Source organism: Neoarius graeffei, chromosome 17, assembly GCF_027579695.1.
Source record: "Neoarius graeffei isolate fNeoGra1 chromosome 17, fNeoGra1.pri, whole genome shotgun sequence".
In the NCBI taxonomy this organism is placed as follows: Eukaryota; Metazoa; Chordata; class Actinopteri; order Siluriformes; family Ariidae; genus Neoarius; species Neoarius graeffei.
In genome coordinates this window covers 40203108-40347286 of record NC_083585.1, presented here as the reverse complement: position 1 = coordinate 40347286, position 144179 = coordinate 40203108, and the positions used below count along the sequence as shown (strand labels likewise).

The following is a 144179-nucleotide window of genomic DNA, read 5'->3' as shown; positions in this document are numbered from 1 at the left end:
TGAAAAGAATAAATAAGATAAACTATAAATACAAAATTCAACTATAAATTAACTAAAATTACTTGTTTTCAAAGCACATTCTCAGAGATGCAGTCCTTTTGTGTGACACATTTGTCCTTTGGTGTGACGGTCCAATCTGTCACACCATATGATATTTTCTGTCACACCAAAGGACATTTAGCATTTAGCTTCAGTTGAAACCCCTGTCATTGCTAGCTTAGTTCTCCATTAGCATTTAGTGAAATACATTTGCATATTTCTCCACAACAAGGTTAATAAAAACACAATTTTTTATAGAAAAATGTAATTTAAGGGTGTCACACCAAAGGACAACAAAACTTAACACTTTCACTGATGTGAAAACATTATTGAATATTTGATCAAGTCTGACAGAAAAACTTACCATGTGAACATGTCATGGGCTTCTTTGGGGTCTTCAGAAACATACATTTCAAGGCGGAGCTTCAACAAGATATAGTTGTCTATGAAATTGCCCGTGTAAAAATAGGAATTCGGTGTTACACCATAGGACGTCGTTTTTAGTGACAACATTTCACAAATCCCTACATTTTTTGAAAAGTATGTATAGAAAAATGCATTAACACTTACTAAAATAGACACTTTCACAATTATGCCAGGGTTTTTATAGAAAGGCCTGACCTTCTTATTATTTAAGTTACTACCTGTTAAATTGAGCTTGGGACAGTCACACCATAGGACAATTTAAACGTTTCGCTCAATTTTTTAGTTTTTTATTTTAAGTATGGATTTCTTAAAGTTACTTTGTTTTATTAAATAGATAGAAGTTTAACCATTTGCAACATTTTAAACTTTGAAAGAATGAATTAAAATACATTTTAGATCGTTGGACAGCATAATTGCTATGTCACGTCAACAACCCATTTAGTTATAAAATGAACTATTCATATTTTCCGAATTTTCGTCATATGCTCGCGATCAAGCAGTGACAGGCAGCGCATGCGCAGAGAACTGTCAGTGTTCAGGACAGCAAAATGGCTAGCGGTAAGCGAAAAGCTGACAGAGAGTGCAGAGTTTTTAAACAACAGTGGAACACCGATTATTTTTTCGTTCAGTGTAAGGACCGTGCAGTTTATCTTGTATGTAAAGAAAGTGTGCCGGTTTTCAAAGAATATAATCTGCGTCGTCACTATGAAACCCGCCACAAAGAGTTTGCTAGTTTGCGAGGGCAAACAAGAGAAGACAGGATTCGGAGGATGAAATGCGGACTGGCTGCACAACAGAATGTATTCCTTCACCAAACCCAGATCAACCAGGCTGCTGTCCGAGCTCGCTATAAGGTAGCTCACCTACTAGCTACCCATGGAAAGCCGTTTACTGATGGGGACTTTGTTAAAGTATGCATGCTTGCTGTGGCCGAGGAGGTGTGTCCCGACAAGAAGGATGCGCTCAACGCGACGAGTCTCTCCGCACCTACTATGACCAGGCGAACTGAAGATTTGGGGGACAACGTGTATGACCAGCTGAATAAGAAAGCGTCAGAATTCGAGTTTTTTGCTTTGGCCATGGATGAGAGCAATGACATGCAGGACACAGCACAACTGCTGTGATCTATTGATCTATTGCTCATATTATTATAATTTCACTGTTTTTTAAAATGTATTTATTTTATAGGCCTATTAATTTGACCTTTATTAAGTGCTGCATACAATTATTATTTATATTATTAATAATATCAACCGGCCTACCTACAATTTATAATTTTCCACTCACCTTTGCCAGTGTCAATCACCTCAAATAGGCAGATGTTTCTTACCTTGACAGCTTTGATATTATTTTTATTAGAAAATAAATAAATGGAATATCAGTGGTATTTCAAATTAAAACAAAGTGTGAAGACTTGATTACTACTTTTGCAAACCACTAGTAAAGATAAACAAATATGTGCCAGGAATCAAGTGTTGATATAGTAGTATGGATATAGTAGTGGGGATGGCCGTGCCAGGCTAGTAATCTCTACTACACAATGAGGCCTGCTGGTGGTCATATTTGTCTGGGTCATACAATTCTATGTGACATAGCTGACCCGACCCCGGCCCCCCATCACAGTCAGGAACGACAATGTGGCCCCCAGAGAAAAAAGTTTGGTGACCCCTGCTTTAGACGCATATGATTGTTATGTGCGGGCATGTACAACTTGATTAACAATGGGACATTCATATTCATTTTGTTTTAATCAAATTATGCCAGTGATGTGATGGCAATGTGGCTTTAGCTACAACAGCAAATACCAACACTAAACAGCAATTTGCAGGAGGTAATGGTGTGAAAGGAATGATAGTGTAAAGAGTGCAGCTAAGAGAAATCAGAGCTGCGTAAAAAGCGAGAGGCAGAGAGCAGAAATGAAACTGAATGGGGCGGGAGCTAGGTTAGAGCAGTCAACGTAAGTTGGCATTTAGAGTGAGGGCACACAATTTTACCTTTCCATCCTTGCTTTAAAATTGTGATTTTCGGCATACACAAATAATGATGGCACAAAATCTGGACTGCTTGAGTCAAGCGAGACCTCTCCTACAAACAAAACTGCATGCAAAGCTAAGTTAACATGCTAACAATATTCATTACATTGTGTAACTATGACCCAGCTAATCAGACAAACGTTACCAAAGTATTTTGCTACATCAATAAACGAAGACTAGAAAGAATAAAAAAGAAAGATTTAATAAATAGCCTGATCTTACCTGTGATGAAGTGGGCGCTGCAAACCCGCGCATTTTTGATGGTGCTTTCATCCCAATCTACACGTTTGATGGCTTGTAGTCATAGACGTCGGCGATTTTTTTGGAATGGGTGAGACCCTGCTGGAATTCTGAACATTTTAACCCCATCACTGCTACGATTCTGACACCCGACAACACAACAACTAGGCATCGCTGAGTCTTTTTTGGGTCCAGACTGCGCGCGCAATTTCCGCTTACATATGAATGACATTTACTGCGAAGGAGTCTATAGAAATTGTCACAGATAGGTTGGTTGGTTGGTTGGTTGGTTGGTTAGGTTATATCTAACTTTACAAGAAATATTATCACTCACTCACTCACTCACTCACTCACTCACTCACTCACTCACTCACTCACATTCAAAGCTTATGACATCTTTATTACTGATTTTTGCACTGCTCTTTTTAAAGCTAGACTCCTCTTCTTCTTCTTCTTCTTCCTTTGGCTGTTCCTGATTAGGAGTCACCACAGCAGATCTTTCGTCTCCATTGCTCCCTGTTTTCCGCATCCTTCTCTGCCACTTTCTTGTCCTCTCTCACCACATCCATGTACAACCCCGATTCCAAAAAAGTTGGGACAAAGTACAAATTGTAAAATGAAAATGGAATGCAATAATTTACAAATCTCAAAAACTGATATTGTATTCAGGGCGGCACGGTGGTGTAGTGGTTAGTGCTGTCGCCTCACAGCAAGAAGGTTCTGGGTTCGAGCCCCGTGGCTGGCGAGGGCCTTTCTGTGCGGAATTTGCATGTTGTCCGCGTGGGTTTCCTCCGGGTGCTCCGGTTTCCCCCACAGTCCAAAGACATGCAGGTTAGGTTAACTGGTGACTCTAAATTGACCATAGGTGTGAATGGTTGTCTGCCCTTTTCCACTACCCTACTTCAGCTCACTTCAGCCCGACACGGCTCGCGTTTCGACTATCTAAGAACAGCATGACTCAGCTCGCTTCAGCCCTGCTCAGCCCCCAAAACTCGCACGGTTTTGGAGTGGGGCTGAAGCGAGCCAAACCGAGCTGAGTGGGGCTAAGGGCGTGAGGAGACACTCCCCTGTACACTGATTGGTGAGGAGGAGTGTCCACACACGCCCCGCGAGCACGCTGGGATCCGTAAACACCGTAAACCCGGAAGAAGGAGAATTACGAATTACGAGAATTATGAAGCCTTATGTGCCTCGCCTCATCTATACGCTCTTGCCAGTATCTGTTGGCGTTGTCGGTGACAACAAGCCACAGCACCAAGACCAGCAATGCTAACGACTCCATGTCCTCCATGTTTATTGTTTACTATCCGGGTTGTGAGACTACCGCTTAAAAGCTCACTGATGTCACTGTTTGCGCCGCCTAACAACATCACCTGACGTCCACCCACTTTCGCTAACTCCACCCAATGTGTCCACCCACTTCCAGCCAGCACGGTTCAGCGCGGTTGTAGTCGAAATACAACTCCAACAGCCCCACTCAGCTCGACTCAGCCTGACTCAGCACGGCACGGCTCAGCCCGACTCAGCCGCGTTGATAGTGGAAAAGTCAGCCCTGTGATGACCTGGCGACTTGTCCAGGGTGTACCCCGCCTTTCGCCCGTAGTCAGCTGGGATAGGCTCCAGCTTGCCTGTGACCCTGTAGAACAGGATAAAGCGGCTACAGATAATGAGATGAGATGATATTGTATTCACAATAGAACATAGACAACATATCAAATGTCGAAAGTGAGACATTTTGAAATTTCATGCCAAATATTGGCTCATTTGAAATTTCATGACAGCAACACATTTCAAAAAAGTTGGGACAGGGGCAATAAGAGGCTGGAAAAGTTCATCTCATCTCATTATCTGTAGCCGCTTTATCCTGTTCTACAGGGTCGCAGGCAAGCTGGAGCCTATCCCAGCTGACTACGGGCGAAAGGCGGGGTACACCCTGGACAAGTCGCCAGGTCATCACAGGGCTGACACATAGACACAGACAACCATTCACACTCACATTCACACCTACGCTCAATTTAGAGTCACCGGTTAACCTAACCTGCATATCTTTGGACTGTGGGGGAAACCGGAGCACCCGGAGGAAACCCACGCAGACACGGGGAGAACATGCAAACTCCACACAAAAAGGCCCTCGCTGGCCACGGGGCTCGAACCCAGGACCTTCTCGCTGTGAGGCGACAGCGCTAACCACTACACCACCGTGCCGCCCCCGCTGGAAAAGTTAAAGGTAGAAAAAAGGAACAGCTGGAGGACCAAATTGCAACTCATTAGGTCAACTGGCAATAGGTCATTAACATGACTGGGTATAAAAAGAGCATCTTGGAGTGGCAGCGGCTCTCAGAAGTAAAGATGGGAAGAGGATCACCAATCCCCCTAATTCTGGGCCGACAAATAGTGGAGCAATATCAGAAAGGAGTTCGACAGTGTAAAATTGCAAAGAGTTTGAACATATCATCATCTACAGTGCATAATATCATCAAAAGATTCAGAGAATCTGGAAGAATCTCTGTGCGTAAGGGTCAAGGCCGGAAAACCATACTGGGTGCCCGTGATCTTCGGGCACTTAGATGGCACTGCATCACATACAGACATGCTTCTGTATTGGAAATCACAAAATGGGCTCAGGAATAGTTCCAGAGAACATTACCTGTGAACACAATTCACCGTGCCATCCGCCGTTGCCAGCTAAAACTCTATAGTTCAAAGAAGAAGCCGTATCTAAACATGATCCAGAAGCGCAGACGTCTTCTCTGGGCCAAGGCTCATTTAAAATGGACTGTGGCAAAGTGGAAAACTGTTCTGTGGTCAGACGAATCAAAATTTGAAGTTCTTGATGGAAATCAGGGACGCCGTGTCATTCGGACTAAAGAGGAGAAGGACGACCCAAGTTGTTATCAGCACTCAGTTCAGAAGCCTGCATCTCTGATGGTATGGGCTTGCATTAGTGCATGTGGCATGGGCAGCTTACACATCTGGAAAGACCCCATCAATGCTGAAAGGTATATCCAGGTTCTAGAGCAACATATGCTCCCATCCAGACGACGTCTCTTTCAGGGAAGGCCTTGCATTTTCCAACATGACAATGCCAAACCACATACTGCATCAATTACGGCATCATGGCTGCGTAGAAGAAGGGTCCGGGTACTGAACTGGCCAGCCTGCAGTCCAGATCTTTCACCCATAGAAAACATTTGGCGCATCATAAAACGGAAGATACGACAAAAAAGACCTAAGACAGTTGAGCAACTAGAATCCTACATTAGACAAGAATGGGTTAACATTCCTATCCCTAAACTTGAGCAACTTGTCTCCTCAGTCCCCAGACGTTTACAGACTGTTGTAAAGAGAAAAGGGGATGTCTCACAGTGGTAAACATGGCCTTGTCCCAACTTTTTTGAGATGTGTTGTTGTCATGAAATTTAAAATCACCTAATTTTTCTCTTGCAATGATACATTTTCTCAGTTTAAACATTTGATATGTCATCTATGTTCTATTCTGAATAAAATATGGAATTTTGAAACTTCCACATCATTGCATTCCGTTTTTATTTACAATTTGTTCTTTGTCCCAACTTTTTTGGAATCGGGGTTGTATCTCCTCTTTGACCTTCTTCGTTTTCGTGTGCCTGGCAGCTCCATCCTCAACATTCTCCTTCCAACATGCTCTGCGGCACAGTGGTGTAGTGGTTAGCATGGTCGCCTCACAGCAAGAAGGTTCTGGGTTTGAACTCAGTGGCCAGCGAGGGCCTTTCTGTGTGGAATTTGCATGTTCTCCCTGTGTCTGCGTGGGTTTCCCCCCACAGTTTAACCCTTTGGTGACTGACCCCTTGAAAATGGTTCCTCCAGGAACCATGACATTTCAGTTGTCAAGACAATGGAAAAACTAAAATACAAATACAAGAGCATTTTGTTTTGTGCACAAGAGCATTGTGACGTATCTTTCTGTTTTTGTATTTTAGTTTTTCCGTTGTCTTGACAACTGAAACGTCATCGTTCCTGGAGGAACCATTTTCAAGGGTTCAGTCACCAAAGGGTTAAAGACATGCGGTTAGGTTAATATGGGACGTCCTTGGGCTGAGGTGCCCTTGAGCAAGGCACTTAACTCCCAACTGCTCCCCGGGCGCTGTTAGCATGGCTGCCCACTGCTCTGGGTATGTGTGTGTGCTCATTGCTCATGTGTGTGTTCATTGCTTCAGATGGGTTAAATGCAGAGAGGAAATTTCACAAGTGTGTGATGAATAAAGTTGTGCTTTCTTTTCTTTTTCTTTCTTTCTTTCTTTCTTTCTTTGCATCTCTTCTCAGGATGTGTCCAGTCTCATCTCTCTTAGCTTAATTCCCAAGCTCTCCACATGTGCTGTCCCTCTGATGTGCTCGTTCCTTATCCTGTCCAACCTTGTCACTCCTATCGCAAACCTTAACATCCTCAACTCCGCCACCTCCAACTTTGCCTCCTGTCTCTTCGTTAAAGGTACGGTCTCCAATCCATACATCACAGCTGGTCTCACTACTGTCTTATACATCTTACTTTTTACTTTTCCTGGGACTTTCTTATCACAAATGACTCCCGAAATCCTTCTCCAACTGCTCCACCCTGCCTGCACTCTCTTTCTTACCTCACTATCGCAGCCCCCATTTTCCTGCACAGTTGACCCCAGGTCAAGTTGAATTCACCAACTTTCTTTACATCTACTCCTTGCATCTTCACTACACTCTCATTTTTAAAGCTAGACTGCCTTTCAGATTTTTCAAGCAGGTCATAAAAATAATTTTCCCCAACACCCAATTATTTTTGTTTAGTGGACCGAAAGCTACTAAACTCGAATCACAGACTTCCAATTTTATTTATTAATTTTTTTAAATAGAACAATCAATAGGCAGCACGGTGGTGTAGTGGTTAGCGCTGTCGCCTCACAGCAAGAAGGTCCTGGGTTCGAGCCCCGGGGCCAGCAAGGGCCTTTCTGTGCGGAGTTTGCATGTTCTCCCCGTGTCCGCGTGGGTTTCCTCCGGGTGCTCCGGTTTCCCCCACAGTCCAAAGACATGCAGGTTAGGTTAACTGGTGACTCTAAATTGACCGTAGGTGTGAGTGTGAATGGTTGTCTGTGTCTATGTGTCAGCCCTGTGATGACCTGGCGACTTGTCCAGGGTGTACCCTGCCTTTCGCCCGTAGTCAGCTGGGATAGGCTCCAGCTTGCCTGCGACCCTGTAGAAGGATAAAGCGGCTAGAGATAATGAGATGAGATGAGAACAATCAATGAATTTAGGGCCACATGGCCCTAAATTCTCCGCTATTTTTTCCTGCTTCACCATGACCCAGTTCAAGATATTACGTCATGCATCACGCGGTGGGTTTTCCCCGGTCATGCAAGGCATTGTGGGATACAAATTTGAAATAGGAGAGAACAATGGCAGACGTGAGTGTGCGAATGAAATGTAAAAGACCGACTACAGTAACGGAAAGCGAGAAGAAAAGACGTTATGTTGCGAAGGAAAGGAAAAGCAGGACCAAACTAATAAATATCAGCGGTCAGCGAGCACCTCGGTATAATCAACTGTTCATTTAGCAACAGAATGATGTAACTGTCAGTGCACGGTCAAGGTAAACCTGTGCATGCATACACACATGGACTTCCTCTGTCTGCCTGACTGCGCAAAGTGAGCAATTTCATGCACATTATTTGCACGGGAATCCCCTCAAATTAAATAACTTCCCAGCCACAGAATGGCCTGATATTTTGTGAGATATTACAGAAATAAACATGCATCACATTGACCAAATTTCAGAGGGAACTAAATTTCACAGATTTTATGAAATCGAAAGGCCGTCTAGCTTTAAATTGATGTAGTTCACTTCAGTTTCTGTCTCCTTATTATTAAGTTGTTATCAACACCCATAATGTGTCAGGAAACTGAGGTGTGTGTCAATTGACTATTAAATATCACTTGTAAAATTTACCATCAATTTAATAAAAATATCATTTCTCACTGACATATCTCTCCTTTAGGACCACAAAGAAAAATTCTAAGCTACATTATTATATTACAACTTTCAAAATCCCAGATGACATTCCATCTCAAGACTATGATCATATAAATATGTCTTCCAAGTTTCTCTCTCTCTCTCTCTCTCTCTCTCTCTCACACACACACACACACACACACACACACACACACACACACACACACACACACACACACACATAAATAGCATTTTATCCAATGCATTCGGGCTCAGCTAACTGCAGCAGCTCATTTGTAGTATCTGGACAACACCAATTTATGTTGACATTAACATTGTGTAGCAAAACAAATAAACTATTTTATCCCTATATGTGGGGGCAGCACGGTGATGTAGTGGTTAGCGCTGTCACCTCACAGCAAGAAGGTCCGGGTTCGAGCCCCGTGGCCGGCGAGGCCCTTTCTGTGCGGAGTTTGCATGTTCTCCCCGTGTCCGCGTGGGTTTCCTCCGGGTGCTCCGGTTTCCCCCACAGTCCAAAGACATGCAGGTTAGGTTAACTGGTGACTCTAAATTGACCGTAGGTGTGAATGTGAGTGTGAATGGTTGTCTGTGTCTATGTGTCAGCCCTGTGATGACCTGGCGACTTGTCCAGGGTGTACCCCGCCTTTCGCCCGTAGTCAGCTGGGATAGGCTCCAGCTTGCCTGCGACCCTGTAGAATGGGATAAAGTGGCTAGAGATAATGGGATGAGATGAGATCCCTATATTGACTAATATGCCAAAGGCTGGCTATGGGATGGTCGGCTGGCTGGTTCTGCATAGGCTGCATGTAGCATTAAAACATATGATTAAATTATGTCAGGTCAACTATTGTATCTACATGAACACAAATTGCTGTTGACCTGTTAAATAAACTTAGTCGGGGCAAATAAAACACCACTGTAAATATTCATTGAACTACTCGAACTTTAGAGCCAGCTTGCCACACTAATCATACAGACATGGAGCAGTTTTCGTGCATCAACGTAATTCGATAGGTTACATTGTTGATAGTGTCAGCCCTGTGATGACCTGGCGACTTGTCCAGGGTGTACCCCGCCTTTCGCCCGTAGTCAGCTGGGATAGGCTCCAGCTTGCCTGCGACCCTGTAGAATGGGATAAAGTGGCTAGAGATAATGGGATGAGATGAGATCCCTATATTGACTAATATGCCAAAGGCTGGCTATGGGATGGTCGGCTGGCTGGTTCTGCATAGGCTGCATGTAGCATTAAAACATATGATTAAATTATGTCAGGTCAACTATTGTATCTACATGAACACAAATTGCTGTTGACCTGTTAAATAAACTTAGTCGGGGCAAATAAAACACCACTGTAAATATTCATTGAACTACTCGAACTTTAGAGCCAGCTTGCCACACTAATCATACAGACATGGAGCAGTTTTCGTGCATCAACGTAATTCGATAGGTTACATTGTTGATAGTGTCAGCCCTGTGATGACCTGGCGGCTTGTCCAGGGTGTACCCCACCTTTCGCCCGTAATCAGCCGGGATAGGCTCCAGCTTGCCTGCAACCCTGTAGAACAGGATAAAGCAGCTAGAGATAATGAGATGAGATGAGACATTGTTGATACATTTGATATATACACCCACGGTTGATGACTTACCATCTGTTTTCATCTTGAAAAATCCATCAATGGTGGATTGTTTTGTGAAGGCGTCTTCCAACCAGTTCCGAATAGTCTTCTTCTGTTGGCGGTTACCAAAATTTTGAATAGGCACTGTGCAGCACTCAATGATGCCTCCCCCCAAAAAATCTTCAGACACTGCAAGTCAAGTTCCGATCTGTTAGAGTCAGTTGTTTTCTATTAATGTCTTACTTTTTTGAGGGCGAAAATACCCAAGGCTACAGCCCCGAGTGATAGGGCCTAACAACGCCACTGGTTCAGTCTATGGAGTACTTTGGCACTATGGTGAAAATGCACAGGATAATTTATTCTATAATGGGGGGTTTTCGAGCGGCACGGTGGTGTAGTGGTTAGCACTGTCACCTCACAGCAAGAAGGTCCTGGGTTCGAGCCCAGCAGCCGGCGAGGGCCTTTCTGTGTGGAGTTTGTATGTTCTCCCCGTGTCCGCATGGGTTTCCTCCGGGTGCTCCGGTTTCCCCCACAGTCCAAAGACATGCAGGTTAGGCTAATTGGTGGCTCTAAATTGACCGTAGGTGTGAATGTGAGTGTGAATGGTTGTCTGTGTCTATGTGTCAGCCCTGTGATGACCTGGCGACTTGTCCAGGGTGTACCCCGCCTTTCGCCCATAGTCAGCTGGGATAGGCTCCAGCTTGCCTGCGACCCTGTAGAACAGGATAAGCGGCTACAGATAATGGATGGATGTTTTTTTTCCCCTCATTACCTGGATTTGGTAATCCATTAAACTAAAATAATAATCTGCTGAGCCTTATGCTGATTATATGAAAAAAAAAACCTTGGATGATTTGCATATCATTCTTTATAATTAAGATGCAATCTTCCAAGATTTCTTTTGTAATGAAATTGTGAGGTTGGTAGCATAGTGGTGCAGTGGTCAGCACTGTCATCTCACAGCAAGCAGGTTCTGGGTTTGAACTTGCTGATTGACCAGGGACTTTCTCTGTGGAGTTTGCATGTTCTCCCCGTGCCTGTGTGGATTTTCCTCTGACCGTCCAAAGACACGTGGATTAGGTCAACTAGCTACACTAAATTGCCCACAGTTGTGAATGTGAGTGTGAATGTCTGTCTGTCTCTCTGTGTTCACCCTGTGATAGATTGGCATCCTGTCCAGGGTGTGCCCAGCCTTGTGCGTAATGTCAGTGGGGCTTGGTTTCAGCTCACCCACAAGCTGCAGTGTCTAAGTGGCATAGAAATTCTGAATCTACCTTTTCAGTTTAACCTTCTTCATCAACATATTGTTCTATTTTTACTTACTTACAGTGCTTTAGTCTTTTAGTCTGTCTATCTCTCTCATTTCCCTGTCTGTATACTGTTCAAACAGATCCACTTCCAAAGTTTCAATTTTCATGCTAATACTGCCATCAAGCTCTAATGCCTAACAACATCATGTATGTCATCTAGCCAAGCTGAGTTAGCCAAACTAGCCAAGCTGAGGCCACATCCACACGACAACGGCAACGTGATGTTATTTAAAAAAAAATATCGCCTCCAAATGGGCAACGATCAGTAGAAATCAGGTCCATATGGCAACGCAACGCTTGCTGAAAACGATGCAATACACATGCCACACCTCTAGGGGCGCTGTAAGACGGTCCCTTCGGACACACCAGAACAACCCATACGAAAAAGAACAGTAAAGAACTTATAAGAGTTTACCACTGTCTTAGTAGTAAATCCTTATAAATATAAATAAATATATATGCCATGTATGATTTACTCCTGAAAGTGGCCCATTTTGCATTTTCCTCATACAGATTTATGAAAATCTAGTATGTATGAAGTGAACATTGTGCATGGTTTTTACAGATAATGTGTATGATGAATTACACTGTCTTTGTATGCTTCATGTAATGTTTGTAGTTTTAAATTATATTTTACAGTTTAAAATGTACATGCCTTTTATATGTAAATCCAACACAAACATATGTGGATTTACATATAAAAGGCATATACATTTTAAACTGTAAAATATAATTTAAAACTACAAACATTACATGAAGCATACAAAGACGGTGTAATTCATCATACACATTATCTGTAAAAACCATGCACAATGTTCACTTCATACATACTAGATTTTCATAAAAAATTTGTATGAGGAAAATGCAAAATGGGCCACTTTCAGGAGTAAATCATACATGGCATATATATTTATTTATAAATCCTTATAAGGATTTATCCTTATATTTATAAGGATTTACTACTAAGACAGTGGTAAACTCTTATAAGTTCTTTACTGTTCTTTTTCGTATGGGAATAGAAGTAAGGACGCATGCGCATAAACTATTATGCGCGAGACTTCATATTAGCCACAAAGTCAGGAAAATCTGTTCGTAAAATTACATTATAATGACCAAATACAATGAAAAGTATTTTTCCAGTCTCACCTGTAAGGTAATCCCATGTGATCTCGTTTGGACAGTAAACCTGTTGGTACAGTTAAACGCAGCTAATCTTTATTCTCCGCTTTGACCTTTCCAATATGGCGGCGAGGATGACGTACGCGGAAGGCGGCGTCTTTAATGGTCCGGAATAAATTGAATACTACACGTTGATGGATTAATTTGCTGTTTCTCACCTGTGAAAGGTAATCCCATGTGATCTCCTTTGGACGGTAAACCTGTTGGTACAGTTAAACGCAGCTAATCTTTATTCTCCGCTTTGACCTTTCCAAAATGGCGACGAGGATGACGTACGCGGAAGGCGGCGTCTTTAATTGTCCGGAATAAATTGAATGATACACGTTGATGGATTAATTTGCTTTTCTACGCCCTTTTTTGAGGAATGTACTGTAGGACTTAAACCATCATCTGAAGAGGTGAGATCGCTCCTTTTTTCCCCTTATTTTTGCTGGCGGGATTGACTCTGCCCTAAGGGCTATTCTCTCTCTCTCTCACTTTGCACCAGGCATTACACAATAAATATTCACAGTGAAAATATTTTGTAAGCGCGTTTCATGAACCAAGTTATAGGATTTCTTGACAACTCGCATCGCATCGCAATGAGATCATTGGCACTACTGGTGTTAAGAATCAGACCATTTTATAAATGAATATTTTGCTGTAGAGCTGCAGTGTTTGTACAATTGCATGTTTTTGCTTCACTATTACTGTCACTATTCTGCTTCTTGCATTACTACTGTGAACTAACACTGAACATAATAATAATAATAATAATATCCAAGCTCGTGTTTCACTCTCACTAGTGCTCTGTAAGGCTTTTTCCTGGTGATATTCGTTACACTTCTACCCGGCGTGAAGCATTCAGTCATGTGGTTGTGACGTCATCGTAAACAAATCCGTTTTACTCATCCAGACGACTTCACAACGGCAACGTTGCCAGATCTTTCCACTCTGGAACCCGTTCTCAAAAAGATTGCGTTTTGGGCACCCAAAACGCCGGCGCCGTGTGGACGCCAGGCCTAAACGATAAGCAATTGTATCGGAGTCACCTGAATCCGTTGCCGTGTGGACAGGGCCTGAGTCTCTGCTGTAACTCAGTGCAACTGTGTGTCATGTAGTGTCGTGGAAACTCTTAAACTCTCCAAACAAAAAATGATCCAAAGTCCAAGAGGTTGCAGAAAGGTTTAGACTTTTACCAAATCAAATAATAAAAGCCGAGTTTGGTCTGCAGAGTGAACCAACTCAAAATCACAAAGTTCTCATTTTATACAGCTTCAAAAAAAACAACAACAACCACAGTGTATAAAAATAATTTCATTGGTTAACATGTCACGTCATACCACTTCAACATTTTCTATTGGGCAGTACATCTCACGCTTCTCATATTTTGTATCAACCGAGTCAAATTTTCCAGTTCAGGAAGAATCAAAACATATGATAAGAAGTGATACATCATGAACAACATAGCATTCAGAGCATACAATACATGGTTCAAAATGACTGGAGTCAAATCAGGTTAAAGGTTGATACAAGCTGCAGGTGCAAACGAGCACAACACTCATGGCCTTGGCCAGACCCGTTGCAACAAGGTAGGCAGACTTGGCAATTGCCTAGGCCCCCAGCCCTCGAAGGGCCCCCGCTGCCGAACGACTGGTTATGTATTCAATAGCAATGACAACTTTTTGAGCGCGGCAGCGCAGCGCCTAATGACACTTGTTGAAATACCCTAGTTCCAAAGGGGGGCCCCCTAATGCACAACAGCGCCTCCCTACATGCTTTGGCCGAAAAGTGCAATGACAGTCTGTTGTCAACCCCTCAATGCCCATCTCCGTCCAGTCAAGTGGTTGCAGAGCTCTGTGGCAAAAAAAACCCCAAAATCAAATATGAAGCAAAATTACCCCTCAGGGAGCCAGAAGAGAAAGAAGAAAAGGGAAGAGGAAGACAGAAAAAAACAAGACACTGGTAAGTGAGAATGTACACACTCATTAATACCAAGCGGGTCGACAAGCAAATTTGGTAGCTAGCTTACGTTAATGGTAGTTATATATGTGTGTGTGTGTGTGTGTGTGTGTGTGTGTGTGTGTATATTTTGTCTATTCTTGTGTTTAATTGGGTTTGATAATTATTTATAATAATGTAAAGAGTTCATTTATTAAGTAAAAATCGTAAGAATGATTACAATATGTGTGATGTTTATTTATTAAGTCTTCAGTGGGTAGGCGGCCATAAGGCCTTTCGTCGAGGGGGGGATAATTATGGGCCCCAGATCCCCCTTTGCCTAGGGCCCCCAAATAGCTTGAAACGGGCCTGGCCTTGGCCAGTCTATCACACCATAGGATTAAAAAAAGAAAATGCACATTGCAGCTTGTAACAATACCCAATTCAGAATAACTTGATAAAATGTATTGCGTTAACATGTAAAACACTCCAGAATGAACAACTGCTTAATTCAGCATAGTCTTGGCTCACTCATTACAGCATATGATAACACTGCAGGTGCTAGAGTTAGAATAAGACACTTTTTGAATAGGCCTGTGATTTACTAGAAAACAACCTTTCGGTATAAACAATTTCAATGTCTTTGCTGTATTTTACTGTAATTATGATCATTCATAAGTCAATTTATTATGACTTTTAATCGAATCAACTTCATTTACTCTTTACTGAAAATGAACAGACTTGGCTTTGAATTAAAATATACAACCCCGATTCCAAAAAAGTTGGGACAAAGTACAAATTGTAAATAAAAACGGAATGCAATAATTTACAAATCTCAGAAACTGATATTGTATTCACAATAGAACATAGACAACATATCAAATGTTGAAAGTGAGACATTTTGAAATTTCATGCCAAATATTGGCTCATTTGAAATTTCATGACAGCAACACATCTCAAAAAAGTTGGGACAGGGGCAATAAGAGGCTGGAAAAGTTAAAAAAGGAACAGCTGGAGGACCAAATTGCAACTCATTAGGTCAATTGGCAATAGGTCATTAACATGACTGGGTATAAAAAGAGCATCTTGGAGTGGCAGCGGCTCTCAGAAGTAAAGATGGGAAGAGGATCACCAATCCCCCTAATTCTGGGCCGACAAATAGTGGAGCAATATCAGAAAGGAGTTCGACAGTGTAAAATTGCAAAAGGTTTGAACATATCATCATCTACAGTGCATAATATCATCAAAAGATTCAGAGAATCTGGAATAATCTCTGTGCGTAAGGGTCAAGGCCGGAAAAACCATACTGGGTGCCCGTGATCTTCAGGCCCTTAGACAGCACTGCATCACATACAGGCATGCTTCTGTATTGGAAATCACAAAATGGGCTCAGGAATATTTCCAGAGAACATTATCTGTGAACACAATTCACCATGCCATCCGCCGTTGCCAGCTAAAACTCTATAGTTCAAAGAAGAAGCCGTATCTAAACATGATCCAGAAGCACAGACGTCTTCTCTGGGCCAAGGCTCATTTAAAATGGACTGTGGCAAAGTGGAAAACTGTTCTGTGGTCAGACGAATCAAAATTTGAAGTTCTTTATGGAAATCAGGGACGCCGTGTCATTCGGACTAAAGAGGAGAAGGACGACCCAAGTTGTTATCAGCGCTCAGTTCAGAAGCCTGCATCTCTGATGGTATGGGCTTGCATTAGTGCGTGTGGCATGGGCAGCTTACACATCTGGAAAGACCCCATTAATGCTGAAAGGTATATCCAGATTCTAGAGCAACATATGCTCCCATCCAGACGACGTCTCTTTCAGGGAAGACCTTGCATTTTCCAACATGACAATGCCAAACCACATACTGCATCAATTACAGCATCATGGCTGCGTAGAAGAAGGGTCCGGGTACTGAACTGGCCAGCCTGCAGTCCAGATCTTTCACCCATAGAAAACATTTGGCGCATCATAAAACGGAAGATATGACAAAAAAGACCTAAGACAGTTGAGCAACTAGAATCCTACATTAGACAAGAATGGGTTAACATTCCTATCCCTAAACTTGAGCAACTTGTCTCCTCAGTCCCCAGACGTTTACAGACTGTTGTAAAGAGAAAAGGGGATGTCTCACAGTGGTAAACATGGCCTTGTCCCAACTTTTTTGAGATGTGTTGTTGTCATGAAATTTAAAATCACCTAATTTTTCTCTTTAAATGATACATTTTCTCAGTTTAAATATTTGATATGTCATCTATGTTCTATTCTGAATAAAATATGGAATTTTGAAACTTCCACATCATTGCATTCCGTTTTTATTTACAATTTGTTCTTTGTCCCAACTTTTTTGGAATCGGGGTTGTAATCATTAACCACATTACTGCTTATGTGATTACAATTAAGGTGTGTGTGGTTACATATGAATCAAAATGCAATCATCATAAACCAAATTATTGTTTATATGATGACATCAAGGCAGCATGGTGGCGTAGTGGTTAGCACTGTCGCCTCACAGCAAGAAGGTCCTAGGTTTGAGTCCAGTGGCCGGCGAGGGCCTTTCTGTGTGGACTTTGCATGTTCTCCCTGTGTCCGCGTGGGTGTGCTCCGGTTTCCCCCACAGTCCAAAGACATGCAGGTTAGGTTAACTGGTGGCTCTAAATTGACTGTAGGTGTGAATGGTTGTTTGTCTCTATGTGTCAGCCCTGCGATGACCTGGTGACTTGTCCAGGGTGTAACCAGCCTCTCACCCATAGTCAGCTGGGATAGGCTCCAGCTCCAGCTTGCCTGTGACCCTGTAGAATAGGATAAGTGGCTACAGATGATGGATGGATGATGACATCAAGGCATGTGTGCATGATTACATTTAGGATATAAAATCACCACAGTAGCTGCATTGCATTGTGGAACTACACTACTCTTATATTGCATTTCTCATTAATATGGTATTAAATGAGTGGAACTTGAGTGCAGTATGTAGCAATCTGACAGATCCAGGTTCCTCAGTTTATTCATGAGCTCAGGTGACTACTTATGGAGAGTTCCACATGTTCTCCCTGTGTCATTATTGATTTCCTCCAATTTCTCCTGTTTCCTTACAAAAACCCTAACTTACCCCTACTTGTGAAGGTATATGTGCATGATGCTCTAAGATGGACTGGCGTCCCATCAAGGGTATATTCCTGCGTCACACCCAGAGCTCCCAGGGAAGGTTTAAGATCCAAGGGAACCCTGACTGGAATAAACAGGTTAAAGAAGATCTTGCTATTTTGCTTTTAGAATCTAACAGCAGAAATGGAATAACAAAAATACAGCACCAACCAAAAAAAATAATATCAGAATCACTGAACATATCACTAATGTTTCAATATAAACATGTGTGATATACAGTGGTGCTTGAAAGTTTGTGAACCCTTTAGAATTTTCTATATTTCTGCATAAATATGACCTAAAACATCATCAGATTTTCACACAAGTCCTAAAAATAGAAGAGAATCGAGTTAAACAAATGAGACAATGGTAACTGTTGATCAGTCCTGCACACCGGCTTGGAGGAATTTTAGCCCATTCCTCCGTACAGAACAGCTTCAACTCTGGGATGTCGGTGAGTTTCTTCACATGAACTGCTCGCTTCAGGTCCTTCCACAACATTTTGATTGGATTAAGGTCAGGACTTTGACTTGGCCATTCCAAAACATTAACTTTATTCTTCTTTAACCATTCTTTGGCAGAACGACTTGTGTGTTTAGGGTCACTGTCTTGCTGCATGACCCACCTTCTCTTGAGATTCAGTTCATGGACAGATGTCCTGACATTTTCCTTTAGAATTCGCTGGTATAATTCAGAATTCATTGTTCCATCAATGATGGCAAGCCGTCCTGGCCCAGATGCAGCAAAACAGGCCCAAGTCATGATACTACCACCACCATGTTTCACAGATGGGATAAGGTTCTTATGCTGGAATGCAGTGTTTTCCTTTCTCCAAACATAACGCTTCTCATTTAAACGAAAAAGTTCTATTTTGGTCTCATCCATCCATTTTTCCAATAGTCTTCTGGCTTGTCCACGTGATCTTTAGCAAACTGCAGATGAGCAATGTTCTTTTTGGAGAGCAGTGGCTTTCTCCTTGCAACCCTGCCATGCACACCGTTGTTGTTCAGTGTTCTCCTGATGGTGGACTCATGAACATGAACATTAGTCAATGTGAGAGAGGCCTTCAGTTGCTTAGAAGTTACCCTGGGGTCCTTTGTGACCTCGCCGACTATTACACACCTTGCTCTTGGAGTGATCTTTGTTGGTCGACCACTCCTGAGGAGGGTAACAATGGTGTTGAATTTCCTCCATTTGTACATAATCTGCCTGACTGTGGATTGGTGGAGTCCAAACTCTTTAGAGATGGTTTTGTAACCTTTTCCAGCCTGATGAGAATCAACAATGCTTTTCTTGAGGTCCTCAGAAATCTCCTCTGTTCATGCCATGATACACTTCCACAAGCATGTTTTGCGAAGATCAGACTTTGATAGATCCCTGTTCTTTAAATAAAACAGGGTGCCCACTCACACCTCATTGTCATCCTATTAATTGAAAACACCTGACTCTAATTTCACCTTCAAATTAACTGCTAATCCTTGAGGTTCACATACTTTTGCCACTCACAGCTATGTAATATTGGATCATTTTCCTCAATAAATAAATGACCAAATATAATATTTTTGTCTCATTTGTTTAACTGGGTTCTCTTTATCTACTTTTAGGACTTGTGTGAAAATCTGATGATATTTTAGGTCATATTTATGCAGAAATACAGAAAATTCTAAAGGGTTCACAAACTTTCAAGCACCACTGTATATAGGTAGAGCTTTCCCTCAGTTGCCTCACATTAAAAACTTATTTCAATAATAATTTGTGTCCTTTTTTTATTTCAACATTTTCATTAGAGTCATGCACAGGACTATTTTTTAAAACCCTGCTCCTGCCTCCGGTACAAAAACACCACATGTGATTATACAGTGGTAGAGAAAATGATCAAATATACTGCTCACTGTACTGTGTACTGGAATATTGAGTTGTATGAAATGTAAACTGGGCAGCATGGTGGTGTAGTGGTTAGCACTGTCACCTCACAGCAAGAAGGTCCTGGGTTCGAACCCAGCAGCTGGCGAGGGCCTTTCTGTGTGGAGTTTGCATGTTCTCCCCATGCCTGCGTAGGTTTCCTCCAGGTGCTCCGGTTTCCCCCACAGTCCAAAGACATGCGGGTTAGGCTAATTGGTGGCTCTAAATTGACCGTAGGTCTGAGTGTGAATGATTGTGTCTATGCATCAGCCCTGCGATGACCTGGTGGCTTGTCCACCCTGCCTCTCACCCATAGTCAGCTGGAATAGGTTCCAGCTTACCTGCAACCCTGTACAGGATTAGCGGCTACCGATAATGGATGGATGGAAAAATAAGCTGGTGCAGTATGGAGTATACAGAGAGGTTTTGCCATTTCAATCCCAGCTATAATATTCTTTTAAATCTATGCAAAAATTGATTGAAAACTCATATATTTACTCTAAAGTGTCACAGTTCCACAAACAAGTACTACATAGTACACAGTATGGGTGTTATGATACACTCTGAAGAAAAATTAGGATTGAAAAGACTGCTTTTTTATTTCTGCATCATAAACAGTGCAAAACAATGTGCATTTTTGTGTGTGCAAAATTGAAAAAAATTAGAAATCGCTATGAATAGAGGTATAATATTGTAAACAGTGTGTACTACAGATTCCTCGTCTTTAAAAATAAATAAATAAATAAATTTAAAAATACTTTCCAAAAGTTTTTGAAACAAAAAAAAAATTGACTTGAGAAAAATGATCACCTGAAACATAATGAGCTTTGTAACAAAACCTGAGGTGTCATTTTAGCCTTAAATAGAGCTCCAAAGTCGGCTAAACTGCCTGTTTTCCGTGGCCTCTTTCTCAGGCACTGTAGATTGCAGCGTTGTGTCATTTGAAAGCCACTGAGGAGCTCTTTTTCAATGTGTAATATGGTTGTGTAACTTCAGCATTAATGTATGTTCAAACAGTGAAATTGCATTCTATGCATAATTAACAGATTATTGATATCATATATTTCCATAATGCACATCTTCACATTTTTTTTTTTTTTTTGCATCACAATGCATTGTGTCATCCCTAGTTACACCCCTAGTAAACAGCAAAAGACCAACTATTCAGGTATTTAACAGGATGCATCACAATTGTTTGTTCTGGGGTGTTAAATCAGACTACTGTCAGTACATTGTGATATATTACAGAGCAATCAGATAAACTGATCTGTCGAGGCAGCTCTGTTTCCTGTGAATGGATCAAGCTTAAAGATTAGTATTTAAAGAATCTAAAGGGTTTTTAAAGGTCATCAGCTCTAAATACACAAGATTACTGGCTTAATTAAGAAAGAAGAAGAAAGCACAACTTTATTCATCACACACTTGTGAAATTTCCTTTCTGCATTTAACCCATCTGAAGCAGTGAACACACACATACCCAGAGCAGTGGGCAGCCATGCTAACAGCACCCAGGGAGCAGTTGGGAGTTAGGTGCCTCGCTCAAGGGCACCTCAGCCCAAGGCCGTCCCATATTAACCTAACCACATGTCTTTGGACTGTGGGGGAAACCAGAGGAAACCCACACAGACAACATGCAAACTACACACAGAAAGGCCCTCGCCAGCCGCTGGGTTCGAACCCAGAACCTTCTTGCTGTGAGATGACCGTGCTAACCACTACACCACTGTGCCACCCACGTGAGATATCAGAGTATAATACTCATAATTATGGCATTAGAACTGAATATAGACAAGTCTATACTTGTCTGTATAATTAATCTATATCAATTATTGTATTTTAATTAAGATAACTTTTGTTATACATTTAATAATAAAAGCTAGCGATATCATAAACTGACGTTTCGACGTCACTGGCATTATCATCAGCGTAAAATAAAGTGTTTAAGGTGATTAAGAGTCAGTTCAAGTTTTTATAAAGTTCCAAGAGAGTGCATCAAGTAAAAACCTTGGCATGTACAGAATCAGACTGGATGTTTTTTTGGACTTTTTGCTTGGATGAGCAACATCTCATAAATCAGACAATCCAGCTTCTCAGTGCATTTTCGTAGAATAATAAATTGACTGCTCATTGAGTACACGAGTGGTAAAATTCAGGAGGAAGTCAAGTTACACAAAGCCAAACCACTGCTGGTTAGCCAACAGAACGTTATTTATTCATTTATGTGTGGTCTGTGTAATGCAGACTATACTGGCTACACCTGCAGGCATCTGTACCAATGAGCTAAAGAACATCGACACTCAACTATTGGTAAACACCTTAAGACTGAACATGGCCTCCTAGACGTTCCTGATTTGAGCAATCAATTTATTATTCTACTAAAATGCACTGGGAAGCTGGATTGTTTGATATCTGAGATGTTGCTCACCCAAGCAAAAAAGCCAGAATTAAACATCCAATCTGATTCCAAACATGCCAAGGTTGTTACTTGATGCACTCTCTTGGGACTTTATAAAAACTTGAACTGGCTTGTAATCACCTTAAACACTTTATTTTACTCTGATGATGATGTCACTGATGTTGAAACGTCCGTTTATGATATCGCTAGCTTTCGTCTCATCTCATTATCTCTAGCCGCTTTATCCTGTTCTACAGGGTCGCAGGCAAGCTGGAGCCTATCCCAGCTGACTACAGGCGAAAGGCGGGGTACACCCTGGACAAGTCGCCAGGTCATCACAGGGCTGACACATAGACACAGACAACCATTCACACTCTCATTCACACCTACGGTCAATTTAGAGTCACCAGTTAACCTAACCTGCATGTCTTTGGACTGTGGGGGAAACCGGAGCACCCGGAGGAAACCCTCGCCGGCCACGGGGCTCGAACCCGGACCTTCTTGCTGTGAGGCGACAGCGCTAACCACTACACCACCGTGCCGCCCATCGCTAGCTTTTATTATTAAATTATTCTATTATTTGCAATTATTATATTAGCAAAGACTGCTTTTGCTTTTGGAAGCAATCCAGTTTAAGTAAATACTACATGGTGTTAAAAAATTTTAACCAGAATTATTTCGGTGAGGTATAGAGGCATTTTTCCAAAATGCATTTCAGAAATTTGTTTTGTTAAGTTCACAAAGCAAATCTATGGCAAAAAAGTAGCTATAATATATTTATTTACAGAAGATGGAACATACGGTATATCTCTATTCTGTTCCAATGTTCAGGTACCCGATGAAATGCTGACAGTTTATAATGTTAGTGCAGGAACATGACTTAATCCAAGCGCATTACAGTAGATGGGATTATCAAGAGTCCAAACAGTGTCTAGGCACACAGGGTGATCACGTTGAGGGATGAGTGAACAGAAATAGCCTGGCCAGCTCTTGGAGCAGAGCAGAGAGCCAGGTAAGCTGCCTTGGTTCAACACTGTAAAACTAACTTTGAGAATATCTACCTTATGCTTTATTCAGGGATCAAAAGACATAATATAAGAGTTAAAGATTGTGTATTATAAATGTTAGCTCACAAATCTGAGGTTTAAGAGAGATTTAAAAAAAAAAATCATTCTTCTTTGCAAACTCCAAGCTTCAGGCTGAAGCACTGGACCTGTTACAAAGGCCTAGAGTGAGGAAACTAAAAAGTAGAAGGAACAGCAGGAGGTTTAAGAGAACGATCCAGGTGGCCATGAGGACAGCAAGGCGAGCCAGCACTGTGGAGGTTCCCTCCTTCCTGCGACAGCTGGTGAGGGAGACTGAAAAGATGGTCACTTTCTTTTTCAAGGGAGGGCAGGAGGAACACCAAGCAGATAATGATTCGGACTCTGAAGAGGATAATGATGATGTGGAGGAGATACCCAGTCCTTACCTGGAGAGGCCAATACTACAGAAGCACACTACTGAGGGTGAGTCTAAGTGGGGCGTTAGCTATGCCCTGGCCAGCATGCAGGGATGGCGTGCGCAAATGGAGGATGCCCACACATGCATGCCTGAAATGACTGAGGGTCTGCTGGATTGGAGCTACTTTGCTGTGTTTGATGGGCATGCTGGAAACACTGTGGCTCAGTATTGTTCCACACATCTGCTTGATCACATCCTTGCAACAGGTACATGTTCTATTTTATGAACCATTATGTTCTCATGATCGGAAATAAAACATGTTAAAGCAACAGTAATTTTAGAGCCTTCTACAGCCTGTGACATGAATAGCGATGAACTGTAATGAAAACTGAGTATTCTTTCCACAACCAACCCCATTTTCTCTCTCTCTCTCTCTCTCTCTCTCTCTCTCTCTCTCTCAAAACTGATTGTCTTTTAAAGAACAGGGGCAGGGCTAAACAGCTCTACTTCAGATGGAGGCGGGCCTAATTTCCAGACCAGAAATGTAGAACAGAATTCTGAAAATAATTAAACTAATGATCCATTGCGAAAGATTGAGAATCAGTTTTTCTAAAGTATCTTTGAAATTATATGATTATTTCAGATCTAGTTTCTTTCAGTTACAGACTCAGATTACTCATAATAAAATAATGTTTCAAACCCAATGTACTGACCGGTGCTTCTATAGAATTAGAGTGCCTTTGGATTGCCTTTGGATCCTCAGAGTAGAAGCTCAACAAATATGATCAGAAGAAACAGGATGCCTGCTATAGCCTCGTAAATCTATCCTGAATGTTTTCTAAATTGAAACAAAACCCTTTCAGTATCCTTTCAAAGAATTATCAAAACTAATGCCAATGGGTTCTCCAAAATCTAGTCCCAAAGATGGAACATATGCAGTATACATTAACTCTATACACCCCTGTTAAAATTGCAGGCTTTTGTGATGTAAAATGAAACCAAGATCAAGCATGCCAGATCTTTTTGCACTGGTTTTAATGTGATATACAGTAGCAACCAACAAAATTCACAGGGGAATATGAAGAAAAATTCACAATAACCTGTTTGCACAAATGTGTATCCCATTTATAATGGGGCATGTGATTGTGTTCAGGATTAAGCAATCACATTCAAATTCATGCTCAAAATTAATTATCGTACACCTGAATTAATGAATGAGAGAATGAATAAATGAATGACTGACTCAGGAGATTTTGTTTAACTCTAAATAAAAATGAGCTGTTTCTGTATGTTCTTTTTTTTTTTTAATCCAACTGCTGAAGCCATGGACTGCAAAGGGTTTACAAAACATGTATTTGATCTCATTATTGAAAGGTATCAATCAGGAGAGGGGTACAAAAGAATTTCCAAAACAGTAGCTGTACCGTGGAACTTTGTTAAGGAGATTATCAACAACTGGAGAAAATAACATTTGGTGAAAACAAAAAAGACAGTTTATGACCCAAAGAACACTATACTTACAATGAAGCATGGTGGTGGCAGCACCCTGCTATGCAGCTGCTTGTTTTCAGCTGGGTCCAAGCTTCTAGTCAAGACAGGGGGAATCATGGATAGTCCAAATACCAGTCTTTTTGGTATTAGATGAAAAATTTTATGACCCGAAGCATAAATCCTAGTCAGCAAAGGAATGGCTTCAGAAGAAGGCGGCCAACATTTTGGAAAGACCCAGTCAGAACCCAGACCTAAATCCTATTGAACACCTGTGGAGTGACGTAAAGAGGTCTGTGCATTGAATATTCCCTTACAATTTGATAGCTCTGGCAATAGAATTTGATAGACCTAGTATTTTTGGAAGGGAGAGTGGGATAAAATGGCCAAATCAAGATCTTGAGTGCTGTATTACAAGTAAAATGTGCTTTAACGAAGGTAAGGATGTGAGATATGCAGCCAGTGTGACTAGTATAATATAGAACATTAAAAATATACTTGAAATATTTATATTTTTGTGTTTTAATAAATCAGGCATTGAATCAAAATAGGATTAGATACGAAAGGGCTATAAAATTAACTCTCCTATAACTGTTTGACTCAAGAGCCATCAAAAAGTGTATTTCAGTCAATAGATTTTAATGTCTATTTAGTAATCACTGCTAAAATGCATCATTTTGTACAAGCTTTAACAAGCCTCAGGTACCTTGACTAGGACTCTTGTGAAGTGCTGCGTGTGTCTCCTTCCTCCACCAGGTGGCATAACTTCAGAGGAAAATGTAGAGCAAGTGAAAGACAGCATCCGAGATGGGTTCTTAGGCATTGACCGCCACATGCATGAACTGGCTCGCACCGATGGCTGGGACCGCAGTGGCTCCACAGCAGCTGCTGTCATGATCTCTCCACGAAACATCTACTTTATCAATTGTGGTGACTCCCGCACCTTCCTGTGCCGCAATGGTCAGGTGGTCTTCTACACGGAGGACCACAAGCCCTGCAACCCACGTGAGAAGGAGCGTATACAGAATGCAGGAGGCTCAGTCACACTGCAGCGCGTCAATGGCTCCCTGGCTGTATCTCGTGCCCTTGGAGATTTCACATTTAAGGAGGTGGAGTGGAGGACACAGACGGAGCAGCTGGTGTCCCCTGAACCTGAAGTCTATGATCTGGAGCGCTCACCCAATGATGAATTCCTAGTGGTGGCTTGTGATGGAGTTTGGGACGCCATCAGTAATGAAGACCTGTGTGCCTTTGTGCACAACCGGCTTTCTGTGTGTGATGATTTGAGGGAAATCTGTACACAGGTCATCGACCTCTGCCTCTATAAGGTTAGAGTCCCACAAATAGTCTTAAATGTCCCACAAAGTTGGTGAGCAAGCAAGGGATGCTTGCTATGAACTGTTAGTGTGAGTGTATGAGACCTTTTAAATTAAGATGGTTTCTATTTACTGTACCAGTTCATCATTAAATGCTATTATTATTATTAATCCATCCATCCATCCATAGCCACTTATCATGTCCAACAGGGTCACAGGCAAGCTGGAGCCTATCCCAGCTGACTATGGACGAGAGGCGGGGTACGCCCTGGACAAGTCGCCAGGTCATCGCAGGGCTGACACATAGACACAGACAACCATTCACACTAACATTCACACCTACGGTCAATTTAGAGTCACCAGTTAACCTAACCTGCATGTCTTTGGACTGTGGGGGAAACCGGAGCACCCGGAGGAAACCCACGCGGACACAGGGAGAACATGCAAACTCCACACAGAAAGGCCCTCATCGACCACTGGGCTCGAACCCAGAACCTTCTTGCTGTGAGGCGACAGTGCTAACCACTACACCACCATGCCACCCTATTCATCTCATCTCATCTCATTATCTCTAGCCGCTTTATCCTTCTACAGGGTCGCAGGCAAGCTGGAGCCTATCCCAGCTGACTACGGGCGAAAGGCGGGGTACACCCTGGACAAGTCGCCAGGTCATATGCCACCCTATTATTATTATTAATTTCTGTGCTTTTGTTGACATCATCTATGACCTAACATTACAAGAAAATTTATTATATAGTCAAGATAAACTCAGCACACTGACCCAAAGAAGATTACAGTTTGTAGGCCGTCTATGACTTCAGGTCTTTAGACCCATTTATGAGATCACTCTATATTTCAGCTCAACTTTTCTGTCATTAAAAAAAAAATGTCAGAATAGACAAGAAGATAGAATAAACATCACACAAAACATTTCTAAAAGGCATAATTTTGAATCTATAATTTGAAGCATTGGGCGTAGTGTAGTGGTTAGCGCTGTCGCCTCACAGCAAGCAGGTTCTGGGTTCGAGCCCAGTGGCCAACGAGGGTCTTTCTGTGTGGAGTTTGCATGTTCTCCCTGTGTCTGTGTGGGTTTCCTCCGGGTGCTCCGGTTTCCCCCCACAGTCCAAAGACATGCAGGTTAGGTTAAATTGACCGTAGGTGTGAATGTGAGTGTGAATGGCTGTTTGTCTCTGTGTCAGCCCTGTGATGACCTGGCGACTTGTCCAGGGTGTACCCCGCCTTTCGCCCGTAGTCAGCTGGGATAGGCTCCAGCTTGCCTGCGACCCTGTAGAACAGGATAAAGCAGCTAGAGATAATGGATGAATGAATTTGAAACATGCAATGTGACGATTAATCTGACAACAATCTTCAGCAGTGTCACACTGAATTTCCACTTTCAGTAATAGTTTAGGGTAAATTTATTTTCTTCTCATCCCTATATAATTCTATGACAAGCCTCTAATTGAAATCCAAATATCAACACAAACCATATGCAAAAAACATACACTGTTAACCCATGAATTATTCATAAATGTGTATTATTAAAGCAACCGATATTATTATTATGATTATTATTATTGTTGTTGTCGTCATCATCGCTTGCTTGTTTGTTTGTTTGTCTGTTTGTTTGTTGTTAGTTGCCCTGTGCCAGGGGGTTTGTGTCAGAATTAGTAGCAAATTTATATCCATCATGCACCAACTCAGATATGTCAGATGTCATCATACCACGTGCCTTCAGACATGAACGAGGTTCACAATAGAGAAAGCTACATGGTGACTTACAGGAGACAGCAGACAACCAGGAGATAGAGATTGAGCATGTAAACAAATGGTAATAAGTGAAAGAGTTCTGCATTGTATTATAAAATGAAAAAAAATCGATTTTAGATGATAGATTTTTTTTTCTTGGTGAACATGTAAGGCATTTATTTGCTTGTGAATTTAGTAAGAGACTAGTGATTTAGCCAGTTTATCCTTATTTGCATCGTTAATCAGCTTGTTTAGCGATTGAACTCGTGATAACATCTCTGTATTTTTCTATTTTAAGCTTGGCTATATCAGAGGAAAGTGAGACACCCAGGGCATCTGTTGTCCCTGGTGTATATATAGATAATGTCTGTATATATCTACTTGCTCTGTGTTTTGGCTAGTGTGCTATCCAGCTCCAGCCTAACGTGATTGACAGGCTGGAGAACAAAATACACAAAGTACACAAACTAAGTAATACACATATGTACATACATAGGAAACAACCAGACATAATAGTTTTGTTCCCTAAACTTTATTTAATCTAGCTAGGGTTAGAGGGATAGTTTGGAGACGTGCAGCGCTATCTCAGATTTGTAGAGACGCGAGCCATCATACAGTGCATGGTGAGATTACAGCAGAGCATCTGAGAAGTTTTGTTCCTTCACCTACAATTCGTGTTTGTGTTAATTGTATTGATATGCATGATCATTCTTCTGGGCAGCACAGTGGTGCAGTAGTTAGAACTGTCATCTCATAGCAAGAAGATTCTGGGTCCAAACCTTGTAGCTGACTGGGGTGTTTCTGTGTAGAGTTTGCATTTCTCCCTGTGTCTGTGTGGGTTTCCTCTGGGTGCTCCAGTTTCCTCCCACTGTACAAAGACATGCAGATGTGGTCAACTGGCTCCTCTAAGGCCCTGTCCACATGGCAACGGATTCAGGTGACTCCGATACAATTGTTTATCGTTTAGGCCTGGCGTCCACACGGCACCGGCGTTTTGGGTGCCCAAAACGCAATCTTTTTGAGAATGGGTTCCAGAGTGGAAAGATCTGGCAACGTTGCCATTGTGAAGTCGTCTGGATGAGTAGAACGGATTTGTTTATGATGACGTCACAACCACATGACTGTGAGTGCTTCACGCCGGGTAGAAGTGTAACGAACTCGATGCGAGTTGTCAACAAATCCTATAACTTGGTTCATGAAACGCGCTTACAAAATATTTTCACTGTGAATATTTATTGTGTAATGGTGCAAAGTGAGAGAGAGAGAGAGAGAGAGAGACTCTGCCCTTAGGGCAGAGTCAATCCCGCCAGCAAAAATAGGGAAAAAAAGGAGCGATCTCACCTCTTCAGATGATGGTTTACAGTAAGTCCTACAATACATTCCTCAAAAAGGGCGTAGAAGAGCAAATTAATCCATCAACGTGTAGCATTCAATTTATTCCGGACCATTAAAGACGCCGCCTTCCGCGTAGAATCATACATCATCCTTGCCGCCATATTGGATAGGTCAAAGCGGAGAATAAAGATTCATGTGCTGCGTTTAACTGTACCAACAGGTTTACCGTCCAAACGAGATCACATGGGATTACCTTTCACAGGTGAGAAACAACAAATTAATCCATCAACGTGTAGCATTCAATTTATTCCGGACCATTAAAGACGCCGCCTTCCGCGTAGAATCATACGTCATCCTCGCCGCCATATTGGATAGGTCAAAGCGGAGAATAAAGATTAGCTGCGTTTAACTGTACCGTCCAAACGAGATCACATGGGATTACCTTTCACAGGTGAGACTGGAAAAATACTTTTCATTGTATTTGGTCATTATAATGTAATTTTATGAACAGATTTTCCTGACTTTGTGGCTAATATGAAGTCTCGCGCATACTAATAGTTTATGCGCATGCGTCCTTACTTCTTCTATTCTTCTGGTGTCTCCGAAGGGACCGTCTTACAGCGCCCCTAGAGGTGTGGCATGTGTATTGCATCGTTTTCAGCAAGCGTTGCGTTGCCATATGGACCTGATATTTTACTGATCGTTGCCCATTTGGACGCGATATATTTTTAAATAACATCTCGTTGCCGTTGTCGTGTGGATGTAGCCTTAAAATTGCCAATAGGTGTGAATGTGAGTGTGAATGGTTGTTCGTTTCTGTGTTAGTCCTGTGATAGATTGGTGACCTGCCCAGGGTGAACCCCACCTCTCACCCGAAGCCAGCTGGGATTGGCTCCAGTTTTCCTGCGACCCTGATGGAGAAACAGTATAGATAATGGTTGGACAGATAGATGGATGGATGATTCTTCTGTAATACGACAGAAACATCAGCATTTAAATCTATCTTCAAAGTCATGAACACTTTGACCCCATCCCAAACCAATACTACTATACCAACTATTTGTACACTATTTGTATTATTATTATTTAGGGATACTATTTGTGCACATTGTTGTTTGGGACACAGCTCTCAGTCGTTTGAGTCAGCGCTATGAATTTTCTCAAAATGTCGGCACTTGTGTGGGATTAGACATACAGTGGTGCTTGAAAGTTTGTGAGCCCTTTAGAATTTTCTATAGTTCTGTATATGACCTAAAACATCAGCAGATTTTCACACAAGTTCTAAAAGTAGATTAAAAAAACCCAGTTAAACAAATGAGACAAAATATTATATTTTGTCATTTATTTATTGAGTAAAATGATGCAATATTACATATCTGTGAGTGGCAAAAGTATGTGAACCTTTGCTTTCAGTATCTGGTGTGACCCCCTTGTGCAGCAATAACTGCAACTAAACGTTTGCGGTAACTGTTGATCAGTCCTGCACACCGGCTTGGAGGAATTTTAGCCCATTCCTCCATACAGAACAGCTTCAACTCTGGGATGTTGGTGGGTTTCCTCACATGAACTGCTCGCTTCAGGTCCTTCCACAACATTTCGATTGGATTAAGGTCAGGACTTTGATTTGGCCATTCCAAAACATTAACTTTATTCTTCTTTAACCATTCTTTGGTAGAATGACTTGTGTGCTTAGGGTTGTTGTCTTGCTGCATGACCCACCTTCTCTTGAGATTCAGTTCATGGACAGAGGTCCTGATATTTTCCTTTAGAATTCGCTGGTATAATTCAGAATTCTTTGTTCCATCAATGATGGCAAGCCGTCCTGGCCCAGATGCAGCAAAACAGGCCCAAACCATGATACTACCACCACCATGTTTCACAGATGGGATAAGGTTCTTATGCTTCGAATGCAGTGTTTTCCTTTCTCCAAACATAACGCTTCTCATTCAAACCAAAAAGTTCTATTTTGGTCTCATCCATCCACAAAATGTTTTTCCAGTAGCCTTCTGGCTTGTCCATGTGATCTTTAGCAAACTGCAGATGAGCAGCAATGTTCTTTTTGGAGAGCAGTGGCTTTCTCCTTGCAACCCTGCCATGCACACCATTGTTGTTCAGTGTTCTCCTGATGGTGGACTCATGAACATTAACATTAGCCAATGTGAGAGAGGCCTTCAGTTGCTTTAGATGTTACCTTGGGGTCCTTTGTGACCTCGCTGACTATTACACGCCTTGCTCTTGGAGTGATCTTTGTTGGTCGACCACTCCTGGGGAGGGTAACAATGGTCTTGAATTTCCTCCATTTGTACACAATCTGTTTGACAGTGGATTGGTGGAGTCCAAACTCAGCATCAACAACGCTTTTTCTGAGGTCCTCAGAAATCTCCTTTGTTCGTGCCATGATACACTTCCACAAACATATGTTGTGAAGATCAGACTTTGATAGATCCCTGTTCTTTAAATAAAACAGGGTGCTCACTCACACCTGGTTGTCATCTCATTGATTGAAAACACCCAACTCTAATTTCACCTTCAAATTAACTGCTAATCCTAGAGGTTCACATACTTTTACCACTCACAGATATGTAATATTGGATCATTTTCCTCGATAAATAAATGACCAAGTATAATATTTTTGTCTCATTTGTTTAACTGGGTTCTCTTTATCTACTTTTAGGACTTGTGTGAAAATCTGATGATGTTTTAGGTTATATTTATACAGAAATATAGAAAATTCTAAAGGGTTCACAAACTTTCAAGCACCACTGTAGCAGTGAAAAATGATGTTAAGATTTAACCCATGTTAAGATTTTTTTTCACAAATATCTTGCAAAACAAAAGTTATGTACAAGTTATGTAATTAGTGGTTTTCTATCTTCCTCAAAGCAAATTCTCAAAGCAGTAATAAAACTATGTTATACGGTGATATCTGACAGATATAATTAACAGTTATTCCACAAAATCGACTCGTACATGAGCTGATAGCCAATGAGGTTCGTAGCGCCGAGTTGTTTATAAACTATGCATGACAAGATTGAGTGGAATGACTGTTTTATTCTATCCACATTCACTGGACTTTGAAAAACAGAACATTTTTATTTTTTGCAAATTCGATAAATAAAAACATTATACAAAACATCCGACAAAATAATTTCCACTTAGAATGTAAACAAACCGGTGAAATGACAGTAGCAATTTGTGAAAAATGCTAAAATAATAATTCTTGAAAAATAAAAAAAGATATAGTCTTACCATCAAATACTTTCATTCCATATTTTGTTGCTTTTTTTGTATGTTTTGGGGTTATGTTTTTGAGTAGAGTTTTTATTTTGTCCTTGGTTGGTTCAGCAACACACTCCGCCATTTTGTTTTTCTGTACTCACGGTATATGAGCTGATAGGCTAGTAGTAGAGTTAGCCAATCAAAGCATGTGATTGCTCATATCCAATGAATGTGGATATAATGAGTAATATTTGCCTGTTTTGTACAGTAGAGTTAACAGAATATAAACTCTTAGGAGCTCTTGTTGGGTCCATACATACTGTACATTCCTCACTCTTGGCCTGGATACCTTTATCATTTACCTATTCATTTTAGATATTGAATAATGTGTTTTTTATATAAATAACTGAATAATAAACTGGTACTTATAGAGTAGAAAATCCATTAGAACCTGCAGCACATCAGGGACATTGATTGTCTTTTCTCATAAATTACAGGGAAGTCTGGACAATATGAGCATCATCATCATCTGCTTCAGTGGCTCTCCACAGGTGACTCCTGAAGCTTTGCAACGGGAGGCAGAGCTGGAACAACTCATAGAGCTTAAAGTAAAAGGTTATTTTCTCATTCTTTACTCTTACACACACACACACACACACACACGTCATTACAAAACAATCAGTTAAACACTCAGTGTCTCAACCCATATGTATCTCAAATCTCAAACATCTTATCCTGTACACAGAGATCATTCAAGTGATTAGGTCTAAAAATGAAGATCTTGATCTGTTCCATGTGATGAAGTTTCTGTCATCTGAAAACATCCCTGGACTTCCACCAGGGGGTGGTATCACAAGCAAGTGAGTGCAACAGGGGTTTCTGTATGATGCAATATGCATAGACACCTAATGGATTATTCTAAATTATTCGAGAAAAAAATGTATTTATTTATTGTCTCTTTTTCTGCTTCACAGGAGAGACTGCATAATCGCTGCATACCAGAAATATTCAGCAGCTTTTAGAACTGTTGAGCCTGTGGTATGCCCTGAACAGAACGACACTTTCATGCATACTTCCACTTAGACTACTTTGAATTGAGCCAAACATTGAAACTGCTGTGTGCGAAAAAAAAAAATTCAATCCTTATCGTCATTTTATTTGATAAAATACTGTTGAAAATGGCTTATTAGTTGTATGATACTATTGGTATGGTATAGAGGATTTTGACATGACGTCACAGGTCACGTGACGCCCCGGTGTTCGCCATTTTGAAGGTCAAGCTAGCTAATGTCAACAACAGTAGCTAGTATGTTACTGTAGCAATGTTTACGTTCAGTCATTTGGATGACTGTTAAAACCTTTCAGTCTCAAGTTTTTCCTTTACTGTATTTACTAGTTTACTGAGCTAGCGCGCTCGGGCAGGCTGGGAGCGAGCGCGCTAGCTCGGGCAGGCTGGGAGCTAGCGCGCTCGCTCCCAGCCTGCCCGAGCGCGCTAGCTCAGTAAACTAGTAAATACAGTAAAAGAAAAACTTGAGACTGAAAGGTTTTAACAGTCATCCAAATGACTGAACGTAAACATTGCTACAGTAACATACTAGCTACTGTTGTTGACATTAGCTAGTGCTAACAGCTAGCTGCTAGTGCACTGCTACAACTACACCAACCCTAATAATACAGTTCTTGGTCATTGTCTGGTAACAGCAAATTTATAACGGGCCGTGTCTCAACAGACTAAGAAGTTATTTCAATGACATTTAATAACATTTTGTTTATCCTGAGGACCGAAAGTAAATGAAAATGTGAACAAACCTTAGCTGTAATAAGATGGCGACCACCGGCTCCAGGGCCGACCCGCTGATGTAGGCATGTTACCCAGCCTGGTTTTTAACGACATAGGTATACAGATCATGTGGGCCGAAGTCAGGTAAAGACGAGGGGTTCGTGTACTTCCGTACGTCAGTGAACAATCCTGGTGGAAGCAGGTAAACGTCGTTCTCTAAGCCTGCTAACCTCAATTTTTGCAAATACCTCTCCCTCTGCTCACCCTGTAAATGCCCTACGTTGCTGGATAGTGAAGGTGTTTTCTGCATCTCGCTCCTTTTTCTTTTATGTTTTTTCCCTGGTATTTCCCACACGCCTGACTGCAGGTCAGAAAGATCACCCGCGCTGCAGCGCTGCAAAGCCAGAAAAAGATAGCCTGGTAACGTGTACGGATCACGTACACCAGCATCATTGATTTTCTGGTGATATCGCTTCTTACTCGCGTCATCTAGGCCGGATAAAATACTCGACAATGAGACTTCGTCATGATCAACAGTGTATCGCTACCGGTAGTCGCCATATTTGTGACCGTCAAAATGGCGCCATCTACTTGTTGACATGGCAACGGTCACGTGGGTCGAAAACCTCTATAGAATCAACCAGGGACACCAAGGACAATCAACCAGGGAGACCAAGACCATAGTACATTAAAACAAAGAGTCAAGTGCATTGAAAAAAAAGGTACAATTTGTGCACTTGTGTTTACAGTCGTTAATGATTGAGGAACAATACAGTGGTGCTTGAAAGTTTGTGAACCCTTTAGAATTTTCTATATTTCTGCATAAATATGACCTAAAACAACATCACATTTTCACACAAGTCCTAAAAGTAGATAAAGAGAACCCAGTTAAACAAATGAGAGAAAAATATTATACTTGATAATTTATTTATTGAGGAAAATGATCCAATATTACATATCTGTGAGTGGCAAAAGTATGTGACCCTCTAGGATTAGCGGTCATATTTATGCAGAAATATAGAAAATTCTAAAGGGTTCACAAACTTTCAAGCACCACTGTACATGCAGCAAAGCACATATTCCCTCGTTCCACTGCAGATAACCATTTTTTAAACAAATATATCTGAGTTTAACTGTTATATGTCATATCTTTTTTCACTCTAGGATATTGGCGGCTCAGAGGATTCTAACTAGTAGTGGTTGCCTTGGAAACTGAATCAGAAGCCGAATCACATTTACACAGTAGCAGTCGCTATCATGGGAAACATGACAGATGAACTTTAAAGAAATAAAAAGTTGAAAATATTAGCAGCCAATCTAGAATACAATGAGAGCCATGAAAAACAAATACTGTATCTTCATCAGCTGGGAAATAGACATTTCACTCTTTAACTGAAGTGACTCTAAGTCCCTGAATATGTGGATTCCTCTTGCATGTACAGCTGACACGGGAAGCAGAATCTGCAAAATGTAGATATTATTATACATTTTTAAAACAAAGTATAAACATTCCCATGTGTACTGTCTATGGAGGTTAAGACATTATAGGGAATTTATTGTCCATCCTGTGTTGATATGGCACAAACAAAGAGACAGATGGATTATAAAACTTTACAATGTCATATAATAAATAGAGATCTTGGAATTATCATGGAAAATTAGTTAATGTTTGAATGTAAGGGTGAAAAAGTTACGACATTACATCTTAAGATTACATAATTGTCATACAGAACCTTATAATTTAAAGGTTTTAAAATAACATAGATATGTATGTGTTATCTATCATAGAATGGCGTATGCCCTTGTCATGTTTTTGTTTGTTCTTTTTTAATCATTATTATTAAAAACTAGCATATATTCATTGTGGATTTAACATAAAAAAGTAGATACACAAATAATTTACGTACTTATAGCCAGTTATATTGAAATAAGATCACAGACCCTATGTGACCACCAACAAATACATCGAATTTTAAATTATTTGTTCCAAATAAACATATTTAATATATTTGACTCTTTTTGAATGTGTTGCCTTATTTTGCAAAGGGGTACTTTAAAAGTCCAATGCTGTTTTTTCCATCACTTTAGCAAACATTGCATCTAAAACACTAATTTGCACACTGCAGTGAAGCCTGTGTCTAGAAACACTAGTCTAAAGCTGTCAATAGAGATAATATTAGGCAGCAAGAGAACCATCAGTTCTTGAAGTTGATGTGTTGGAAGCAGGAAAAATGGGCAAGCGTAAGAATCTGAGTGACTTTGACAAGGGCCAAATTGTGATGGCTAGATGACTGGGTCTAGTTAGTACTGTATCTCCAAAATGGCACATATTGTAGGGTGTTCCTGGTACGCAGTGGTTAGTACCTACCAAAAGTGGTCCAAAGAAGGATAACTGGTGAACTGGTGGCAGGGTCATGGGCGTCAAAGGCTCATTGATTCGCATGTGGCATGAAGGCTAGCCCATATGGTCCAATCCCACAGAACAGCTACTGGAGCACAAACTGCTGAAAAAGTTCATGATGACACCTTTCAGTGTTAATCAGTGTTATTCACTTCACCAGTCAGTGGTCATAATGTTATGGCTGATCAGTATAATACGAATGATACCTACATTAAGCATACCCCAAACTGTTGGAAGCACACAATTGTATAGAATGTCTCTGTATGCTATAGCATTACAATTTCCCTTGACTGGAACTAAGGGTATATAGTCTATGCTGTCATGTACTCATAGCATGCCAAAAATGCTAATTCAGCCATGAATAATGGTAGCCAGTGGTGAGTAGCCTGGTCATACATAGCCTAGCCATAGGATGAACAATCTGAACTTACTGAAGATGTATTTTTGACCCTCAGTTAAAAAGTGTAGCTCTGTCTCTCTTGTCTGAGAGGCTCCTATACCTGAAGTCTTTGTGAGTTGGGGTTATGATCTTATAGGGATTGTTCACACCTGTTGTCTCTCTCCTAAACCTGACTCTAACTGACCAGAGACTTGGTACTTTACCTGAGTTCCAACAGTTTATCACTGACAGTCACACAATAGATAGATATTAGAGTTAATATACTGACATGTTTCTTACCATTTATTGTGACACAAACAATAATTAAGATGAAAAAACAGAAATCTGGAATGTGCAGAGATAGTCACCCCCCCAAAGTCAATACTTTATAGAGCCACATTTTGCTGCAATTACAGCTGCAAGTGTCTTGAGGTATGTCTCTATTAGCTTAGCACATCTAGCCACTGAGATTTTTTTTTGCCCATTCCTGTGGCTGTCAGTGGCTGTCATTGGCTGTTGCCCATCACCTGCTCCTCCTCTGTGTGTATTTAAGCTGCTGTCCTCCCTAGCTTCAGTGTCAGATCGTCTTCTAGACATCGACTCCGTCAACTCTTCAATCCTGGTAACCTGACCCTGCATTTCTGTCCCTTATCTTGCTACCTGATCTGTGACTCTGTGTTCCAGCCTGTTCCCTACTCCTGCCTGTTGTGCTGTCTTGTCTGTCTGCTGAGGGACTGCTCGCTGGGAGACTGCCTGAACACCTAGTGCTGTCAGCCTCACTGCTTTGACAACACCTGATCCAGTCTGAGCTTTGCTGCTAAGCAGGGTTGAGCCTGGTCAGTGCTTGGATGGGAGACCACAGCCATCCCTGCCTCTCACTCTTCTTGCCACTGAACTTCACACATGCACATCCTCCCAACTCCCTTTCCCCTGTTATCAATAAAACTGAAATGTTTAACTTGCGCTCTTGGGTCCTCGTCTGTTTCTCTTGACAGAACGATCTGACCATCATGGACCCAGCGCCCTCCCTGACCAGCATGGTGACTGAGCCTGAAGTGACTGCCCTGCAGCGACTGGAATGTACAGAGGGAGAAATAAACCGGATGGCCAGCGACATTGCATCTCTGCGCCAGCTTAACCAGCAGCAACAACTATTTCAGCAGCAACAGCTCCAACAGCTTCAGCTAACCCAGGTCCTGCAAGTTCTCACCAACCTCACCGTTCCACCTGCTCTGGCTCCCGGTGACCCAGAACCGAAGATTGGTAATCTGGAATGTTTCAATGGTGACCCAAACCAGGTCCGGCCATTCCTGACTAGCTGCTGTATCCAGTTCTCTCTGCAGCCCAGGACCTTCTCGACGGAGGGAGCCAAGGTGGGGTATGTCATCACTCACCTGACCGGCCGGGCTCGGCTGTGGGGGACAGCTGAATTCGACCGGCAGACCCCGGCCTGTGCCTCCTTCAGTGCCTTCGCTGAGGAGATGTTAAAGGTGTTCGACCTGGGCTCATCAAGAACAGAGGCGTCACGAGCACTGATGAGTATCCCTCAGGGCAACTGGATGGTGGCAGACTACTCCATCGACTTCTGAACCCTGGCGAGGCGCAGTTCGTGGAACATGGTGGCGCTGGTGGATGCCTTCCTCCACAGTTTGGCGGACTACGTCAAGGATGAGCTCTTTTCCCATGAGCAACCCCCGACACTCGATGAGGCCATTGCCCTCGCCATACACATCGATCACCGTATCCAGATCCGCAGACGAGAGAAGGGGCATCCTAGTCAACCTGCCACCCACACTCGGGGTGAGTCTTCTGCTGCCCAGTTCCCGCCTGTCAAGCCCCAAAGCCATCATAATCAGTCTGAGCCCATGGAGATCGGCTGTACCTCCCTCACCCCCGAGGAGTGACAGCGCCGCCTAGCCTCCATCCGTAACCCCCTGCTTCAGCTCCGCCTTCAGCTTCCCGACACCGCTTGTGCCCTGGCCGCCCTGGTGGACTCTGGAGCTGAAGCTAACATCATGGACACTGAGCTCGCACGGCAGCTGGGTATGGGGTGCCACCATCTTACTCCACCCGTTCCTGTACGAGCGCTGGGTGGACATCGTCTCGGCACTGTTACACACATCACAGCCCCCGTGACAATGCTGCTGTCAGGTAACCACCAGGAGTCCATCCAATTCCACCTCCAACACTCACCCGGCCAACCACTCATCCTAGGATACCCGTGGCTCCGTCTACACAACCCCCAACTTGACTGGGAGACTGGCACCATACGAGAGTGGGGAAGGGGCTGTCATCAGACCTGCTTGAAGGGAGCCGTCCTGCCAACCAACCAGGAGACCACCAGCTCCACCCCCGACATATCGAAGGTTCCTGTCTGCTATCACCACCTGAGGGAGGTGTTCAACAAGTCCAAGGCCACATCGTTGCCCCCACACTGACCATACGACTACGCCATCGACCTCCTGCCAGGCACCGCACCCCCTAAGGGCCATCTCTACTCCCTGTCAGCCCCGGAAAGAAAGGCCATGGAAGACTACATAAATGACTCTCTGGCTGCCGGCCTAATCCGTCCATCGTCCTCTCCTGCCGGAGCTAGATTTTTCTTCATGGGGAAGAAGGATGGTTCTCTTCGCCCATGCATAGATTACCGGGGCTTGAACGACATTACGGTTAAGAACCGCTACCCTCTGCCACTACTCTCCTCCGCCTTTGAACTACTGCAAGGGGCCACAGTGTTCACCAAGCTAGATCTCCGGAATGCTTACCATCTGGTGCGAGTGAGAGAAGGCGACGAGTGGAAGACTGCATTCAACACCCCGACGGGACACTATGAATATCTGGTCATGCCATTTGGTCTCACCAATGCCCCAGCAGTGTTCCAGGCGCTGGTAAACGACATCCTCAGAGACATGCTCAACAAGTTCGTTTTTGTTTACTTGGACGACATTTTGATCTTCTCTAAAACCCTATCTGAACACACCCACCACGTCCAGTTGGTCCTGCACCGCCTGCTTGAGAATTCGTTGTTTGTGAAAGCAGAGAAGTGCGAGTTCCATGCTCAGTCTGTCTCGTTCCTGGGATATGTGGTTACCGAGGGCAGTATACAAATGGACCCTGCGAAGGTGTCGGCAGTGATGTCGTGGCCGGTTCCAGAGAGCCGTAAGAAGCTGCAGCAGTTCCTTGGGTTCGCCAACTTCTATAGGAGGTTCATCCGGGGCTACAGCACCGTGGCAGCCCCACTCACCGCACTGACCAGCATCAAACAGCCCTTCCAATGGACGGCAGCAGCTGACAAAGCCTTCAAAACCCTCAAGGCCCATTTCACCTCAGCTCCCATCCTCCGGATGCCTGACGCCGAGTGGCAGTTTGTGGTGGAGGTCGATGCTTCGGATGTGGGAGTCGGGGCTGTGCTTTCCCAGCGGGCAGCTGAGGATGGAAAAATGCACCCCTGCGCCTTCTACTCTCAAAGAGTGACCCCAGCAGAGAGCAATTATGACACTGGCAATCGCGAGCTACTGGCGGTCAAGCTCGCCCTCGAGGAGTGGCGCCACTGGTTGGAGGGGTCTAAGGTTCTGTTTGTAGTCTGGACAGACCACAAAAACCTGGAATATATCCGGACAGCCAGGAGGCTAAACTCCCGCCAGCGCTGGTGGTCACTATTCTTCACCCGCTTCAACTTTGTCCTTTCCTACCGTCCTGGCTCCCGCAACATCAAACCGGATGCACTCTCCCGGATGTTTCAGAGGGATGAGGCTTCCAAGGAGGAGTTAACACCCATCCTCCCAAGCCCCTGTGTCGTTGCTGCCCTGACCTGGGACATCGAGGAGCAGGTTTGAGAGGCCATCAGGGACCAGCCAGGCCCCAGCGCTTGTCCCTCCAACTGTCTCTACGTCCCAGCCGACCTGAGGTCTCAGGTGATTCAATGGGGACACAACTCCCGCCTGGCCTGTCACCCCGGGGTCACACGCTCTCTCCATCTGCTGTCTCAGCGATTCTGGTGGCCTTCGATGAGGAGAGACATCCAGGATTTTGTGAGAGCCTGCCCCACTTGCAACCAGCACAAGTCCCCCAGTCAGCCCCCAGCAGGGTTACTCCAGCCCCTGCCAGTACCCATGCGTCCCTGGTCCCATGTCTCCCTGGACTTTGTTACTGGTCTTCCTCCATCGGAAGGTAATACGGTCATCCTCACCATCGTGGACCGCTTCAGTAAGATGACCCACTTTGTGCCTCTCCCTAAACTGCCAACTGCTAAGGAGACTGCTCGGGTCGTCTTAGAACACGTCTTTCGGGTCTACAGCCTGCCCAAGGATATCGTTTCCGACCGGGGCCCACAGTTCTCCACCAGTTTCTGGAGGGAATTCTGCCACCTCCTTGGGGCCACTGCCAGTCTGTCGTCCGGGTTTCACCCACAGTCTAATGGCCAAACGGAGCGCATGAATCAGAAACTGGAGAAGGCACTTAGGTGTGTGGCTTCTGTGATGGTCTGCTGGCCTTGTCTGTGTTTGTCTTGCTTTGTGTGTGTATGTGTGTTCCTTGTAGGCGTGGCTGCAGACCATCCCGGGAATTGGCGACACCTGGGCCCGGTGTCGCCACGTCCTTAAAACCACTTTTTCCCTGTTTCCCGTGGGAGCTTCTTTTTTTTTTTCCTTCCTTTTGTTTTTTTTTGCATGTAACACGCACGAGCTCATTGTTCACGCATTCCACTTTGTTGATTTTTCTTGTATTTTGTTATTATAATAAATTAATTATTATTTGAACTTTACCCCTGTGTCTTCCTCTTTGTCATGGTTTGAGCCAAGCCGTGACACTTCGCGCAACCCCCACGCCTGGGCTCAACATCTGCTCTGGGTGGAATATGCCCACAACTCCCTCACCAGCTCTGCCACCGGACTCTCCCCCTTCCAGTGTGTGTATGGGTATCAACCACCTCTGTTTACCAGCCAGGAGGGAGAAGCCACCTGCCCGTCTGCTCTCACCTACGCCTGCCGCACGTGGGCCCAGGCGCACTGCACTCCTGAAGTCCAGTACCAGCTATGCTATTGGGGCTAACCGGCAGAGGACCCCGGCACCCGTTTACCATGTCAGCCAGAAGGTATGGTTGTCGGCTCAAGATCTACCACTACGGGTGGAGTCACGCAAATTGGCGCCTCGCTACATCAGACCCTTTCCCGTACAGAAGGTCATCAGTCCCACGGCAGTTCGGCTGCTACTGCCCAAGACCATGAGGATACATCCCACCTTCCACGTCTCCAAACTCAAACCGGTGCACGAGAGCCCCCTGGTCCCGGCAACACCGCCGCCTCCTCCTCCACGCTTCATTGATGGTGGACCAGTCTACACGGTCCGGCGACTGCTCCGCTCGCGACGTAGGGGTAGGGGCATCCAATACTTGGTAGACTGGGAGGGTTATGGTCCTGAGGAAAGGGCATGGGTCCCTGCTGGAAGGATTCTGGATCCGGCCCTCATCGCCGACTTCCATCGGCTACACCCTGACCAGCCCTCCATCCGACGGGGTCGACGTAGGGGTTCTCACCGTGCGGATCCACTTCCGGACCCTGCCCCTGCTCCAGTGCCCGAGCCTGACACTGAACCGAATCCTGGGCGGGGGCCCTTGGATGACGAGTCTTTTCGACAGTGAAGATGGTGCGGAGGCTATGGACACTGACCGGTCAGAGGAATTCTGACCTTCCATCAGTATTCCCCTTCCTCCCGCCTGTCTTGGTGGATCTGTGGCTAGGGACTTCTGGAGCCGTCCCTTGAGGGGGGGGTTCTGTCATGGTCCTACCTGTGGGTTTCCTCTCGTCAGGTAACATCTCCACTCCTCTCCACTCAGCATTACCGGCCACGCCCACATACACTTCCTCTTATTTACTCTCAGTGGCTGTCATTGGCTGTTGCCCATCACCTGCTCCTCCTCTGTGTGTATTTAAGCTGCTGTCCTCTCTAGCTTCAGTGTCAGATCGTCTTCTAGATGTCGACTCCGTCAACTCTTCAATCCTGGTAACCTGGCCCTGCATTTCTGTCCCTTATCTTGCTACCTGATCTGTGACTCTGTGTTCCAGCCTGTTCCCTACTCCTGCCTGTTGTGCTGTCTTGTCTGTCTGCTGAGGGACTGCTCGCTGGGAGACTGCCTGAACACCTAGTGCTGTCAGCTTACAGCCTCACTGCTCTGACAACACCTGATCCTGTCTGATCTCTGAAGCTAAGCAGGGTCAAGCCTGGTCAGTGCTTGGATGGGAGACTGCAGACATCACTACCTTGCTCCCACCAGCCATCCCTGCCTCTCAGTCCTCCTGCCACTGAACTTCGCACATCCTCCCAACTCCCTTTCCCCTGTTATCAATAAAACTCAAACATTTAAAGGTGTGGTAATTTCAGCAATCAGACTATATCATGTGTCAAAATGTTGGGTTTGGTGGGTTATTCAAGCCCCTTGGTTTCCTGTGATCTCAGTGTCACGATGCGCCTGCTACAAGCATTTAAAGTTGATGTGCACAGCCAAATTTAGGCAGCCAGCTGTTAACTAGGTCAACTTATGTGTGACGTCATACCAGTAACCTCCCTTGGGTGATGCTGGCCTGTTGCCATGTTTTCTCTATAGCATGTGTTTACCAGAGTTGTTTACATTGCGGATTTTGTGGATTTATTCAGTTTGTGGATAGTTTTGAACACTCAAAACACTATGAAATGATGTATTAATATTCAAACTGTGCAATGACTTGGGGTCGCTCCCGACAACATCTGCATTCCTGTGCAGTTGGCATAATTCTACAGTTTCCACAACTGCACCTGGAAAACATGCATTAAAAATAAATTTTGTTTGTTTATAATGTCTGCTTTCCAGCTTCCCAAGCCACCTTTACTAGCTTTTTAAAAACATTTTCACAAAACTCCAATTAAACCTCCATGATCTTGCAATATTATGTACAACACCCCATGTCGCTTTTAATAGGTCTAAGATCATCATGGGAGAGCAAAATAGATCTATAGGATAGAAACCAAAAGGCCAAATTTGGACTTGTGTCCAAATTTTACAGTGATTTATGCCACAGAGCTGCCTTTAACTAATAATTATCACTTATTACTGACGATTGTACGTTTACTAAACAATACAATACAAAGCTCAATACTCCCAGCCTATAACATACTGAATATCAAGTTAAAATCAACCGCAATAAAAGGGAAATGATGAAAACTGGAATATCAAGGGGTCTACTGTATCAGAAGGCCCACTGCATTTCGCGAGATCGCAAGCTGTCAAGTTGCTAGAATTCAATCTTTCTAGCTATACTTTCACCCCCTACAGCTATCAGTATTACACATAATCATAGCTTAATCACACAGCATTCTAATTCAAGTGAAAATGGTCTTTAAAAATACACACAAGTAGTGATTTAGTCAGAGAAACCAACCAAAACAAGTCTTCAAGTCGCCGGTCTTCTTCATTCTCGTCTTCGTTTCTGTCGTCGTCAGAACTGTCCTCATTTTCTTCTGAAGATGAGCGCTCAGGTTCAAATCTGTAAGGCTGGATACCACCAGGACATTCAGCTGTCAAAATCTCTACTTGTGGGCCATTTTCTTCTTCTGTATCGGTAAAATCAAAGCTAATTTCCTCAGTATCGCTCCTATTTTCTGGTGTGTCCGCCATTGCAACTGCACCGAGTGGTTACTGGTATGACGTCACGCAGCTGTTCCATTGACCGAGAGGGGGCGCTGCGAACGCGGGAAATTTCAAGTGATGGGCATGACCAAATAAGGACCGATTACAACCGCGGGAAGCTTTTGAAAAATCGACGGTCAATTTATTTCGAATCTTGAAAGCATTCTGGTGCAGAATAATGCAACTTTTATCGCCACTGCGTGACGCCTTTAACTTGCGTTCTTGGGTCCTCGTCTGTTTCTCCTGACACCACAATGTTGTCTCTGACCTGTTTGGAGGCTCCTTGGTTTTCATATTGCTTGCTTAGTAGTGTTGCAGAGTCAGGGTCCTTCCAGAACAGGTTGATTTATACAGACATCACATGACAGACCATGTGACACTTTGATTGCACACAGGTGGATCTTAATCAATGTGACTTATGAAGTGAATTGGTTGGACCAGCTCTTATTTAGGGGTTTCATGCGAAAGAGGGTGGATATCTATATGCACACTCCATATTTCTGTTTTTTTTTCATCTTAATAATTGTTTGCATCACAACAAAGAAACAATTTGCACATTTTTAGTGGTAGGCATGTTGTGTAAATCGGTGCTAACCCCCCAAAATCCATTTTAATTCCAACTTGTAATGCAACAAAACAGGACAAACACCAAGGGGGATGAATACTTTTGCAAGACTCTGTATACTGGACCTTTATACAACACTCATAAGCCCTGAAAAAAAATTTAACAAAGCAAAGATATACCAGTAAAGGGTAAACATTCAAGGTTTTATGCTGTAAATTACTTTGTTTTTATATGAAAGAATGAAGAGAGGAGAGGACTTAATTATTGTTATGGGTAGACTGCTGTCATATGATTGTTTTTTTTATTATCTTGCAAGGTATTAATTTGTTTTTAATAAAGGTGCTATGTGTAAAAATTTCCCCACCAGGTGAATTCATACCTCACATTCAAAACAAACAGGGGGCAGTATATCACCATAAAGTTGGGGTGTAAAACCTGTCCTCAGAAACAAGGAAATGCACAGTCCCTTTTCCCTTGACCTTTCCAGTGATGCTAGTTGCTTGTCTACATGACGAAGTGCTGGCAAGAAAAATTATTTTAAATTTACATCAAATATAATCATAGTTATAATGTGCATACAGCACTGAGTCCATCTACACACCAATCTTCTTTGAATTACTCATGAATTCACCGTTGCATAAGATGATTGCATATGAAACGCACTGTAATGATGCTAGTCACATTTATACAGTATTTGTACACGTAGTCACATTATAAATACAGATCAAACTTCTGCAAAGGAATATCTTCACCCATTTTCACACTCGTGTGCCTCAGTTGAATGTCACGAAGTCCGTATTGCTTCATGATGCAGCATATATCACACAAACAAACAGCAGAGCTTGCCCTAGTTGTTTATCTGTGCATCAAAGAGTTCTCAAGTAATCTGGTTTTGAAATCACAGCAAATAAAACCATGACCTATACCTGTTAGACATATTCTTCACTTCATCAGCTTGTGAATTTGCATTAGCAGATCTTCCGCAGAGATCTTCCACACTGTCACTGTGACGCTGTTCATGAGTTACATAATTTGTAACTTTTAAACTCACTTACTATTTTTTTGAGGACCATACGGTATCTATCTACATGAAAACAAATGTACAAACAAAATTAAAACCCAAACTTTTTTTTTACTTTATTGTTTTTGGTTAGGGGAGAGTGGGGAGACTTGGGACAGTTTGTATTCCCATACATTAATTTCAATCAATCAGGTTTTAGATGACATCAGAAGTTAGATGTTGTCCCTTAGAGGAACATACTTTCTTTGGAGCAATGAAGCTGAACACTGAAGTAAGGTTTGTGCAGGTAAATATTTTTGTCAACCAAAACTTGTATTTTCTATTTCGCCTCCACTTCCATTCTATGGTGTAATGAAAGCTTATTTCATTCGTTCTTGAGAATGAACTGTTTTGTTTAGTCAGGTTTTGGGTAAACTGGCATTTTTCTATCGCTGTACCAGCATTATGTGTTCATATAGTTCATATGTTACAGCTTTTGATAATAAATAAAAATGAAACATGTAGGCCTCGGTATTTTATTTTTGTTCCATATCTCCTCACTATTTTCCAAGTCTCCCAATATAATATTATTATTATTATTATCCATCCATTATATGTAGTCGCTTATCCTGTGCAGGGTCGCAGGCAAGCTGTAGCCTATCCCAGCTGACTATGGGCGAGAGGCGGGGTACACCCTGGACAAGTTGCCAGGTCATCGCAGGACTGACACATAGAGACAAATAATTCACACCTACAGTCAATTTAGAGCCACCAATTAACCTAACCTGCATGTCTCTGGACTGTGGGGGAAACCAGAGAACCCGGAGGAAACCCACACAGACACGGGGAGAACATGCAAACTCCACACAGAAAGGCCCCTGTCAGCTGTTGGGCTTGAACCCAGGACCTTCCTGCTGTGAGGTGACAGTGCTAACCACTACACCACAGTGCCGCCCCTTATTATTATTAATAATAATAATAATAATAATAATAATCCTTATTTAACAAGGAAAGACTCATTGAGATTAAAAATCTCTTTTACAAGAGTGTCCTGACCAAGACAGGCAACAGCACAGTTAACAAAACATAGAGCCAATACATATATCCATACATACAATATTAAATAATTTACAGAATAAATGACACAATAAAGAGATAATTTAAAAGTAATCAACAAAATTCATTAAAAATAGCATTCCGAAAAGTCACGCAAAACATCTACAGCTGAATGTTTCTGTCTGTAAATTATTTAAAATCATTTTAAATACGTGTAATGGGACCAGTTCTTTAAGTTTCAGGTCAGTTTGTAACTGGTTCCAAGCAGAGGGCACAAAAACCTGAAATGCCTTTTTTCTCCAATTCAGTACGGGCCTTTGATGGTCAGATCCTGCGAACAAAGACTATAACTGCCCACACTTTTTTGACAAATGTACACTTGAAGATACGATGGAAGCAGACCGAAAATACACTTATTTTCATAAGAGAACATGCCAATGTTTAAGTCTACATGTGGACAGGACAGACCAACCAACACGAGCATACAACAAACAATGATGAGTCAGAGCTTTGAAATTTGTGATATGTCCCATGTCTCCCCTCAATGTCTCATGTCTGCCTGCAAAAAATAATGACAGAAAATGTGAAGCCTGAAGGCCAGTATATGTGACAAGCTGAGAAGCTAATGTTGCAGTAAGAGGGTATAGTGAATATTCGCTCATGCAATATGAATGTGACGCTACCTGCAAAGAATTTCACACATTCTCATCTCATCTCATTATCTCTAGCCGCTTTATCCTTCTACAGGGTCGCAGGCAAGCTGGAGCCTATCCCAGCTGACTATGGGCGAAAGGCGGGGTACACCCTGGACAAGTCGCCAGGTCATCACAGGGCTGACACATAGACACAGACAACCATTCACACCTACGGTCAATTTAGAGTCACCAGTTAACCTAACCTGCATATCTTTGGACTGTGGGGGAAACCGGAGCACCCGGAGGAAACCCACGCGGACACGGGGAAAACATGCAAACTCTGCACATAAAGGCCCTCGCCGGCTGCTGGGCTCAAACCCGGACCTTCTTGCTGTGAGGCGACAGTGCTAACCACTACACCACCGTGCCGCCCTTGTTTAAGATATTAATGATATATTATTGTGATTTTTATTTAGTAATAAAAACAATATTATTTACTTTGTTTAGTTTTAATAAAACTTTGTCAATGTATCTTATTTATTAAAGGCAAGGTATTATTTTGAATATGCACTATGCATTACTGTTTCATGATTGTGCAGTAGGTGGTGATGTTCAGTCATATGTATATCCAGTGTACACCTTTACTTCTCCAGTATTATTTAAAATCAGTCTGCCATAACTTATCATTTTGAACCTGAACTTTGAAGATCTCACCTCTCATTATCTCTAGCCGCTTTACCCTTCGACAGGGTCACAGGCAAGCTTTAGCCTATCCCAGCTGACTACGGGCGAAAGGCGGGGTACACTCTGGACAAGTCGCCAGGTCATCACAGGGCTGACACATAGACACAGACAACCATTCACACTCACATTCACACCTACGATCAATTTAGAGTCACCAGTTAACCTAACCTGCATGTCTTTGGACTGTGGGGGAAACCGGAGCACCCGGAGGAAACCCACGCGGACACGGGGAGAACATGCAAACTCCACACAGAAAGGCCCTCGCCGGCCCCAGGGCTCGAACCCGGACCTTCTTGCTATGAGGCGACAGCGCTAACCACTACACCACCGTGCTGCCAACTTTGAAGATGTAGAAAGTTAAAATCAGGTGCTGTTAGTAAGCAGTAAATTAGTATCACCAAACAAAATTCCTCTGTACTTACAGGATAATCAGTGTGGCTGTGTATAATTCAGGTATGAGGGTCATTCTGGATCTCTGCAAAGTAGACAACAATAAGATACGGTACATCTGATCAAATGCTTCTGATTATGTCCAGGCAAATATACAGCACCACTTTATTCATTTTAATGTGATTCTCTCTCTCTCTCTCTCTCTCTCTCTCTCTCTCTCTGTGCGTGTGTGTGCGCGTGTGTATTAATCCACTGTCTGTGTTATTCAATTATCTCTCCTAGGATTCATTAGGGTACTGCCTTGAGCAAGGTGTATCAGCATTTGAAATCTGCATTGCAGACACAGTGTTTACTGAGAAGGTGAAATGCTTCTGAGGATTCACTGACACAATATGTAAAGAGAATATCCATAATTTGTGTGCAAACAGAATAAAAGTTTATGAGCTTTTGCATTTGTGACTTTCAGATACTGAAAAGGTCTAAAAGTCTCTTCCATCTGTCTGTCCCTCCCTGTCGGGTTACATGTCGATCCTGAGACACCAGTGATGCTGACCTCTTCTGCTCCTCGGACCTGCCTGATCTGATCCTGATGCCCTACATCTGTCTGGAGTCTCATCACATCGCTCCTGTGGAGGACGGCCCCGTATGGACAGTCGAAAGTCGCACTTGGACACGTACAGTAATGCACTTATGGCTGAGGACTGCAGCTGACTTGCGAACTTTAGGACTGCAGTTATCATGAACGGTTTTGCACTCAAGTTTCCATCAATGAACAGTTTATAACTTCAGCAAAATAGACTTCGTATTAAAACTATTATGAATTTCCTGGGGGCGGCACGGTGGTGTAGTGGTTAGCGCTGTCGCCTCACAGCAAGAAGGTCCGGGTTCGAGCCTCGTGGCCGGCGAAGGCCTTTCTGTGTGGAGTTTGCATGTTCTCCCCGTGTCTGCGTGGGTTTCCTCCGGGTGCTCCGGTTTCCCCCACAGTCCAAAGACATGCAGGTTAGGTTAACTGGTGGCTCTAAATTGACCGTAGGTGTGAATGTGAATGGTTGTCTGTGTCTATGTGTTAGTCCTGTGATGACCTGGTGACTTGTCCAGGGTGTACCCCGCCTTTCGCCCGTAGTCAGCTGGGATAGGCTCCAGCTTGCCTGTGACCCTGTAGAACAGGATAAAGCGGCTAGAGATAATGAGATGAGATGAATTTCCTGGTTTCACAGTTATACATTGTGATTATATAAGACACTGTTATAGAAGCAAATTATTTATGATCATGTGATCTGTTATCACCGAAATGAGAATGGGTTCCCTTTTGAGTCTGGTTCTTCTCGAGGTTTCTTCCTCATGTCGTCTGAGGGAGTTTTTCCTTGCCACCGTTGCCACAGGCTTGCTCATTGGGGATAAATTAGGGATAAAATTAGTTCATGTTTAAAGTCTTTAATTTTCTATAAAGCTGCTTTGCGACAATGTTTATTGTTAAAAGCGCTATACAAATAAGCTTGACTTGAGTTGAAAAGGTGGAGGGAAGTGGTCAAAGAGTTTCACACAGGTGACAATGAAAGGTATTTTGCAGTAATTTTAGACCTTACTGTAAAATTCCTTCATTTTTATGCCTCTGCCACCTTAAGGTGCAGGAGGCATTATGTTTTCGGGTTGTCCATCTGTCCGTGCGTGCGTCCGTGCGTGAATCCGTCCCGAAACCTTGTGAACTCGATATCTCAAAGGCTAATGAAAGGAATTTCACCAAACTTTCACCATTTGTGCGCTTTGGGACAAACATGAACTGATTAGATTTTGAGGTTAAAAGGTCACAGGTCAAGATTACTGTGAGGTCAAATGTCCATCCACCATATCTCAAAGACTAATGAAAGGAATTTCACCAAACTTTCACCATTTGTGCACTTTGGGACAAAGATGAAATGATTAGATTTTGAGATCAAAAGGTCTAAGGTCAAGGTCACTGTGAGGTCAAATGTCTGCCCGAAAACCTTGTGAACACAATATCTCCAAGGCAAATGAAAGGAATTTCACCAACCTTTCACCATTTGTGCGCTTTGGGACAAACATGAACTGATTAGATTTTGAGGTTAAAAGGCCACAGGTCAAGATTACTGTGAGGTAAAATGTCCATCCCCAAATCACACCTTAATAAGGCGTGTAGTCTACCAGGCGGAGGCATCGCCATCGACGCTGTTGGCGTCGAGTTCTATCTAGTTTTTTCAGGATTGTAAAACTGCAGTGCATTTACTTTCCAGGTCAAACAATGAAATGTATGTTATTCTGGGCAGCAGTAAGCTCCACAGATGGTTCTACATAACTGAGTGTACAGTGGTGCTTGAAAGTTTGTGAACCCTTTGGAATTTTCTATATTTCTGCATAAATATGACCTAAAACAACATCAGATTTTCACACAAGTCCTAAAAGTAGATAAAGAGAACCCAGTTAAACAAATGAGACAAAAATATTATACTTGGTCATTTATTTATTGAGGAAAATGATCCAATACTGCATATCTGTGAGTGGCAAAAGTATGTGAACCTCAAAGATTAGCAGTTAATTTGAAGGTGAAATTAGAGTCAGGTGTTTTCAATCAATGGGATGACAGTCAGGTGTGAGTGGGCACCCTGTTTTATTTCAAGAACAGGGATCTATCAAAGAGTGATCTTCACAACACATGTTTGTGGAAGTGTATCATGGCACAAACAAAGGAGATTTCTGAGGACCTCAGAAAAAGCGTTGCTGATGCTCATCAGGCTGGAAAAGGTTACAGAACCATCTCTAAAGAGTTTGGACTCCACCAATGCACAGTCAGACAGACTGTATACAAATGGAGGAAATTCAAGACCATTGTTACCCTCCCCAGGAGTGGTCGACCAACAAAGATCACTCCAAGAGCAAGGCGTGTAATAGTCGGCGAGATCACAAAGGACCCCAGGGTAACTTCTAAGCAACTGAAGGCCTCTCTCACATTGGCTAATGTTCATACTCATGAGTCCACCATCAGGAGAACACTGAACAACAATGGTGTGCATGGCAGGGTTGCAAGGAGAAAGCCACTGCTCTCTAAAAAGAACATTGCTGCTCATCTGCAGTTTGCTAAAGATCACGTGGACAAGCCAGAAGGCTGTTGGAAAAATGTCTTGTGGACGGATGAGACCAAAATAGAACTATTTGGTTTAAATGGGAAGCGTTATGTTTGGAGAAAGGAAAACACTGCATTCCAGCATAAGAACCTTATCCCATCTGTGAAACATGGTGGTGGTAGTATTATGGTTTGGGCCTGTTTTGCTGCATCTGGGCCAGGACAGCTTGCCATCATTGATGGAACAATGAATTCTGAATTATACCAGCGAATTCTAAAGGAAAATGTCAGGGCATCTGTCCATGAACTGAATCTCAAGAGAAGGTGGGTCATGCAGCAAGACAACAACCCTAAGGACATAAATCATTCTGCCAAAGAATGGTTAAAAAGAATAAAGTTAATGTTTTGGAATGGCCAAGTCAAAGTCCTGACCTTAATCCAATCGAAATGTTGTGGAAGGACCTGAAGCGAGCAGTTCATGTGAGGAAACCCACCAACATCCCAGAGTTGAAGCTGTTCTGTACAGAGGAATGGGCTAAAATTCCTCCAAGCCGGTGTGCAGGACTGATCAACAGTTACCGGAAACGTTTAGTTGCAGTTATTGCTGCACAAGGGGGTCACACCAGATACTGAAAGCAAAGGTTCACATACTTTTGCCACTCACAGATATGTAATATTGGATAATTTTTCTCAATAAATAAATGACCAAGTATAATATTTTTGTCTCATTTGTTTAACTGGATTCTCTTTATCTACTTTTAGAACTTGTGTGAAACTCTGATGAAGTTTTAGGTCATATTTATGCAGAAATATAGAAAATTCTAAAGGGTTCACAAACTTTCAAGCACCACTGTATGTCTTATCTTTGTCAGATTATGATGGTGAGGGAAATAAGTGATTCTTCTGGACTCAATGTTTCTGAGTCAGCTAAATAGCTCTCTGGTGGACTGAGTATCACGGTCTCTCATTTTTCCATCCTCACAGCCATTATCTGCTCCTGATGTAGCTGAAGCTATGGAGTCCAAGTTGAAGACTGCATGGAGAATGGCCAAGCTGGAGAGTGAGTCGATATCTTTAGTAGTTTAGAAACTAAATCATAACCTAAACCGGTGTAAAAGTCGTGTTTAGTCCACTGGTCTCAAGCCAGATTTCCTAACAAAAACAGACGTGACATGAATGACGTTTGTTTCAGTGCGCATATGTTTGTGATAGGCCATTCTTTACACATGTGGTATATTTTATGCATTAATAATTACAAAATTCCTAGAGTGAAAATGTCAATACTAAAGAAATGCTTTGTTTATTTCTTGCACAGGAACTGTGCATTGGGATTATATTCTTGACTTTTGGGCATGGTTCAGTTTTAGAACATAACAATTCTCGGAAAATGAATAATTCTATAGGACTTGCCAATTCTGACATGATGACAAAAGAAAAATATTTGACTAATAGCTTAGCGGATACTTTCTTAAACGCAGCACAGAATAAAAGTCATTTTAATGTACCAGAGGGAGTTTTAAATCAAGAGCTTTTGGAGTCACTGGAATTCAATTTTACTTTTCTTAACACACAGCAATGTGTAACACAGCACAAAAACTACGTAATATCCAGTACTGTGCAAAATACACCACTGTATGAATTTGTATGGTGCTGCGCAATCCAATATAAACACATGACAGTAATAATCTTCCTAAACCCAAACTGAGTTGAATCCACGCATAGAAGCTATTTATTGTACGTTGTTGCATGTACGGCAACTTGCCATAAAACTGGATTGTCAGTTATTGGCCAGCTTCTTGTGCTTTATATCCAAGCAGAACACAACACTGACACTCCCAAGTTACAAGATGACATTTGTCGGGTGCACAGAGCCAAAACTAACTTGTTTGACAAGCCTGATGGAATACTAGTGCAACTGCTACAGTACTTCTCTAACAGAGAAAATGTGTGAGCTCATATGAAACAGCAGGTGAAACACCGAAACAGACCACAAACTAGCTGAACTGAAAGAAGTCAGTAGACTAATGAGTCAGAAATGAGGACTAAAATGGACAGGAACCCAACACCCTGGTAACATCCTTAGCTGATATGGCACTATCATTAAGGAGAGTGGAAGTGTATTAGTAGTACCAAGTATTAGAAATAAAATATCATGAGACTAATTTTATTCAGAGACCATACAATCCTATAAATAATACAGACTAGGGGTTGTCTATTAGCAGACCGCAATCCAAATGTGGACCCAGCAAAGTATTTTCAGCAGACCGAGCCGAATATTTGGGAGGGACAGTAGCAGAGCTGGTTGATGTTCGGGGAAAAAAAGAGGCATAATTCCATGACTTTATTTTTCTAAACTTGAAGCAGTGCATCTTCTGTAGCAAATTGTTGTGGTTTATCCGGTTATGTGCTTTTATGTAAATCACTAGAAACTTGCTAAAGGGCTAGAACAGAGGAAATGGGAGGGTAGAAAAAGTACGAGTTTATTCTCTGTGTGTCAGATTCAGAACAGATGTGTCTCAGAATCTTTTCAGAATCTGTGCTACTAGTCATCGTGTGAAGCACCTCAATGAAACAAAACACAGCCACATCAAATTGTCCTTTTTCTAGCCATAAACAAATCACTAATTGTTAAACATTAAAAGGTACACTACCGTTCAAAAGTTTGGGGTCACTTTGAAATGTCCTTATTTTTGAAAGGAAAGCACTGTTCTTTTCAATGAAGATCACTTTAAACTAATCAGAAATCCACTCTATACATTGCTAATGTGGTAAATGACTATTCTAGCTGCAAATGTGTGGTTTTTGGTGCAATATCTCCATAGGTGTATAGAGGCCCATTTCCAGCAACTCTCACTCCAGTGTTCTAATGGTACAATGTGTTTGCTCATTGCCTCAGAAGGCTAATGGATGATTAGAAAACCCTTGTACAATAATGTTAGCACAGCTGAAAACAGTTGAGCTCTTTAGAGAAGCTATAAAACTGACCTTCCTTTGAGCAGATTGAGTTTCTGGAGCATCACATTTGTGGGGTCGATTAAATGCTCAAAATGGACAGAAAAATGTCTTGACTATATTTTCTATTCATTTTACAACTTATGGTGGGAAATAAAAGTGTGACTTTTCATGGAAAACACAAAATTGTCTGGGTGACCCCAAACTTTTGAACGGTAGTGTAACTGTTGTTAGCATTCAGTCATGTTAGTTCCTTCTCTGGACCTTCGTAAGCAAGGAATTTTACTGTACCTCTGCAAGGTTTTGTACACTATATCCCAGCACTAGTATACAATGTAGTGGTACCAGTGGCAAACTGTTACTATTAGAACTGGGACTTGAGCTCAGTCAAAACTTAGCCTGATACACCAAAAAAAAAAGCAACAGTACAAAGGATTTGGCAAGGGATTAGCGGCAGGCTGCCAGGTAGCTCCGTTGTGTGTAGTTGTTGATGCTGATTTTAAAAGTAATGAAGTAAATTACACAGGGAAATGTGTATTTAAGTCTGAGTGAAAAATACTGTGGTGAGCGTGCATGGAAGAAGAGTCTGGAGACAGAAATCTTAGTTTCTCTGTCGTTAGCCTGTGCTACTTGCTCTCGTTAGCACTGGCTTGACCACTTTATTAGCATTCGCTGACACTACTGATGAATGCTACACCGGCTGGAAGGTTACTTCACTGCTGCGCTGACGCCATTGACTCTCGGTTAAGCTCGCGTTGGCCTTTGAGAAGGCTGAGGGCGATACATTTTTGGTCCCTCCCATTATAAATCAAAATCTGATTGGTTAATTCATCTGTCACTTCTTACATAAACATACACTGCCATGGCTTTCTGTCCCATCAATGGAGTCCTAACCAAGGAGTGAGCCAGCTCTAAACTCTTCTCAGCCTAGAGACACCAAAGGAAAAATCTCACTGGATAACTCGATTTTAATGTTTTCAGGACAGTAACCTTTTCATTTTTGAAGCAAAGTTGATAGAACATGAGGCCAAATTAGAATTAGAAGAGAATAATTATAATAAAATGATGAAAGATTGAAAGAGATTAAGAATGTGGCACGGTGGTGTAGTGGTTAGCACTGTTGCCTCACAGCAAGAAGGTTCTAGGTTCAAGCCCAGCAATCGGTGGGGGCCTTTCTGTGTGGAGTTTGCATGTTCTCTCCATGTCTGTATGGGTTTCCTCTGGGTGCTCCGGTTTCCCCCACAGTCCAAAGACATGCAGTTAGGTTAACATGGGCCTTGGGCTGAAGTGCTCTTGAGCAAGGTGCCTGACCCCTGACTGCTCCCCGGGTGCTGTAGTATAGCCGCCCACTGCTCTGGGTGTGTGTGTGTGTGTGTGTGTTCACTGCTTCAGATGGGTTAAATGCAGAGGATGAATCTCACTGTGCTTGAAGTCTGCATGTGACAAATAAAGGTTTCTTCTAAAAAAAAAAAAAGAATGAAAGAAATTAAATATAACACTTGAAATGCCGATATGTTTGGACCTTCTCTGGAGGCCTAGAAGGCCCTGACGGTTCCCCTCTGAGTGATACTGACTTTACAGGATGGCAGGAGCATCATGCAGATCAGCTAGATGACACACTGTACAACAGCTCAGTGCAAATTTGCCATAAACCTTAGAATGTGTACATGTATAAGATATGTAATATCTGATTTTAAACTGCCACAGTGGTAGTCTAGGGGAAAGATATGTTTGTACCATACAGTGTGCCAAATAACACTGGGCTAAAGAGTACATCTCATCTCCAGGTTAGTGTTGTTTATGGATCCAAAATTTTTAGCTAGTGTTCTCAGTTGAGGTAAAACCAACCCCAGCTGTTTTTACTATCTGCTGTTGGGTTTTGCATTATTTGTAACTGAAGTGATTGAATATAAAAGTTCTGTGTTGTACCGGAGATCACGTTGTAGGTGGTTATGTGCTTCACTGTGTGCATTTCAGGTGGATGGACCTATGGCCTGAACGCTGCGGAAAGTCATCATGGTTCTGATGATGACTCTGCATGGGACTGCTGTTAGTCAAGTCAAGTCAAGTTTATTTGTATAGCACTTTTAACAATAAACATTGTCACAAAGCAGCTTTACAGAATTTGAACGACTTAAAAGATGAGCTAATTTTACCCCTAATCTATCCCCAATGAGCAAGCCTGTGGCGACAGTGGCAAGGAAAAACTCCCTCAGACGACATGAGGAAGAAACCTCGAGAGGAACCAGACTCAGAAGGGAACCCACCCTCATTTGGGCAATAACAGACAACATGACTATAACATTAACAGTCCTAACATAAAGTCAGCTTCATTGATGCTATAAACCTCCCACCGACGGAAACCCAAGCACAAAACTGTTCACGACAACCGCAGTCCCAAAGTCAGCAAGTCAACTGCAGTCCCCAGCCACAGAAGCACCACTGCAAGAGTCCAGAGCATCCTCCAGGTGCGACCCCCAACTGTCCACATGGGTCCGCCCTCCACAGGAGGGATGCGATGAGACTCCAACCAGACACAGGGCACCAGGATGGATCAGGCAGGTCCGAGGAGCAGAAGAGGTTCAGCATCTCGATCCCAGGACTGGCATGTAACTCAGAGGGACAGATTTGGGGGGGGGAGAGAGAATCAGATAAGGTGATGAGATTAGTCATGCACCATTAACCACATACCCTTAAATAGACTCCATGCTATCAGTATTAAACAGGGCCATTTCTGAATATTTGTGGGCACAAAGTGAAGGGAAAGAAATTGTCGATACCGAGTTCAGGTTTTGAGCAACAAAAATTCCATCTCTTTAAAATATAGCCTAAGCTTAGTGCCTATAATTAACTTACACAATAACTTACAATAAAATCCACCAGTGTGATGAATCAATTCATACAATTCCTTAGGAGAAATAGAACGAGACAAAAAAAAAAACATGAACTTTTACACATGAGCACTGGTTATGGATGTACAGTAGGTTGTGTTGCAGCCTCACAGCTCCAGAGTGTTCCAGTTCAGTCCTGAGCACAAGTTACTGTCTGTGTGGAGTTTCACATATTGTCCTTGTGTCACTTTGGGCTTCTTCTGGGATCTCAGACAGAAACAGAAGACTCCCATTTATTTCCATTTGATCTCATTGCTGTCTAATAGACACTGAAATGGTGGTGGCTCAATGATTAAAGTGTTGGGTTACTCACTGGAAGCTCGTGAGTTTAAATCCTGGCACCACTAAGCTGCCACTTTTGGGCCCTTGACCACTCAAGTGCTAAGATTAAACTGCTCAGCCGTATCCTGTCTAAAAACTGTAAGCTCTATTGGATAAAAGCATTAACCAAATGCAATAAATGTAGAAACCACAGAGATAATAAGAGAGCTCTTTTTAAGACCCTTCCCTGACCCGTGTGTCAGTTTCCCCCTAAATGTTCACAGTATAAACTATAGTGTTGAATTAACACACACTTTTGAATTGACTGCTACTGTACAAGTTCAAGGGCGGCACGGTAGTGTAGTGGTTAGCACTGTTGCCTCACAGCAAGAAGGTCCGGGTTCGAGCCCTGTGGCCGACAAGGGCCTTTCTGTGTGGAGTTTGCATGTTCTGTCCGTGTGGGTTTGCTCTGGTTTCCCCCACAGTCCAAAGACATGCAGGTTAGGTTAACTGGTGACTCTAAATTGACCGTAGGTGTGAGTGTGAATGGTTGTCTATGTGTCAGCCCTGTGATGACCTGGCGACTTGTCCAGGGTGTACCCCGCCTTTTGCCCATAGTCAGCTGGGATAGGCTCCAGCTTGCCTGCGACCCTGTAGAACAGGATAAAGCGGCTACAGATATTGAGATGTACAAGTTCAGTTGGATTTATAGAAAGAGTTGTGTTTTTTTTCTTCCAGAAAAAACATTCCACAGCTCTCTTCCACTCTCTGAACTGCACTCGTTCTCAGGAACAAGCTCTCCTCTACAGTACCTTCACCTTTCTCTCTTTCAGTACCTCCGTCATGTCCACAGCCATGTCACTTTTGACCTTCCTGTGCTCGTGGGGGCATGTTCACTTCCTGGTGCTGTTTAACTTGGGTTCAGAGTCTCATGCTCTGGACTCTAACTGGATCTTGAGTTTTCCTGAAAGTGGAATGTCTGTAACTAGCACAGGTCTGGATCGCTTTGGTCCGGGGACTCTTTAGGCCATAACATTCCAACTTCATGAAGTCATTGTCATTAAGCTGTTTGAGACAGACGCTGATTTTTGAGAGGCAGAAAATAAGTGGTTTCACGAGCAGCCAGAAATACAGATAGAGCTGATGTGTTTTTTAAATTATTGGGACAATATTACATTAATTCCGTAAATTAGTACCACTATACTGCCACTATAGATGCTTTTGCTAACCACATGGGGTCACTCATCAGACACTCAAAATATCAGACTTTTCAAATGTTTGGATGTGAGATTTAGCGATAGAGTCTTAAACAAACAAGATTTTGTGGTTTGTGACGTCCTCTTAAGTGATGTGTTTCTATATTTTTTTCATCCTCCTACATTTTTTTCACTCCCGTGAAGTGAAATCAGTTTTCTGAGACTTGACCTCAGACAAACAACCATGGCCAACACACATTCCCTAGTGTCCTGAACAGCTCTGTTTCATGCTCAATTACTCAGGAAAGCTGTTTTAAATTATTCTGTTGTGCTCATATCCATTACAAATTAAAAGCGACCTAAAAAATTTCATTCGAAGACCAGAATTGCTCCAAAAACTAATCCACCGCCCTGTGGACATGCATGAGCACAGTACTAGAGGCAGAATATATTCAGATGTCACTTATACACTTATATACAGACTATTCTTTGAACAACATGAGCCCAGACACGCTTTTCTTTCAGCTAAAGACATCATTTAGATTTATTTAAAATGTAGAGTGCAGTGAGTTAATATGGTTCAAATGTTCAAAAATGGACAAATGTCATACTTCACTTGTTAAAAGGAATGTAAATAAAAACTTTGATCGGTTGGACTCATATTAAACTTATACTGTATAGTGTGCTGTACTATGTATTTTTAAATCTCAGTCCTGCTCTTGAAGGAGTTCTGACCAATTCTACCCACTCCAGCAGAATGTTTGATCAAAATAATATTAATAAAATGTTCTGGTTTATTCAGGATAAAGCACAAAGAATAAGAAATGTCACTTACTACCTGCATTCACTGTACAATATATTAATGAGGAAGGTAATTCATTAGTCAGACTTGCAAATTAACTCAATATACTAGTACTTTCCAATTCACTAGTAATTTTTCCAAATGCATAACTGTATGAAAAGATGTCTCATTCATTCATACACTGTCCGGTAACATTTCTTTTCAGACTGTACATTGAATATTGCAGTTAGCAAAAGGTAGATACGTTACAGGTCAGAATTGTAGCTCAGGTGGAATTTTTCAACTTAGGTTAGAATTTTTAACCCAGTTCATAATTTGCTACTTGTATTAGGGAGACTTAGAATATCTAGGGTTAGGTTTAGGGTTAGGATATGGGAAGACTTTGTATTTTCATCTACTTGAAGACATAATAAGACTGGACTCATTAATAAATTCAAAATATATACATCTCTCCTTCCATCACAGTCTTTGCTGGTCAAGTGGTTGGGTTTAAAAATCAGAAGGTTTCGAATTCGAATCAGTATGAAAAAGGATATTTAAAATCAGATTGACACGGTGACTAAAGCCACAGTAAGTTGTGCTAGCTGACCTTTATCAATTGAAGGTAAAGGTCATTTTACTCAACAAAATAAAAAAAATGAAATGATTGAAATAATCATGAAAATTGACAGAGTTATAAGCGATTGGGAAAAAAAAGCCCATTTTTCATGGATCATTCCGGTTCGGTGATCCAGATCACCACCAACAGCCATAGCAACGTAATTCAGCTCAGCGGTATTCTTCATGTGAAATTTGGTGACGATTGGTTGAAAACTGAGGGAGAAATAGCATCCTAAAAAATGTTATGTGAATAATAATAATAGGAGGCGGCACGGTGGTGTAGTGGTTAGCGCTGTCGCCTCACAGCAAGAAGGTCTGGGTTCGAGCCCCGTGGCCGGCGAGGGCCTTTCTGTGCGGAGTTTGCATGTTCTCCCCGTGTCCTCGTGGGTTTCCTCCGGGTGCTCCGGTTTCCCCCACAGTCCAAAGACATGCAGGTTAGGTTAACTGGTGACTCTAAATTGACCGTAGGTGTGAATGTGAGTGTGAATGGTTGTCTGTGTCTCTGTGTCAGCCCTGTGATGACCTGGCGACTTGTCCAGGGTGTACCCCGCCTTTCGCCCGTAGTCAGCTGGGATAGGCTCCAGCTTGCCTGCGACCCTGTAGAACAGGATAAAGCGGCTAGAGATAATGAGATGAGATGAGAATAATAATAGGAAGAAGAATAAAGTAGAAAGAGCCTGAGCGAGAGTAACAATTTGTGCCAGCAATGCTAGTGCAAATTAAAAATACCAATTAGGTAGATCAAAATAGGTCACAGACAGACAAGAGGAAATACTAGGTAGGTGTAGACAGAGAGGAAGCGGATGGAAGAAAGAGAGACAAAAAGTGATGGAAAATCCCATTGAAGAATCTTAGATAATCCAAAATTTTATCTAGGTTGGAAATTATGAACAAGGTTCAAAATTTTAACCCAGGAAAAAAAAAAAATCACCCAGGTTGCAATTTTTTGACCTGTAACATATATATATATATATATATATATATATATAATCTCATTATCTCTAGCCGCTTTATCCTTCTACAGGGTCGCAGGCAAGCTGGAGCCTATCCCGGCTGACTACGGGCGAAAGGCGGGGTACACCCTGGACAAGTCGCCAGGTCATCACAGGGCTGACACATAGACACAGACAACCATTCACACTCACATTCACACCTACGCTCAATTTAGAGTCACCAGTTAACCAAACCTGCATGTCTTTGGACTGTGGGGGAAACCGGAGCACCCGGAGGAAACCCACGCGGACACGGGGAGAACATGCAAACTCCGCACAGAAAGGCCCTCGCCGGCCACGGGGCTCGAACCCGGACCTTCTTGCTGTGAGGCGACAGCGCTAACCACTACACCACCGTGCCGCCCATATATATATATATATATATATATATATATGATGTAACATAATTTATATTTATGGGTGATTTCATGATCAGCAAAGTGGAGGTGTCTATTTCAACTGCTTTACATCAGACAAGATATTTTCATCATAATTTACATCAGACAGATCTGTTCACACCTGTGCTAAAGTTATCATTCAGACAGTCTGCCTATGGCATTAGACCATGGTGACTAATTGCTACAATTTAGGTGACAGTGATTCTTCTTCTTTTTTAAGTTGTATTTTTCCACTAAATTGTTATCAGATAGTAAGGTCAGAGGCCCAAGGTTTGTAATGTGACAGGGGTTGCTCAAACTGATATTTTTCCATGTAAAGAAATTACGAAATTATGACTACGCCTTAAGAAGAAGTGTGAAGTTTCTGTTCTTTCTATTTCTTCCTTTTGACAGTCAGTAGTATGTCAAGTACTTATTTGTATATGCAAGTAGATTATGTGAATAATTTTATTCTTTTATCGGATCTTTCCGTTTTCTGTGTCAGGAATACAATTTTCTGCGCAGGCTATGTGTGCCACTGGGGGGGTCTGCAAAAATGGAAATTCCAAAGCAAATGCGAGACACGAGTCTGTGTGAAGGTAAATTCCAGAAAGACTAACTGTTTTTGAAACTCAAATTTCATCACAGTTTACACTGAGGTTTTTTTTTCACATCTAATAAGTCTTTGGTAAGAGACAGCAAATAATTGTTGTTTTTTTTATTTGCTTCATCTCTTAGTTTTTCCTTATACAGTATGTCTCCAGTCTGTGTTGCATGATCTAAATTTCATATTTCATCATCCACATCATGCTGGCATAGTTATAGCTTTGTCAAATTTGTTCTACCACAAACAAATTATACTTAATTATAAAGAACATCGTGCCTTTTAAGATATTAAGCAGGTAATTGTGCATGTGACCTATTTGATTACAATCATAACATACCATTGTGATTTCCCTTATTTGTTTTTCTTTTTTTTCATTGCATCTGCCTTCAGGAATATTACCGACCTATTAATGGGAAGTGAAGGACATATTTTATGTCTCAAAAATCTCGAGTTATTATACAGTGGAATGCTGTTCTGAACTCCTTTTTGGATGGATACAGGCCCTGGATCCTTAATCTTAGTTGGAGACACTTGATAAATAAAGGGCCTAGAAATAGCACAAACATTTTTTTTTCATGGATACTGCAGTTAGTCCAACGTTACTCCAGAATCAGCTCCTTTCCACTGGTCACTGCCTGAATAAACAGACAAACATGGGAAAATTGAGTAATTGTTATTGTCTACCAGCAGAAATTCAGGAAATTTAAAAAAAAAAAGAAAGAAGATCAGTTTATACAACGGATGTGCCTGCAAATCACACAAAACAGCACTGAGTGGAAGTGCAACTTAAATCATTACACTTTGAAATGGCTGCAATATTTATTTGGTTTCCTGGGATTCTTCAGACAAGTCATACTCGCTAGCTATTCAGCTGTTTATTTAAAATCACTCCTCTGTTTTGATCACTAGGATTTGCAGCCATAAACCACCCATGATATTTTCCACCGATATAGCAAGTTAATCAACACTGTGATGCTGACGGCCAATATGAAAACAACAACGACAAAATGATGTTCATCTTCATGTTAATCTAAAGAAGTAAGTCTTAAGGTATTTTAGTCTTTTAATTTCAGAATAATCTGTAGATAAGTAATGACCTCATGTTGGGGAAGATGATGATGCTTTTCAAGAAAAGGGATTTCCCCCAAAATCTAGGGTGTAGATGTATTAATAAACTGATAAAGACCTCATAACGGCAATTTCAGCCAACACGGGGAAAAAAAGCCTATAACAAATTATAAATTTCAACCAACACTTGAATATGAGTCAGGCTCTTGATAACCACAACAGATGTACTCCTTATCCTGAGAATGAGTTGGAATTAAATATGGCACAATGACAAAAATTGGGAAACAGACTGAGCTTGTCCTAGCACTTAAGTCCTTAAAGTTATGCTTACATTACGCAATATCGGTAATAACATGACGAAAGGGAAACTTTGTGATGATTTACAGCGTCTTAAGGACAACAGACAGATTGGTGTGACAACCATCCTGAAGTGGTCCACCCAGAAGTGGAAGTGCTCAAGCAGCACTTCCACTTTTTATGCTTGAGCATTTCTTTACGAAACCATTTCCTTGTTTACTAGCAGAGGCGAGTGTGGTGTGCTGTATGAGACTTGACCGATCGACTGTGAAAGTGAGCCATCCTTTTATTGTAACCAGAAACACGTTTAAGGGTTTGCAATGAGCTGATAATGCGGGCCATTAAAGCATCTCACAATTAAGGACGAAACCACTTCTTGTCTAAAAAGCAGCATCGCTCTTTATTGTGAGGTCTGTTACACCGCAAATGTTTGCAATGCATGCTCAAAGAATACTCATAGATAATGATGATGACCATGAGGATTCAAATAGAGAGCCATGAAAGTGTGTAGACATGAACCGTGGCAATTACTTGCATAAACACACACAGGCATTTACACAATTATCCAGGACAATACACTTTTACCCCTAGCCTTTTTCTGAAAATCAGGTTATAGATATACAGTTATGGATAGTAGCCTGTCAGTGCCCCCCCCCTTAACCAATATGCAATGAAAGGGACCACCATTACATTACAGGCATTTAGCAGACACTCTTATCCAGAGTGTAGTACAATAAAACCCTGACATACTTACATCAGTGGGCAGCCCAGAGAGCAGTTGAGAGTTCGGTGCCTTGCTCAAGGGCACTTCAGCCATTCCTGCTGGTCCAGCGAATCGAACCAGCACCGTAGGACCACTCCTGGCCAGATGTTATTCACAGTAGTGACCTTGATATGTTAGTGATATTGTAGTAGGTGTTACACTGACATGAATGTATCAGATCATGCACAGCAAAGTTTTTGAACATCGTTCACTATTATTGCACACGTGACACACTGGTCGACCTTGTAAATATTTAAGGCTGTATATGTTAAATGCCAGGGCGGCACGGTGGTGTAGTGGTTAGTACTGTCGCCTCACAACAAGAAAGTTCTGGGTTCGAGCCGAGTGGCTGGCAAGGGCCTTTCTGTGTGGAGTTTGCATGTTCTCCCCGTGTCCGCGTGGGTTTCCTCCGGGTGCTCCGGTTTCCCCCACAGTCCAAAGACATGCAGGTTAGGTTAACTGGTGACTCTAAATTGACCGTAGGTGTGAATGTGAGTGTGAATGGTTGTCTGTGTGTATGTGTCGGCTCTGTGATGACCTGGTGACTTGTCCAGGGTGTACCCCGCCTTTCGCCCGTAGTCAGCTGGGATAGGCTCCAGTTTGCCCGCGACCCTGCACAGGATAAGCAGTTATGGATAATGGATGGATGAATGTTAAATGCCCTCTATCGTCTTTTCTAAATGGTTAGCTGGAGATTGTTTTATTGGTGGATTGTTTCTGAACTCAGCACTGACACTGGGAAGTTTAAAAACCACAGCAACACAGCTTCACATGCCATATGCACTACCATGTCTGTATCTTTGCTGAGAAGGATCCACCACCCAAGCAATATCTAATCAACACTTCTTGATCATTGTGAATTCATGTCCTAAATATACTGTATGTAAGCATGTAGTAGCTAGTCCCCTGCTGAAAAAGCCAGCTTTGTCGTCCTATCTACCAGAACAACTAAGGTCTTCTAGCAACAACATACTTGCTGTCCCACACACCAGACTTTTCACCATGGGGGGGCAGATCCTTCAGTGCCCTCAAACTCTGGAATTCTCTTCCTCAATCTATCCGTGACTGTTCTTCTTCCTCTACTTTCAAATCTCAATTGAAGACTTATCACTTCCATGAACACTTCTCTTCCTTTCTTATTGCTTAGTCTTTTTTTTTTCTTATAAACCGACGTTGGGAAAGTGAAAGGCACTATAGAAATGTGACTTATCATTATTATGATTACAACACAAGCTAGGCAGGTCAAACTGGTAGATCATCTTTGCCAGTTGGTAAGTGATGGCAGAAAGGAACCAGTTTCTGACTTACTGTTAAAAATGTTATTTTATTTCAGAAAACAACACGACAGTATGCCAACTAGAAAATCTCAACCATTTATTGATCAGTTTAGTCAAATAATAAGGAAGCAGGAAGTAATTTACATGCTAACATAGACAAACATGTTGACAGTCTTGGTCTGTGTTTTGGTAGCTTGTAGATGGCCAGACCAAGCAGGATTTCTCTCCAAGCTCCAAGCTGGATTTCCCCAAGCTGAATAAAGGAATGTCCACTACAACATCTCAGGAAAATCTGAAAGGTCATTTCATCATTGTCCAACCAATGATGTGGACTGTCAATTAATGTAATTTCATGCAGAAAGTTTGCCCACAACAAATGAACATGTAAGCAAACACATGAGGAAACTTTTTATGTTAATGATATTGATAATTCGGAAGCATAATCTTAGATTTTTTTCAGTTCAATATTAGCTATTATGATGGCACAGTGGTGTAGTGTAGGGTGTCGCCTCACAGCAAGAATGTTCTGGGTTCGAGCCCAGTGGTTGACAAGGGCCTTTCTGTGCGGAGTTTGCATGTTCTCCTCGTGTCTGTGTGGGTTTCCTCTGGGTGCTCTGGTTTCCTCCCACAGTTCAAAGACATGCAGCTGCATGACGTGCATGAGGTTTTTTTTGTTTCTGGTCATTTTCCTTGCATGCTACTACTAGTATGCATGAGTAGTTCCATGCACCCTAGATTGTCATCCCAGTAAAGTCACAGGGTATACCCTGGTGACTCTAAATTGACTGTAGGTGTGAATGTGAGTGTGAATGGTTGTCTGTGTCTATGTGTCAGCCCTGTGATGACCTGGTGACTTGTCCAGGGTGTACCCCGCCTTTCGCCCGTAGTCAGCTGGGATAGGCTCCAGCTTGCCTGCGACCCTGTAGAACAGGATAAAGCGGCTAGAGATAATGAGATGAGATGAGATTTATTGATCAGTTTAGTCAAATAATAAGGAAGCAGGAAGTAATTTACATGCTAACATAGACAAACATGTTGACAGTCTTGGTCTGTGTTTTGGTAGCTTGTAGATGGCCAGACCAAGCAGGATTTCTCTCCAAGCTCCAAGCTGGATTTCCCCAAGCTGAATAAAGGAATGTCCACTACAACATCTCAGGAAAATCTGAAAGGTCATTTCATCATTGTCCAACCAATGGTGTGGACTGTCAATTAATGTAATTTCATGCAGAAAGTTTGCCCACAACAAATGAACATGTAAGCAAACACATGAGGAAACTTTTTATGTTAATGATATTGATAATTCAGAAGCATAATCTTAGATTTTTTTCAGTTCAATATTAGCTATTATGATGGCACAGTGGTGTAGTGTAGGGTGTCGCCTCACAGCAAGAATGTTCTGGGTTCGAGCCCAGTGGTTGACAAGGGCCTTTCTGTGTGGAGTTTGCATGTTCTCCTCGTGTCTGTGTGGGTTTCCTCTGGGTGCTCTGGTTTCCTCCCACAGTTCAAAGACATGCAGCTGCATGACGTGCATGAGGTTTTTTTTGTTTCTGGTCATTTTCCTTGCATGCTACTACTAGTATGCATGAGCAGTTCCATGCACCCTAGATTGTCATCCCAGTAAAGTCACAGGGTATACCCTGGTGACTCTAAATTGACTGTAGGTGTGAATGTGTGTGTGAATGGTTGTCTGTGTCTATGTGTCAGCCCTGTGATGACCTGGTGACTTGTCCAGGGTGTACCCCGCCTTTCGCCCGTAGTCAGCTGGGATAGGCTCCAGCTTGCCTGCAACCTTGTACAGTATAAGCGGCTACAGATAATGGATGGATGGATAAAAACATGTATTCCCTTCTAGCGGGTTTCATTCATTTGGTTTGATAGCATGCAATATTGTTAGCATATTGCTGATTCTACGTGCATTACGTCACTCTACCCAATGGAGAATGAGCGTTGAATATGGTTTAAAATATTGCATGGTTGTCAAGACAACATGATGTCAGACATCGGAGATGTAAAACTTCCACGCTAGCAAGAGACTGTCACAATTTGTAAACAAACATGGCCACCAGGTTTGCGTCGTTAAATATGAAAGATTTTGAGAGACTTTTGAAAGAGAAAGACGTGTTCAACACCCAAAAGGAGTGTGTATATATAATTATAAAATATAGATAAATAAATAAATAAAATTGGCTGGCTTCTTTTCGTCGTATATCAGATATATTCCATTCAGCTAGCATGATATTGAACATGTCGAATATCATGCTAGCTGAATGGAATATATCTAATATACCACTCAACGCCATCCATCCATTATCTGTAGCAACTTATCCTGTTCTACAGGGTCGCAGGCAAGCTGGAACCTATCCCAAATGACAATGGGCGAGAGGTGGGGTACACCCTGGACAAGTCGCCAGGTTATCGCAGGGCTAATACAGAGAGACAAACAACCATTCACACTCACATTCACACCTACGGTCAATTTAGAGTCACCAGTTAACCTAACCTGCATGTCTTTGGACTGTGGGGGAAACCAGAGCACCCGGAGGAAACCCACGCGGACACGGGGAGAACATGCAAACTCCACACAGAAAGGCCCTCATCAGCTGCTGGGCTTGAACCCAGGACCTTCTTGCTGTGAAGCGACAGTGCTAACCACTGTGCCACCATGCCACCGGAATCTAACCAGATGTGTAAATTAGCATAACAGTGTAGTGCATGAGTTTTTTTTGTTTTTGTTTTTTGTCATTTTCCTTGCATGCTACTACTAGTATGTATGAGTAGTTCCATGCACCCTAGATTGTCATCCCAGTAAAGTCACAGGGTATACCCTGGCCAGCTCAATGTAAAAGGTGATACATGGAGCTAGGTTTCTGCTGACTGGTGGATGAAGAATTAGGCAGAAATGAGTCCATCTATCCATTATCTGTAGCCGCTTATCCTGTTCTACAGGGTCGCAGGCAAGCTGGAGCCTATCCTAGCTGACTACGGGCGAGAGGCGGGTTACACCCTGGACAAGCCGCCAGGTTATCACAGGGCTGATACAAAGAGACAAACAACGATTCACACTCACATTCACACCTACGGTCAATTTAGAGCCACCAATTAGCCTAACCTGCATGTCTTTGGACTGTGGGGGAAACCGGAGCACCCAGACACGTAGAGAACATGCAAACTCGGCACAGAAAGACCCTCGCTTTCTGCGTGGAGTTTCTTCCACACAGAAAGCACAGTGTAGTGGTTAGCATGATCGCCTCACAGCAAGAAGGTTCCAGGTTCGAACCCAGCGGCCGGCGAGGGCTTTTCTGTGTGGAGTTTGCATGTGCTCCGGTTTCCCCCAGAATCCAAAGACATGCAGTTAGGTTGATCTTGGGCTGAGGTGCCCTTGAGCAAGGTACCTAACCCCTGACTGCTCCCTGGGCGCTGTAGTGTTCACTGCTTCAGATGGGTTAAATGCAGAGGATGAATTTCACTGTGCTTGAAGTGTGCATGTGACAAACAAGGGTTGTTTTACAATCAGGGTACAAAGTTTGTGTCACAGGGGTCCAAAATTCAAACTGGTTCTTGTAGCAGTTTTTAAGTGAAGGACAAGTTAAAGAACAGATTTCAGGTAATTTTTTGACATGTGTATGGTAGTTTTGTGTAATCTGCTATAAGATAAAGAAGATTAAGTGGAGCTTTAAGCAGGGCTGGGAGAAACAAATGAAGTGATTCTCGGAGAGGACTTTTTTTTTGACAATTCAGAATCCACTACTTCCATAGTGCTTTTAAATATAAGGCTGTAAGCTTTGTGTTAGTTGTCTCTAATATTTATGTCCCAATATCTTGACCACATTTTAGGATGAAAATAATCATTTTAGATCTATGTTATTTTATATTGAAAAATTAGCTGTCTCGGAGAGGACATTTTTTTGACACAATTACATACTAATTTGATCAAAATAGTCTGAAAACTTCCTGGCATTCAACATTAAAACTTAACTATGTTTCCAATGATATGGAACCAAATATTTGTTTTATGGTATAAAGAATGATTTAAGTGCATCCCTTTTGGAGCTACCTGTGGTCAACAAAGCACTTTTTCTAAATGACACGAGTAATTTTGCTAAATATGACATATATTGCCATACATTCACCAAAAATAACGTCATCACCAATTTTTTTTTTTTGCATGGTAAATAGAGCTATCACAGGGCTACAATAAACAACCAAGTTTATTTAGTCAAGCCTTTTGATATTGAAGATAATAAGTGTTAAACGGGGCGGCACGGTGGTGTAGTGGTTAGCGCTGTCGCCTCACAGCAAGAAGGTCCGGGTTCGAGCCCAGCGGCCGGCGAGGGCCTTTCTGTGCGGAGTTTGCATGTTGTCCCCGTGTCCGCGTGGGTTTCCTCCGGGTGCTCCGGTTTCCCCAACAGTCCAAAGACATGCAGGTTAGGTTAACTGGAGACTCTAAATTGACCGTAGGTGTGAATGTGAGTCTGAATGGTTGTGTGTCTACTGTATGTGTCAGCCCTGTGATGACCTGGCGACTTGTCCAGGGTGTACCCCGCCTTTCAGCTGTAGGACAGGATAAAGTCCCGCTGGCTGCCGGGCTCGAACCCAAGACCTTCTTGCTTGCTGTGAAGCGACAGTACACCGTGGTTAGCCCTGCAGAAATGAAAAAAAAAAGTTTTATTCTAGGGATGCAGACCTCTACAGAGAAATGTAGTTAGTTGAGCCCTGTGGTGAATTAGACAAGGAAATATTTTTGGTAGGCTCATGAAATCACTCTTAATGACTGGAGAGAGCAGTTGCGCTGCATTGTGAGCCATCTTTAGCTTATTACCACACCGGTTCCTCTGCTCTGGCTCGGGCTCTGTCTCTCCTCCCTGTTTCTCACGTCTATAGGCTTCTTAGTGCACAACTCAGACAGACCAGCAGCCATTCGAGCGAGAGTCAGGAAGCAGTGAGAGAGAGAAAGCTCAACCGTCGGCAAAACTTCACAGCGGCATTTGCGTCATTATCCTGCGTCAAACAAACAAACAAACAGCTTTAATGTGTTCACGTGCGTTCGGTCTGAGAGTTCGAGCTGTGTTTTGACGGGTGTCGGTCGGACGAGACTTACGGTAATTCAAGAGGAACTCACAATCTGCCGGGTATTACCATCACCTTCTAGTTCCTTGTGCGACTTTTTTTTTTTTTAAGGTTTTTACAAAGTGTCTAAAGACGAACTTTATGAACGGAGCATCTTTAATACACCCATATTAGCCTGTTATCGACTCGGCTGATGTTAGAGTTCCTAAACCGAAATGGAAATTCCACTGACAGGTGCGTGTGTCAGCTTCACTCTGTTCCACTGCTCAGCTCAGGACACACAGAACAACTGCATGTGCTTGATTTGAACCTCTGTACACATGTTTATGCTTCATTACTTTTCACTCATGCATATTCTTATGGGTTGTTTTACAATCAGGGGACGCAAGCTAAAAATCACATTTAACACTTATTATCTTCAATAGCAAAAGGCTTGACTAAATAAACTTGGTTGTTAATTGTAGCCCTGTGATAGCTCTATTTACCATGCAAAAAAAAAATTGGTGATGACGTTATTTTTGGTGAATGTATGGCAATACACTACCGTTCAAAAGTTTGGGGTCACCCAGACAATTTTGTGTCTCATCTCATCTCATTATCTCTAGCCGCTTTATCTTGTCCTACAGGGTTGCAGGCAAGCTGCCAGGTCATCGCAGGGCTGACACATAGACACAGACAACCATTCACACTCACATTCACACCTACGGTCAATTTAGAGTCACCAGTTAACCTAACCTGCATGTCTTTGGACTGTGGGGGAAACCGGAGCACCCGGAGGAAACCCACGCGGACACGGGGAGAACATGCAAACTCCGCACAGAAAGGCCCTCGCCGGTCACGGGGCTCGAACCCGGACCTTCTTGCTGTGAGGCGACAGCGCTAACCACTACACCACCGTGCCGCCCCCCACCATAAGTTGTAAAATGAATAGAAAAAATATAGTCAAGACATTTTTCTGTCCATTTTGAGCATTTAATCGACCCCACAAATGTGATGCTTCAGAAACTCAATCTGCTCAAAGGAAGGTCAGTTTTATAGCTTCTCTAAAGAGCTCAACTGTTTTCAGCTGTGCTAACATGATTGTACAAGGGTTTTCTAATCATCCATTAGCCTTCTGAGGCAATGAGCAAACACATTGTACCATTAGAACACTGGAGTGAGAGTTGCTGGAAATGGGCCTCTATACACCTATGGAGATATTGCACCAAAAACCAGACGTTTGCAGCTAGAATAGTCATTTACCACATTAGCAATGTATAGAGTGGATTTCTGATTAGTTTAAAGTGATCTTCATTGAAAAGAACAGTGCTTTTCTTTCAAAAATAAGGACATTTCAAAGTGACCCCAAACTTTTGAATGGTAGTGTATATGTCATATTTAGCAAAATTGCTCGTGTCATTTAGAAAAAGTGCTTTTTTGACCACAGGTAGCTCCAAAAGGGATGCACTTAAATCATTCTTTATACCATAAAACAAATATTTGGTTCCATATCATTGGAAACATAGTTAAGTTTTAATGTTGAATGCCAGGAAGTTTTCAGACTATTTTGATCAAATTAGTATGTAATTGTGTAAAAAAAAAAAGTCCTCTCCGAGACAGCTAATTTTTCAATATAAAATAACATAGATCTAAAATGATTATTTTCATCCTAAAATGTGGTCAAGATATTGGGACATAAATATTAGAGACAACTAACACAAAGCTTACAGCCTTATATTTAAAAGCACTATGGAAGTAGTGGATTCTGAATTGTCAAAAAAAAAAAATTTCCTCTCCGAGAATCACTTCATTTGTTTCTCCCAGCCCTGCTTAAAGCTCCACTTAATCTTCTTTATCTTATAGCAGATTACACAAAACTACCGTACACATGTCAAAAAATTACCTGAAATCTGTTCTTTAACTTGTCCTTCACTTAAAAACTGCTACAAGAACCAGTTTGAATCAATTTGAATTTTGGACCCCTGTGACACAAACTTTGTACCCTGATTGTAAAACAACCCTTAAATGAATGCAAAAATTGCTCCTATCAGTCTGCAAATAATTTTTAAGATTGAGAGTCATTGATATTAAAACAGTACATTGCTGCATTTTAGACTTGTCTGTATGAGAGTAAAACTAAACTAATTTTTTAACTCTTATTCTACAGTCTTCCTAGGCTCAGGGTAAGAGTGACTCAATGATGATCCTAAACAATACATGTGAAAACGTCACGGCGATCCAAGTCCAAAAGAACCCTGGGAACCTAGTGGTCAGTGCCATCATGTTTGTTGCTGGTGTTGTGGGTAATCTGATGGCTCTGGCCATTCTTGGGGTCCACCAAAAAGAACGACGGACCAAATCGTCGGTCTTCTGCATCCTAGTAACAGGACTCGCTGTGACGGATCTGGCAGGGACGTGCTTGCTCAGTCCACCGGTGTTCGTGTGCTATGCTCATGCTACATCCCTGGTGGGCTTAACTAGTGACATGAAACTCTGTGGGTCCTTTGCCTTTGCCCTAACCTTCTTTGGCTTGGCTTCCATGCTGATCCTGTGTGCCATGGCAGTGGAGCGCTGCCTGGCCATCAGCCACCCATATTTTTACTCCAAGCACATCCGGCGCCACTTCGCCAAGGTAGCGCTCGTCCTCATCTACCTTTTTACAGGTTTCTTCTGCCTGCTGCCCATCTTCGGCATTGGCCGCTACAAGCAGTACTGCCCTGGCACATGGTGCTTTATCAAAATGGAGGCTGGGGATGAGGATAAAGAAGAGGAGAGGCGCACACTCGCCTTCTCCCTCTCTTATTCTCTGTTAATGGCCTTGCTCATTGCTGTTGTCTTTGTTTGCAATGGCTCAGTCATCATCAGTCTATGCCGCATGCACCGCAGCCAGATCACACGGCGAGGTTCTGTGGTCTCAGCAGGGCGCAAGAAAAGGCTGAGCACCTGGTTTGGCCAGGGTGAGGAAGAGATGGACCATCTGGTGCTGCTGGCCTCCATGACTGTCATCTTCGTCATTTGCTCCTTGCCTCTCACTGTGAGTACATGAACTGGTCATATCACATTGCTACATTGCAGATAGGTTAAGTGGATTAAAAGCAATGGGACATGCAGCTGAATGGTGATACATAGTTATGTGTGCTCTATACAATGTGGACAGTATTATAGATGTATAGCTTGTAGACAAAAAAAAAATCTGATACCCCTTTTCCACCAAATCAGTTCCAGGGCTGGTTCGGGGCCAGTGCTGGTGCTGGTTCACAACTCGTTCAACTTACAAGCCAGCTGAGAACCAGTTTGCTTTTCCATAGCTCGCGGTGCTAAGGGAAGCCACGTCATTACGTCGCTGTACGTTATATGTCAGTTACATCGCTACGTTTGCATAAACCTTGGCACGAATATCGAAGCAAAAACAACACGGAAGAAGCAGCAGCAGCAACAACAATAATAATAATGGATGACTTTGCGTTTATACAGCTGCTGCTTCTCGTCACTTAAAAATGGCGATCTTTCGCGGTCTTGTTATTGGTCTTAACAACTCCGCCCCCCGCTAATGTAAGCGGTTCTGTCCTCTGGCCCAGCAGAGAGTTGGTGCTAGCCTGGAACCGTTTTTTCTGGCCCCAGAGCCAGTTCTTTGTTCAGTGGAAACAGAAAACCCAGTTCCAAACTAAGCACTGGCCCCGAACCAGCCCTGGAACTGCTTTGGTGGAAAAGGGGCATGAGATGTTCTTTTCGGCGCAGAACTAACTGTTTTCTATTTCCCGGTCTCTGTCTCAAGACATCACCGTTCGTAATGAAGCTGAACAACTAGCCAGTTCTATCAGCTCATTATCTCTCTAGCCGCTTTATCCTGTTCTACAGGGTCGCAGGCAAGCTGGAGCCTATCCCAGCTGACTACGGGCGAAAGGCGAGGTACACCCTGGACAAGACGCCAGGTCATCACAGGGCTGACACATAGACAACCATTCACACTCACATTCACACCAACGGTCAATTTAGAGTCACCAGTTAACCTAACCTGCATGTCTTTGGACTGTGGGGGAAACCGGAGCACCCGGAGGAAACCCACGCAGACACGGGGAGAACATGCAAACTCCGCACAGAAAGGCCCTCGCCGGCCACGGGCTCGAACCCAGACCTTCTTGCTGTAAGGCGACAGCGCTAACCACTACACCACCGTGCCACCCCAGTTCTATCAGCTGTAAAAGATTTTCTTGTGCTTTGGTGACAGTAAATTGCTACCAGTTGTGAGCTGTGTAGTCTGTCAGTGTTCACATGTGCTAAAGCACTCTTAAAAGTGCATATCTTTCCTGGATATGACAGCATGCCGAAATGACCAAATACACCCAGGATTCGTCAGGAACATACACAGAGTTCAAGTCTTTCCTGTGTTTATCTGCAGTACATTAACAATAGGTGTGACCACAGTCTGCTGAGATATTGCGTAATTGATCCTAAAGTATTTGTATAGTAGGTCTTACCACCTGCTGTTTTGTCAGCTCTGTTTTAGCGGAAAGGTTTAATACGTGTTTGACAAGCCTGGAAGCATGTGTTAGACAAATTTGACTTCCATATGATGGTCTCTGTGTTGGCATGTATTGAACTCTTGTATATCATCGCCATCATCAAGTTCCTTCCATGTGTATCATTCAGCTATGATTTTTGTCAAGAAAGGAACAGACTTTTGCATTATATTAGTTATATATTTTACAAGGAAATTGTTTTCTTGTTGATTTCTTTTTTGTATCCCAGTGTTCACTTTTATTTCACCATTGGTGAATATAAGATACTGGAAGGAAGGTGCTACACATAGACGAAGAGATGGCAATGCTGAAAGTTGTTAAGGATAAACACCGGAAATATTATTTTCTACATTTGACTGGCAGTGAAGCTCTTCGACAGTGCTTGGACAATTTATGTATTTTGTATTTATGCTAATAATTACTGACTGTAGAGCATCTTTTGGTGATCACGCCCTTGAACCTAAATGACCACCAAGGGCGGGATAATATTTTGGGTGGGTGACCATCTCAGTACAGCGGTGGCACTGACATAGTAGTTGTAATAATATGAAATCCAAAGCTCTTTCTCTCTCTTTGCCTGTATTTCATGTATTGACTCTTTATCAATGTATTCCAGGTAACTAATACTCTTATATAATACTTTGCACTAAACACAGCACAACATCGATATGGGTAAAGCAATACCACCACCAATAGTTGGGATGTCTTTTTGTTCTGGGGAAACATTATAGTTTGAGTATTATTATCTCGTAAGCAAATAGCTGCCCCATTGTAGTCCCTTTAGCAACCCCAAACACGCACAAAGCCACTCCTTCTTGAATTCATTATTACTACTACACAGTGTGACCTGGGAAACTGTTACTCTCTCGTACATTTATGCATGTCATATGGACTGGCGAACATCAGCAGATGACTGAAAAAATTTACTGGATTAACTGTCAGTCACTATACTATGCTATATTTAGTGCACATACTATGCTATTTAGTTTAGTGGACTCTAAGACTGGAACCTGAGCTAGAGATGACTAGCAAGTTGAGAGTCAAGGACTGAAGAAATGCAATAATAATAAAATAAGATGCCCAGAAGTGAAACGTGATGCCCTGCTGAACAAATGGCCACATACACTACCGTTCAAAAGTTTGGGGTCACCCAGACAATTTTGTGTTTTCCATGAAAAGTCCCACTTTTATTTACCACCATAAGTTGTAAAATGAATAGAAAATATAGTCAAGACATTTTTCTGGCCATTTTGAGCATTTAATCGACCCCACAAATGTGATGCTCCAGAAACTCAATCTGCTCAAAGGAAGGTCAGTTTTATAGCTTCTCTAAAGAGCTCAACTGTTTTCAGCTGTGCTAACATGATTGTACAAGGGTTTTCTAATCATCCATTAGCCTTCTGAGGCAATGAGCAAACACATTGTACCATTAGAGCACTGGAGTGAGAGTTGCTGGAAATGGGCCTCTATACACCTATGCAGATATTGCACCAAAAACCACACATTTGCAGCTAGAATAGTCATTTACCACATTAGCAATGTATAGAGTGGATTTCTGATTAGTTTAAAGTGATCTTCATTGAAAAGAACAGTGCTTTTCTTTCAAAAATAAGGACATTTCAAAGTGACCCCAAACTTTTGAACGGTAGTGTATATAATATAAATACAGAGGTGATTATAGGAAATCATGCACGCCGATCGGTCGAGAGATTTGGATTATTTCTCGATAATCACCTCAAGTGACTCAGCAAAATGGTGGCCAATCTCTTTGTCACCATCAGTGAGGAGGAACTACAAACGATGAAAGAAAATGCTATTTCTAAAAGCGCTAAAGACGCTATGAAGTTTGGTCTAAAACTGTTCAAAGGTGAGGTAGAATTGTGATTTATTTTATCCCTTTCAAAACAAAGTATCTTATGCTTCTCGGCACAGATAAGTGACATAACCTTGTGCGTGCCTTTATTACATTTGTATGCTGCTTTTAAACTTTGAAATAATTTTTTTTCTCTCGCTTATTTTTTAATTGAACAAAGTGCTCTCATTTTCTTATTTTGAACTATCACAACAGAATTCCTCCTTCCCCCGCTGCCCTTTTTTCCACCAGCCAGCCGGGCAGCCACATTTAAATCAACACATAGTTCGTACTTAATAGGTTTTTTAAGGTCCGTTATCAGATTTGTCCATATTGAGATTGTGTCTGGAGTTGCATTATTAATCCTCGCTGATGACCGTTCCATGTGGGCAATGTCCAAAAAGCTCCAAAGCCAATGAGTACAAAATAAATTATTATATTTTTAAATAGAATTTTTTAAAAACAATCACCTGTGTATTTATACTAAAACAATTATCAGTGAACATCAGTGAATAATAACCTCAAATTCATCTTGTTAATTATTTACCGATATTCACTTTGCCTTCGGTGAATAATATATATATATATATATATATATATTTTCTCTGTGTGTGTGTGTGTGTGTGTGTGTGTGTGTGTGTGAGATATATACTGGCAAATACACTGTTTTGGAATGAAGCATTCATGCATACATGAAAGATCTATTAAAAGAATGACTCAAACAGACAGAGGATAAGGATAACTTGGAAACATGCTGTGGCAGGATAAATCCTTCCATGGAATGTACCACCAACAAACATAGCAGTAGACGTGGGAATATTCTACCAGTGCCTGGAAAACATGGAATTTAGAATAGCATCAGTCACTAATAGCCATACAAGAACAATGACTGAGCAGTAAATTAATTGAAAGAGAGGTGTACCAGCTCAAATTGTCAGAGGTAGACAAAGTACCCAACTTCATCACTTAAGTCAAAGTACAGATCCCACTGGTCAAATGTTACTCCGATACAAGTGAAAGTTGTCCAGTCAAGTTTTTACTTAAGTTAAAGTACTTGCTTTTAAAAATACTTAAGTATTAAAAGCAAATTTTCTGTCAATGCATTGTTGTATTATTGCCACAACGCTTACAAAACCTAATGCCTCTGAAGCAACCGACTGGATTCACTGACTCACTTGTAATATAAACGCCTGGTAGAACATTACAAAATAAAACACAACTGAACTGAAAAAGACCCATTGTCATTTTCATTTTTTTTTTTTAATTGTAACACTCCTCCCCACCCCCACAAAGCAGCATGGTAGTGTTCTGACCCAGCCCTGGCAGTGTGCACATGTGTATGTTAATCATTAAGACAGTGGAATAGCTGTAAATGCAGCTTGCTCAAGAAATAAAAATGACGATCCAGCCTGAGTAAAACCCAGGTCCACACCTCGAGCTTAATAACTGCCCAACAGCAACACTGCTTTAAGCAAGACAAAAAAAATTCAAGACCATCATCTGACATCAAAACAAAAAATTCCAACATTTTGTTGTAACCGACTAGTACAATACTGTCCATCTCACAGGTCTCTTGTGTGTGTGCGTGCGTGCGTGCGTGCGTAAGTGTATGTATTCATGCACATATGAATCTACCTATGGAATAATGGTGGTTTAACATTAAGCTAGCTAGTCAGTGAAGCTCCACCTGACATGCTAGCAAACTCTTTTCAAACTCGAAATCATATTGGGTAGCCAACGCTACTAGAAAAGAAAGATTCCTACATTTTGTTTATTTGACAAGATTATGTTAAAACATATTTCTGAACTTCAGATAAGTTGTCGTTATTCATGTTAGCGTAACTCTGTTTTTACACGCTAACTAACAGTGTCCAAGTTAACTAGCTATGTGTAAATGTTAGCCGTGGACGAGGCGATGGCAACTTGGCGGGCAAATCCACAGAAAGTCATTTGACTAACCAGACTGCATAGTTATTGCAACATTATCGCTAGCTCTAAAAGCACAGACAACTTCTTTGCAAGCTTTCTCTTGGAATAAAATGTTTTACATACCTCAATATGCTTCTGCAGGTCGGACGGCGAGTTTTTGTAGGCCGTGATGTGGTTCGTTTTAGGCAAACATTTAAAACTAAATGAATCTTTATTCCTTTCAGAAAACTGAAAATGGGTTCTAGGTATGGCCATGAGTGCGTGCATTCCCCAGAAGAACCGCCTCCTTCCATTCTGCCATCAACTGATTGTGTTAAATAATGCTGTGGAAAAATCACTGAACTTGATTTTATACAGTCTATGGACGTGACGTGACCCTAGTGATTACTGATCGGCTGTCTCAGTGTCACCTGTGAAAAAAACATCATGTTTTAGAAAAGAAAAGAAAAAAACATCCACTTTCAAAGCTGCTTCATAGTAACAAGTAACGAGGACCTTGATAGAAATGTCGTGGAGTGAAAAGTACGATATTTGTTTTTCAAATGTAATGAAGTTAAAGTCATAAGTTTCCAAAAACAAAAAACCCTCAAGTAAAGTACAGATACTCAAAAAGTGTACTTAAGTACAGTACTCAAGTAAATGTACTTCGTTACTGTCCACCCCTGCAAATTGTGCAAAGAGTTCAGTACATACAGTTAGGTCCATATACTGTATATTTGGACACTGACACAAATTTTGTTTTTTTACCTGTTGACTGGGGTAGCACGGTGGTGTAGTGGTTAGCGCTGTCGCCTCACAGCAAGAAGGTCCAGGTTCGAGCCCCGTGGCCGGCGAGGGCCTGTCTGTGTGGAGTTTGCATGTTCTCCCCGTGTCCGCGTGGGTTTCCTCCGGGTGCTCCGGTTTCCCCCACAGTCCAAAGACATGCAGGTTAGGTTAACTGGTGACTCTAAATTGACCGTAGGTGTGAATGTGAGTGTGAATGGTTGTCTGTGTCTATGTTTCAGCCCTGTGATGACCTGGCGACTTGTCCAGGGTGTACCCCGCCTTTTGCCCGTAGTCAGCTGGGATAGGCTCCAGCTTGCCTGCGACGCTGTAGAACAGGATAAAGCGGCTAGAGATAATGAGATGAGATGAGACCTGTTTACTGAAACATATTCAAGTTATAGTTATATAATGGACATGGACATAAAGTCCAGACTTTCAGCTTTCATTTGAGGGTATCCACATTAAAATTGGAGGAAGAGTTTAGGAGTTTCAGCTCCTTAACATGTGCCACCCTGTTTTTAAAGGGACCAAAAGTAATGGGACAATTGACTCAAAGGCTATTTCATGGGCAGTTGTGGGCAATTCCTTCGTTATGTCATTCTCAATTAAGCAGATAAAAGGCCTGGAGTTGATTTGAGGTGTGTTGCTTGCATTTGGAAGATTTTGCTGTGAAGAAAACATGCGGTCAAAGGAGCTCTCTATGCAGGTGAAACAAGCCATCCTTAAGCTGCAAAAACAGAAAAAACCCATCCGAGAAATTGCTACAATATTAGGAGTGGCAAAATCTACAGTTTGGTACATCCTGAGAAAGAAAGAAAGCACTGGTGAACTCATCAATGCAAAAAGACCTGGACGCCCACAGAGGACAACAGTAGTGGATGATCGCAGAATAATTTCCATGGTGAAGAGAAACGCCTTCACAACAGCCAACCAAGTGAACAACACTCTCCAAGAGGTAGGCGTATCAATATCCAAATCTACCATAAAGAGAAGACTGCATGAAAGTAAATACAGAGGGTTCACTGCACAGTGCAAACCACTCATAAGCCTCAAGAATAAAAAGGCTAGATTGGACTTTGCTAAAAAACATCTAAAAAAGCCAGCACAGTTCTGGAAGAACATTCTTTGGACAGATGAAACCAAGATCAACCTCTACCAGAATGATGGAAAGAAAAAAGCATGGCAAAGGTGTGGTACAGCTCATGATCCAAAGCATACCACATCATCTGTAAAACACGGCGGAGACAGTGTGATGGCTTGGGCATGCATGGCTGCCAGTGGCACTGGGTCACTAGTGTTTATTGATGATGTGACACAGGACAGAAGCAGCCGGATGAATTCTGAGGTATTCAGAGACGTACTGTGTGCTCAAATCCAGCCAAATGCAGCCAAACTGATTGGTCGGCGTTTCATAATACAGATGGACAATGACCCAAAACATAAAGCCAAAGCAACCCAGGAGTTTATTAAAGCAAAGAAGTGGAATATTCTTGAATGGCCAAGTCAGTCACCTGATCTCAACCCAATTGAGCATGCATTTCACTTGTTAAAGACTAAACTTCAGACAGAAAGGCCCACAAACAAACAGCAACTGAAAACCGCTGCAGTAAAGGCCTGGCAGAGCATTAAAAAGGAGGAAACACAGCGTCTGGTGATGTCCATGAGTTCAAGACTTCAGGCAGTCATTGCCAACAAAGGGTTTTCAACCAAGTATTAGAAATGAACATTTTATTTACAATTATTTAATTTGTCCAACTACTTTCGAGCCCCTGAAATGAAGGGATTGTTTAAAAAATGCTTTAGTTCCTCACATTTTTATGCAATCATTTTGTTCAACCCACTGAATTAAAGCTGAAAGTCTGAACTTCAACTGCATCTGAATTGTTTTGTTCAAAATTCATTGTGGTAATGTACAGAACCAAAATTAGAAAAATATTGTCTCTGTCCAAATATTTATGGACCTAACTGTAGGAACAAGATGTACAATGCAGCCTGGACCAGGATATACCGAGACACAAAACCAGGTGGGAGAGCAGTATAGATTACAGAATCTAAATTCGCAAAACCACAGTGAGTATTAAAGCTAAGATTCTCTGGGGCTTCCACATATGACTGTTTCAACAAATAATTATGATCTCATCTAGAGATAGTATTAAGCGTTTAGGAGGAGAAAACCACAGTCGATGGCTAGATAGATGTGGCAATCCCGTTTGATGGCAATATAAGAAGATGAAGAAACACCAGGGGACTTATGAAAAACTGTAGAGAATGGAAGTTTTAAGACAGAAGAATGGCTCAAACTGATTATCGAAACATTGAACATTTACCGGAGGCACAGTGGTGTAGTGGTTAGCGCTGTCTCCTCACGGCAAGAAGGTCCGGGTTCGAGCCCCGTGGCCGGCGAGGGCCTTTCTGTGTGGAGTTTGCATGTTCTCCCCGTGTCCGCGTGGGTTTCCTCCGGGTGCTCCGGTTTCCCCCACAGTCCAAAGACATGCAGGTTAGGTTAACTGGTGACTCTAAATTGACCGTAGGTGTGAATGTGAGTGTGAATGGTTTTCTGTGTCTATGTGTCAGCCCTGTGATGACCTGGCGACTTGTCCAAGGTGTACCCCGCCTTTCGCCCGTAGTCAGCTGGGATAGGCTCCAGCTTGCCTGCGACCCTGTAGAACAGGATAAAGCGGCTAGAGATAATGAGATGAGATGAGATCTCCACCTGGTTCTATAAACATGGCAATAAGTTCAGTGTACTTCAGTAGCTTCTCCAATCAACGGATTGGAATCCAGCAGAGCACCTTTGGGATCTGGTAGTAAGGGAGAACTTGAATGTGCAGCTAAAAACATGCAAAATGTGTTTAACCTTAGGTGTTAAATGTGTTTAACCTACGGTAGGCATATTGGATGTTCGGTCATATGCATACAGTGAGTCCATGCAGAATTCAATATGTACAAATTTACCAGGAGCATATAATTAAAAAAAATAATAATAATAATTAAGCAAGGGCGGCACGGTGGTGTAGTGGTTAGCGCTGTCGCCTCACAGCAAGAAGGTCCAGGTTCGAGCCCTGTGGCCGGCGAGGGCCTTTCTGTGTGGAGTTTGCATGTTCTCCCCGTGTCCGCGTGGGTTTCCTCCGGGTGCTCCGGTTTCCCCCACAGTCCAAAGACATGCAGGTTAGGTTAACTGGTGACTCTAAATTGACCGTAGGTGTGAATGTGAGTGTGAATGGTTGTCTGTGTCTATGTGTCAGCCCTGTGATGACCTGGCGACTTGTCCAGGGTGTACCCCGCCTTTCGCCCGTAGTCAGCTGGGATAGGCTCCAGCTTGCCTGTGACCCTGTAGAACAGGATAAAGCGGCTAGAGATAATGAGATGAAATGAGATAATTAAGAAAGGCATGAGGATGATTGCATTCATGTGCAATATGCCTCACTGGCCTTTTTTTTTTTTTTAATAGTTAACAATTCAATAACAAGAAAGGACTCTCAAGTACCTAACATGGCCATTTGTTTATTTTTGCTCCATTAATGAAAATAGTTTTACAGCTGATAGTGTTGCATGATACCATACAAGGCACAGACTGACTGGCAGCCCATAGTAAGTGTAATAACAATTATAATGTAACAAACTATTGCTAGAATTGGAGTTTTACACTACCGTTCAAAAGTTTGGGGTCACTTTGAAATGTCCTTATTTTTGAAAGAAAAGCACTGTTCTTTTCAATGAAGATCACTTTAAACTAATCAGAAATCCACTCTATACATTGCTAATGTGGTAAATGACTATTCTAGCTGCAAATGTCTGGTTTTTGGTGCAATATCTCCATAGGTGTATAGAGGCCCATTTCCAGCAACTCTCACTCCAGTGTTCTAATGGTACAATGTGTTTGCTCATTGCCTCAGAAGGCTAATGGATGATTAGAAAACCCTTGTACAATCATGTTAGCACAGCTGAAAACAGTTGAGCTCTTTAGAGAAGCTATAAAACTGACCTTCCTTTGAGCAGATTGAGTTTCTGGAGCATCACATTTGTGGGGTCGATTAAATGCTCAAAATGGCCAGAAAAATGTCTTGACTATATTTTCTATTCATTTTACAACTTATGGTGGGAAATAAAAGTGTGACTTTTCATGGAAAACACAAAATTGTCTGGGTGACCCCAAACTTTTGAACGGTAGTGTATATCGCGAACACAGAGAAGCAGAGTGCTATAAAAAGTAAAAGCATAGACAGTATAACAGCAATAATATCAACACTTTTGTCCAATCAAATGAGTGGACCAGAGCTAACTGCGGCCTTCTCTCCTGTTATACTAAAGCTCTTGTGGCTGAATGAGCACAAATCTACACAACCACTTTCAGATATCTAATACAACCCCAATTCCAAAAAAGTTGGGACAAAGTACAAATTGTAAATAAAAACGGAATGCAATAATTTACAAATCTCAAAAACTGATATTGTATTCACAATAGAACTTAGACAACATATCAAATGTCGAAAGTGAGACATTTTGAAATTTCATGCCAAATATTGGCTCATTTGAAATTTTATGACAGCAACACATCTCAAAAAAGTCGGGACAGGGGCAATAAGAGGCTGGAAAAGTTAAAGATACAAAAAAGGAACAGCTGGAGGACCAAACTGCAACTCATTAGGTCAATTGGCAATAGGTCATTAACATGACTGGGTATAAAAAGAGCATCTTGGAGTGGCAGCGGCTCTCAGAAGTAAAGATGGGAAGAGGATCACCAATCCCCCCAATTCTGCGCCGACAAATAGTGGAGCAATATCGGAAAGGAGTTCAACAGTGTAAAATTGCAAAGAGTTTGAACATATCATCATCTACAGTGCATAATATCATCAAAAGATTCAGAGAATCTGGAAGAATCTCTGTGCGTAAGGGTCAAGGCCGGAAAACCATACTGGGTGCCCGTGATCTTCGCGTCCTTAGACGGCACTGCATCACATACAGGCATGCTTCTGTATTGGAAATCACAAAATGGGCTCAGGAATATTTCCAGAGAACATTATCTGTGAACACAATTCACCGTGCCATCCGCCGTTGCCAGCTAAAACGCTATAGTTCAAAGAAGAAGCCGTATCTAAACATGATCCAGAAGCGCAGATGTCTTCTCTGGGCCAAGGCTCATTTAAAATGGACTGTGGCAAAGTGGAAAACTGTTCTGTGGTCAGACGAATCAAAATTTGAAGTTCTTTATGGAAATCAGGGACACCATGTCATTCGGACTAAAGAGGAGAAGGATGACCCAAGTTGTTATCAGCGCTCAGTTCAGAAGCCTGCATCTCTGATGGTATGGGGTTGCATTAGTGTGTGTGGCATGGGCAGCTTACACATCTGGAAAGACACCATCAATGCTGAAAGGTATATCCAGGTTCTAGAGCAACATATGCTCCCATCCAGACGACGTCTCTTTCAGGGAAGACCTTGCATTTTCCAATGTGACAATGCCAAACCACATACTGCATCAATTACAGCATCATGGCTGCATAGAAGAAGGGTCCGGGTACTGAACTGGCCAGCCTGCAGTCCAGATCTTTCACCCATAGAAAACATTTGGCGCATCATAAAATGGAAGATACGACAAAAAAGACCTAAGACAGTTGAGCAACTAGAATCCTACATTAGACAAGAATGGGTTAACATTCCTATCCCTAAACTTGAGCAACTTGTCTCCTCAGTCCCCAGACGTTTACAGACTGCTGTAAAGAGAAAAGGGGATGTCTCACAGTGGTAAACATGGCCTTGTCCCAACTTTTTTGAGATGTGGTGTTGTCATGAAATTTAAAATCACCTAATTTTTCATCTTTAAATGGTACATTTTCTCAGTTTAAACATTTGATATGTCATCTATGTTCTATTCTGAATAAAATATGGAATTTTGAAACTTCCACATCATTGCATTCCATTTTTATTTACAATTTGTACTTTGTCCCAACTTTTTTGGAATCAGGGTTGTAGAAAACCTTCCCTGATGAGTGGAGCCTTAAGAGCAAAGGGGGCATCAACTCCATGGTTTGGGAATAGGACATTCTCGAAACACACAGGGCTGTATGGTCAGGTGTCCACATACTTTTGTCCATGGAGTGCAGAGGTAGACAAAGTACCCAACTTCATTACTTAAGTCAAAGTACAGATCCCACTGGTCAAATGTGACTCCGATACAATCGAAAGTTGTCCCATCAAATTTTTATTTAAGTTAAAGTACTGAAGTACTTGCTTTTAAAAATACTTAAGTATTAAAAGTACATTTTCTGTCGACACATTGTTTTATTATTGCCACAACGCTTACAAAACCAAACGCCACTACCAAGGACAGAAATCTGAATTCAGAAAATGAACGCATGCTGTGGAATCATGTTGGTTTAACGTTAAGCTAGCTAGTCAGTGACGCTCCACCTGACATGCTAGCAAACGCTTTTCAAACTCGAAATCATATTGGGTAGCTAACGCTACTAGAAAAGAAAGATTTCTACATTCTGGTTATTTGGCAGGATTATGCTGAAACATATTTCTGAAAGGACTTCAGATAAGTTGTCGTTATTCATGTTAGCGTAACTCCATTTTTACACGCTAACTAACAGTGTCCAAGTTAACTAGCTATGTGTAAATGTTAGCCGTGGACGAGGCGATGGCAACTTGGCGGGCAAATCCATAGAAAGTCATTTGACTAACCAGACTGCATAGCTATTGCAACATTATCGCTAGCTCTAAAAGCACAGACAGCTTTGTTGCAAGCTTTCTCTTGGAATAAAACATTTATGTACCTCAGTATGCTTCTGCAGGTCGGACTGTGAGTTTTTGTAGGCTGTGATGTGGTTTGTTTTCGGCAGAGAAAGCAAACATTTAAAACGAAACATATCCTTAATCCTTTCAGAAAACTGAAACATGGGTTCATGGGCCATGAGTGCGTGCGTTCCCCAGAAGAACTGCCTCCTTCCATTCTGCCATCAACTGATCATGTTTAAATAATGCTGTTGAGAAATAATTGAACTTGATTTTATACAGTCTACGGACGTGACGTGACCCTAGTGATTACTGATCGGCTATCTCAGTGTCCCCTGTGAAAAAAACAATCACCTTTTAGAAAAGAAAAGGAAAAAAAACCATCCACTTTCAAAGCTGCTTCATAGTAATGAGTAACAAGGACCTTGATAGAAATGTCGTGGAGTGAAAAGTACGATATTTGTCTTTCAAATGTAGTGAAGTTAAAGTCACCTCATCTCATTATCTCTAGCCGCTTTATCCTGTTCTACAGGGTCGCAGGCAAGCTGGAGCCTATCCCAGCTGACTACGGGCAAAAGGCGGGGTACACCCTGGACAAGTCGCCAGGTCATCACAGGGCTGACACATAGACACAGACAACCATTCACACTCACATTCACACCTACGGTCAATTTAGAGTCACCAGTTAACCTAACCTGCATGTCTTTGGACTGTGAGGGAAACTGGAGCACCCGGAGGAAACCCATGCGGACACGGGGAGAACATGCAAACTCCGCACAGAAAGGCCCTCGCCGGCCCCGGGGCTCAAACACGGACCTTCTTGCTGTGAGGCAACAGCGCTAACCACTACACTACCGTGCCGCCCGCCTTTCCAAAAAAAAAATACTCAAATAAAGTACAGATAGTCAAAGAGTGTACTTAAATACAGTACTCAAGTAAATGTACTTCGTTACTGTCCACCTCTGATAGAGTGTATATAGATTTAAGAGTATAAGAGGCATCACAGCTATCATTCAGGCCAAAGTTATTAAGAGACAGGTATTGGAAACTCTGTAGTGCAATTACCTACTGGTTATATTGACACAGTGAGCATCTAGTGATAGATGTGCACCAAGAAAAAGTCATCTGGGTTGATTCACACCTTTTACAATCTTTTAATGTCTTTATACCTTCTGAAGTAAACATGAAGGGTATGTCCACGTTTACAGCACATTATGCACCACGTCATACCGTATCCCTTCAGCCTACAGGTGTTTTATTGCGGCCTTGAGCGTTTGTCATCTGAACTTAATTAATAGCTTACCTGCCATAGCATTTGCTGTTTACTCAACAAACAGACTCCTCCATTAGCCTTGACGCTTATTGCACAGTGTTCTGCACTGTTTTTATTATTCTTTTTTATGCAGCCGGGGGAAAAAAAATTCTAAGAGACATTGTAGTGTTCATTTGGCTTATCGCACCTATGGTTTCCTGTTGTTGGGTTTATTTATTTTTTTTTGTTTTTTTCCTTTTTCATTTATCGGTTTGAAGCTTTAAATGTTTTAAAGGCCAAATGTGCATGAAAGGTTCTCATCATTAGGACAGGTGGCAGGGTTGGCAAGCCTTTTTTCCATTGTAGAGGCACACACATTACCAAGTCACTGTCTTATGAAAAAAAAATTCTGAACTCACAACGTAGACGAGTCTGTTGATCTTCTCCTTTACGCTCAAAATACACGATCACAAGTCATATGTGCAGCACAGACCATACATGTAATGAACGGCGTGTATAGTGTACTAGCAAGATGACAGATGTTTGTACAGGTGATGTGTGAAACAAAATAAATTAATGTTGTGTTTGACTAAATGGCCAAGCCTTTTTCAAATAATGATGTTTAACATGACAAACCATTTCCTTGAAACAAAGTGATATATCTTATTAAGGCTTTTTTTTTTTTAATATAAACCTTGATTGCGAAACAAGCTCAAAATATCTTGAGGAAGTATTTGAGTGAGAAGCATGTTATTAAGAGTTCCTTCTCAGAAAGGCTTTTTAACATGCATGTTTACATAAGCACTGCATTTATAGCATTTAATATTATTGATTAATGTTTGATTGTTGAGAAACTCGGTGGACAAAAGCAGGAGCAGGTTCTGTACATGGTACAGCCTTCCACTTAATAGTGACTAAATTGTAATTCTTAACTTGTTAAATGGCGTCGTGACTTCTTAACTCATTATCTGTAGCCGCTTTATCCTGTTCTACAGGGTCGCAGGCAAGCTGGAGCCTATCCCAGCTGACTACGGGCGAAAGGCGGGGTACACCCTGGACAAGTCGCCAGGTCATCACAGGGCTGACACATAGACACAGACAACCATTCACACTCACATTCACACCTACGGTCAATTTAGAGTCACCAGTTAACCTAACCTGCATGTCTTTGGACTGTGGGGGAAACCGGAGCACCCGGAGGAAACCCACGCGGACACGGGGAGAACATGCAAACTCCGCACAGAAAGGCCCTCGCCGGCCACGGGGCTCGAACCCCGGACCTTCTTGCTGTGCTAACCACTACACCACCGTGCCGCCCTGGCGTTGTGACTTGAGGAATAAAATCCATCTCAACCCTGACCAGGATAAAGTAATTACTGAAGATGAGTGAATGAACAAAATGTCAGTTTAATAATATCATAGCATTAGAGCGAAGAGAAAATGAACTGCTTTCAGTCTGCCTGTCAAGATCTTGATATAATAGTTTGGACATGCCTGTGATCCTGTCTGGTGTCCCGTTGAGGGTATAGTCTGGCCTCACACGGAGTATTGCTCAGGTTCAAGATGCATTGCAACCCTGACCAGGGGAAAAGCAGTTACAGAAGATGGATGAATGAACGAATACTTTGGACATAAATACTCCAGGCTCATCCTTCAAAGTGTAAAAAAAAAAAAAAAATCCGACAAGGTTCTGTTTTAAACACCTAATATTTTTTCATTTGATATATATCCTCTTGTTGGCTTTCACATCACGATGCTGATAACGCACAATGAAACTTGGCAGTTGGCCAGATATAGCAGCACAGCCATCACTTTCACGTCAGCAAAGTGGCTTTTATCTTTTATTAATATGCTGCTCTTTAACTGTAGTGTAAAGAGCCAAGTGTGATAATGCCTGAAGCCTTTGTTTTAGAAACCTTTCCTTGCTAATTGGTTTATTTTAGAGTTAGGCCTCGCTACCTTTTATGTGAAATGTATTATATGAAAACCTGAAGTCCACAATGATCCTACTCTTTCTTCTTGTTGCATAGTGAATAAGCGAATGCCTCAAGAGTTTCTATCATTTCAAAGCTGGGATTTGGGTAAAATGACTTTAAATGGAAAGACTTGCAGGCCTTTTAGACTGTAATCAGCTATTGTTTGTTGATTTAAACTTTTTGAAATATTATGCATTGAAGTAGCCGAGTGGAAAAGACTTTATAATGATCGAATAAATGGATGGTTCTTAGATCTGTATCCTGTTGGACAAAATAAGCAAACTGAATCAGGGCACTGGATCCGCTCTCATGAATAATAGTTAAAAAAAAAAAACATCGACAGACACGTTGGTCCAAGTGAGTCTCATAACATCAAAGCATGCGAAAAACACATTGCTTTCTTGGCTCCATAGGAACGCCCACTCTGTCCGCATTTCTGTCATGTGAAACATTTGCTGAATGACTATTGAAAGATGAAATGCCATCTGGAATTGATTTCAATGATGACACGTTTGGATACGGTTTCTATGAACATGCTAAGAGAAACAGCTATTCGTATTACTCACCCATCCATAACTCTTCATTTAGCAGAAATAATAAAAGGAATGTGTAAGGAATAAAACACGAAGAGGCATGTTGTTCGAATAAAATAATTAATCGTGAGGTGGTGAGACGCAGCCCAGTGTGATAACAGCATATCTCAAAATGTTTCATTTGTCTTATTTCACACCAATTTGCTAAAAATTTCTTTAAAATGACGTACTTTTTAGCCACTTACAATTACATTTAATGTTGTGGAACAGCTGTAATAAGTTAATTCATGTTATCAATTACCTTATCATACATGTCAACCTTTGGTCAATCAAACTTGTATAACCAACCTCCAAAATCCGTATTTCCCTTATAAAATCCGTATAAGATGCAAATTAAAATAATTTACCTAAAATTTGAATGATAATTAACAATATATCCCAGTTACTTTTTATTCAATATTAATAACAATAAACCTTCAGAATGAATACAAAGCTCCAATGTTTGACAAAAACACAAAGTGTTATCAGCGTAGTTACGAAGGAAATACTTCGTTGTTTGGAGACAGGTTTCACCGAGCGGCTATTATGCACGAGACTTCATATTAGCCACAAAGTCAGGAAAATCTGTTCGTAAAATTACGTTATAATGACCAAATACAATGAAAAGTATTTTTCCAGTCTCACCTGTGAAAGGTAATCCCATGTGATCTCGTTTGGACGGTAAACCTGTTGGTACAGTTAAACGCAGCACATGAATGAGGCATCTTTATTCTCGGCTACTGTCTAGACGCTATACCAGAGACGGTTGAAGAATCTCCACTTTGCCACATCCAATATGGCGGCGAGGATGACGTATGATTCTACGCAGAAGGCGGCAGCTATGTTTATATGTCTATGACTTCACGGTTGGCGGGATTCTCGCAATGCGATGTGCGCATGATCAAAAGTGGAACGAAGTCTCGCTACCACAAGATAACGCGCGATTTCATAAGACTCTTTACTGGCTGTCTGTGGTGTACAGTACGTTTGTAAATGTTATGCGCTCTTTTATCATCGTGGGAATTGATTATAGCTCTAAATAAATATTGATAAATAAGTTTTTTTAGAGAATCCGTATAACTTTATTTATACGCCCGTATACTACGTTTATTGAATTAAATCCGTATAAAATACGGGCATTCCGTATAGGTTGACATGTATGCCTTATAGCTGCTGTAAACAGTCATTCCATCACCTTTTCTTGAAATGAATAAGACCCAGTGTAGTTCATTACCAAAGAGCGGACAGTCCTCTGTCCGGAGTTTTCTCATGGCAGAAAGCCTAATATTACAGCTTTACAAAATGCTGGAGACTGCTTCCATTAATGTTAAAAAAAAAAAACATTTTATCAGGAAGATTCAAGATGTTTATTTGTCATATACACAATAACAGACACAGCGGTTTATTATTGGGTAATGAAATTCTTATTTTGCAACTGCCCGACCAAACTATGCTTACCAATATAAAAAGAAAAAAATATATAAAATATGAAATATAAAATATAAAGTGCATATGGAATGCAAAATATAAAAGTAGAATGAAAAATGAAGAAATATTTAAAAAAAAGGAGAGGCAAGCAAACAATGTGCAAACATAGAGGTAGCTATACTGTGCAATGTCTTAAAAAAAAAAAAAGGAGACGCAAACAAACAATGTGCAAACATACTGTAGCGGTAGCTATACTGTGCAATGTCTTGTGCAAAATTGCTAATATAATCCGTGGTTCAAAGCCTGATGGAAACTTCACTATATGAATGATGATAGCCTACTTGGTAACAGTGGTAGGATATGAGTTGATTAAAAATAATTGCTGTTCTTTTTTGTTCATCCGAAATTATGATTAAGACCTAAAGAATTTTGTATTTATTTCATAACTTTTCCAGAACCAAAGAAATGTCTTTACTGATTGATTGGTTGATTAAAATGCTTACAATCGTGGTTGTTGTGGATATTTGGAAGCGTTCAGTGCAGACCGAAAGCCATTTGTTTGTATCTGACTCAGTGCTTCCTTTCATTAGCTAAGTCATTGCTTGTAAATGCTGGGAAATTGATCAGCGATATTCTTACCCACTGATATTAGTAACTGCCATTCAAATTAAGACCCTTAATACCATTGAGATCAATACCGGTAATAGTGTGACTAATCGGTGCTCACTACTGGTGTGTGGTAATGGTGTTTCCAGCTGTATAGGATTAATCAAAGAAATTAGGTCAACGAATTAATTTAAGAATTAAGTCTGAACTATTGTGAGGATAACAGGAATAGTTATGAAGGGTTATTTATGTGGAAGGCTGGAAGACTTTCAGTAAGGACCAAGGCCCAATTACGGTACCTGAATGTGATTCATCTATACAAAAGCCTTCTCTTAAAGTGTGTCCACTCAGTGGCCATCTTGCTAATATTCTGGAAAGATACTTTCAGTCATACAAGCCCAGAGTTTACACTCTCTTATACACACACACACGCGCGCGCGCGCGCACACACAGCTCCATGTGGATACACGTTTCCCTAACAAAGCACTGTCTATTTCTTACGAAGTGCCACAAATATGGTAGATAGTATATTTTACCTCTCAATACAAGATGATTCTTCATGTAAGATGGTTTTATGACTTTCTGAAGATTTACGACTGACCATGCATTTATATTTTATACATAGTTTCTGGATAATGGGATATTTTGAAGTAGATGCCATGTATTAAATAAATGTTGTTGTTTTAAGTTCTAATTATAGACTCAATGTTACATTTCTGTGGATTTAAATCATATCCACTGCTCCGGTCTTGTTTGCCAATTTTAATCTGGACATCATTTACTTTTATAGTTACATAATGAATACTGTATAAACTTCCCTGGGAGTTTCTCGTCTCTGAAAGGAATGTAAAAAGCCTGTTGGCTTTATTTAGTGTCTCATCATTTTCCAGCTGCCAGCCTTTATCTTTGTGGACTTGTATTCTGTCTACAATTTTATATATATATATATATATATATATATATATATATATATATATATATATATATATATATATATATATATATATACATACAGTTATATTCATACAGTACAAGATGTAAATATACTGTATGTTATAGGTTTAAATATTTTCCTAACAAGGGCAGCCTAGAGAAGTGTTTTTGCCTTACGGCTCACGGTTCCCTCATTCAGTCCCGAGCTTAGGTAATGGTCTGTAGAATTTTGCATGTTGTCCTTGCGTCCATATGAGTTTCCTCCCAAAAGCATGGAAATAAGTGAATTTAGATGGGAATGAGTGTGTGTGTGTGTGTGTGTGCATAGTGCCCTGAAATGGATCCCATCCAGGGTTCCAGTGTTCCCGGTATACCGGTAGGCTCTGGACCCACCACAACCCTGAGCAGGATAAAGCAGTTATTGAAGATGAATAAATGAATATTTTCTTATAGTCGTCATCATCATCATCTCCCTTGTCCAGCACTGTTGCCAGGTCTGGACCCTGTTGATCCACATGTCATATTAATAGAAGCATAGTTTTACGCCCAATGCCCTTCCTTGCCACAACCCTTATATTTCTGGGCTTTCACACACATTGACATCTATGGACAATTTAGAGTCACCAGTTAACCTAACTGCATGTCTTTGGACTGTGGGGGAAACCGGAGCACTCCGAGGAAACCCACGCAGACACTGGGAGAACATGCAAACTCCACACAGAAAGGCCCCCTTCAGCTGCTGGGCTTGAACCCAGAACCTTCTTGCTGTGAGGCAACAGTGCTAACCACTGCACTACCCGAATATTTTCTCATAGCGTTTCTTCTAATTTGAAGCTGGATAAAACCTGGTTAGCTGCTGGGACCATACTATAATTCTAATATCGTCTCCAGATGACAGGGTGAATGAATGCTTTTCTGTTGTCACACTAGGCCAAGTTTACATTAGACCGTATCTGTCTCGTTTTCTTCGCGGATGCACTGTCCGTTTACATTAAACCGCCTGGAAACGCCGGGAAACGGGAATCCGCCAGCGTCCACGTATTCAATCCAGATCGTGTCTGGTCCGGTGCTGTGTAAACATTGAGAATACGCGGATACGCTGTGCTGAGCTCTAGCTGGCGTCGTCATTGGACAACGTCACTGTGACATCCACCTTCCTGATTCGCTGGCGTTGGTCATGTGACACGACTGCTGAAAAACGGCGCGGACTTCCGCCTTGTATCACCTTTCATTAAAGAGTATAAAAGTATGAAAATACTGCAAATACTGATGCAAATACTGCCCATTGTGTAGTTATGATTGTCTTTAGGCTTGCCATCCTTCCACTTGCAAGTGGTAAGTGACGCGCATGCCCGACATGCACTGAGATCACACACACAGCGGCTCAGTCCCGAATCACTGCTCGTGCGCTTCACTCGCGCGCTCTGTGAGCTGCGCAGGGCCGGATTGCGCACCCTCCAGAGGGCACTCGCTGTTCAGGGCAGAGTGATTTGGAGCGCAGGATGCCTGCGGAGCCGAGCGTATCCGTGTATTGGCGTTGCTGTGTGCACGCGAATCGTGTATTGGCGTTGCTGTGTGCACGCTAATCGTTTTAAAAACGTTAATCTGATGATCCGCTGATACGGTCTAATGTAAACCCCACCTCAGGAACCATCTTCACTTCCATTTTAACAAGGATCTCAGTCCACATTATCTGCATTTGAGATGGATTAGGTGCATGTAAATGTGACCTTTGCATTGTGATGCACTTGTTTTACGGTACATATTGTGTCTTTTTTTTTTTTTTTAATGCACATAAGTGAAGCGTAAACTCGACAGAAATCCATTGCAATTGCACACTCTGTATGCACATAATCAACAATCCTGATTGTGTAGCCTGTATGGTGCTTGTATGCTATTCGTGGTTATCTACAAAAAGGATGAATAGGTCACGTTTTTATTGAACTGTGTGTAATTACAGCCATCCTCTTTCCGCGCTGGCACTGTTGTAATGCTGCATGAGTATTAGATTTCTTGATAAAAAATAAAGTGCACTGTTGAGCCGGTAGCGTTGGCATAACATGGGAGGGGTGGATTGAATGAATGTGGTCGTGATGCTTATGCAGTTTGTCACCTGTGAATAATTTGGGGTCGGAGGGTGTGTGCTGAAGAGGAGCTGTGAATTAGGTAACATGTGTTTGTACATGTCCAGCTATAATGGAAAGTGACAGCTGCTGCTACAGAACTATACTGGCAAATCATGAGTTCATTCCAGTAAGTAGTCAGAGCTTTAGACTTGTTCACCAGGCTGTTACTAACACTCACTGATGACATGTTCACATCTGCACCACTGACTCAACTGAGTCTCTCCAAGGGCTAGTATATTGTGATGGCAGGAATTGCAACATCTGGAAACTATGTGTTGCTCATTTTTAGAGAAATTACTTTAAAAACAGGAACGGTTTACTTCTAAGGTTCAATATTCTAATATTTAGAGTCACAATGTTTAAAAAAATGAAGAAATAAAATCCTTTAGGAACGACTAATCGCTTAATAAACCTTACTGCTGTGGTACTCCAGACCACAGAACTGCTTGGTCATGTTTAAAGGGGAAAATCCTATTCTGAGGTTTCTTCCTTGTCTTTGTCATATAACAAGCGTCTACATGTTCTCTCACTTTTTTTAATTTACTAAATTTTATGGCCTTGAGCTTGATATTGCATAGACACTGTTCATGCCTCTCTTTTATGAGACAGATGTACAGTTAGGTCCATTTGGACAGAGGCAACATTTTTCTAATTTTGGTTCTGTACATTCCCACAATGAATTTTGAACAAAACAATTCAGATGCAGTTGAAGTTCAGACTTTCAGCTTTAATTCAGTGGGTTGAACAAAATGATTGCATAAAAATGTGAGGAACTAAAGCATTTTTTTAAACACAATCCCTTCATTTCAGGGGCTCGAAAGTAATTGGACAAATTAAATAATTGTAAATAAAATGTTCATTTCTAATACTTGGTTGAAAACCCTTTGTTGGCAATGACTGCCTGAAGTCTTGAACTCATGGACATCACCAGACGCTGCGTTTCCTCCTTTTTAATGCTCTGCCAGGCCTTTACTGCAGCGGTTTTCAGTTGCTGTTTGTTTGTGGGCCTTTCTGTCTGAAGTTTAGTCTTTAACAAGTGAAATGCATGCTCAATTGGGTTGAGATCAGGTGACTGACTTGGCCATTCAAGAATATTCCACTTCTTTGCTTTAATAAACTCCTGGGTTGCTTTGGCTTTATGTTTTGGGTCATTGTCCATCTGTATTATGAAGCGCCGACCAATCAGTTTGGCTGCATTTGAGCACACAGTATGTCTCTGAATACCTCAGAATTCATCCGGCTGCTTCTGTCCTGTGTCACATCATCAATAAACACTAGTGACCCAGTGCCACTGGCAGCCATGCATGCCCAAGCCATCACAGTGCCTCTGCCGTGTTTTACAGATGATGTGGTATGCTTTGGATCATGAGCTGTACCACGCCTTCACCATACTTTTTTCTTGCCATCATTCTGGTAGAGGTTGATCTTGGTTTCATCTGTCCAAAGAATGTTCTTCCAGAACTGTGCTGGCTTTTTTAGATGTTTTTTAGCAAAGTCCAATCTAGCCTTTTTATTCTTGAGGCTTATGAGTGGCTTGCACCGTACAGTGAACCCTCTGTATTTACTTTCATGCAGTCTTCTCTTTATGGTAGATTCGGATATTGATAGGCCTACCTCCTGGAGAGTGTTGTTCACTTGGTTGGCTGTTGTGAAGGGGTTTCTCTTCACCATGGAAATTATTCTGCGATCATCCACCACTGTTGTCTTCTGTGGGCGTCCAGGTCTTTTTGCATTGATGAGTTCACCAGTTCTTTCTTTCTTTCTTTCTCTCTCTCTCTCTCTCTCTCTCTCTCTCTCTCTCAGGATGTACCAAACTGTAGATTTTGCCACTCCTAATATTGTAGCAATTTCTCGGATGGGTTTTTTCTGTTTTCGCAGCTTAAGGATGGCTTGTTTCACCTGCATGGAGAGCTCCTTTGACCGCATGTTTTCTTCACAGCAAAATCTTCCAAATGCAAGCACCACACCTCAAATCAACTCCAGGCCTTTTATCTGCTTGATTGAGAATGACATAACGAAGGAATTGCCCACACCTGCCCATGAAATAGCCTTTGAGTCAATTGTCCAATTACCTTTGGTTCCTTTAAAAACAGGGTGGCACATGTTAAGGAGCTGAAACTCCTAAACCCTTCATCCAATTTTAATGTGGATACCCTCAAATGAAAGCTGAAAGTCTGGACTTTATGTCCATGTCCATTATATAACTATAACTTGAATATGTTTCAGTAAACAGGTAAAAGAACAAAATTTGTGTCAGTGTCCAAATATATATGGACCTAACTGTATATGTATTTAATGACTCATAGAAAATAGTGGTTTACATGTATAGTATTGTACGTATTTATACAAACAAATGTCTTTCTTATGTTTATGGCACACAAATGTTATGAATTATGTGAGAGTCAAATGTTCTGGAAAGTTGATGTGTATAATAGCACATTATAACCGTAGCAACGTTTAATTCCCAAGTTTAACTTTGTGCAACCGAGTCAGTTGCATTTATTCTGTAGATGCTGTATATACAATAATACATATGCAGACAGGAAAACAAACTTCCCATATATTCAGCATATTTGTGCTGAGCGCCAGGGGGAAATATGACCACTATAAGGGGAAAATCTAATTAAAAACATGAAACGCACAATACCCAAGACATTTGTGGTTTGACATTGTGATAGTTGATCTGCTGTTTGTAGTGTCATGGTTGTATGAGAAAACGTCCATCTTTGACCCTCAGAGCGTCTTCGGAGTTACAGTATTTCGATTTATTTGAAAGAAGTCCCAAAATTGATCATTCATTGAGACCAGTGTAAATTCCAAGGCCAATGTCAGTATTACACTGTCAGTAGCAAGTGCCGGAAATGGTCTTTTAGAGCAATTTTACAGGAGGAGGAGGAGAAAAAATGTGTTTTTTTAGTTCTTTAGGGGAGTCCATGTAGTCAGTGGGACTGTGATATATTCTTTAATATAGTTACAATGCTGTAACTATATTATATAGTGGGAATATATACAGTAGTTTCCCACTAATATATATATATATTTATATTTTAGTGGGAAATTATAACCCACCATTATCAAAGTTATTATATTTATTATTGAGTGTACAGTATACCTGTAGTTATTTATGTGTTTGACTGGTTTTTAATTCGAAGCTCAAAAACTAATAGGCCCTATAAATAATATAAACTTGGCTGTATTGTGTTGTCAGTGTAAATTTCAGGAACAGAAAGTTCTACTACTCTCATTAAGAAACTAAATATTATTGTAGGCATTTAATTAATGTTCATGAATTTTCATAGTTCATAATTATGTACTAAGTAGGTTTTTAGAATTTGTTTCAAGTAAAGCGTACCTGGCTACAAAAGCTTTAATAACCTCCACTCGAAATAATCATTTTAGGTTCCCTCTGTGTGAGCTCTTTTGGACCATGATTCTGTAACCATTTTTGCCACAGACAAACCACAGTATGGTTTATTATACACTCACTGCCCACTTTAATAGAAACTTGTTCTCGACTCTAAGACTACGTTCAGACTGCACCCTGAAACGACCCATATCTGATTTTTTTGCCCATATGCGACCTGTATCCGATTTGTTATTGACAATCTGAGTGACACAGATCTGATTTTTTCACATGCGACCCAGGCCGCTTGGATATGTGGTCCTAAATCCAATGCATATCCGATATTTTCACATGCGACTGCAGTCTGACCGGACAGGTCGCATTCATGCGACCTACACGTCATCAACAAGAGACAAACGTCACTATTCTGCGTTGGCTAATCCCGCCTCTTTGGTGGAAAACAACAACATTTGTACAGTTTTCAGAATTTAAATAGACTTTTATAGAATTGATCAAGCTAATGGTGGATTTGGTAGGGACCTGGATGTTTATCTGTTAGCCTGATTAAATAAAACAGTTTCTATAACTGATTTATAACTTAAACCATCCTGTATTACAAGATTATAAGATTGTTCTGGAAATTTCCAGTAATTTGACACCTTCGGTCTCATTACTCTGCTGCCCACATTAATCAGATTATTGTGTGAGTTCCGCCGCCGCCACAAAAACCACATCGCCAGGTCTCGCCTCATCTTCATAGCAAACTGCACTGGTGTTTCTGCACCTTGAGCCAGCGCTGAGAGAAGTTGCAGAATTCAGCTGGCTATAAACAATCTAAATAAATATTTATAAAAATGTAGAAAAAGTTTATTAATATGACGAAATAAATATGTGCAAATTATTAAACCTGAATTAAGAGTTTGGTAATACAGCGGCCGTATCCCAAATGACTGCCTACTGAAGCTCGAGTGCACTATATAGAGTTTAAAAATCCATTACTTCCTAGTAACATGTAGTGCACTTATATAGAAATTAGAGAGACATTTAGGAGTCAACCCTCGTTACCAGGCTACACGTTTTCATTTCAGTTCAGAAACAAAAACACACACGAGACCTCACACTTTAACCAGATAATTAAACAAACAAATAAAAAAAGAAATCATTAAACTTGAAGAGTGCGCTTTTTTTTGTTTACGTATTATGTAGATGTGCTTATTACGTGTCAATTTGCGCATGCGGGACACTTTTGGGTCGTTTTCCGTTCATATTGGAGATCGCATACAAGTCTCATATAATTGGTAATGTGAACGGCCTAACAAAAAAATCGGATTTCACAACAAATCGGATATGGGTCGTTTCAGGTTGCAGTCTGAACGTAGTGTAAGATTCCTGTTCTTGGCTGCAGGAGCGGAACCCAGTGTGCTCTTCTGTTCTGCTGTTGCATGCTGAGATGCTTTTCTGCTCACCACGATTGTAAAGAGTGATTATATGAGTTACTATATCCTTCCTGGCAGCTCAAACCAATCTGGCTGTTTTCCTCTGACCTCTCTTATCAACAAGGTGTTTGTTTCCACCCACAGAACTGTCGCTCACTCAGTGGGGTTTTTTTTCGCACCATTCTGTGTAAACTCTAGAGATTGTTGTGTGTGAAAACCCCAGGAGATCAGCAGTTTCTGAAATACTCAAATCAGTCCCTGTGGCTCAAACCAACACCCATGTCACACTGAAAGTCACAGAGCTCACAATTTTTCCCATTCTGATGTTTGAAGTGAATATTAACTGAAGCTCTTGATTTGTATCTGCATGATTTTATGCATTGTGCTGCTGTGGAGGGATTAGCTGATTCCGGTAACTGCATGAAACAGCAGATGGATGGGTGTACCTAATAAAGTGACTGCTGAGTGTAAGATCATATTATCTCATCTCATCTCATTATCTGTAGCCGCTTTATCCTGTTCTACAGGGTCGCAGGCAAGCTGGAGCCTATCCCAGCTGACTACGGGCGAGAGGCGGGGTACACCCTGGACAAGTCGCCAGGTCATCACAGGGCTGACACATAGACACAGACAACCATTCACACTCACATTCACACCTACGGTCAATTTAGAGTCACCAGTTAACCTAACCTGCATGTCTTTGGACTGTGGGGGAAACCGGAGCACCCGGAGGAAACCCACGCGGACACGGGGAGAACATGCAAACTCCACACAGAAAGGCCCTCGCCGGCCACGGGGCTCGAACCCGGACCTTCTTGCTGTGAGGCGACAGCGCTAACCACTACACCACTGTGCCGCCCAGATCATATTATATGAAATATACAAGATTATTCCACATAATTTATGTCGGGAATTAATTTTTATTTTATTTATTTATTTAAAAAATAATTTTATTTTTTTGTACCAAAAAAAACTTTAAAATTGTTAAATATCCATCATTGGTTTTTAGGAAACCAAAATATGGTTCTTTATTGTGTCACTTTTATTTTTAAGAGCTAAACACACTGAGATGCTCGGCGGTGTTTAACCCCAACTTTAACTTTTTACCGAACACTTACTCAATCTAGCAGATAAGACCTAGAAGTGTTAGCTTGCTAATCTAGCCAAGAAGTGACAGGTAAACAGCGGCATCCAGGTCACCAATACAGATTCAAGGCCAGAAACAAGAAGAGGGCTCCCCAATTAGTTTTCCCCAAGGGCCAAAGTGTGCCAAGCCAAGGGCCAAAACGTCCGGGATTGTTTTCCATTGTGCCAGTTGATTTATGTGCAGATGTTGTTGCCACTGCTGCTGCTATTATTATTATTATTATTATTATTATTATTATTATTGCCACCACCCGGAAAATCAATCCATCCATTATCTGTAGGTGCTTATCCTGTTCTACAGGGTCGCAGGCAAGCTGGAGCCTATCCAGGTTTCAATAAGACCTTATTTCTCCTTCTCCTGCCCTGTCTTTTTGATACTGACAGTAACAACAATATAAAAGCCATTATGCTCAAGTTGCCTTGTGGAAAATATTTGCCTTGATGCATCCAAATTGCCCTTACTTAATTTCTTCTACATATTATTTTAGCGAGCAAACTAAACACATCAGGTTTTTATGGAAAATGTGTTGGTTTTGTTCCCCCCCCCAAACGCATACCTGCATCTTGCTCACTAATGACAAGCAGCAAAGCATCATTACAACATTCTCAAACTCAGACGTCGTCTCTAATGGGACCAGATAGACTTTTTATGTCTTTTGATCGGGTTCTGCTGAAAACCACAAGGTCAGACGTCATACAGGACCTCTTGGGTCAATGTGATAATTGCTTATGTGTGCTTAAACTGACTTTTTAAAACTCCACACTATGTCCGTTTTTGAATCCCAAACATATTCATAATTATTTAGTGTGTGTGTGTGTGTGTGTGTGTGTGTGTAGGTAGGTAGGCAAAAGCTGCTCAGACCAAATACCGATGGGATTTAGATTTGTACTGTTTATTGTTCTTTGTAATACCTCAAATTTAAGAACTTTTCCTTTCGTTATTGTTTAAACCATCTTTCCTGCATGGATTTTTTTGTCCATGTATTTAAGACTTTTGAACAGTATTGTATTAGAACATTTTCCAATGTAAACCAAAGCCACTGGGTGGGATTTTAATCCATATTGTCATAAGCAATTATTTCTAACATTTAGTAAGTCTCTCTGGGGAAAAAATGACAGGAACTCTTTGCTATAAATACTGTATAGTCACTGTTATAATACTGATAGTTAAATTTTAATCAATCATCCTCTTGTGCACCGAACCCCAACAGGCGGCCCACAGGCTACATCCGGGCCGCGAGAACCAAATGTCTGGCTCGCGCCGACCCACTGACACTAATACACCTGTCTTAACATGAGAAATAAAATGCGCACTGCTTTACATTATTTTGACCTCACCCCACACCGTACACTTGACCTTCGACCTACGCCAGTATAGAGCGCGCATATGTAAAAGATGTAAGTCAAGGCCACTGGGATCACAAGCTAAGCCACCTTCCAGCTAAGTGAAATATTGCAAGTAAGTCAGATGATGATAACGTTAACTGTCCTAAATGAAGAACGACACGGCCTGCACGAAAAAGCGCAAAGTGAGCCAGGAAAACGGTCGGTTCAAATCTGATTGGAATGATCAGTTTTGTTTTATTTTACCGGACCACGCTAATGCTAAGCTGACATGCTTGATATGTATGCAGACCGTACGGCACTTCAACATGATGCATGCTGCCAGTTTCAATGCCAACTTACCCTGCAAAATCAAAGCAACACAAACAAAAAAACAGCAAACATGAAAACATCATACAAGCACTCCATTTCTGCTATGTGCAAATCAATGTCAGTAAAAGAGAGATTGCAACAGCTGCACCATTGCGTGTTTCATGGAACCTAGCTAAAGCTAAGAAACTATTCGCTGATGCGGAGTTGATTTAAAACATGTGCAATTGATGTGATTGGAGAAGTTTTAGGTCATGATGAGAAAAACAAGAAAACGGTTGTGGAGCTATTAAAGCAGGTGCCATTGTTGGCTAACACGGCGGCAAGAAGAGTAGAAGTTTTAGCAGAGGAGTGTTTTTCCAGTCTACTTACTGATTTGGGGAAAGCAGAAGCTTTCAAGACTCGTCCTGTGACTGAACCGATATGGAACAACTATCTGGGTTTGCAAGATTTTTTTGATGGGAATATTTTCCGGGTGGCGGCACGGTGGTGTAGTGGTTAGCGCTGTCGCCTCACAGCAAGAAGGTCTGGGTTCGAGCTCAGCAGCCGGCGAGGGCCTTTCTGTGTGGAGTTTGCATGTTCTCCGCGTGGGTTTCCTCCGGGTGCTCTGGTTTCCCCCACAGTCCAAAGACATGCAGGTTAGGTTAACTGGTGACTCTAAATTGACCGTAGGTGTGAATGTGAGTGTGAATGGTTGTCTGTGTCTATGTGTCAGCCCTGTGATGACCTGGCGACTTGTCCAGGGTGTACCCCGCCTTTCGCCCGTAGTCAGCTGGGATAGGCTCCAGCTTGCCTGCGACCCTGTAGAACAGGATAAGCGGCTACAGATAATGGATGGATGGATTGATTTTCTGGGTGGTAATAATAATAATAGCAGCAGCAGTGGCAACAACATCTGCACATAAATCAACTGGCACAATGGAAAACAATCCCGGATGTTTTGGCCCTTGGCTTGGCACACTTTGGCCCTTGGGGAAAACTAATTGGGGAGCCCTGTTCTTGTTTCTGGCCTTGAATCTGTATTGGTGATCTGGATGCCGCTGTTTCCCTGTCACTTCTTGGCTAGATTAGCAAGCTAACACTTCAAGATATTAATAGCTAAAGATATTATCATGAGACTTTCCTCTGTCGTACTTGACTGTCTGACTTAAACTGGCTAAACTGTGAGAAGCCTGCTTCTCTGATATTAATCAGCACTTTCTTGTGCTTGGGGGTATCTCATACATCAAATGCAGCAAATACCCTTCCTCTCTAAGGAGACCGGAGACTCGGATAAGGTCAGAGCTGCAATCAAATTGGTTTTAATAAAAGCATGCACGTATTTGATGAACTGTCCCTGGAAGCTTTCTCTTGCTGGTCTATACCAATGCCAGTACAAACAGAGGAGTAAACGAAATCCCTAACCAAATTATAAGCCATAAATGTTAATGATCAACATTTTGAATCCATGGAAAGTCCCAGAACTGATGAAAATCCTCCAGGTTAGCTTTCTTTTCCTAAAAGCACATTGGCTCCTGGAATTATTTCCATTTTATAACTCCATTATTATGTAATATGCACTTGGCGCCACAGATTCTTCCTGCACAGTAGCACAAGGTGATGCTCTGCCCAGCCACAATGACTTGCAAAACAGACAAACATTAGTGTGAATCAAGCATCGCTCTGGCCTAAACACACTTCCCTTCATCCTTCCATTGAGACCCAATTTTATGTGTCCACCCTGTCCCTCTTGTCCTTTCAGCATGTCATCTTTTTGCAATTATAAGCCACAGAGCCAATATCTGGTGATCTGTGTTCGCATAATGTCCTCTGTGGTTGTGCAGTAGTCAAACTAAAAGAGTAGGAGAGGTTGGCTAAGCAGTCAAAAGCCAACTGTCCGAATGCGAGTGTGTTATTATGAAGGACGCACTTGATAACGGACGCCACCCTGGAAAAAAAAAGTACGTAAAGAACTATATTGAAATTTATAGAAAGCATTTGGATCCATTTCTGCCACAAATTAATTATTTATTCATTCATTTATTTTTGGTTATCTTTATTTATTTATTTATGGCTATCCATTTATTTAATTTATTTGAAACAAACTAGACTTTCAAAAAGTGGTGGGGACCCACTGCAATGGCTCATCAGAGCAACATTCACTTCAAAGAGCCATCTTATTCATGAACCACACACCACTAATATTTACCATGTCAGTGAAAATTTCATACAGAGTGATTAACTAACACACACACACACACACACACACACACACACACACACACACACACACACACACACACACCTCTTACCTGTGAACAAATCCCTGTAACACAGTAGCTTAGTTCTTTTATAAAAAGGGGACGCTAGACACATCCATCCAGTGTGTGAGATTATATATACACTCACCGACCACTTTATAGAAACTTGTTCTTGATTCTAAGACCCCGTCCACACGTAGCCGGGTATCTGCTAAATCGAAGATATTTTTCTACGTTTTGGCCTGTCATCCACATGAAAACACATCAAAAACGAATATTTAAAAAAAACTCCGGGCAAAGTGAAGATTTTTGAAAACTCCGTGTATGCCTTTTCGTGTAGACAGAGATAACCGGAGTTTTGCGTTTTAGAACGTCACAATCTGCGCCAAAAAAATGACAACAACTCTGCCCTGACGTCAAACGTGCGACCTTTGTTTACTGCAGAAGCCAGATTAAGCATGGACTTAAGCTAGCCACACACCATGGCGATCCACGCGGTACCGAACCGACCCATTTCAGAGCCGACTCCCGACAGGGCACGCACATATCCCCGACTGTTGACGAGTGCAGTCGCGATTGAAGCGACATGTGACAACTTAATAGCTTTGTGATTGGCTATTGGATATAGTTACTGTTAAATCCAACACTTGAAGATGCTACAGGCTGAATTACAAATGACACAACATGGAATATGTAGCGCACTATCTAGGCTGCATGAGCTATTATTCCCAACCTTAAATAGTGCACTTATATAGGGGAGTTAAAGCGATTTGGAATTCAGCCACACAACTTGAGCAGAGTGGCTTTCCAGCCCACTGTGTCTATGGATAAAGCTTCAGTCTATGGAATTACAGTATATACCTGCATTAGGTGCTACCAACACGTATTTCTCGCGCTAGAAATTGTGTTTAATGATGTCACGTGTTATATGCGAAAGATATGATTGGCTATTGCTAGCGACTCTCGCCGATCAGTCTGGCTCCCGATTAGTTTTTCGAATCGGCTGTGAGATGAGTCGGTACCATCGAAAACTAGTCTTTACGCCTGACTCGCGACTTCAGTTGGCTCGGTACGCTGAAAATCGGCGTAGTGTGCGGCTAGCTAAAGAGTAATGGATCGGAGTAGTGCCTTGAAAGCGTTAATTATTGTGCAGGTGCTATTTACATGTTTAATTTTAGAAGCCCAACTACTGCTCCAAGAGCACAGGCGATGTGGGTAGGATTTGGGGAAATAACCATCTACAGGTTTGGAATGCTTATGAATGTGATTGAAAACGCAGATGTTCGGTTATGTGTGGAAGGGATTTTTTTCGAAGACGAGGTGGTGTGGATAAAACATTTTTATAAACGGAGGGGGGAAAAATGTTCGGTTTTAAAAATACCCGGCTACGTGTGTACATGGCATAAGATTCCTGTTCTTGGCTGCAGGAGTGGAACCCAATGTTTTCTTCTGCTGTTGCATGCTGAGATGCTTTTCTGCTCACCGCGGTTGTAAAGAGTGATTATATGAGTTACTATATCCTTCCTGGCAGCTCAAACCAATCCGGCCATTTTCCTCTGACCTCTCTTATCAACAAGGTGTTTGTTTCCACCCACAGAACTGTCGCTCACTCGGTGTTTTTTGTTTTTCGCACCATTCTGTATAAACTCTAGACTGTTGTACCGGTATATGAAAACCCCAGGAGATCAGCCATTTCTGAAATACTCAAACCGGTCCATCTGGCTCAAACCAACACCCATGTCACAGCGAAATTTGCACTTTGAGATCACAATTTTTCACATTCTCATATTTGAAGTGAACATTAACTGAAGCTCTTGATTTTTATCTGCATGATACAAATCAATCAATGCATTGTGCTGCTGTCAAGGGATTGACTGATTAGAGAACTGCCTAAAACCACAGGCGTGTGGGTGTTCCTAATAAAGAGGTGGGTGAGTGTATATACAGATTGCCTTTATTGTTATTAGCCTTGTTACCAATGGCAGATTAGACATTACAACTAACTCAATGGATTTAAGGCAGTTTTGGTCACACCTTATTCATAAATCATTACAATTGTGCTTATCATTCTTTCGGAGTTATGCACACACTTGTGTTACAATGTGATTTTAAGTTGTCAAGTAATTATTTATCACACAATATTACAGGGAATCATTGCCAGTGTTCAAAGAATTATCAGCACAGTTAAAATAACTTACAAATATGGGGTTCGTAGAAAGTGTTGCCAAAAATTTCTTGTTTGTTTGCTTGTTGGGTTGATTAAAGTACATACTTGTTTCTTCACACGTAACATTACAAACTTATAATGAAGTCGTTTTCTTGTGATTGACTCTTCTTACAACTATGGTTCGGCGTGTTCTGCATTGTGATATGCTTTTCTGCTCACCATGGTTGTAAAGACTGGTTATCGGAGTTACTGCGGCCTTCCTCTCAGGCTCAAACTGTTCTGGCCGTTCCGATGATGCTTTTCCATGGTCAAAATTACTGAGATTATATTTACCCATTCTGATGTTTGACTATTCACTGAAGCTCTTGTCCTGTACCTCTATGATTTTATGTATTGTGCTGCTGCCATGTGATTGACTGATTTTAAGGTGTTCTTAAAGTGGCCAGTGAGTGTATACATTTGTGCCCATAAGTATTTGGACAGTGAGACAATTTTCGTAACTTTGCGCCACAATGAATTTGAAGTCTGAAACACCTGGACATCACCAAATGCTGAGTTTCCTGCCTTGAGATGCTTTGCCAAGCCTTTTACTGCAGATACCTTCATTTGATGCTAGTTTGTGGGTCTTTCTACCTTCAGTTTTGTCTTCGGTAAGTGAAAAGCATGCTCAAATGGGTTGAGGTCAGGTGACTGACTCGGCCGTTTAAGAATGTTCCGTTTCCTTGCCTGAAGAAGCTCTCGGGTTGCTTTCGCTGTATGTTTTGGGTCATTATCCATCTGTACTGTGAAGTACTGTCCTATCAGTTTTGCAGCCTTTGACTGAATCTGAGCAGAAAGTATAGCTCTGTATACTTCAGAAATCATCTTGCTACTTCGATTAGCACTCCCGTCATCAATAAACACCAGTGACTCAGTTCCACTGGCAGTCAGACATGCCCATGCCATAACACTGCCTCCATCATGTTTGACAGATGATGTGGTATGTTTTGGATCATGAGCCCTTCCTTTCCTTCTCCACTCTTCTCTTTCCATCATTCTGGTACAAGTTAATCTTGTTTTAATCTGTCCAAAGAATATTATTCCAGAACTGGGCAGGGTTTTTTTTCTTTTCTTTTTTTAGATGTTTTCTAGCAAAGTCTAATCTGGTCTTTCTGTTTGGAGTGTTACCAGTGATTTGCATCTTGAGGTAAACCCTCTGTATTTACATTCCTGAAGGCATCTCTTGACTGTAGACTTTAACAATGACAGGTCTCCCTCCTTCTGAGTGTTCTTGACTTAGCTAGATGATGTGAAGGGGTTTTTCTTCACCAAGGAAAGAATTCTGTGATCATCCACTTCAGTTGTCTTCTGTCTTTTGGTGTTGCTGAGCTTGCCTGTACATTCCTTCTCTTTAAGGATGTACTAAATTGTTGACCGAATTGTTTTTTTTTTTCAGCCTAATGATCGCCTCCTTCACTTGCATTGACACCTCTTTGGACCGCATATTAAGAGTTCACATGAACAGCAGGGACGGATCCAGACCAATGCAACCGATGCACGTGTATCGGTCAGAAATATATGTGCACCATTTGGCAACAGTCACGGGGCGTTTGATTACTTTACTGCTAGCTGCATACATGAGCTATAGTCATGCTCAACCAGCAGACCAATGGTTCAGGATCCGACCACCTGTGTTCTTAAGCACAGGTAAGCATCACCGCTTATCTAAACTAATCTAATTATCTGTATTCTCACGATGCTTTGTATAGCTTGACCTCAGACAAAGAATCTAGCTCAAGCCAATAAAATAGTCCAGAAAGGGGTCATTCTACCACGAGCTTGATCATGCAACAACAGCAGAACAATTGGTGACAATAGCGATGAAAACATTGAAACAAGGTAAACTTGGAACATTTTTCATCAAGAAAGACAAGAAACGGTAAGCTACATAACAGTTTATAATCATTATTATTATGAATACCCAGCTAATAATGATATACATGTACACTACCGTTCAAAAGTTTGGGGTCACTTTGAAATTTCCTCATTTTTGAAAGAAAAGCACTGTTCTTTTCAATGAAGATCACTTTAAACTAGTCAGAAATCCACTCTATCCATTGCTAATGTGGTAAATGACTATTCTAGCTGCAAATGTGTGGTTTTTGGTGCAATATCTCCATAGGTGTATAGAGGCCCATTTCCAGCAACTCTCACTCCAGTGTTCTAATGGTACAATGTGTTTGCTCATTGCCTCAGAAGGCTAATGGATGATTAGAAAACCCTTGTACAATCATGTTAGCACAGCTGAAAACAGTTGAGCTCTTTAGAGAAGCTATAAAACTGACCTTCCTTTGAGCAGATTGAGTTTCTGGAGCATCACATTTGTGGGGTCGATTAAATGCTCAAAATGGCCAGAAAAATGTCTTGACTATATTTTCTATTCATTTTACAATTTATGGTGGCAAATAAAAGTGTGGGCGGCATGGTGGTGTAGTGGTTAGCGCTGTCGCCTCACAGCAAGAAGGTCCGGGTTCGAGCCCTGTGGCCGGCGAGGGCCTTTCTGTGTGGAGTTTGCATGTTCTCCCCGTGTCCGCGTGGGTTTCCTCCGGGTGCTCCGGTTTCCCCCACAGTCCAAAGACATGCAGGTTAGGTTAACTGGTGACTCTAAATTGACCGTAGGTGTGAGTGTGAATGGTTGTCTGTGTCTATGTGTCAGCCCTGTGATGACCTGGCGACTTGTCCAGGGTGTACCCCGCCTTTCGCCCGTAGTCAGCTGGGATAGGCTCCAGCTTGCCTGCGACCCTGTAGAAGGATAAAGCGGCTACAGATAATGAGATGAGATGAGAATGAAATAAAAGTGTGACTTTTCATGGAAAACACAAAATTGTCTGGGTGACCCCAAACTTTTGAACGGTAGTGTACGTGTCAATACAGTTTGACCATTTTGCCATGATGCTGAAATATTTGAATGATACTCTACCTTCTATCCAGTTTTTGTTGTTCGATATTACAGTAGAGTAGAATTTATGTGTACATATGTCCCTGGTGGATACTGTACAATAATGAAGTAGTTGTGTCTATTTTTTTGTAGATTTTATTATTTCTGTGGTAAAAACACTCGTGTTAGTCACCAGCTCTAGTCCAGTTTTTTTTTTAATTGTTTAATTTCTTTCTAACAGAAAACTTTTACAATTCATATGATCTTGTTACATTATGTAATTTGTGTGTGCAGTACAAAAACATTGCTCAAACAGTCTGATATTAATAAATGAAGCATCATCATAGATGCTGTGTTGATTTGATAATGTATATTAGCATATCTTAATAACAAAAATCTGTAGCAATCTGGTAAAATTTGTGAAAATATTTCTGCAAAAGTACATCTGTCAGATTCTTGGGCTGGAGCCATCCCTGTGAATAGCTACCAAATGCAAATTCAACACTTGAACTCAACTCCATACCTCTGATCGCTTTACTTTGTCATGAAACAATGAGGCCAAACCTGGCCATGAAACTGTGCATCATTGAATTGTCCAGTTACTTTTGGAATTACCAATGTACTGTACAGTGTTTTGCAAAAATATTCATCCCCCTTGGTGTTGGTCCTATTTTGTCGCATTACAAGCTGGAATTAAAATGGATTTTTTTTTGGGGGGGGGGGTGTTAGCACCATTTGATTTACACAACATGCGTGCCACTTTAAAGGTGCAAATTGTTGTTTTATTGTGACACAAACAATACTTAAGATGAAAAAAAACAGAAATCTGGAGTGTGCATAGGTATACACCCTCCCAAAGTCAATACTTTGTAGAGCCAACTTTTGCTACAGTTACAGTTGCAAGTCCATTGGAGTATGTCTCTATTAGCTTAGCACATATAACCACTGGGATTTTTGCCCATTGCTCAAGGCAAAACTGCTCCAACTCCTTCAAGTTAGATGGGTTGTGTTGGTGTACAGCTATCTTCAAGCTATGCCACAGCACCAGGTACGAGGTAGGCGGATGTATGTGCAGAATTATGTTTATTTACCATACAGTGCAAACACACACAAAGGCAAACAGTCTAAATTGGCAGGCTAAATCCAAAACGTTAAACATGCAAAGGGTCGGGTGAGGCACAAACAGGATATCAGAGGCAGAACGAGAATGAGAAACCGGTACAGGACTCAGGAAACCAGGAAATCACAAACACTGGTAGTAAGGCTCGGTAATGTGTAATGATATAGCATTATACTTCGCAAAGTTCAGGTGCACGTCGTTAATGGTGTGCGTGCTGGAGTCCGCTTGATGCGCGGGCAGCCCGGGGCATGCCTTCAGGTGCACGCGCCACAGCGCGCAGGACTGACACACAGATTCTCAATTGGATTGAGGTCTGGGCTTTGATTAGGCCTTTCCAAGACATTTAAATGTTTCCCTTTAAACCACTCCAGTGTAGCTTTAGCAGTATGTTTAAGGTCATTGCCTTGCTGGAATATGAACTTTCGTCCCAGTCTCAAACCTCTGGCTGACTCAAACAGGTTTTCCTCCAGAATTGCCCTGTATTTAGTGCCATCCATCTTTCCTTCAGTCCTGACCGGCTTTCCTGTTCCTGCAGATGAAAAACATCCCCACAGCATGATGCTGCCACCACCATGCTTCACTGTAGGATTTGTTTTCTCAGGGTGATGGCTTTGTGCCACACATGGCATTTCCCATGATGGCCCAAAAGATCAATTTTAGTCTCATTTGACCAGAGAATCTTCTTCCATGTGTTTGGGGAATCTGCCACATGCTGTTGGGTAAACTCCAAACGTGTTTTCTTCAGCAAGTACTTTTTTTCTGGCCACTCTTCCATAAAGCCCCACTCTGTGGCGTGTCCGGCTTAAAGTGGTCCTATGGACAGATACTCCCATCTCCGCTATGGATCTTTGCAGCTCCTTCAGTGTTTTCTTTGGTGTTTTTTTGCATCTCTGATTAATGCCCTCCTTGCCCGGTCTGTGAGTTTTGGTGTGTGGCCTTCTCTTGTCAGGTTTGTAGTGGTGCCATATTCTTTCCATTTTGCTATAATGGATTTAATGGTGCTCCCTGGGATATTCAAAGTTTGTGATATATATTTTATAACCCAACCCTGATCCATACTTCTCCAGAACTTTGACCTGTTTGGAGGCTCCTTGGTTTTCATGTTGCTTGCTTAGTAGTGTTGCAGAGTCAGGGTCCTTCCAGACCAGGTTGATTTATACAGACATCGTGTCACAGATCATATGACACTTTGACTGCACACAGGTGGCTCTTAATCATGTGACTTATGAAGTGAATCGGTTGGACCAGCTCTTATTTAGGGGTTTCATACAAAAGGGGGTGAATACTTATGCACACTCCAGATTTCTGATTTTTTTTTTTTCATCTTAATTATTGTTTGTGTCACAATAAAACAACAATTTGCACCTTTAAAGTGGTAGGCATGTTGTGTAAATCAAATGGTGCTAACCCTCCAAAAATCCATTTTAATTCCAGCTTGTAAATGCGACAGAACAGGATAAACACCAAGGGGGACGAATACTTTTGCAAGACACTGTATGTAATGTAAATGACTAATTTCTAAATAGTTAATGTAATATTTTGTTAAACCCCTCGACTTAAAGCTGAAAGTCTACACGTCAAACACATCTTGATTGTCTCATCTCATCTCATTATCTCTAGCCGCTTTATCCTTCTACAGGGTCGCAGGCAAGCTGGAGCCTATCCCAGCTGACTACGGGCAAAAGGCGGGGTACACCCTGGACAAGTCACCAGGTCATCACAGGGCTACATCTTGATTGTTTAATTTCAAATCCCAGTATGGGAAACCCATATCTGTAACATTTGTATGGTCCTTTCACTTTAGTAAAGTGTGCACATGGAGTTCACGTTAGGCTCCGAGGTGGGCTGCAGAATGTAGACTATATTTGATTACAAGCCAGAATCTCTGACTGAGAGTAACGCTCAACGATCTTGTCTGCCTTAAAGGGTTATTTGCACACCACTGCCAGGAAGTGGCTGCATTTGGGTCAGGCTTGCCATCACCCCACTGAGTCACAAGCAGTCCTACCCTTTTGGAGCAGGGGTGCATTAAATGGGCACAGTTGCATGCCATTGTTAAGAAAGCCAGTAAATTCCACAGTGAAATGATACCAGATTTAGGCAAAACTTCATCTGCCTGGAACATGGACCAGATAGAAAGAGAAAAATATGTTTAAAACAGAACCCCAGTATGTGATTACGAAAAAAAAAAAAGTGTAAGGTTTACCACACCCAGAGATTTTTACAGAAGTGTGACTTGTGTTTATGTTGCTGTACACTAATGCAATGTTTCACATGGCTGCTGAAAATAGATGCAGGCTGTGTGTAATTGAGTAACTTTTTTTTTTGCCTATTAGAATAAACACAGTACTGCATGTTCTCTTGTAGTTCATACAAAAAGTTAATTACCCGATGTGTGTACCAGACATTACGTCATCCTCATGTATACCATTTACCTTTAGAAGTAGAAGGAAATACCTGAGAATTATCCATCATCTTTTATAGGAATTAAGAATACCTCGCTCATTTGCACTATTCCGCACTACCTCACCTTAACAGCTATTAGTTTATTGTTTAGACTGCTTATTTCATGTTTACCTGCTATACCTCAAGTGCCCTTGACTGTTTATTTTATGTCCTTTTGCTCCAATTTATGTGTGTGTGTGGGCGGCACGGTGGTGTAGTGGTTAGCGCTGTCGCCTCACAGCAAGAAGGTCCGGGTTCGAGCCCCGTCGCCGGCGAGGGCCTTTCTGTGCGGAGTTTGCATGTTGTCCGCGTGGGTTTCCTCCGGGTGCTCCGGTTTCCCCCACAGTCCAAAGACATGCAGGTTAGGTTAACTGGTGACTCTAAATTGACCGTAGGTGTGAATGTGAGTGTGAATGGTTGTCTGTGTCTATGTGTCAGCCCTGTGATGACCTGGCGACTTGTCCAGGGTGTACCCCGCCTTTCGCCCATAGTCAGCTGGGATAGGCTCCAGCTTGCCTGCAACCCTGTACAACAGGATAAAGCGGCTAGAGATAATGAGATGAGAGAGATGAGATGTGTGTTTAGTCTATGTCTATTTCTTATCTAGAGTGTTTCTACTGTTTATATTGTTTATTTCAATTATTCTATTTTTATTTATTGCATTGCCTGTTTGCACCGTGGGTCAGAGAGGACTGAAATTTCATCTGTGCTGTATGTCGAGCATGTATAGCATATTTGACAATAAACTTGACTTGACTTGACTTGAATTAAGAATACAGCCAAGATGACTTACTGGTATTATTAAGAACAGGTTGTTTTAGAGTTCTCATAAAATATTCATATTATAGTGTAAATATTAAGATTTCTCAGGAGAAAGTCAGGTTTTCCCGTAGTCGCATTTCCATTTGTGCTGAATCACATCAATTTAAAAAAAAAAAAAAAGTGCTTGTCAAGATTTAATGCATGACTGGAAAAACAAGAAGAACAAGACGACAGGAGCACTGATTACCATCTTGTACAGGACACAAATATCGTACAGGATCAGGAGCATATTTCACAGTTCACACCCATGTTACTGATCTCTCTTGATAAGTTTATAAGACATGTTTACAACACTTGTCTTCTTGTATGTATCTGCCATTATTTTTAACCCTGTAAACTCCTAGGATATATCACCCGGTTCAGAATTACATTCTCCAGCCTCATGAATGCATACGTGTCTTATTAGTCTTAATGTAGTTGCTGAATAATATGCTTTACAGTATCGCAGGTCGATGCATTAAAAAGATGAATAGTAGCCTATGGAGCTAGAATAACCCCTAGGTACTTGAATCACACGCTGTATTACCCGCTGCCTCATGCCTGTGAAGGAGAATGAGCTGGAAAAACACTGCTTACACTTGGGTACAGAAACAGCCAAAGTTTATCCTCATTATAATATTATAATGAGTGAGGTCGCAACAAACGTGGCGGAACCAGCGGCCTCCGCCACAGACGCGAGCGCTTGAGAGCCTTCAAGCTCACAGGTGCGTTTAGAATTTGGAATATTTCAATTCTAACCTGTATGATGTTTCTCAAAGTGCAAACTCTTTCGTCACTCACCTGTCCAGCAGCATCTTGGCAAAGTTGGCATCAGATACCGTGTTTGGTTTTGCCTTTTCGGCCCTCCATCGGGAAAACTGTCCAGCAATATTTACTCTGCTTGTCTGCTGTGGTTTTTTTTCCCTCTTTTCTGGCACGTTTTGCCTCTGACAATGTCAGATACTTCCTTAAAATCGTTGTGTTTTTTTTTTTGTCTCGATGTAGGAGTCTTCGTTTGATCTGGGCGAGCCGTCATGTTTGCTGTGGCTCCACGGTTGCGACCTCTGACCCACGCATGACCTCACGTGACTTTTCTGAACTGACTGCCAAGCAGTTTGTAAACAGACTAACATATGGTTAGGACGCCCCGCATTAGGAAATAAAGTGTATTGAAACAAGATGATGCATACCAGCTATGGGGATGGATATCAGCTCAAACAATTCAGAAAGGGGAGTGGATTAAATCGACTTGTGTCACTTTAATATGAATAATTCAATAATGAGCCAGGGCTTTAACAGGTTAGTATAACATTCTTTGCCGAAGCAAATATTACTCGAGCAAGACTGCTGTTGTACTGAGTATCAGCATGGCTGTAATTTGGCTACAGGCCCAAGGCTGCAGTTCTTTCTTTTTTTGTGTGACTATTTCAGTAGCCCTGCGATTTGTGATGGCGCACATTTCAACACAGATAATTTTCTTTATCTCAATATGCACCAAAGTGTATTGTGATATCTGGTAGACTGCTCTTCCTCCTGTTATCTGCTAAGCAGAGCTAAATGAGATATGTCGGCCTGATGTTTTTAAACTACCTAGTCAGAACTGGGCACTGTACCAGCTAACATCATTACTGTACTGGCCCAATGCATCCATATTCAATTTATTTCAACATTGACTGTAATTTTTAACTCGGTAAATCTAATTCTACTGCCGTTATCACTTTTTCGTAGCCGGACGTTGAGTGACGTCATGAACCTCACCATGTCAGCACTGTATAATCCAATCAAATGCACAGAGGTCATGAATAGTGCAACAAGCAGTGGGGATACAGTGGCGCCTATATGCATAGATGATACAGCATTAAAAGAATTTTTCAAAACAGATTGAGAAGATGAGTCTGCATGAGACTTTGGGTTCTATTGATTGATGGCTTTTTTTCCACACTTCAAAATGGATTCTTCAGCCACATTATTCCATCTGTAACCAAAGCCTGGTGTTGTTTCTTGGAACGCAGTGTCTGTTTGGTTTCTGTGTGTAATTTTATATTCTGTGGAGTGAGCAGAAGGCACTGTGAAGGAACGTCTCAGAAAAAGGCCATCTGCCTTGGCTGGATAGCCGCTCCACCCACAAAACAATTTCCCAGCTTCTTTGATCACCTTTTAAGAGCACTTTCTAAGTTTTAAGTAATTTTGGGCCTGGGCCAAAAGCACGTTCTGGATATTGCCTTACTTAAGTATGCACATTTATTGATTGCAATAATCTGAAGAGCTTCAAAGTGTTTTGAGCTGGCTACTGTAAAATCAAATAGCTTCTTCTATCGAGCTATACTTCCTATAAAGCTAGAGCACAAAATCCATATCTGAAGAAAATCAAGAAATGAAGGAAGAATAAATGGGTCCAAGAGACTTTATAATATTAACAAAGTGACACATGATAGAGTTATGCAATAACTGGAACTGGTTTGTGCAAATTGCAATATCGTAACATGAAGGTGTTGGGGTTTTTTTTGTTGGTTTTTTTCCTCCCCAGACATTCATGCCTATTCTTATGCTCTAATTCACACATTTAATGAAAACATTCAAGTTTTCAGGTTTAATTTCAGGTTTGATATTATTTAACAGTCGAACAATATTAACATTGATTTTTCCGATGGGCAGCACGGTGGTGTAGTGGTTAGCGCTGTCGCCTCACAGCAAGAAGGTCCAGGTTCGAGCCCCGTGGCCGGCGAGGGCCTTTCTGTGCAGAGTTTGCATGTTCTCCCCGTGTCCGCGTGGGTTTCCTCCGGGTGCTCCGGTTTCCCCCACAGTCCAAAGACATGCAGGTTAGGTTAACTGGTGACTCTAAATTGACCGTAGGTGTGAATGTGAGTGTGAATGGTTGTCTGTGTCTATGTGTCAGCCCTGTGATGACCTGGTGACTTGTCCAGGGTGTACCCCGCCTTTCGCCCATAGTCAGCTGGGATAGGCTCCAGCTTGCCTGCGACCCTGTAGAACAGGATAAAGCGGCTAGAGATAATGAGAATGATGAGATGAGATTTTTCCGATGTAAAATGTTTGACTCAGTTTCTGTAATCTAATGAACTGTACATGCACACACATACTCCGATTAAAAGATTGTGGAGATGAAGAGGCGTTAAAATGAACGAAATGTCAAATGTTTTAATTGAATCAGTTGAGTAAGGAATAAAATATGATGTGCTTTTATAGGAAAATAAGTTTTGTGTGACTATGCAGAATGTGATTATGCTTCAGTAACAGCAAAACTCAACACTTTTTTTTCTATTTACTGATGAAGGATGCATTAACCATTTATAGTTTGTGTTTTATTTTTATATGCACACACACTGGTGGTTGAGAGTTTGTGAACCCTTTAGAATTTTCTATATTTCTGCATAAATATCCATCCATCCATTCATCATCTCTAGCCGCTTTATCCTGTCCTACAGGGTCGCAGGCAAGCTGGAGCCTATCCCAACTGACTATGGGCGAGAGGCAGGGTACATCCTGGACAAGTTGCCAGATCATTGTAGGGTTGACACATAGACACAGACAACTAATCACACTCACATTCACACCTACGGTCAATTTAGAACCACAATTAGCCAAACCTGCATGTCTCTGGACTGTGAGGGAAACCAGAACACCCAGAGGAAACCCACGCAGACACGGGGAGAACATGCAAACTCTACACAGAAAGGCCCTCACCGGCTGCTGGCCTCAAACCAAGGACCTTCTTGCTGTGAGGCGACAGCGCTAACCACTACACCACCGTGCCGCCACTGCATAAATATGACCTAAAACATCATCAGATTTTCACACAAGTCCTAAAAGTAGATAAAGAGAACCCAGTTAAACAAATGAGACAAAAATATTATACTTGCTCATTTATTTATCGAGGAAAATAATCCAATATTACATATCTGTGAGTGGCAAAAGTATGTGAACCTCTAAGATTAGCAGTTAATTTGAAGGTGAAATCAGAGTCAGGGGTTTTCAATCAATGGGATGACAATCAGGTGTGAGTGGGCACCCTGTTTTATTTAAAGAACAGGGATCTATCAAAGTCTGATCTTCACAACATGTTTGTGGAAGTGTATCATGGCACGAACAAAGGAGATTTCTGAGGATCTCAGAAAAAGCGTTGTTGATGCTCATCACGCTGGAAAAGGTTACAAAACCATCTCTAAAGAGTTTGGACTCCACCAATCCACAGTCAGACAGATTGTGTACAAATGGAGGAAATTCAAGACCATTGTTACCCTCCCCAGGAGTGGTCGACCAACAAAGATCACTCCAAGAGCAAGGCGTGTAATAGTCAGCGAGGTCACAAAGGACCCCAGGGTAACTTCTAAGCAACTGAAGGCCTCTGTCACATTGGCTAATGTTAATGTTCATGAGTCCACCATCAGGAAAACACTGAACAACAATGGTGTGCAAGGCAGGGTTGCAAGGAGAAAGCCACTGCTCTCCAAAAAGAACATTGCTGCTCATCTGCAGTTTGCTAAAGATCACGAGGACAAGCCAGAAGGCTATTGGAAAAATGGTTTGTGGACGGATGAGACCAAAATAGAACTTTTTGGTTTAAATGAGAAGCGTTATGTTTGGAGAAAGGAAAACACTGCATTCCAGCATAAGAACCTTATCCCATGTGTGAAACATGGTGGTGGTAGTCTCATGGTTTGGGCCTGTTTTGCTGCATCTGGGCCAGGACGGCTTGCCATCATTGATGGAACAATGAATTCTGAATTATACCAGCGAATTTTAAAGGAAAATGTCAGGACATCTGCCCATGAACTGAATCTCAAGAGAAGGTGGGTCATGCAGCAAGACAGCGACCCTAAGCACACAAGTCGTTCTACCAAAGAATGGTTAAAGAAGAATAAAGTTAATGTTTTGGAATGGCCAAGTCAAAGTCCTGACCTTAATCCAATCAAAATGTTGTGGAAGGACCTGAAGCGAGCAGTTCATGTGAGGAAACCCACCAACATCCCAGAGTTGAAGCTGTTCTGTACGGAGGAACGGGCTAAAATTCCTCCAAGCCGGTGTGCAGGACTGATCAACAGTTACCGGAAACATTTAGTTGCAGTTATTGCTGCACAAGTGGGTCACACCAGATACTGAAAGCAAAGGTTCGCATACTTTTGCCACTCACAGATATGTAATATTGGATCATTTTCCTCAATAAATAAATGACCAAGTATAATATTTTTGTCTCATTTGTTTAACTGGGTTCTCTTTATCTACTTTTAGGACTTGTGTGAAAATCTGATGATGTTAAGCACCACTGTGTGTGTGTGTGTGTGTGTGTGTGTGTGTGTGTGTGTATGTGTATATATATATATATATATATATATATATATATATATATATATATATATATATATATAAAGCATTCCCAAAACAAGTTAGTTCATCTTATCATTATCACTATAACAGCTATAAAAGGTTGTTCCCTCACCAGCCTCTGTTTTTGTTTTTTCTCTTGAAGTCATGTTACTAAGAAACCACAAAGCAAAAAAAGACACTGATTTCTCAAGGCAGATGTATTCAAACTTTTTTCTAGGTGCACCATTTCCCAGAACTTGCGCCCCCTCTCAAACCCTACGCACCAGACACAAACAATATTGCCAGTAATTAACTAGAAATTGAAATGAAGTAAAACAAAACCCCATTCTTATAATGCAGTAGAATGGGGGGGAGGGGGGGAAACACAGTGAACAGTAACATTTAAATATAATCCTTTTCAAAATTGTTTTTTGATGGAAAGGTGCTCTACGGTATTTATTTAGCTTGTAATGTGGAGAGCATGATATTTGTACATACATGTCAACCTTTGGTCAATCAAACCTGTATAACCAACCTCCAAAATCCGTATTTCCCTTATAAAATCCGTATAAGATGGAAATTAAAATAATTTACCTAAAATTTGAATGATAATTAACAATGATATATCCCAGTTACTTTTTATTCAATATTAATAACAATAAACCTTCAGAATGAATACAAAGCTCCAATGTTTGACAAAAACACAAAGTGTTATCAGCGTAGTTACGAAGGAAATACTTCGTTGTTTGGAGACAGGTTTCACCGAGCGGCTATTATGCACGAGACTTCATATTAGCCACAAAGTCAGGAAAATCTGTTCGTAAAATTACGTTATAATGACCAAATACAATGAAAAGTATTTTTCCAGTCTCACCTGTGAAAGGTAACCCCATGTGATCTCGTTTGGACGGTAAACCTGTTGGTACAGTTAAACGCAGCACATGAATGAGGCATCTTTATTCTCGGCTACTGTCTAGACGCTATACCAGAGACGGTTGAGGAATCTCCACTTTGCCACATCCAATATGGCGGCGAGGATGACGTATGATTCTACACAGAAGGCGGCGTCTATGTTTATATGTCTATGACTTCACGGTTGGTGGGATTCTCGCAATGCGGTGTGCGCATGATCAAAAGTGGAACGAAGTCTCGCTACCACAAGATGACGCGCGATTTCATAAGACTCTTTACTGGCTGTCTGTGGTGTACAGTACGTTTGTAAATGTTATGCGCTCTTTTATCATCGTGGGAATTGATTATAGCTCTAAATAAATATTGAAGTTTTTTAAAGAATCCGTATAACTTTATTTATACGCCCATATACTACGTTTATTGAATCAAATCCGTATAAAATACGGGCATTCCGTATAGGTTGACATGTATGTTTGTAATGAGTACACCTGCTTGTTTGATTGACATGGTCACTTACCAGTCAGTAAAACTTAATTCCATCCCTGCATCCAAATGCAGGGTACAGGATGGATTAAAACATCCTCCTGTACACGAATTCTTCTCCAATATTAATTTGTCTTCTTTAATCCATTATTTTTTTTTCTGTTCATTGTCACACTGGTTTGTTTGTATTATGTTTACTCTTGTAACACATCTGCAGACGCCTGTCTGGCATATACAAATTGGATGCAAATCCAAGGATTCAATTAAAACACCAAAGGCGCACAAGTTGTATAGGCAAAGCAAATTCAAAACGTGAAAGAGACACCGGTCAGGTGAGCAGCGAACAGGCAGGGGACAGCATCGATAACCAAACTAGAGCAGAATCAAACCAGGGTAACATCCATAGAATAAACAAACTCAGTAACATCATGAGTAAATTCCAGCAGCAAGACTTCGCAATGATTGAGTAAAAGACCAGCCCTATGTCCAAAATCACTCACTACTCACTATATAGTGGACTATTTAGTGAGTTTGCCATTTTGTAGTGCTGTCTGTATGTATAGTGAGAATTATTACACCCTATATAGTGGACTCCTAGTATCCCACAATGCATCGTGAAAGTACAACCAGTAGTCACTAACCAAGCAATATATACCATCATGCATTGCGGTGAATGGACGGAGGAAGAAATAAGCGGACATTTAAGTACAATTAAAATAGCAAGAGAACAGACAAAAGCTAAAATAGAATAAGACATAAAATACAAGAATAAAAGTTACAGTGCAGAGTGAGGAATTAATCAAAAGCCTCAAATTTGATTTAATAAAAGGCAGCGGCAAAGAAGAAAGTATTCAGCCTTGATTTAAAAGAACTGAAAGATGCAGCAGACACAAAGTACTTTGTATTTATTCATGTGGGAAATACGCTCAGTATAACATGTATTTATCACAAAAATACATACATGTTATTTACCAGCTGGGAGGTCCATATGGTGAAATACCGTGACGAGGTCTTGAAAGTACTGAGCGAGGCCCTCTGGGCTGAGGTCAGTATTCAAGGCCGAGGTCACGGTATTTCACCATACGGACCAACCTTAAGCTGGTAAATAATTTTTTTTTCTTTACCAAATTCTAACAGAAAACGAGAGCACCCGAAAGGGAAAACCGAGCCGAGCCACCATTTTGAATCCTCATTCACAGCTGTAATGCAAATTGCTTTCTCCTCGGTATACAAGTGCACTTCCATGGCAGGAAAAAAACTACATTTTGCCGCCTATGTAGTCCCCTATTTATACAAATAGGAGTCATTCAGGATTCAGCCATGTTTTTGCTCGGCGTTAGCAAGTGACAGGTTTTTAGCTTTCTCCTGAAATGTTTTCTTTTATTTCTTCTTCCTCAGGGTAGTAAAACTCGCTTTCGCTGTGAACACTGTCGTTATCACGATCCATGCTGTAAAATTAATGCTATTCTCCTGAGAAATGCGAAAATAAATGTTGACAAAAATTGCTACTATGTTTGTTGTTGTTGTGAACGGGCGAGTCGCCAGAGGTCCGTAACCGTGGTCCGTAACTGGGGTCCGTACCATAGGATACGGACCTGCTCGCCAGCCAATCAGAGCGCAGGATTTGATGAAAACTGCACCGTGAAAAAAAAATAAATGCATGTATTTATTATTTTGAAAACCCGCCAGCACTGATCTGACACATTTTAATTGTGTGACAGTAGTGACGTAAATAACAGTGGTGTCAAAAAGTGTTTTTTCATTTTACCAATGAGCTCACTAGATAGTCCTCTATATAGTAATTCCCTAGATAGTGAGTAGGGAGTAGTGAATGAGTGAGTGATTTCAGACACAGCTCGGGTTATTTACGGGAATGTGATGAATAGGTGAAGCTGGTCAGGTCAAAACCTGATTGTGTATTATCTTTGAGCATATGACCAGTCATGTGACACATTTTGTAGTTTATTGTTATGTGGAGAATCATTTGAAATGGAGTATGTGTTTTCAGGGGTTGCAATGTATAAATGTCTTCACAATGCACAGTTTTCAAGGACCCACTTTATTCTTTGTTCTACAATGCCATTTATGGGCAGAAAATAAAAAAGAAGCCATGAATCATAACGGGGGGTTAAGGTTAAAGCAAGCTACATCAGACAATTTCACCTTATTATAAATTGTGTAAGAGTACACCATTAAACTATTTTTAAACAAGAAAATGGGAACACAATTCTATAATTACAGCTACGCCACAACACACATTCATGTGCAAACAGGCCTGCTGAAATCAGTTTAGTCAAAATTATATGAAACATTCCTGTTTCCAAACATATTCAATTTCTTAGGAGTCAGTGTCCTACTTTTTTTTAAATATTTTTTGGGCTTTTTTCACCTTTATTGGATAGGACAGTGTAGAGACAAGACAGGAAATGAGTGGGAGAGAGAGACGGGGAGGGATCGGGAAATTACCCCAGGTCAGAATCGAACCCGGGTCCCCAGATTTACAGTATGGCGCCTTAGCCGCCTGAGCCATGATGACCCCTGTCAGTGTCCTACTTAGTTAAAACCTACAGTGAATATTACAGTTAAAGGTTAGAGCAACCACAACAAAGTGGGTCACACGTTCAGATGTAAAAACAGGAAGCTTTTGGTGACAGTTATTTTGGTGACAGTGTTGTGAAAGCCCTGCAGAAAAGACACTTGGCTTTTTTTTTTTTTTTTAATTGCATGGTCTACTAGAGCTGATGCGTTTTCTATATTCTCTTTATATTATTGTTCTTAATCTTAAATATCAGCTATTGCATTTTGAAATTTAGCCCAGAGTTAACTGGCCAAAAACCGTGTTACATTATTGAAAGGAATTTAATGCAGGCCCAACCTTGTTCCTGGAAATCTACTTGCTATTCCAAATTTAACAGCGTACACCTAATCCAGCTAAGCAAGGTACTTCGGAGCTTCTGAACATTACAGAAAGGTGTGTTACTCGTAATAGGGTTGGAACCAAGCTCCGAAAGATGCCTGCTCTACTGGTCGGCAGCACTATATTTCAGTAGGTGGATCATAATTACAAAATAATTATGCAGAAATGGTTTGATCTGGAGTCATTTTAGATGAAATGCAGCTTTTTATTCGTTAAACAATAAGAGATTGTCTTCGGGACATTTTTCACTGAAATTTTCATGGGTTAGGGGGTGTCGTGGCTCAGGTGGCTAAGGCGCCATACCATAAATCCGGGAACCCGGGTTCGATTCCGACCCGAGGTCATTTCCCGATCCCTCCCCATCTTTCTCTCCCACTCATTTCCTGTCCTATCCAATAAAGATGAAAAAAAGCCCAAAAAATATCTTTAAAAAAAAAAAATTTTCATGGGTTAACCTATACCGTAGATAACCTAGTCAGAAAGCAGCCACGTTTTAAAATATTTTTCTGTGTTCAGAATATTTAATTATTTAAAAAAAAAAATGATCTCAACGTCTATATTCATCAGCTTTTGCTCTGAAATTTCATCAACAAATTCCTCCTGTGTACAATTTTCTGGTATGTTCCGGGCCTTGGCGTATGTTAAGCAACATGGTGGGTGTTCTGTATGTGTTTGCAGTCTTGTGGCTTGTTCAACTTCGAAGGCCAATGACAGACTTCCCTAAACACTGTCGAACTAGTTTCATTCTGCAGTTAGCCACACTATCAGCTCATTCAAAAGTGCTTATTTAAAGAGTCCGTAAAAGTCCCATGGTGCCCGAGCAGTCTTGTCAGAACTTGATTAGTAGGCCATGGCAGGATCGAGAGCTTCTGCTTGAGGACCATATGAGGCCAGGGAATGTGATGGGGCATGTTTTCTGGAGTTGTTTTGACAACGTGCAACAGTGACAATCACTGGCTTCTTGTAATGTCACACAGATGAGTTGGTAGCCACTGATTCAGAATTGCTGAATAGCAGTCGAAGCAGCATTTCATCCAAATGCTATGACACTTTACTGACACCATCATTAACATCTCTTAGTGGCTCATGGAAATTCCTGTAGCTTCCCGTTGATGTTTAAAGTGAAATTAATTGATCATTGTTGTATACACGGCTGCACGTTGGCACAATTTACAGTCGTCCTTTCCAGGCCTTCTCTGCCTGTTCCTACTCTATTTCTCCTCCGAGTAAAATAAGAAATGGATCATGTTCTCTGTCTATCCTAATGTGTACTATATGGTGACACCATATAAAAGCTATGTCATTAATGACTTATAAAAGTTATATCAGTAATGACCCACACCCTAAATAACTGCATTTCGATGCCTGAAGGAGGTGTAAACAGGGTTGCTGCCTTTGCCACAGTCTGGAATCGGTTTCCATTACACGCTGCTGTACGGTAAATGTCCGGTGTCAGTGATTGCGTCGTCAGTTCCAGTATGCTCTTGTGCTAAAAGAAACAGTGACATGAGGAAAGAAGGCATGCAGGCAGCTTTATACTTCATTATACTTTATAAACAGAGACAGCTTTTGCAGCTCCTGATGGGTTTTGTGGAAATGTCTTTCAGGTTTGAATAAACAAAACAACCACATGTGCAGGTGCTGTGGTCTGGAGAAGGATGTCATGACCCAAGCTATCTCTGCAGAACACAAACAGTCCAGAGAGCCAGACCTCAGCTGCCGTACGAACATTTGACATGTTTGATGTCCGAAATTGTAGTGTGATGTAAATGGTATGCGAGAACTATGTGTCCGTAACTTTTTTGCATCGTTTGTGTTTTTAATACAAGGTTTCTTCCGTTCTTTTCTTTTTTTTTTGGATCCTCATGCACAGCATGTGCAGTCTGTCAGGTTGTTGAAACCAATGACGTTCCCAAAAAACACAGTCCATGCCAAAAGACTAATTAGTAAGTTTTAGCCAGCCAGTAATCCCTTTTTGTCAACACATGTATCAAATGCCATGTTGTGTGATGGATTGGGAATCTAAACTCTTCTGTTTGGGGATAGAGTCAAATAAAGTATACTTTGACCGACCAAACTTGCTGTGTCCGTTTGGTTTATTAGTTGTATAGCAGATCAGACATCTCATCTCATCTCATCTCATCTCATTATCTGTAGCTGCTTTATCCTGTTCTACAGGGTCGCAGGCAAGCTGGAGCCTATCCCAGCTGACTACGGGCAAGAGGCGGGGTACACCCTGGACAAGTCACCAGGTCATCGCAGGGCTGGGACATAGAGACAGACAACCATTCACACCTACGGTCAATTTAGAGTCACCAGTTAACCTAACCTGCATGTCTTTGGACTGTGGGGGAAACCGGAGCACCCGGAGGAAACCCACGCGGACACGGGGAGAACATGCAAACTCCGCACAGAAAGGCCCTCGCCGGCCACGCGGCTCGAACCCGGACCTTCTTGCTGTGAGGCGACAGCGCTAACCACTACACCACCGTGCCGCCCAGATCAGACATAGTTACGTAATTTCACTAAAGATTTAAACCAGAACGCAGTCATAATTACTGCACTGATTAGTTGGAAAATTCATCTCATCTCATTATCTCTAGCCGCTTTATCCTTCTACAGGGTCGCAGGCAAGCTGGAGCCTATCCCAGCTGACTACGGGCGAAAGGTGGGGTACACCCTGGACAAGTCGCCAGGTCATCACAGGGCTGACACATAGACACAGACAACCATTCACACTCACATTCACAACTACGGTCAATTTAGAGTCACCAGTTAACCTAACCTGCATGTCTTTGGGGGAAACCGGAGCACCCGGAGGAAACCCACGCGGACATGGGGAGAACATGCAAACTCTGCACAGAAAGGCCCTCGCCGGCCACGGGGCTCGAACCCGGACCTTGTTGCTGTGAGGCGACAGCGCTAACCACTACACCACTGTGCTGCCCAGATCAGACATAGTTACCTAATTTCACTAAAGATTTAAACCAGAACGCAGTCATAATTACTGCACTGATTAGTTGGAAAATTATGACAGGAAATATACAGGCACTAATATTGCCAAGAATAGATGTTATGTTTATATTGAGTGTGACTCCAGAACCAAAGCTTTTGTCCTTCTCAGAATTCAATGCTGTGGCTGTGTTGCACATCCTGTCCATGATCAGACTATAATAACACAGATTTGTCTTTATAATTTGGTTTTCCTGACAATACCCATCTCATACAAGTCCTTTACACAGTTAAACTGGTCTGTCAAATCATATTATTGTACACTGTGCTGTCTTGCCTTTCACCTGCTGTTGGTACACTATGATGTGTTTGGAAATTGTAGTCATCCAGAACAGCACACAAGATCTGAATGCTTACAGGACAAACCCTGACATAATTAATAATACTTGATAAAGGTTTCCTACATAAGTAGACGTTTAAAAGAACTTTAGTACTCGGTCATTTTAAATATCTTTCACTTTGCAGCCCGATATAACTCTCCTTTTTTTTCTCTCTTTTTCTGTCTCTTAGATTTTTGGCTTCGTCAATGCCATCAGCCCGGTAGGCAACGACCAGCAGAACCTCCTGGCGTTCCGTTTCTCTGCTCTCAACCCCGTGGTGGACCCTTGGGTATTCATCATCTTCCGCAAGTCCATCTTCCAGCACGTGCGGACGCTCTTACATTGCTGCTTTAACAAAGCAGCAGTGAAGAACACAGCCCAAGATGGCCTCTCACATCGCTTAGAGAGCATGGTGCCTGCAGAGTCCACTGCTCTCCAGAGCAAAACTTTCTCTGGCGTGCCTCACTGAGAGCCAGCAGCAAAACAAGGGCCAAGGTACATGTTGAAATCTGGAAACTTTTCATGCACTTGTTAATGTTCTGTAAAAATGTTTATCTTAGTCGGGGTCGCAGCGGGTCCAGACCTTGTTTCAGAAACACTGGGTGTGATGTAGGAATATGCACTGGATTGGACGCCGGACACAGGACATGATATACAGTATACACACATCCATACATGCGTTCACACCTACGGGCAATTTTGCGTCCCAAATCCACCTACTAGTGTGTTTTTTGGAGGTGAGAGGAAACCAGAGAACCTGGCGGAACGCCCCATGGACATGAGGAGGACATGAAAAACTAGAACTTGGTAATGGACCGGGGAAGCTGGACACCGTGAGGTGGCAATCCTACCACTACCCCAACCTGCTGGCCCATCAGGAGACTTCAGACAGGAAAAAGGAAAAAACCTTAAAGACTACACGCATTCAGAAGATGTTATATATGAAAAGAAGAATCAGTTCTGTACAGAATGATGGACTGTATGTACAGTAATATATTCATCCAGTAGTAGTCAAAACTTTGGACACCCTTGCTCATTCATAGGTTTTTCTGTCTTTTGACAATTTTCTACATTGTAGAACAATACTGAAGATATCAGAACTGTGACATAACATATGGAGCATATATGGAATTACGTGGTAAACAAAAAAGTGTGTACACTCCTCCTCAGCATGTGAAGCATAAACCATGTTACTATTACATTAACTATTACATCAGAATTACTGATGTACTGATAGCCAACAGTTCCGCTTAGAAAGATAGCAGGGTATCGTTAATAAATATGGGATGTCAGCCAAACGTGTGGTTACAGCACAGTGCATAAAATCATGCAAATAGAGGTCAAGAGCTTCATGGAAGGTTCATTTCAAACATTTCTCCAACATCAGAGTGGGGAAAAAAATGCGATCTCAGTGACTTTGACGAGACAGCCAGGGTTGTTTTTGTATTTGAGAAACTGCTCAGCTTCTGGGATTTTCACACACAGCACTATCTGGAGTTTATACATAATGATGTGAAAAGCAAAAATTGCAGTCCAAAACCTGCCCTAGTCAGAGTCATGGTCATGGATATTACATATTTCCTCATTCTGATGTTTGATGCGAATATGAACTGAAACTCTTGACCTGTAATCTGCGTGATTTCATGCATTGTGCTGTGACTACATGACTGGCTGAGTTTATAATTGTACTAATGTGTAGGTTCGCAGGTTTTCTTAATAACATTGACTGAGTGTGTACCGTATGTCAGTTGATCTGTGCAACAACATTCCTTCACCTCTAATGAAATGCAAATGAATAAGAAGGCAGTAATTTTTTAGTCCAGTGCCATCATTTCAAATGAACTATAAACATTTAAGTATCCACCCATCCATCCATCCGTTATCTGTCGCCGCTTATCCTGTACAGGTTCGGGGGCAAGCTGGAGCCTTTCACAGCTGACTATGGGCGAAAGGCGGGGTACACCCTGGACAAGTCGCCAGGTCATCGCAGGGCTGACACATAGACACAAACAACCATTCACACACACACTCACAGTCAATTTAGAGTCACCAGTTAACCTAACCTGCATGTCTTTGGACGTGGGGGAAACCGGAGCACCCGGAGGAAACCCACACAGACACGAGAACAACATGCAAACCCCACACAGAAAAGCCTTCATCGGCTGCTGGACTCGAACCCGGACCTTCTTGCTGTGAGGCGACAGCGCTAACCACTACACCACCGTGCCATTATGGATGTACTTAAATGTTGTTGCTGGCTGCGACAACATTTAAGTACATCCATAATAAACCCTGGTATGTTTGCGGATTAGTAGATCATTTTCCCCAAACTCATAGAATTGATTCATTTTATAAATGTCTTAAGGTAGTTCTGTATATTTGCTTTTCTCCACCTTCAGAGTGAAGAGTACAGTAGGTGCTATTTTTGTGTTGTCTCAGTTCATTTCAAGGCTACTATCACACCGCATCTGTTAAACACCTGGATAACAGGTGATTCGTATCGTGTGAATTTGACAAGGATCTAAACTAAACTCTGATTTAAGCTAGAAACCAAGTGAAGTGTTGAAAAATATTGCTTTTTAAACCGTGCAGTATCTTTTGGTTTGGCATTGTTTGTGCAACAATTAAATAATATTGGCTGCGTTGAGTGGTATATCAGATATATTCCATCCAGCTAGCATGATACTGAACGAGTCAAAGACGAGTTCAATATCATGCTAGCTGAATGGAATATATATGGTATGCTACAAAAAAGCCAGCCAATATTATTATTATTATTATTATTATTATACATTTTTGATGGAACAATTATAGATTTTACAAAAAGTTAAGAACAGGGTTTACAAATTGTCACAGTCGCTCACTAGCGTGGAAGTTTTACATGTAATACATATGGCATTTTCAATTCACTGTGACACTTTACTGTGGGTGCCAACAGCGAACAAAGAGATGCTTCTGCGCATAGTATGCAGCTGATTTCAGAAGGTGAGCACCCTTCCTGGGACAAACGGCCGGACATCGCCACGACATAATCCCCCTTCGGGCCTTTTGGCCAGCGGGGGATAAAAATTGTGAGGGAAGTTGATTTCAGAAAGCAAGCACACCTTGATGAAGTTGCCAGAGTACAAGTTTGTTAATAATCAAGGGAATAACTCTGGTAAAATTTGCCCAAATTAAACGAAATTTCAACAAAGCCTTTTGCCAAGTTTGGTGAAATTCCTCCACAAATTGTAAGAGGAGTTGATTTCAGAAGAACGTACACCCTCATGAAATTGTCTAAGACAGGGGTTTTCAAATTGTGGGAGAGTGAGCCCCCCCTCGGAGAGCAAATAAACAACAGTGCCCCCCCCCCCCCCCCCCAATTTTTGTTGTTGCTATACTTAATGTTCCATTCGTATTTTTAAAAAATGGTTGTTGTACACATTTTTTTTTCTTTTTCACATTTTAAACATCTGTGATTTTTAAAACATCTTGTTTTACACATTTTAAACATCTCATAGCATCGTTAGCTAGCACCTCTTGGCAGACAACACACTGTGGCAGTGGAGCATCTTCAGATCCAGTCCATGAAAATCCAAACTTTAAATAATCGTGCTCATACTTCCTTCTTTTTCCAGTCCCCCCAGGATTCTGCGGGCCTTTTTTGTGATTGTTGCGGGCTAAAATATCTGATGTTGCGGGGGTTTTCCAAAAAAATTGTGATGAAAGTTGCGGTGTTTTTTAGGTTTTTGTTGCGATTACATTGCGGGAGGAAGTGAAAGTTGCGAGAAATTGTTGCGATTTTCTCTTTTTGTGATTAAAATTGAGTGATATGTTAAATATTAAGTTATTACTGAAAAACTATTGATTAAAAAAACAAAGACACTGAGAAATGGTCCTATAAACAACTTTACCAATATAAAAGATTACCAGGACTACAAAAATGCAGAAAAATAGGCTTTACTTATCCAAATGCACCTGTTGGTTCAAAAGTTAAAGAGCATAGAACCTCACAGCACAACATGAAGTTACCTTAAAATATAATATAAATGTCTCAGCTTTCATGTAAGATAAAAACTATTAATACTAGTACTGTGTGCAGGCAGTCTCTCCTGAAGACTAAATTAAACAATAATTATAAACTAATAAAATAAATGGCTCAGGCTTCATAGAAGGAAAAAAAACAATTTGAACAGAATCTCACAGTATGATGCTGAAGCTGCCTAAACAATGGAAAATAAAATACCATTTTGGCAAAAATGTTGGCATCCATTACTTTCTTGTATTAAGTAAAAAAAAATAAAAATAAAGTGCACACAGTGCTTCACTGTAAACATCACACACTTCCAGTAACAGAATTTAAGCCTACATAAACACTGACTCGCACATCATGCAATGTTGCCAGATACTGCTGACGTTTTCCAGCCCAAATATGTTCAAAAACCGCCAAAATGCACTTAAAACCAATCTGGCAACACTGCGCGCATGCTGCTTCTCTTGAACTTATACACGGAAGTAAGGCGGAAGGTAGTTTGTCGACGTCACCTCAAGACGACGCCAACGATTGGTCAAATTTGCGGGAAAGTTGCGGTGATTGGATATAATTGTAACACCGCCCTGAATTGGCGGGGATTGGTTGAATTTGCGCTGAAGTTGCAAATCGCAACATCCTGGAGGCTCTGGGTTTTTTTTTTTTTTTGCTTGGCCCAAACTTTGTCTCCTCAATCACTGTAGCTTTAGGTACTAAAAATCGATCCATTTTGTCTCTGGTAAAGGCTCCTCACGTTGCGCCCCCCCTGAAGAACTCTGGCGCCCCCCAGGGGGGGCGCGCCCCACACTTTGAAAAGCCCTGGTCTAAGATATTTAATCAGGAAACTTTCTCATTGAATATTCGCTTCAGTGCCGACGTGTGATGTCATGTTGTCTTGACAACAATGCAATATCGTAAACCATATTCAACGCTCATTCTCCACTGGGTAGAATGACGTAATATACAGAGGATAAGCGATATGCTAACAATATTGCATGCTATCAAACCAAATGAATGAAACCCACTAGAAGGGAATAGAATACATGTTTATATTCCATCGAAAAAGTGTCCTGTATGTATAATAATAATAATAATAATAAGTGACCTTGCATCTAAACATAAGGACTCAGTGTTTAATATCGCAAAATATTCAAGTTATGAGGTTTGATCTTATTCTTCTTTGTTTTTCAGATTGAGCTTCAAAGATTTGACTCTCTGTAGTTTAGATAGTCAATTTGTTAGACTTTATTTAACAACAGTATTGTGTAGAGTTTAACACACCGTGTATATTCTGGATCAGATAAACATTTTAATCAAACATGGCAAAAGCTTCTAATTTCAAAGTCACAACTGTCCAGTTTTATTCATTGAAACCAAATATCTCAAGTTTTCCAGCCGTTGTTTTTATTTACTTCTTTGAGCACAGACAAAAATTTGTACTTTCCGTTAACTGGTCACTTGGTGTCTGTGGTTTACTGTTTGTAATGTGACAAAGAACAGATTTTAAGATAATGTGGGATCAATCACTCGTGCTGTTAAAATCTTTTAAGTCATTTTTGTGGTGTCTGAAACGTCCTGACCCTCTCTTTCAGTTTGTGTCACAGTTATGCTTCATATTCCATCGAAATCAAAGTGCTGTCTGGATGCTTTTAGTATTCTAGTATTCTGGACCCAACGCAAATGCTTAATGGGAATCACAAATACAAAGCATGTAAGCAGATCATTTTACTTTCCATATTATGTTGTTGCAACATTTTTGCTATCAGAAAAATGTCCTGGTGTTTTTCTATAAACAGTGTTTGAGGAAGTGGTGGGCATTAATATCGGCAGTAGAAAGTGTGAAAGTGGTCTCCCCAGACTTTCAAAACAGAGAAATCCTCCAGTGTTGATGCAGTCGAGCTTTTGTAGATAACAAGTCCGTAGTTCAACTTCCATTGTTTTAATAAAATATAACCACCACTTGCTATGACACATCATATGCAAACCTATGAAATGTACTAGATATAATAAATGTATTTTTGTTGTTGTTGTTTGTAAAGGAAATCCTCAGTGATGTATATAACAGTGAAGTTTTTGTCTGTACTGGTTTTGTGTGCAGTATATAAAGCTGTTCCTATTCTGACTTGCACTTGGTGGTTTTTTCCCCCCATTCAGTGTTGCAAAAGAGAACTTTCACTTGCCCAATCATGAAGAGTTAGAAAAGTAATAAACACTTCAAAAGAAGATGCAGTGGTTTTAGTCTGACTGGACTACTGCAATGCCCTGCTCGATGGCATCCCAGCCAAGCGACTAAATAGGCTGCAATATGTCCAAAACTCAGCTGCTAGGGTACTCACTCACACCAGGCCCGGGATCATATCACTCCTATTCTATACAACCTGCACTGGCTCCCAGTTAAATACCGCATCCAGTACAAAATTATCTTACTTGTCTACAAATCCCTACATAACCTTGCCCCTCCCTATTTATCAAATCTCCTAACTCCATATCAGCTACCTCTAAATCTTCGCTCCACAGACGTCCACCTATTAGCAGTCCCTTACTCTCGGCTCTGCTCTATGGGTGACGGGGCTTTCAGTGTAAATGGCCCTAAGCTGTGGAATGCCCTGCCACTAGCGTTACGCCAATGCTCAACACTGTCCTCTTTCAAAAAACAGCTAAAAACACATCTCTTTCACTTGGCCTTTTCTCTTTGATTTTTAATAATGTTATTATTATTATTATTATTATTGATTTCTTATTATTGTTATTCTGTTGTTTTGCTTTTTGTTTGTTTTTTACTGTTCAGTGTCCTTGGGTACCTTGAAAGGCGCTTATAAATAAAATGTATTATTATTATTATTATTATTATTATTAGTCATCATCTGAACACATTGGCCAGGAAAACAGAGTTTTGACTGATATCATCACAGTATGATGCTTCCAAAGAACAGCCTACAGTAAATGCAATGACGTGGTATTAAAAACAAATTGTTGTCATATAGAAAGATCCATTTCTATATTTTAGTAGTAAACCCTATAATATGATTTGACAATTTCATCCCCAGCTTTCATGTATGAGCTAATATTCAACTTCAGGGGTTTTTTTGTTTTGTTTTGTTTTTTAATAATCTGTCACTGGTTTATAATGTGTGCCTGGCTCAGACATGGGTACTGTTTGTCTAAATAATTGTGAAACCAGGGAATATAAAGACCTGAACTCGGACCACTGTGTTTCAGAATAATGAAAACCATGGGCTAGAATCTGTCAGCAGTCTGATCTGTCAGTAATTATGAAACAGACTGGTTTGTGGTTCTGTCATGGCTTGCTAAATGAAAATGGTGAATTAAATGAAAGCAGTGAATTGATGCCTCCAACAGGGTGCTACAGAGGTCAAGCACCGAGCCAACAACTGAGGAAAAGTAAATACACATGGAACAAAAGAATGCACTGTAAACATGAACTGGGTTTTCAGGCAAAGTCGGTTGTACTTCTGACAATCACAAGTTTGTGTTCATAGCACACCTCAAATATGTCAACATGACCGTACATGCTTCTCTAAGGAAAGACAAAAATAACATCTGCTTTGATTAATGCAGACTATTGCATTGTTGCATTTGAATCTGCCAAATATACTCCTCAGCTCTGTTGACACTAGAGATTAGCCTCAGTAGTAAACATGGCACTTGATCACAAACTTTAGGAAAAATATACACGACTTTGTATTGAATTAAATTTTAATTTGTTTCGATTTGAACACTTTGAAGAACATACTTTTTCACAATGCAGCTTTAGATTTAGATCTCTAATAAGTAATCCAGAGGTAACATTGGAAAGGGAAAAACTCCCTTGTTAGCAAAACTCGAAAGGGAACCACTTCCGAGTGACATCAGAGAGTGCGATTCTAAATCATTACTTTATCACCTGACTCAACTTATAAATCGGCATTGCTGCTATTTTTATCTTGCGCCACATCTTTGAAATATCAAGAAAGCCAAGAACACTAGCTTGCTAGTCAACCTCAAGGTCGCATATGATTGGATTCCACGAGAAGCCGTATTCCGAAGCCTTGACATTCGTCTCAGATGTCCACGCCTAATAGCAATACTGCGTGCTCTGTACACTGTCACAAAGGCTTGTATTGAAGGATCTACCAGTTTCTTTGAAACTTTGGTGGGTTGTCATCAAGGTGCCTTGGAGTCCCTTCCTATCTTTAACATATACGGTACAGTGGTGCTTGAAAGTTTGTGAACCCTTTAGAATTTCCTATATTTCTGCATAAATATGACCTAAAACAACATCATATTTTCACACGAGTCCTAAAAGTAGATAAAGAGAACCCAGTTAAACAAATGAGACAAAAATATTATACTTGCTCATTTATTTACTGTGGAAAATGATCTAATATTACATATCTGTGAGTGGCAAAAGTATGTGAACCTTTGCTTTCAGTATCTGGTGTGACCCCCTTGTGCAGCAATAACTGCAACTAAACGTTTGCGGTAACTGTTGATCAGTCCTGCACACCGGCTTGGAGGAATTTTAGCCCATTCCTCCGAACAGAACAGCTTCAACTCAGGGATGTTGGTGGGTTTCCTCACATGAACTGCTCGCTTCAGGTCCTTCCACAACATTTCGATTGGATTAAGGTCAGGACTTTGACTTGGCCATTCCAAAACATTCAGTTTATTCCTCTTTAACCATTCTTTGATAGAACAACTTGTGTGCTTAGGGTCGTTGTCTTGCTGCATGACCCACCTTCTCTTGAGATTCAGTTCATGGACAGATGTCCTGACATTTTCCTTTAGAATTCGCTGGTATAATTCAGAATTCATTGTTCCATCAATGATGGCAAGCTGTCCTGGCCCAGATGCAGCAAAACAGGCCCAAACCATGATACTACCACCACCATGTTTCACAGATGGGATAAGGTTCTTATGCTGGAATGCAGTGTTTTCCTTTCTCCAAACATAACGCTTCTCATTTAAATCAAAAAGTTTTATTTTGGTCTCATCCGTCCACAAGACATTTTTCCAATAGCCTTCTGGCTTGTCCACATGATCTTTAGCAAACTGCAGACGAGCAGCAATGTTCTTTTTGGAGAGCAGTGGCTTTCTCCTTGCAACCCTGCCATGCACACCATTATTGTTCAGTGTTCTCCTGATGGTGGACTCACGAACATTAACATTAGCCAATGTGAAAGAGGCTTTCGGTTGCTTAGAAGTTACCCTGGGGCCCTTTGTGACCTCGCCAACTATTACACGCCTTGCTCTTGGAGTGATCTTTGTTGGTCGACCACTCCTGGGGAGGGTAACAATGGTCTTGAATTTCCTCCATTTGTACACAATCTGTCTGACTGTGGACTGGTGGAGTCCAAACTCTTTAGAGATGATTTTGTAACCTTTTCCAGCCTGATGAGCATCAACAACGCTTTTTCTGAGGTCCTCAGAAATCTCCTTTGTTCGTGCCATGATACACTTCCACAAACATGTGTTGTGAAGATCAGACTTTGATAGATCCCTGTTCTTTAAATAAAACAGGGTGCCCACTCACACCTGATTGTCATCCCATTGATTGAAAAAAACCTGACTCTAATTTCACCTTCAAATTAACTGCTGATCCTAGAGGTTCACATACTTTTGCCAGTCACAGATATGTAATATTGGATAATTTTCCTCAATAAATAAATGGTCAATTATAATATTTTTGTCTCATTTGTTTAACTGGGTTCTCTTTATCTACTTTTAGGACTTGTGTGAAAATCTGATGATGTTTTAGGTCATATTTATGCAGAAATATAGAAAATTCTAAAGGGTTCACAAACTTTCAAGCACCACTGTACATGGACTTTGTCGTAAGAGTGGCCCAAAATGAAATATTGAAAGCGAACCCTGAGTCAGATTTTACGGTAGAATGGAGTATTAATCCCCAATGAAATGTCTCCGAGAGAACTTTGTAGAAAAGTACCAGCATCTGGTCACAGTCAAATCACTGAACTTTTCAATGCTGATGATCAAGTTATATTTGACAATTCAACAGAGGAACTGCAGAGCATACTTACGATCTACGGTAGCACATTTAAACAGGTTGGAATGCAGATGTCATATGATATGACTGAAACAATGGTCTTCAATGTTGATGAAGAACTGATGGACGAGGAGAGTTTGATCACTCTTGACAAAATTAAAAAAAATGTCAGTAGCTTCAAGTACCTTAGATATACCACTACAAACTCTGTAAACATCCCACAATCCCTTCAATACAAGACTTGGTTCTGCTTTCCAGAAATGGAATGAATTAAAACATGTTCTGGCCAACAAGCACATATGGCTGGCAGTGAGAGTGAAATTTCTAACCACATGTGCAGGGTCACGACTCCTCTACAGTGTTCAAGCCTGGGAACTCTCAGAGTATGATCAACAAAGTTATTTGGCATGGGGTTTTAATGAAAATGGCTCGATGAGGATTTGAACGTAAGAATGCGCCTAGCCGTATAGAACGAAGAAAGAATGTGGACCCAAAAGCTCAAGTCGAGGGTAATGTGGACTGGAGTTTTAAGATATCAAGTGAGCAGGTATGTGACATAACAAACACACCACTGATCCGTGATTTCTGTTCCATGCAATAGGTTGGATAATAGTGCCCTGCAAAAACGGGTCGTTGTTTGACCTGAGGGCCCCAAGGAGGCTATGGAGTTGAGTAGAGTCATTACTTGGTTTTGATGCACAGCAGGCCAGGAGAACAATGCTAATGAGAATAGACCACATGCAACTGCTAAATCAAAGTTTTAGCCAGGAGCACCCCAAGGCCACTACTGAGCCATGTGGGAAGCGATGATGACTTCTATAACTGTATACTATACTAAATATGACAGTGTTCTCCCCAGGATTAAAATAAAGTCCTAACTTTTACGCAGCTCATAGAGTGGAGAGTATGTAGGTGCGTGGGTGGAGAGTGTCAAAGGAGGGTTTCCCCCACTTGTTGGGGGGGACGGGGGGGGCCTCCCCTTGAAGTTTTTGAAAAAAAGGGAGCCCATTTGGTGCCATCTGGTGACTTTTAGGTGTATTTTATGGTGGTACTGACAGTGTCACTTTTTGCTGTTAGCATGGTTGAAAAGGTTGCTATAACAAGTGGAGGTGTGTGATGTGGTTTGCAGCATGGGGTTCACATGAGCAATAAATAAAGTCATCATCATCTGACAACAATATAGTATATAATCATCATTAACCGCTATCTCCACCTGCGGCAGAATGTGCACTAACATGAGATAGTTGCTTCCATAGATCTCGATCTTTGGCAAGAGCGTTCAGGGAATTTATATCAAGACCTGTCTATGCTGTGATGTTATCGCTCCATCTCTTAGGTTGCCGAGCCTTGTTTCTCTTTCCATTAATCATGCCTTCCAAACAGATCTTGCTGACGCCACAATCCATTTGTTTTATGTGGCCAAACAGTTTGAGTCCTTTATTTTTGATGACAGAGGTTATTGGTGGCAATTGGGTTATTTGTCTAAGCTCTTCAGTTTTGACATGGTCTGAGAGTTTGGTGTTAGTCATAAGTTGCATTACGTGATTTTGAAAGACTTCCAGTTTTAGTAGTGCAGCAGAAGTCCAATTGACACATTCTAGTCCATATTGAACTACAGGAAGAACATAGGTGTTGTAGATGCTTGATTTTATGTGATTATGGGATCCGTTTTGAAGTTAGTGCAATTTTGTTCTTATCAAAAGCAGCCCAACCAAGTCCGAGTCTATGGTTCATAGCTATCGTTCCGTTGTCTTTTTGAAGAGCGTTTGTGTCTGAGGCAGATGAATACAGAAACTTGTTTTACTGGTTTACCGTATATTCTAAGGTTGAGGTCTGGATTAGATTTGTCTGTTGTCATGCAGTCTGTTATTGATACGTTGATAGCTGTTCACGGTCAGGAGCTAAGGGAGCAAAATTGGCCATGCATCTGGGTGGGAGGGATGATACACTCTCTATCCTGTCAATCACGTCAACATTAGTCAACCATGGGCATCTGTGAGTTCATGTATGTGGAAGAGGGCAGATAGCACTCTCCTCTGAGTGTGTTTCATTGCTCTGTGATACTGCATGAGTAGCTGTTCAAAAAGATGCAGAGGTAGGTTCAGGCCTGGGGATAAATTGATAGCGATGTTTACCGCAATAGACAATTCATCAATGGCAATACGAAAATTGTTCGATAGAATTATTGATAGTTTCACTTAAGTGCATTAAATGAACACTGCCTGGTAAGCACATAATGAATATGCAAAGTTCAGTTGCATGAACAAACTCCAAAGGTGTTCCCTCCTCCCTGGCTCGTAAACAGCCTGTCATATCCCTTGATAATGGAGTGTGGTACGAGTGGCATGCAAACAGCCAATCATTTAACAGGTGTATTGTTCGACTGCATCATTGACATGTGCATCAACACAGCAACAAAAACAGTGTGGAGTGAGAAAATGAGTGCAGACCACAAGGAAATTGTTGATAAAAGTGAAGCGATCAAATTCAAAATAGTGGTTAAAGTCAACTTTTTTCTCCTGGTAATTATTATCACTTTATAAAATTATCAGTAATTGGAATCCTGAGTGGCACAACAGGAAAGCGTTTGCCCTATCACCCAGAGACCACTAATTTGAATCCTGATGATGCCACAGCCTAGTGCTGTTGCCTCACAGGAAGAAGGTCCGGGTTCGAGCCCCGTGGCCGGCGAGGGCCTTTCTGTGCGGAGTTTGCATGTTCTTCCCGTGTCCGCGTGGGTTTCCTCCGGGTGCTCCGGTTTCCCCCACAGTCCAAAGACATGCAGGTTAGGTTAACTGGTGACTCTAAATTGAGCGTAGGTGTGAATGTGAGTGTGAATGGTTGTCTGTGTCTATGTGTCAGCCCTGTGATGACCTGGCGACTTGTCCAGGGTGTACCCCGCCTTTCGCCCGTAGTCAGCTGGGATAGGCTCCAGCTTGCCTGCAACCCTGTAGAACAGGATAAAGCGGCTAGAGATAATGAGATGAGATGAGATGAGATGAGATGAGATGAGATGAGATGATGCCACAGCCATCTGTTCAAGAGAACAAAATTGGCTGCTCTCAGGGAGGGAGGGAGGGAGGGAAAGGTGGCATACTCTCTCTTTCCTGTCAATTACAGTGATGATAACCAATCATGGGTGTCTCTGAGCTCATGTGTTCACTGTCAGAGGTGGGCTCATAGTGCTTTCCTTCAAGTGTGTTATGTCGCTCCCTGACGCTTCATCAGCAGCAGTTCGAAAAAAATATGGTTGGCTGGTATCACATGATTCAGAGAAAGTATGTGATTGACTTGCCCTCCCTAGTTGGTAGCTATCATATGACAGAGAAGAGCTGTCTCGTGGGTGAGAAGGCTATGACTAAATTAAGGAGAAAATTGGGGAAAGATTTATCAATAATTATCTTTTTTTTTTTCACGGTGCGGTTTCCATCAAATCCTGCGCTCTGATTGGCTGGAGAGCAGGTCCATATCCTACGATACGGACCCCGGTTACAGACCCCGGTTATGGACCTCTGGCAACTCGCTCGTTCACAACAACAAACATAGTAGCATTTTTTGTCAACATTTATCTTTTTTTTAATAAGATTTATTTATAATATTATCAAAAATCGTATAAATTTTTGCCAGCATTTCTCAGGAGAATAGCATTAATTTTACAGCATGGATCGTGATAACGACAGTGTTCTCAGCGAAAGCAAGTTTTACTACCCTGAGGAAGAAGAAATAAAAGAAAACATTTCAGGAGAAAGCTAAAAACCTGTAACTGTTGCTAATGCCGAGCAAAAACATGGCTGAATCCTGAATGACTCAATTTTGTATAAATAGGGGACGACATAGGTGGCAAAATGTAGTTTTTTTCCTGCCATGGAAGTGCATTTGTATGCCGAGGAGGAAGCAATTTGCATTACAACCGTGAATGAGGATTCAAAATGGCAGCTCGGCTCGGTTTTCCCTTCCGGGTGCTCTCGTTTTCTGTTAGAATTTGGTAAAGAAAAAATAAATATATTATTTACCAGCTTAAGGTCGGTCCGTATGGTGAAATACTGTGACCTCGGCCTTGAATACTGACCTCAGCTCAGAGGGCCTCGCTCAGTACTTTCAAGACCTCGGTCACGGTATTTCACAATACGGACCTCCCAGCTGGTAAATAACATCTCATCTCATCTCATCATCTGTAGCCGCTTTATCCTGTTCTACAGGGTCGCAGGCAAGCTGGAGCCTATCCCAGCTGACTACGGGCGAAAGGCGGGGTACACCCTGGACAAGTCGCCAGGTCATCACAGAGCTGACACAGAGACACAGACAACCATTCACACTCACATTCACACCTACGGTCAATTTAGAGTCACCAGTTAACCTAACCTGCATGTCTTTTGACTGTGGGGGAAACCGGAGCACCTGGAGGAAACCCACGCGGACACGGGGAGAACATGCAAACTCCACACAGAAAGGCCCTCGCCGGCCACGGGGCTCGAACCCGGACCTTCTTGCTGTGAGGCGACAGCGCTAACCACTACACCACCGTGCCGCTGGTAAATAACATATATGTATCAAATGAAATAAAACATTTACCATTTTTCAGCTATATTGCCTAGCTGTAGGTGGGCTTCACGTGTCTCTGAGGAAGCATTCTGTATGGTCACTGTCAAGTAAAGTAGTGGGAGAAAATTGCGGAATAGTGTTTGCTGTCATCTGGGCGGCACGGTGATGTAGTGATTAGCACTGTCTTCTCATAGCAAGAAGGTTCTGGGTTCGAGCCCAGCGGCCGATGGGGGCCTTTCTGTGTGGAGTTTGTATGTTATCCCCGTGTCAGCGTGGGTTTCCTCCGGGTGCGCCGGTTTCCCCCACAGTCCAAAGCCATGTGGTTAGGTTAACATGGTGCTGCCTGAGGTTGGGCTGAAGTGCCTTTGAGCAAGGCACCTAACCCCCAACTGCTCCCCGGGAGCAGTGGGCGCTGTAGTGTGACTGCCCACTGCTCTGAGTAACTGTGTGTGCTCATTGCTTGCACGTGTGTGTTCACTGCTTCAGATGTTTCAGTTAAATGCAGAGAGGAATGCAGAGAGGAATTGCTTAAGTGTACGTGTGATAAATAAACATGTTGGTCCTCTATACAAAGTGAACAGATGTGATGGTGCAGGATTTATCCAACAACTTGATCATCGTGGCATTTACAGTGTGAGGAAATCACATTTTCTTATCATAGGTGCTAAAAAGGCAACTGGACTTGCTTGAAATTCTTGAAAACGTTTCACCTCTCATCCGAAAGGCTTCTTCAGTTCTGTCTGACTAGTGGGGAGTTCCAGGTATTTATCCTCTTAGTGGGGAGTTCCAGGTATTTATCCTCTAGAGGATAAATACCTGGAACTCCCCACTAGTCAGACAGAACTGAAGAAGCCTTTCGGATGAGAGGTGAAACGTTTTTAAGAATTTCAAGCAAGTCCAGTTGCTGTTTTAGCACCTATGGTTTACTACAGTATGACCTGGATGACTGAGAACCTTCACAGACACACTTTCTTATCTTTAGGTCAGCTGACTGTTTTTACCACCACGTTCGTTAAATTCACTCACCACAACATCCGACTTGTTTTTCCATACTGTAGCACATATTCATTTCACTTCATGCTGCATGTCCTCTCAGCATCAGAAAGTCAGACCCTGAATTTACTTCAAAACTACTATGAC

The 144179-nt window shown here is 41.6% G+C and overlaps 2 protein-coding genes across 2 annotated transcripts; both read left to right on the top strand.

The window, feature by feature from the left end:
* The first annotated feature begins 23473 nt into the window (after window positions 1-23473).
* Window positions 23474-35735, top strand: ppm1na (protein phosphatase, Mg2+/Mn2+ dependent, 1Na (putative)). The gene is made up of 6 exons (XM_060898135.1): window positions 23474-23891; window positions 25870-26441; window positions 33230-33347; window positions 33478-33592; window positions 33707-33770; window positions 35677-35735. Exons 1-6 carry the CDS (start codon window positions 23474-23476, stop codon window positions 35704-35706), a joined length of 1317 nt encoding a protein of 438 aa, XP_060754118.1. The 3' UTR covers window positions 35707-35735.
* Window positions 35736-71406: 35671 nt separating this feature from the next.
* Window positions 71407-134612, top strand: ptgir (prostaglandin I2 receptor). Its single transcript, XM_060944201.1, has 3 exons — window positions 71407-71805; window positions 73718-74584; window positions 128672-134612. The coding sequence occupies exons 2-3, from the start codon at window positions 73748-73750 to the stop codon at window positions 128948-128950; spliced, it is 1116 nt and encodes a 371-aa protein (XP_060800184.1). The 5' UTR covers window positions 71407-71805; window positions 73718-73747; the 3' UTR covers window positions 128951-134612.
* Window positions 134613-144179: the final 9567 nt, after the last annotated feature.

Excerpts from the sequence above, each read along its gene's own strand:
- ppm1na (XM_060898135.1), top strand. The coding sequence starts at position 23,474 with ATGAGGACAGCAAGGCGAGCCAGCACTGTGGAGGTTCCCTCCTTCCTG. Across the intron at positions 23,892-25,869 it reads TGATCACATCCTTGCAACAG|GTGGCATAACTTCAGAGGAA; the intron begins GTACATGTTCTA and ends TTCCTCCACCAG. Across the intron at positions 26,442-33,229 it reads TCGACCTCTGCCTCTATAAG|GGAAGTCTGGACAATATGAG; the intron begins GTTAGAGTCCCA and ends CATAAATTACAG.
- ptgir (XM_060944201.1), top strand. The coding sequence starts at position 73,748 with ATGATGATCCTAAACAATACATGTGAAAACGTCACGGCGATCCAAGTC. Across the intron at positions 74,585-128,671 it reads TTTGCTCCTTGCCTCTCACT|ATTTTTGGCTTCGTCAATGC; the intron begins GTGAGTACATGA and ends TCTGTCTCTTAG.